A 123,365-nucleotide genomic window follows, 5' to 3' on the forward strand; every position below is an offset into this window, starting at 1 on the left:
TTTGTTAGCTGACCAGCAAAGTGACACTTGAGGCTCCTAGAAAGCGCTTCCTCTTCTGGAAGGGCTGGACCCTTTCCTGCTCTCAACCTCCTCTATTCTAGGTAGGGATTCCCCTGCCCATGGGCACTTACCAGAAGATTTTTCTGGGATACACAGATTCTACCTTAAATAACATTGAATAATAGAGTGAGAAAGTGGTTCTTCCCTCTTCTGTTCTCCTTGAATTTTTCCGATTATTAATACATCAAAGAAAAATTCTGTTAGTTTGAATTCTTATCACTTCTCCAACACTTGCCAATCTCTGTTTTTTTTTTTTTTTTTTTTTAATTTTTATTTATTTTTTTTTTTTGAGACAGAGTCTCACTCTGTTGCCTGGGCTAGAGTGCCGTGGCGTCAGCCTAGCTCACAGCAACCTCAAACTCCTGGGCTCAAGCGATCCTCCTGCCTCAGCCTCCCGAGTAGCTGGGACTCCAGGCATGCGCCACCATGCCCGGCTAATTTTTTCTATATATATTTTTAGCTGTCCATATAATTTCTTTCTATTTTTGGTAGAGGTGGGGTCTCGCTCTTGCTCAGGCTGGTCTCGAACTCCTGAGCTCAAACGATCCGCCCACCTCGGCCTCCCAGAGTGCTAGGATTACAGGCGTGAGCCACCGCGCCCGGCCTGTTTTTTTTTTTTTTAATTAGCCCAGGCAACAGAGTGAGACTCTGTCTCAAAAAAAAAAAAAAAAAAAAAAAAATTTTTTTTTGAAACAAGAGTCTCCTTCTGTCACCCTGGGCAGAGTGCAGTGGTGTCATCATAGCTCATTGCAACCTCAAACTCCTGGGCTCAAGCAATCCTCTTGCCTCAGCCTCCCGAGTAGCTGGAACTACAGGCATGCGCCACCATGCCCGGCTATTGTTTTCCTATTTTAGTTACCTGGCTAATTTCTTTCTATTTTTAGTAGAGACGGGGTCTTGCTCTTGCTTAGGTTGGTCTCGAACTCCTGATCTCAAGCGATCCTCCCGCTGGCCTCCCCGAGTGTTAGGATTACAGGTGTGAGCCACAATGCCCAGCCTCAGGCTTTTTTTTTTTTTAGTGAATTGATTTAAAGGCATTAAGCACAGGTATATGTGTATGTGGCCAACATTGTGAAGGTGAGGTTCCACCTTCCTGGAACATTGTCTGGCTTCAAAAGAACCCCTGGGCCAGGTACCATTTTGTTTTGTTTTGTTGTTTGTTTTGCAGTGATATGGGAAATTATTCAGCTGGGTACAAGTGAGGGACTGGAATCTATCTCCTGGGTCTTGGTGCATAAATCTGGGGACTTCTTTCTTAATATCAGTCTGTTTTCCTCCAATGTTTAGAGTCTTTTGTTCTTTTCTGTGCAGCTCTGATCAGTAGATGTGCTCTCTGTGGTTGTGAGTAGGGAATGGTGGTTCTGGGACACAGAATACCTAATATCCTGGTGTCAAGTTTCCTAGTGATGGGGGGCCCTGGGCTTTTCTTTTTTGTCAGTCTCATAAATCAAGCAAACATGAGCTTTTGTTTGTGGATGCACCAAATAAATAACCTAGTACACAGCTTTGCTCAGCCTGGCCATTAAAAGATAGAACCACCTAAATAAATTCTTTATTTTTTTATTTTTTTCTATTTTTTTTGCCTTTTTTTCATTATTACTCACCTACACTAAGTTGATCCACCTAAATAAATTCTATTATTTTTATTATTATTTTTTAGGGACAGGGTCTTGCTGTATTGCCCAGCTGGACTCAAACTCCTGGCCTCAAGTGATATTCCTGCCTCAGCCTCCCGAGTACCTGGGACTGTAGGCATGGACCACCACCGGGGCCCAGCTAGCCACCTAAATAAATTCTGAGGTCCAAAAAATTGGCCTTCCAGGGTCTCTACCCTTTACCAGTTTAATAATGACCTTTTGTCAGTCTAATCTCTTGTTCTTTTTAGTCCAAATGGATGGTGTCATGTACATAAAATATACAAGTCCACATCTTGGCATTCTTTGGACTCAGAATGTCTTAACTTTGGATATTTTGTTTCTATAGTATAGTAATAGCCAACTTACTTCTCTGTATGTCAGACATTCAGCAAATTCAAACATTTGGCTGAAAAGCTGTGTGACTTTGGCCAAGCTACTTAACCTCTCTGAGCTTCAGTCTACTTCCATTATTTGAAGATTAAATGAGATAATGGGTGTGGTGCAACAGTGTTCAATAGATAGCTATTCAGGTTTTAATTTTACATCTCATCAGTTCTGCCCCTCAGAGGCTACACCGGGTTTTGATTAGGTCTCCTAAATCTTGGTTGCTTCCCCCAACCCCTTGCACCAATTCAATCATTCCTTCACCCAGGGTCTACCGAGCGCTATCCCTCGCTCGGGACGCTGACTACTTAAGCAGGAATCAAGCCAGATCCCTGCCATTGCCAAGCCCAGATCCGAGGAGGAAAGAGAAGCTCCCAAACCCAGCGAACGGGCAGTAATCGAGGTACGTTCCTGGTTTTGTGAGGGCGAACGGGGAATGAACGTTTAATTGTCCTAAAATTGGGGTGTGAGGGGTGAGGGGAGTCATCCAGGCAGCTGGTATTGCCAGTGCAAAAGCACGGGCACAGGAGAGAAGCAGACTCAGGGTGCAGCCCGAAGGGCTCGGAGGATCCAAGAGGAGGCGACAGAACCCAAGGCCTTGAACGCCAGGCCACGAAATCGGAGCACCTCCTATGGGCGAAAGGAGCCCGGAGGCACTTGTGCCCGGCAGAGAGTCCTCGGCTTGTCCAAGTCCTCTTGCAGGAGAGGTCCTGAACAGTGCAACGCAATGCAGCAGGACGCCCGCCCTGGCCGAAGGGAAAAGCCGCAGACGTTGAGGGCGGAAGGGAGGAGAAGCGAGCTACTGAACTCGCGACGTTCGCAAAGGCGGCCGGAGGCGGAAACTCCGGGCGCAAGGCCTGTGGGCCCCGCGGCGCGGCAGCGGCCAAGGGGGCGGGCCCGGCTCTCCCCGGGCAGGTGATTGGTTGGCCCCGGCGGCGGCGGCGGTGGCGGCGGCGCGGCGCGTGCAACTGTCACCTCGGTCCGGTGAGTCCTGGGTTCGAGCCCGGGCCCCGCCAGCTCCCGAGCTGCCCCACAGCGCCGGGCTGTAACTCCCTCTGGCCGGCTCTGCACTCTGGGCTCCCAGGGCGTCGTCTGGAGGGTCAGAGCCCAGGCGGGGGCCTTCCCTTCGGAGCGTTTCCGTTGTTCTGTTCCAGGCTGTCCGGCCAGGGCCCCTGAGGGACGTTTTTGGGGGGAGGGGCGAATCGTGCGAGGCCTAGATGGCCTCATTTCTAGAAAAAGGCGGTGGGGACGGTGGCGGGGAGACCGGCCGAGCGGGGCAGGTAGAGCGCCCGGGCCAGAGCCCGGAAGGTGGGGGCGGGGAGGTGCGGAGGGACGTAGTGGGAGGAGCGGAGGGGGAGGGGCGAAAGAGGGAGGGAGCGGGCGCGGGGCGGGGCGGGGCGCGGGGCGGGGCCCGGGCGGGCAGCACCGTTGGGAATCCGGGCGGTGGATGTAGAGGGAGGGTGAGACCGCCGCGGGCTCGGGTCTCAGGTCCTGAGCCAGCGCAGTCGAAGCCATGGGTTGAAAGAGCGGGAGCCGGCTGGGAACAGCCATAACGGAAGTACGGGGGGCTGCCGCAGGACCCAAGGCGTCGGTTTTGAGGATCGTGTGGTTTTGGCAGAGGAGGGAGCTGACACCAAGATAATGCGGGATAAATAAGGCTTAATAAAGGTGCTTTGGATTTAGTCACTATGTTGGTGAACTGAAGGAAGGCTCGATGAATTTAAGAAATTTTTTGTTATGGAAATTTTTTTCAAACTTACACAAAAGTACAGAAAAGCAAAGAAAATGACATAGGTGGCATGGGTGGAATACGATGTGGATCCCAAGTACTCATCATAGGGCCTCAAGAAGCATCCAGGAGTGGCTGCCACTGGTTGCATTATAAATATTTTAAGACACACCTCAAATTTACACTGATAATATGTTAATTTTATGTACTAAAAAAGTTCTGTTCATGTTTGAAGTATATAGAGGTTCAGCTATGCAAGATGAAAAGAGTTCCAGAGATTGGTTGCATAGCAGTGTTGAATGTACTTAAACACCACAGAACTGTAAACTTAAAAATGGTTAAGCTGGTGAATTTCATGTTATGTGTATTTAACTACTGTTTGTTTGTTTGTTAGTTTATTTACAGGCAAGATCTCGCTATGTTGCCTAGGCTGGCCTCAAACTCTTAGGCTCAAGTGATCCTCCCGCCTCAGTTTCCCAAGTAGCTGGGACTACGGTAAGTGCACGCCACCATCCCTAGCAAAACACAATTTTTAAGTTCCTTTCAAAATTAAAAAACTGTATGCTTCAAATTAAGAAAAAATCTGACTTCAAGTGTATAATGGAAAGTAACTCATTGGCCAGGTAGAGGACTATGGAGTTATATTTTTAACTGTGGAGGCTCTGGAATGAAACGATTTTGGTGCTCAAAGTACTGGACCTGGCCTGGGATGGAGTTTAAGCACTGGTGGTGCCCTCTAGTTTACACTGGAACAAAAGGGTTGGGCCAGCCCAGCAGTGTAAGTGAGATTTCTCCCAAATGTTTCTGTTTTCTTACAGTCCAAAGCACATCTTTAACCCTTGGTCAGCTGCTGTGCCACCTTATCCCTTTATTGACAGGAGTGTGAATGAAGGGTGAATTCACTTCTTTCTCCCCACTCCCATTCTTTAGGGTCTACCTGGGCAGGTTGTCTCCCAGATGGCATCTACTCTCTGCCAGTCTCTGTAATGTTCCATGTGGAAGCCCTTCACACTCCTGGAGCACTAGCATTACCTGTCAGGCAGTCTTCCACATCCTAGTTCTTTTCCAAGTGAGTCCCACATAGGTAGCCCTGAAACATTCCTTCTGCCCACCCAGAAACAAAACAAAACTGTAAAATGAGGAAGTAACAGCTGGGTTTAGGGTTTTTGCCTCCTCTTGTCTTCCTCCAAGAGCCCCAGAACCACTATTTATCCTGGAGCTAAATTTTCTTAGTATGAGTTAGCCGTTATTAGAGAATTAAACAATAAATTGGATGAACTCTGCATCAGGGAATCATATTAGTTATAGAGTGATGGCTATTTAGAACTCAGGAAAAATTAGATGCTTGATCACATCACTGGATGTCAGTGGTGCTAAGGAATTAATGACAAGGCTCATGGTGATGGGTAACAGAGAAAAAGTTAGGTTCAGGCCAGGCATGGTGGCTCTCGCCTGTAATCCTAGCACTCTGGGAGGCCGAGGCGGGAGGATCGCTTAAGGTCAGGAGTTCGAGACCAGCCTGAACAAGAGCGAGACCCTGTTTCTACTAAAAAATAGGAAGAAATGATCTGGACAGCTAAAAATATATAGAAAAAATGAGCTGGGCATGGTGGCACATGCCTGTAGTCCCAGCTACTTGGGAGGCTGAGGCAGAAGGATCACTTGAGCCCAGGAGTTTGAGGTTGCTGTGAGCTAGGCTGACGCCACGGCACTCTAGCCCAGGCAACAGAGCGAGACTATGTCTCAAAAAAAAAAACAAAAAAACAAAACTAGGTACAATTTTGGAGTGAATTTGCTGAGTGATTGATGTTTGTTTTATTTTTTGGTTTTTTTGAGACGGAATCTTACTCTGTTGTCACGGCTAGAGTGCAGTGGCGTCATCATAGCTGACTGTAACCTCAAACTCCTGGGTTCAAGTCATCCTCTTGCCTCAGCCTCCTGAGTAGCTGGGACTACAGGTGCATTCCACCACTTCCAGCTAATTTTTTCTATTTTTTTCTAGAGATGGTGTCTTGCTATGTTGCTCAGGCTAGTCTCCAACTCCTGGCCTCAAGCAAACCTCCCACCTTAGCCTCCCAAAGTGCTGGGATTATAGGCATGAGCCACCACACCTGTCCTGATGTTTTAGTTTATATGTACTCAGAGCTATCAAAATGATCATCAATGAAATATCTGTAGGAAATAACGTTATTTCTAATATGTAACTCATTTGCCCTTTAACTTCCTTTTTTCCCATGGAAACAATTGTGATTTTGCATTAAGTGAGGATTTTTTAGGAAAATAGCCATCATGTTACATCATAACTGCGTGTACACAGGAGATAATATGAAATGAATGAACCATTTTCTTATGTTTTCCTTTGTAGGGAAGATGGAAGAGCTGAGCCAAGCCCTGGCTAGTAGCTTTTCTGTGTCTCAAGATCTGAACAGCACAGCTGCCCCACACCCCCGCCTGTCCCAGTACAAGTCCAAGTACAGTTCCTTGGAGCAGAATGAGAGGCGCCGCCGGTTACTGGAACTGCAGAAATCGTAAGGATGCTTTAACTCCTTGGCGTCTTTCCCCAGGCTGGAGCTGTGGACCATTTAGGAGGCTCCAGGCTTGTCTCTGCAGAAAGGCCTTCAAAGTGGACCCTTTGTAGGTTGATCTTCTTGCCGCAAGGTTGGGATAGGTAAATCCTGGCAGAGGTCAATACCCTTTATACCCAGAGCTTAGCAAAAGATGGAGTAGGGAGAAACTGAAGTTTGAAAGTAAAAGCTCAATTATTTGGTTAAATTTTTCTTTTGTTCCTGGCAGCAGTAATGAGCTTTGCAAATTAGGAACTTGTGAAAGCCACGCCCATACTTCCACTCCCCACATTCCCTGGGTTGCTTGTGTGTGGCTTCTGTACTCTGAATTCTGGTATTGGCTGTGGTCTTCCCGTCTGCCTTCAGCACACATGTTTCTGTGGAGCCCTTGGGAGTTCAAGACAAATAATTCAACGGGGAATCTGAGGAAATGTCTTCCATACACTTAATTCTAATGCCAAGATGCACAAACAGGGAAAGAAAGCAGGATAGGAGCATTTGGGGCTGAGCTGCTCTGAAGGCAGGGCCTGTCTTTTTATTCTCAGTGCAGCATAGGCCTCTTCTGGGTCATAAATTAAGGAATTAGGGGTTAAGAGAAGCTATTAACAGCTGCACAGTTCTCATACGACCTATATTTTGCCCAGTGCTGCATCATCGCTGGATGTGTTTAACAGAAATGTTTCTCTATGGCCTCTGGGTTGCTTGCAGATTACACTCCCAGATCATTCTCCCCCTTGTCCTTTATTTAATTGTAATTAGTTATTTTGGAGCAAGTAATACATTCCTATGGTTCAAAATATATAGAAGAATATTTGGTGAAAAGTCTCCCTCCCAATTTTGTCCCCTAGCCAACCAGTTCTGCTCCTGTATTATTAGTTTCTTGTGTATCCTTCCAAAGATATTGTTGGGTAGGGCAGATATGACCAAGTGTGTGTGGTTGTATGTATGTAACCTTTTTTAAAACTGTTTTATTATTTATTTATTTTTAGAGAGACAGTCTTACTCTGTCACCCAGGCTGGAGTGCAGTGGCAGGATCATAGCTTACAGCCTCGAACTCCTGGGCTCGAGAACTCCTGGGCTCAAGCGATCCTCCTGCCTCAGCCTTCTGAGTACCTGGGACCGCAAGTACGAGCCACTACACTTAGCTTATTTCTCTTATTTATTTAGAGACAGAGTCTTGCTATGTTTCCCAGGCTGATCTCGAACTCCTGGCCTCTAGTGATCCTCTTGCCTCAGCTCCCTGAGTTGCTGGGATTATAGGCGTAAGCCACTGCACCCAGCTCTAACCTTTTATTTAATGGTGTTTTTTGAGAAATTCTGTATCATTTCATAAAGTGCCACATCATTCCTTTTTTATAGTGCCAGATATTCCATTGAGTGGATAGTTCATAATGTTATCATTCGCCTACTGATGGGCATCTGGATAGTTTCCTTCTGTTGAGACTACAAACAATGCCTGGGAAATAACCACAGGCATACATTCTTTGACACACGTACAAATATACCAGCTCTTATTCTTGAAATAAAAGACCATTGTGTTTTCATATGTTCTCTCTGATGTACACTTTTTCATGAGTGTGCATTAGTACATGTGTGTTTAAGAAGAAACCGGCTGTGTTGGTTTCATTGCCTCTGTGGTTGAATTCTTGCCTTAGCATTGAGGAAATCAAGTGTGGGAGATTATGTGGCATTTCTAAATCACTTTGAAACAATTAGGTTCCAAAAGTTTCTTTTTCTTCTCAATTTCTCAAATTTTCTAGAATATGTACATTTCTTTTTTTAAGTGAAAGATAATGATAAAGGGAAACAAGTAACATTAAATTGTAAACTAAGTGACCTTTTTTGAAAGTTAGACAGAAACTGGAGAAAGGCCTGGCTTCTCAGAAAGCTGTATGAGCCAAGCATGGTGGCGTGTACCTCCTACAGTTCCAGCTACTTGGGAAGCTGAAGCAAGAGGATCACTTGAGCCCAAGAGTTTGAATCAAGCCTGGGCAACATAGCGAGACCCCATCTCTTAAAAGAAAAAAAAAAGACGGCTGTATAAAACAGAAAGCCCCAGAAGCTGTCCTGTTTTTAGACGTCTCACTACGTCTCAGTGTTTCCTCTCTTCCATCACTGGGGGTTTTTGGATGAAGTGTCTGCCAGGCAGGGAAGTGTCAACTCTCACCTGGGGTGAGGATGAGAGTCTGGGATGGGATTGGATGGGGTGGGGTGGGAATGAGGTCAGCCTCTCCAGCTAGTGAACCTTGGAAACTCCTTTAAATATTTTCCTTTGCCCATTCTTAGGAAACTCTGAAGAAGGCTGAGTGTGTTCAGAGGGGGGTTCCCCATTTAGGATCTATGAGGAGATAGTCACTAGTTTAGCTTTGCAAAGGAGAGTTCATCATTTCTTACTCCCACTAGAATCCCCATGTTGCTCCCCAATTTGGAGCCTTTGAATTAAATAAATCGATCATATTGTAGAGCAGCGATCCCCAACCTTTTTGGTACCAGGGACCAGTTTCATGGAAGATAATTTTTGTCCAGGGGGCAGGGAGTGGTGAGGAGGAGCTCTGGAGGTGATGCAGGCAGGCGACAGGGAGCAGCTGTAAATGCAGATGAGGCTTCTCTGGCTGCTGCTCAAGGCATCTCACCTCCTGCTGTTTGCCCCACCCCCACCCCCACCCCGTTCCTAAGTTTCATGGGAGACAATTTTTCCACAGATGGGGGGTAGAGGGAGGTGGAGCTCTGCAGCCCCGTCCCTACCAGGCCATGGACCAGTACCGATCCATGCCCCGAGATATAAAGAACTGTCCAGGGCCTGGTGTGGTGGCTCACACCTGTAATCCTAGCACTCTGGGAGGCCGAGGCTAGTGGATCATTTGAGCTCAGGAGTTTGAGACCAGCCTGAGCAAGAGCGAGACCCCGTCTCTACTAAAAATAGAAAGAAATTATATGGACAACTAAAAATATATATAGAAAAATTAGCCGGGCATGGTGGCACATGCTTGTAGTCCCAGCTACTCGGGAGGCTGAGGCAGTAGGATTGCTTGAGCCCAGGAGTTTGAGGTTGCTGTGAGCTAGGCTGACGCACGGCACTCTAGCCTGGCCAACAGAGTGAGACTCTGTCTCAAAAAGAAAAAGAAAAAAAAAAAAAGAACTGTCCTGATGTCTTTCTTTCCTGCAGCAAGCGGCTGGACTATGTGAACCACGCCAGAAGACTGGCTGAAGATGACTGGACCGGGATGGTCAGTGAGGAGGAAGATAAGAAAGATGATGAAGAAATGGATGTTGACAGTGGCAAGAAGTTACCAAAACGCTATGCTAATCAAGTGAGTGTTCCAGAGAGGTGCGATCTGGCTGTCTCACTTCCTTTACCATGCAGTCAAAACCCACTGAAATAAATGCTGCCGAAAGAGAGGAGGACAAGCAGGGAAAGGGAACAGCAACTGCGGAGGCGACGCTGGTGTGTGTGGAGTGTGTGGGGTGAGGAGAGATGGCCACAGTGCCATGGACTGACTGGGAGTTGCCGCTGGAGTCTGAGGGCAGTGCGTTTGGGAATCGTTAGCCCCTGCTGCTACCAGAGGCTGCCAGCCACTGCAGAAAGCCCCTGAGCTACTGATATGACAACAGCTTCTTTGTCCTTGTCATTTTTGTAGTAGTCACTGACTGCTGTTCTGGAGTGGGCCTGCCCAGCCCTAAACATTGTTGAAGGATCTGCTCTGGGTTAAACTAGGCTATACTGTGAAGAAGATAAATGTGGACCAGAAATAGCTCCCGCACTCCTGGAATAGGTGTAGAACGTGATTTTTGCTATGAAAAATTGAGATTCCTTCCAACCAGAGAGGAAGGAGGGGGTAGGAAATCAGGAAAGGGTTAATGAAGGAGGCGGTGGGTAGGACATTTGATACACAGAAGTGCAGGGCATTCTAGGCAGCAGGAATAGCTGAGCAAGAAGCCCAGAAGGAGGAAAGGAGTGTATGGTGTATTCAGGTGCAGTTTGCAGCCCGGCGAGGATGGAGCGGCGTAGAGTTGGGAAAGGAGTAAAGCAGAAGAGATGTAAAAGGCCTCGAAAATATGTGCAGGGGGTTGGACTGTGGGGAACCGTTAAGAATTTTTGAGCCAGAGCCAGAGCCAGAGTTGGGATTTGGCGTGATGACTCCTACAGCAATGTGCAGAAGGAGCTGAAGGAGCAAGAGCCTGCCAGTGGGCGGTCAGGTTGCTGAAGCCATCTGATGATAGGTGCTGAGGGCAGCGAAGGTAGGAGGGAAAAGAGGTCATGACTGTGAGGAATGTCGCCAGATAGAATGGAAGAACTTACCAGTGAACTGGATAGGAGAGGCAGTATAAGAAGTGGTCAAGGGTGGGGCGCGGTGGCTCACGCCTATAATCCTAGCACTCTGGGAGGCCAATGCGGGCAGATTGTTTGAGCTCAGGAGTTCGAGACCAGCCTGAGCAAGAGCCAGACCCTGTCTCTACTAAAAATAGAAAGAAATTATATGGACAGCTAAAAATATATATATAAAAAATTAGCCGGGCATGGTGGCACATGCCTGTAGTCCCAGCTACTCGGGAGGCTGAGGCAGGAGGATCGCTTGAGCCCAGGAGTTTGAGGTTGCTGTGAGGTAGGCTGATGCCATGGCACTCTAGCCTGGGCAACAGAGTGAGACTCTGTCTCAAAAAAAAAAAAAAAAAGTGGTAAAGGGTTTAAGCTCTGTGGTCACATAGACCTGACCTCAAAGCCAGGCTCTGTGTTGACCTTGAGCAAGTTACGTGACCACTCTAAGTCTCTGGTTTCTTATCTGTAGAATGGGGGATGGTAATGGCACTTATCTCATAGGATTAAATGAGATAGTGTGCCTTAAATACCTAGCCCAGAGCCCATAATAAGTGCCTCACAAGTATTAGCTGCTTCTATTATTTTTTTAAAAAGCTATATTGATATATAATTCACATACCATACAGTTTACCTATTTAAGTGTACAGTTCAGTGTTTTTTAGTATATTCACAAGACTGCAATAGTCACCACTATTTTTTTGTTTGAGACAGTGTCTTGCTCTGTTGCCTGGGCTAGAGTGCCATGGTGTCAGCCTAGCTCACAGCAACCTCAAACTCCTGGGCTCAAGTGATCCTCCTGCCCCAGCCCCCTGAGTAGCTGGGACTACAGGCGCATACCACCACGCCCGGCTAATTTTAGTAGAGACAGGGCCTGCTCTTGCTGAGGCTGGTCTCGAACTCCTGACCTCAAGTGATCCTCCCACCTCAGCCTCCCAGAGGTCTAAGATTGTAGGCCTGAGCCACGGCGCCCAGCCCAACCACCACTATTTGTAGAACATTTTCATCACCCCAAAAAGAAACTCCATGCTCATTAGCAGTCACTCTGCATTCTTTCTTTTTCTCAGCCCCTGGCAACCACTAATCTACTTTCTGTGTCTATGGATTTGCCTATTCTGGGCATTTTACATAATCGGAATCATATAATATGTAGCTTTTTGTGACTGGTTTCTTTCACTTAAGATCTTTCATAAGATTTTCAAGGTTCATCTATTGTAGCATGTATAATGTCAGTACTTCCCTCCTTTTATTGCCAAGTAATATTCCACTGTGTAGATATATTACATTTTGTTTATCCATTCTTCAGTTGGTGGCTATTTGAGTTGCTTTCCACTTTTTGACTATTATGAATAATGCTGCAATGAACACTCATGTACAAGGTTTTTTTTTATTTGTTTTTGCTTTGGTTTTGTTTTTTTGAGATGGGGTCTTTCTATGTTGCTCAGGCTGGTCTCGAACTCCTCGGTTCAAGAGGTCCTCCTGCCTCAGCTTCCTTAGTAGCTGGGATTATAGGCACATACCACTGTGCCTGGGCTCATATGTGCAAGTTTTTGTGTGAACATATGTTTTTGTTTCTCTTGTATATACTTAGAAGTGGAATTTCTGTGTCATATGATAACTCTATGTTTAACCTTTTGAGGGACTGCTAGATTGTTTTCCAAAGTGACTACATTCTTTTACCTTCCCACCAGTGATGTCTGAGGGTTCCAGTTTCTCCACATCTTTGCTGACACTTGTTATTGTCCATCCTTTTAAATATAGCTATTCTAGTGAGTATAAAGTGGTATCTCATGGTTTTAATTTGCATTTCCCTAGTGATTAATGATGTTGAGCATTTTTTCATGTGCTTATTGACCATTTTTGTATCTTTTTTGGAGAAATGTCTATTCAAATCCTTTGAGTATTTTTTTTTTTCTTTTTTGAGACAGGGTCTCCATCTGTCTCCTGAGCCAGAGTGCAGTGGCATCATCATATTAATAGCCCACTGCAACCTCAAACTCCTGGGCTCAAGTGATCCCTCTGCCTTAGCCTCTTGAGTAGCTGAGACTACAGGTGCACACCACCACACCCAGCTAATCATTTTATTTTTTATAGAAACGAGGTCTTGCTATTTTGCCCAGGCTGGTCTCAAACTCCTGCCCTCAAGAGATCTTCCCACTTCAGCCTCCCAAAGTGCTTGGATTACAGGCCTGAGCCACTGCATCCAGCCATTTGCCCATTTTTTTTTTCTTTTTTGAGACAGAGTCTCACTCTCTTGCTCAAACTAGAGTGCCGTGGTGTCAGCCTCGCTCACAGCAACCTCAAACTTCTGGGCTCAAATGATCCTCCTGCCTCAGTGTCCTGAGTAGCTAGGGCTACAGATGCTCGCCACCACACCCAGCTAATTTTTTCTATTTTTAGTAGAGACAGGGTCTCATTCTTGCTCAGGCTAGTCTCGAACTCCTGATCTCAAGCGATCTTCCCGCCTTGGCCTCCCAGAGTGCTAGGGTTACAGGCATGAGCCACCTCGCCCAGCCCATTTGCCCATTTTTTAATTAAGTTATCTTTTTATTATTGAATTATAGGAGGTTTTTAAAATATATTCTAGATACAAGTCCCAGAATATGTAAAATTTGCAAATATTTTCCATTTTATGGGTTGTCTTTTTGCTTTCTTGGTGATATTATTGGCAGCACAAAAGTTTAATTTTGATGTAGTCTAATTTATCCATTTTTTATTTTATCACTTGTGCTTTTGGTGTTGTATTACTACTATTTTGTAAGGGAGGGTTGATTATGCCTTGAATCTAAGATGCAGTAACGAGAGAGTGGTGATGCCATTAATAGGGTTACAAGATGCAGAAGGGGAAGGGTAGGTGTTTCGGGGTGGGAAGTCCTTGGGCAACAGTTTGAATTCCATTTGGATATACAGAGTTTAAGGTGCAGAGAGGACAAGCAGAGGAAGAAATGCCAGGCAGATGGCTGAAAGTGTAGGTCTGGAGGAGAGGAGAGAAGTCTGGAGATGAAGAAGGAGAATTCGGAGGCATCCTCTTTGAAGTGACAAGTGAAGCTGTAGGGGTGGATGAGATCCACCTCCAAGGGGGAAGCATCTAAGAGAAAAAGGGGGTCTAAAACAACCCCCTGAAGATGACATGTTTTTGAGGAGTGCGTGGAGGAATGTTTCAGGAAAAAACAGAATAACTCTGTGTCATGGGGCCAGGGGAACACAATGTGTCATGAAGGAAGATGTGGCTGGCAGCATCATTGAGTGCTAGGAGTGGAGTGGGGATGATGAAGAGGAGGTAAGAGAAGAGGTAGCTGATGGCCTTTGGCAGGGACGTACGGTAGCAAATCTGGACTGAGGGTGTCAGACTAGGCAGGAAGGCACCATCAAGAAATACTGAGTAGGTTGGGCGCAGAGCTCACCCCTGTAATCCTAGCACTCTGGAAGGCCAAGGCAGGTGGATCATTTGAGCTCAGAAGTTTGAGACCAGCCTGAGCAAGAGTGAGACCCCATCTCTGCTAAAAAAAATAGAAAGAAATTAGCTGGACAACTAAAAATATATAGAAAAAATTAGCCGGGCATGGTGGTGCATGCCTGTAGTCCCAACTACTTGGGAGGCTGAGGCAGGAGGATTGCTTGAGCCCAGGTGTTTGAGGTTGCTGTGAGCAAGGCTGACGCCATGGCACTCCAGCCTGGGCAACAGAGTGAGACTCTGTCTCAAAAAAAAAAAAGAAATACTGAGTAGTTTAATTTTTTGGGGGGATGGGGGGACAGAATCTCCTCTGTCGCCCTGGTAGAGTGCAGTGACATCATCATAGCTCACAGCAACCTCAAACTCCTGGGTTGAGGTGATCCTCCTGCCTCAGTCTCCCGAGTAGCTGGGACTACAGGTGCACACCAACACACCCAGCTAATTTTTCTATTTTTTATAGAGATGACGTCTCGCTGTTGTTCAGGCTGGTCTCAAACTCCTGGCCTCAAGTGATCCTCCTGCCTTGTTCTCCCAAAGTGCTAGGATCACAGGCGTGAGCTACTGTGCCTGGCCACGAACCTTTTCTTTAGGCAGATTTCCTGATATTCTTCAGTACAGTATTTGGGACATAAGTTTGGGACATGGTGGTCTAGTGTAAGAACATCTCAAGGGCAGGAACCTTATTCATCTCTGAGTTCCAGCCCCTGGAACATAATAGGTTACGGTTATAGTGGGGGGTGGACAAAGTAAGGAAAGGAAGAGGGTCCCATCATCCTGGTGCAGGAGGCGAGGGAAGTAAGGATGGTGTGGGGGCAGGTGATGACAGGGAGCAGAGAAGCTGGAGTTCACAGTGAGTGGCCTCCATCCTGTCAGTTGTGCAGGGGACACGCCAACTGCTGAGCACATGGGGTAGAGGTCCCACTTTCAGCCTTTTCTGCCCTCATTCTTTCACTTGCGTTTTTATTATGTAGGATGTGAATGTCTTGTCATTGTAAACATCAGAGCAGCACACCCTTGCCGATCTTTAACAACATTTTTTTGTGTTCCCAGTTGATGCTCTCTGAGTGGTTAATTGATGTCCCTTCAGATTTGGGGCAGGAGTGGATTGTGGTCGTGTGCCCTGTTGGAAAAAGAGCCCTCATCGTGGCCTCCAGGGTGAGTAGCTACCTCCCGTCCCCCATGCCAGCAGGCCTGGCCTACAGCGGAGGGGATTCTTCGCCTGCGTTTTCCTCGTCTGCCACAGCAGCTGTGTCTGGAAGGGGGCTGGAAACGCTCTCCTGCAGGATTTGTTGAGAGCCATCTTTGGCTGATGACACCCTGCAGAATGAGGAAGCAGGAGGGCTAGGAGACTTGCTGCCTCACGAGAATGAACTTTCCCTCCACACAGGGTTCTACCAGTGCCTACACCAAGAGTGGCTACTGTGTCAACAGGTTTCCTTCCCTTCTGCCAGGAGGCAATAGGCGGAATTCAACAACGGCAAAAGGTACCTACATAAAATGTTTATTTATTAAGGTTTATAATCAGTAAAAGACAGTGTCAGTTGCTTTAAAGACCCACTTTGAAGTCATAACTTTGAAACTGCACATAGACACTGTCCTGGCCCCTGGATCCAGGCCCTCCCCTTCAAGGCTAGGCATGCTCAGTTGGAGAATAGTCACAGCCCCATGAGGCCTGCTGTGTCATAAATTCCCGAAGTAAGGTCAATATGCCTTTGGACTTCCATTATAAGGTGACAGATGCAGGTTTTGGTGGAAAGGTCCCTTAGAAGACACCAGGCATAATGGTATAGTCAGCTGTTGCTGGGCCTCCAGACCAAATTCCCTTTTCTCTGTATTGTACTGACTTTAGCTTCTCTCTCCCACCTGGGCCTGGCTGGGTAGGCTGAGGTCGTGGAGGTGAAATGACTTGCCCACAGTCCTGCAGTGAGGAATTGAGATCAGACTCCCCTGGCGGTTCCTCATACCCTCTGTACTGAGTGCAGACTCCTCTGTGGGCCTTTAGTACCTTGGCTTTGCAGGATTTGGCCTGCCCCTCCTCATGGCTTCCCCCACTCGTCACACTCACCCCTGTTCCGCCAACTTGCCGCTTGCTCCCCACACGTACCCGGTTCCTTCTGCCCCTGGACTTTTGCTTGTGCCACTTGGTGCTCAGGTCTGAAGTGCTCTCTGTCATCTTCCCCTCTGCCCTGTTGTTTAGATTCTCCTGATCCCAGAGACTGTATTGCATCTCTCCATGAAGCCTTTCCTGCTGCTCTAGTCTTCTCTTTCTGGAACTCCTGTTGTTCGTAGTGTGTGCTGTGTATTCAATTTTCAGTTCTTTCTTCTGTGATCATTTTATCTCCTTAACTGGATTATAGCTTCCTGAAAGGCAGGGACTACCTTACTGTTTCCCACAGTGCCCATGGTAGGAACTCAAAAAGTCGTTGTAAACTAAAATGGAAGATGAGTTGGCTTTTGAACTTCTCTAAGGTGAGCAAATGTCCCAATTTATCTAAAACTGCAGTTCCCACTTGGCTTAGGGTTGGCTTCATCCCTCTTGTGCTGTCCTACCCCACATCATCCTTACGCTATCCCAGGTAGCCAGAAAGGGCTGTGGACAGCTCTCTCCCTAGTGAATCCTTAGTCTTTACCACCGGCAGTTTCTGCAAGCACTGAGGATTGCTGCGCTCGAGCCTCTGAAATGGGGCTCCCTAGATTGCTGGAGGAACCCTGCTTGGAAGGGGAACCCTGGACTGGCTTTCTGCTTTGTGTCCTTAGACTACACCATCCTAGATTGCATTTACAGTGAGGTGAACCAGACCTACTACGTTCTGGATGTGATGTGCTGGCGGGGACACCCTGTTTATGACTGCCAGGTAAGGAGTGATGCTCCCCTCATGTCTTTTCCTGTATTCTCCTCTCCTCCTGGGAAAGTGACTCGGCATGTGGGTTTGGTACGTGACCAACTTCTTGGTCTGTACAGGATGTGATATATCAAGAACATTATCTAATGCTCCCTGCATCTTTGAGTGTGTTTAATTTAGCTTAGTTTTTTAAAAGACATAGGAGGAACTAAGGAAATCTGTAGTTCTTGAGAAGAGGAAAGAGAGAAACAGCAGAGGTGTAGGCTGGGACTTTGGAGCAGCTATACCCGCCCCCTCACCTCCCTCCAGAGTCTGGGAAAATTGCTGGCAGGGAAGAGCGTGGGGCAAGGGGGGTGTTGCCTTCCAGACAGCACCAGGAAGAGAAGGTGGAGTGGAAGTCACCGCACATAGACTCCTGCAGCCCCCTTCTTTACCAACCACATTCTGACCCTGAAGATGACAGGGCCCCCTTGGCATGACTCAAAGCCTCAAATCTGAAAGCTTAGCTCAGGCGGAGGCTTTCCAAGCGAGGGGAGGCCCCTGTATTCTCCTCTCCAGCTTCACCATCCCCCACATTTGTTTCACATTGGTGATTCTTCTGGTGGACAGCGGGCCTCCTCTCTGTTAGTAATACTACTCCATCATTGTCCCAGTTGTATAATGGTGGATTTTAGTACTTCCTTTGCTCTCTGTCAGTTAGTTCATCATAGTCGTTCTCAACGTGTGGTCCCCAGAGTAGGTGTATCAGAAAATTGTAGAAATGAGCCAGGCATGGTGATGTAGTCCCAACTACTCAAGAGGCTGAGGTGGGAAGATCGCTTGAGTCCAGGAGTTTAAAGCTGCAGTGTGAGCTATAATCTTGTCAATGCACTCCAGCCTGTGTGACAAAGTGAAACCGCATTTCTTAAAAAAGAAAAAGAAAAAAGAAAGTTGTAGAAATGCACATTCTCAGATCTACTAGCTATGGGGGTGAAGCTATGGGGGTGAAGCTGATAGTTGAACAAGCCTCCAGGTCATCTTCATGCAGGCTTAAGTGTGAAATTCACAGGCTGTCACACTTCTTTCCATAGCCATTACCCCACGCTAGGTTTCCAAGTCATGCCAGGTGATGATACCTCAGAATTCTAAAGTGCATTTCATTCAGACAATAACAGTCAAGTTTTGCATTGCTAAGCTGGGGCATAGTGGCACTCACCTGTATTCCAGTTACTCAGGGAGACTGAGACAGGAGGATCTCTTAAGGCCACAGGAGTTTGACACTGCAGTGCACTATGGTCATACTTATAAATAGCCACTGTTAACTCCAACCTGGGCAACATAGTGAGATCTTGTCTCTAAAAAAAAAAAAATATTTGCATTGCAGAGCACGTTGTGGGCATTATCTCATCATAGCAACACTATAAGATAAGTACTATTATCATATTTATCATATAGATATGGAAGCTGAAATGTTAAGAAGCACAGATATTATGTAAAGATGTTAAGTATCTTGCCCAAGTGCAGAGCCAAGCCTACAACCCAAAATGTAAATTCAATCCAGGTCATGTTTGCCTTTCTTTTTTTCTTTTTAAATTTTTGCCAAATTGACCTCTGAGAATGAGACATGATTTCTGGCTGGGCATGGTGGCTCACACCTGTAATCTGAGCACTTTGGTAGGCTGAGGCAGGAGGATTGTTTGAGCCCAGGAGTTAGAGACCAGCCTGGGCAACATAGCAAGACCCCCATCTCTACAAAAAATTGAGAATGACTATGATAAACTAATTGACAGAGAGCAAAAATTTAAAATTTAGCTGGGCATGGTGGCACATGGTGAGCATGGTGGCATACATTTGTAGTCCCAGCTACTTGTATGACTGAGGCTTAAGGGTTGCCTGAGCCCAGGAGTGAGGTTGCAGTGAGCTGTGATCACACCATTGCACTCTAGCCTAGGCAACAGAGTGAGACCCTGTCTCTAAAACAAACAAATAAGACATATTTTCCTTTAATTCTGTTGAAAGATATTTCATAACATGCATTAAAACCTATGAATTTGGTAACTAAAGCCCCCTATGTTTTTATAATGTAAAGAGAAGACTATGTGTTTATTTATTTATTTATTTATTATTAATTGTTTAGAAATGGGATCTCACTGTGTCATCCAGGCTAGAGTGCAGTGGCATGATCATAGCTCACTGCAACTGCCAATTCTTGGGCTCAAGTGATCCTCTTGGCTCTGCCTCCAAAGTAGCTAGGACTACAGGTGCGTGCCACCATGCCTGGCTAATTAAAAAAACACTTTTTTTTTTGTAGAGACAGGATCTTGCTATGTTGCTTAGGCTGGTCTTGAACTCCTAGGCTCAACCAATTCTCCCGCCTTGGTCTCCCAAAGTGCTGGGATTACAGGTGTGAGCCACCTTGCCCAGCTTGTATATGTTTTTTTAAATTTCCAAAAGCAAAATAATTTAAAGAATGAAAAGGCCCTAAATAACTACAAAGGGTACAAAATCAGAGAATATAGTAATTTATGAAAAGTTACAACTGTATTAGCATTAGTTTCTAAGACTTAGAATTAAAATAAAGCAAAAGGGTTAACATAATATGCTTTGGCGTTGAAGGGTCCTGGGTCCCCTAGTAGTTTCTCTGTGTATCCAGGCAAGTGACTTAACATCTCTGAACCTCAGAGTCCTCACCTGTAAAATGGAAATGATAAAACCACCTCCCAGAGGGTGTTTGAAGATTAATAAAATTATGTGTGTAAAGCCCTTCTCATGGAGCCTGACACAGAGTTGGCCTACAATGATAAATGTTAGCTCTTCTATTAATAATCCTACTGAATTTTAAGAAAATAATCTTCAAAGATTTTATAAACATCTTCCTGATGTTACGGTTTTAAGAGAAATGGAGGTAATGACAGAAGGGCTTAGGTCTTCATAAGTCAGGTGGCTATTTAGAATGAGGTGTTTTTGTTTGTATTAGAGTTTGAGATTATCAGTATTTCATCTTTTTTCTTCCTTTCCCTGGCAGACTGATTTCCGATTCTACTGGATGCATTCAAAGTTACCAGAAGAAGAAGGACTGGGAGAGAAAACCAAACTCAATCCTGTAAGGCCTGGTATTAGGCTTACAGAGCTCTTTATGGAGATTGCTGTGGATTGGTCTGTTATCTAAATATAATCATTATGAATGAAATTATCTTTTTTGAGGCAGCATGGTATGGAGGGAAGAGTATGGGCTTAACAGTTATCCAGACTGAATTCCACTTTTGGTTTTATTTATTTATTTATTTATTTATTTATTTTTTTGAGAGAGCATCCCACTCTGTTTCCCAGGCTAGAGTGCCATGGCATCAGCCTCGCTCACAGCAACCTCAAACTCCTGGGCTCAAGCGATCCTCCTGCCTCAGCCTCCCGAGTAGCTGGGACTACAGGCATGCGCCACTATGCCCGGCTAATTTTTTTCTATATATATATATTTTTAGTTGTCCATATAATTTCTTTCTATTTTTAGTAGAGACGGGGTCTCGCTCTTGCTCAGGCTGGTCTCAAACTCCTGACCTTGGGCGATCCACCCGCCTCGGCCTCCCAGAGTGCTAGGATTACAGGCGTGAGCCACCGCACCCAGCCCCACTTTTGGTTTTAATTATTGCTAGGTTAAGTTAATAATCTCACTGGCCTTAGTTTCTTCATCTGTAAAATAGGATTAATAACATCTAATTTATAAGGTTGCTATGGGAACCAAATGATACCAAATCCTCTTAGCATGATACTTATGGTAGGCACTCAATAAAGAATGGTTGATATAAAATGCTACTAACTACTTTTATTAATAATACTATTTAGAATTCTAAGGCCGGGTGCAGTGGCTCCCGGCCTGTAGTCCTAGCACTCTGGGAGGCCAAGGCGGGCGGATAGTTTGAACTCAGGAGTTTGAGACCAGCCTGAGCAAGAGCGAGACCCCGTCTCTACTAAAAATAGAAATTAGCTGGACAACTAGTAACATATAGAAAAAATTAGCTGGGCATGATGGCACATGCCTGTAGTCCCAGCTACTCGAGAGGCTGAGGCAGGATTGCTTGAGCCCAGGAGTTTGATTGAGGTTGCTGTGAGCGAGGCTGATGCCACGGCACTCTAGCCTGGGCAACAGAGTGAGACTCTGTCTCAAAAAAAAGAAAAAAAAAAAAAATAATAATGCTATTTAGAATTCTAATCCATTGTTTTCAAACTTTAGCATGCATCAGCAGCACCTGGAGGTTTGGTAAAACAGACTCCTGGGCCTCAACCCCTGAGTTTCTGATTCAGTAGGTATAGGGTCTAGGGTCGGGCCTGAGAATCTGCATTTATAACAAGTTCCTTAGCAGTGCTGCCGGTCCAGGGACCACTCTTTGAGAACTATTGCTCTTGTATCTGAGCAAGGAGTGCCCTCATCTAGTCATTCCCTTCACTTGACAGGTGAGAATACAGGCTCAGAGAAGGGAGTACCTTCCCCAAGGTCCCACAGTTGAGGATGACAGCCCAGGTGTCTTACTGTCTGCTCAATGATTTAAATAACGTGACAGCTATTTTCGGGGCATTTTGTTAGCTAGCCTTGCAGATTGGCATTTGTTTACATTGCTTGCAAAAATTTTTAAAGGCCATTGGACAATCCGTTATAGGAGAGTAAATATGATCTGTACTTTCATTGATGTCATCAAGTAGGTCCTGGAAGAACACGCGTTGAGGGAGGGGAACGTGGGAGCATCTCTCTCTAAGATGCTGTTTTAAGTGTTCTACATGTATGACCTCACTGAATCTACACAACAACTCTATGAAGTAGATAAAGTACCTTTAGTATCCTGGCTTACAGATAGGAAAATGGAAGCATAGGGAGAGGAAATGATTGGCAGAGCTTGGATTCAAATCCAGGCAATCTGACTTTAGAATTTGTATTCCTAATCACTTTGTTACACCGCTTCAGTCTTTAGTCTAAAAATCCCGCTGGTATGAAAAGGGCTTTCCTACCCCTTCATCAGGGATAGCTGTGGTGAGGCCAAGAGAGTAACACACAATCCCTCAACCCAGTACAGTACAGTGGTTCTCAGTCCTGACTGTGTGTGAAAATCAACAGGAGAGCTTAAAAAATAATGTCAGGGCCCACCCAGCACAGTTCACTCAGGATCTCAGGGTAGGGCCTCAGCATCAGTGATTTTTAAAAGCTTCTCAGATGATCCTTTTTTTTTTTTTTTTTTTGAGACAGGGTCTCACTCTGTCGTGTAGGCTAGAGTGTGGTAGTGAGATCATAGCTCACTGCAGCCTGGAAGTCCTGGCTTTAAGTGATCCTCCTGCCTCGGCTTCCTAGAGTACTGGGATGACAGGTGTGAGCCACTGCGCCCGGCCTGATTCTTGTGTATGAAGGAGGGTTGAGAACCTCTGACTGAAAAGTTCAGAGGGTAGGTGGAGGAGGGGGGTAGAGAGGATGAAACTGAAAACTTTGCTGCTTCGATAGAGCTGTTCAGTTGCCAGAACCAGTGTCATTTGTAACATGTACTAATTCTCTGTTCTAATTTATATTTCAGTTTAAATTTGTGGGGCTAAAGAATTTCCCTTGTACCCCCGAGAGCCTGTGTAAGGTGCTTTCTATGGATTTCCCTTTTGAGGTAACAAAACTGCCTATCTTTACTGCCTTGACAGGATTATAGGATACAGGGGGACTTAGTTACACAGGTCTTAAAATATCCGCTGATTTTGCTGTGTCAAAGCGTCAGAAAGGGACTGAAAGCTGATCTGGGGAGAGGATGTGCTCGCTGCCTTCAGAGCCTCAGCTCCACTCCTGCAGGATGAGTCAGAATGCCAGAGCTGGAAGGCCCTTAACAGAGAGCTCATGGCTCCCTCATTTTATAGATGGGGAAACTGAGGCCCAGAGAGGGGCAAGGACTTCCATTCCGAGGTCCTTCTTGCGTGCGTCTTCCTGCTACCCTCTTCAGACTCAACAAGCAAGTTTTCCTTTGCCCAGCACACCCTTTAAAATTCTGTCTCGTCACCTACAAGTATTTGCTTGAACTGGATGTAGTTTTATAAAAGGATCACAGCTTCCCAAGTGAGGAAATGGCAAAGGCTGAGTTGCCTGTATTTCTGGGAGTCAATTAAGAAGGTGGTAAGAACACCATCTTTATTTATAACCCTTATGCCCCAGTGACAATAAATGCTTTTTAGAGATGAGTCACTGAATCACAGAAAAGAAAATGTGGGACTGTAGGAGGTCTTTCCCGTTGAGGAAAACTGAGTTTCCCAGAACATGGCTTGCAGACAGTTCAGGGGGAGGTTTAGGCAGCCAACAGTAGCTGGGGGAGCAGGCTTTCTGGACAGCCCGTGTCCCCTGAGCTCAGCAGTCTGGTGCCACGGAGGGGCCGTGCAGTTCTCTCGCTTTGTGTTCCCTGCACGGAGCTCATGGACTGCTGCACAGACCTCTAAGTGGTGGAAAGTACGTGGAATCTGGGGACGGAAGACCTGCGTTCAAGTTTAATTTCTGCCTCATACTCACTGTGTGTTTTTAGGGCTCCCTGAGTCTGAGCAGCTCAGATCCCCTCAGGGTGGATGAGAGGGGGAAATAGTAGGTAGGAGAGTACCTTGTAAATAGGAAAGTGGTATTTATGTTTGTATTTTCTAAAATTTAGGTTTCTGGGCCATTTTTTCATGTGAGAAGTGAGGACTCTTTTTCCCCTGTCAGTGACCCAGAAAAAGGAGTTGGACCTTAAGAGCTGCCCCTGTGTGTATAGGCTCGCCTGGAAACGTGGTCCCAGAGTCATTTTGATCCTTAATTCCCCCTCTTGTAGGTAGATGGACTTCTCTTCTACCACAAGCAGACTCACTATAGCCCCGGAAGCACTCCCTTGGTGGGCTGGCTGCGCCCCTACATGGTGTCAGATGTCCTTGGCGTCGCTGTGCCGGCTGGCCCGCTAACCACCAAGCCAGAATACGCTGGGCACCAGCTCCAGCAGATTATTGAGCACAAGAGGAGCCAGAAGGAGGGCACGAAGGAGAAACTCACACACAAGGCCTCTGAGAATGGGCACTATGAGTTGGAGCACCTGTCAACCCCCAAGCTGAACAGTTCTGCCCACAGCCCTGAGCACGCTGGGAGCCTCATGGAGAATTAAAGAGGGCAGCCTCCTTTTAGGAATCATGGGATGGGACCTGGCCCCAGAAAGAAGACTGGGGAGGAGGACAATGACAGCAGGTGACTTCATTTTAGAGTGGACTTTCCAAAGCCACTAGCTTATCTCCTATCTGAAATGCTGGCTCTAACAGATGGGGGGCAGTCCCAGATGGGGTGGCATTCGGATTGATTGGAGCAGCTCCTACCTTGACATGTGTATCCTCGATCTACAATGTAAATATATGTAATTCTTAAGAAGTTGTTTGTGATTCTTTTTTTTTTTTCTTTTTTGATCTCTCAAGATCATTGAATAAGTTTGTGATTCTTAAGCTTCTTAAGCTTTAGACCACCATGAACCTCCCCTCCGCGCCCTACGCCCCAGGCTGCTTAAACTGACTGTTCAAGTCTTGGCCCATTTCACTCTTTCTGGCGCTCATTCTGCTGAGTTTCCAGTTGCTGCTGTTGGTAACGTCATTTTCTGCAAGGTCTTACCAGGAACTGCAGTTCTTGGTATTTGAATATGTTCCCTCTTCTGAGAAGACAAGTGTGATTTCTTTGGTTTAGACAGTGCCAGAGATAAAATGCTAATGGAGTTCATTCATTCTACAAATGTTCAAGCTCCCACCAGGAGATAAGCCTTGTGCTAGGCCCCTGTGATGCAGAGCGGGCTATGGAGGTGGACAGGACTCAGTGCCTGCCCTTGACTGCTACAAGCCTGTGAGAAAAATAAGCCTACCAGAATACAGAGCACGGCAAGCTGGCGAGATGATTACTTTAGTGCAGACAGGTGCATAGAGCATGGGGGCCAGGGTGCAAGGAAGAGCAGAGGGGGGCTTTGCACAGGCAGTTAGAGCTGGACTGAGACTCTGAGAAGGGACACAAGTGTGCTCTGCGGACAAGGGGAGGAGTTCCTCACAGGCAGGAGGGCATGCAGCTGCACGCCTCCACGCAGGGCAGGTCTTGGTCTGGAAATTGAATTAGGCTCAGCATAGCTCAAGTATAAAGTAGGATTGGAGAACGTGGGAGAGGAGGCTGGAGAAAGACAGGAGGTTTTAGATTTTATGTCATGAACATAAGGGAGCCAAGGAAGAGCTTTGAGCGGGGATGGTCCTTTCAGGTTTGTGAACTGGAGCCCTTTGGCAGCTGTGGGATTGGAGGATGGTATCTGAAACCAATCAATCAGTTTCTTCTCTGTGTTCGGAAAATGGGTCCCGTTTCTGTGGCCTCAGTCTGCTCCCCACACTGCTTCCTGTCTCTCCAGGACTTCTCTTACAGGACACAAGGACTTTACCATTCCCCCCCAGCAGCACTGGTATCCTGTGGACAAAATTTCACAAGGATCTGGGTCAGATCTTGTCTGACATGCAGTTGTCTCTCTGTGTTGACTAGTTCTAGGAACAGATCTGGGCAGAAATAGTAGTGAAGCGGAGTCTCATGACAAACTTCAGCACATCCCGGGGAACTAGTCTCAGCGCTGGCTCTTGGAGAGCTGCTCAAGCTGACTCCGTAAAACTGGAGAAGGAAGAAACCCGCCCCCACACTCACCCAGTGATGATCCTGCTAGCTGCAGATTCAAGCATTTGCCCACATCAATACACTCTTTCCTGAATTTAGGTCAATTCTTCAATAGGAACACTGTGTGCCTCTTGCCAAGGAGCATGTTGTAGACTGCCTAGACGTTTAGTCTCTGCTTGATCTGAGTGCTCTCAGCAGCCAACTGTATCAATTCAGGAGCTGTGCTTGCTAGTGTCCATAGTGAATGGGCCACACTCTGCTCAGAAATTATTAGGTCTGGAAGGACTGCTTCCCCAAAGGGCACTCTGGGGACAGATGCATGAGTCAAAGGACATGTCAACCAAACTTATCAACAAGCACAACTTGATAATGTTGAATGGTAGCTTGAAGGACTTGTCTCAGAGTGCTCCTTACATTTTTTTTTTTTTTCCTTTTCCAACTGAAGCGAAGTTTAGTATGACGCTCCTTACATTTTTAACAGAGGAATCAGTATTTATCTATCCATCACTGAATAGCAGTGTGACTCTCCTATAATTCTTTGGGAATTATAAAACCACCTCTTTCCACCTGTTTCAAAGATGGTTGTATTGTAGCTTACTGTGATTGGATATCAGTTTTCTGGCCAGCCCTCTGAACAGCTTCCCAATATGGTTGGGTGGAACCATAATCTGTGGTAACTGCCTGCCTTTTGCCCAATTTCAGGCTCATGACTCAAGGTGGGCCAGTTGCATGCTCCTCACTGAGTATTTGTATCTCGAGCCGAGGAGCAAAGAGGGTAAATGAGTTGGAATTCATTTATTTTGCTGGTGTGTGTGTGTGTCTTTCTTTTTCTTGCTATAAAACCCATGAGCATCCAGGAAATTTCATCTTGCTCAAATTAGCCAGAGCTAGTTTCTGGGCTTGCAACCAAATAATACTAACTATTACCATTGCCTAGTGTAGCCTACCTTGCTTACCTTGACTGCAGGGCCAGCTTGGCGTGAGTTAGCAAGGAAATACTATTTGAGATCACCTATTTCATCACAAGTGCCACTGGAACCCACGTACCAAGAAAAAACAAGGCTTTTCAGACAGTACATACAAAAGAAGTTTTTTGTTTGTTTGTATTTAAGAGATGGGTTTTTGCTATGTCACCCAGTCTGGAGTGCAGTGGCCACTCACAGGTACAATCACAGCTCATTGCAGCCTTGAATTCCTGGGTCCAGTGATCCTCAAGCTCCCAAGTAGCTGGGACTACAAACATGTGCCACCATGCTCTACTGATTTTTTAAAATTTTTTCAGAGACGAGGTCTTGCTATGTTGCTTAGAGTCTTGGTTATTTTAATGTTAGCTCAGAAAAGTCATGCTGGGTTCCAATGCCTACAATGGAAGATTTTTGTGTCAACATGTGTATTTGGCCGTGAGTAATCTACATTTGCTGTTTCTCCTCTTGCTCACTTCTCATTCATTGTCTATCCACTTACCACTGAAATCTTTTTTATTTTTTGAGACAGAGTCTGGCTCTGTTGCCCAGGCTAGAGTGCAGTGGTATCAGCCTAGCTCACAGCAACCTCAAACTCCTGGGCTCAAACGATCCTCCTGCCTCAGCCTCCCTAGCAGCAAGGACTGACTACAGGGCCACACCACCATGTCCAGCTAACTTTCTATGTTTTTAGTAGAAACAGGGTCTTATTCTTGCTCAGGCTGGTCTTGAACTCCTGACCTCAAGCGATCCTCTCGCTTCGGCCTCCCAGGATGCTAGGATTACAGGCGTGAGCCACCGCGCCTGGCCTACCCACTGAAATCTGACTTCTGTTCCCACCATTTCAAGTGCTCTCATCAAGGAACCAGTAGTCTCCTGTTTTCCAGATCTAAGGGAATATTTCTAGGGATGTTTCCCAGGCTTTCTCTCACCCGACTTCAGCTGCCATCTATGTGCTGACGCCTTCCCTTCAGGCCTGTGTATCTATCTACTTAACGGTCATCTCCCAGTCACCTCAAACTCAGCATGTCCCAAACTGAACTCTGACTCTCCCCCTCAGCTCCCCTCAGTCATGTTCTTCCTGGGATCCTTGTCCTTGTTAATGGCACTTAGTCACCCAAGCTATAAACCTAAGAATCATCATTCTGATGATTCCTGTCCATTTCTTACCTTTCACAGCTACTGAGTCACCATGTCCTTTAATACCTACCACTCTCTTCTCCGTTTCCTCTACAGCCTAAGGCCTTAATTCAGGCCTTCATCATCTCTCTCCTGGGGTACTGCCAGAGCCTCCTACCTAGTTTGCCTGCCACTATTGTTTCCCTCCTCCAATCCACCCCTGCCATGGGAAAGTAATCCTTTCTAAAAATACAAATCTGATCTTGCTACTTCAAGGATGTTCAATTGCCTACAAGACACATGTGAAACTTCTCGGCCTGCTGTACAGCTTCTTCATGACCTGGCTTTAGCGTATCTCTCCAGCCTTATAAAGTACCCTGCTTCCTTTGCTGCCCACTTTTCAGCAATGCTGCTTTACAGTGCCCTATACAAACACATCTGTCTCCTACTTCTTTCCCACACCATCCTTTTACATTCTGACTGCATTCACTGAGTGAATATACATAGTCATCTTTGAAAGACTCCATTCGAGAGACACCTGTTTGAACCTTTTCCTCTGCAGGCAGAATAGCCATTCTCATCTTCATGTGCTCCCCATCCATACAGCCAGCTGTTACAGTGATTACGATGTTTGATCACAGTAATTTATTTACATGTCTATTTCCCAAATTTAGGGACTAGTCCACAAGACCAGCCTCACTTCTGACACCAGTTGCAAGTTTGGGGGCCCCTAAGACTATCCTCAGATTAGATAATTCACCAGAAGGACTCACAGTCCTCATTGAAAGCTGTCATAGTCACGGGCACAGTTTATTACAGAGTAAAATCGGCCAAGGGTAGAGACGCAGTGGGCAGAATCCAGGAAAGTTCCAAACACAGAGCTTTCACTTGTTCTTTTCCAGTAGAATCATGGACAGAGTTAATTTTCCCGGTAACTATACTCACAGAGTATCACCGACCAGGGAATCTCACCTGAGCCTTAGTGTCCGAAGTTTTTGTTGGGGCTTGGTCACAGAGACCTGGTTGTTTGCCCTTGTGACTGACCTCAGTCTGCAGCCTCTCCTCCATAAGTCTAGCTGATAAAGTGTGATCCAAAGTACCCCCCTCCTCCATCACATTGTGAGACTATCCGGTATAGCCCAAAGACCCCAGCCTCAGTCACACTGTTCAGACTATCCAGTGTGGCCTGAGGCCTGTCCCCAGGCAAACAAAGATACTTTTATCAGGCAGGACATTCCAAGGGCTTAGAGGTTACCTCCCAGGAGCCAAGAGCAAAGGCCAGCCTTCTCTCTGGGCAAGGTTAAATTCACTTCTTCCGTTAGTTAACAAGTTCCATGAGGTCAGGAGCCTGGTCTTACTCATCTTTAGATCCCCAGTGCGTGGCATTACGCTTGGCACTTATGCATCAATAACTGTTGATTGGCCGGGCGTGGTGGCTCATGCCTGTAATCCTAGATTGTTTCTTACCCTCCTCCAATGTATGTAGTGAGTTTTTAGGCTATCCTTTTAGTTGCAGTCACAGAACTAAATATAGTTCTTGTTCTTAGAAGTCTGTAGCATATCCAATCACCTGTTATCAATCAGCCACCTACCTCCATTCAGCCTTCTCACCAGGGTCTCTCTGTCCAGCAGAGGGGAGGAGGGGCTCTCCTCTAGACTGCATTCTCATTCAGGCTGATCATTTCTTCATTCACTCAATCAACAGTTATTTATTTTTTATTTTTTTTAGACAGAGTCTCACTCTGTTGGCCATGCTAGAGTGCTGTGGTATCAGCCTAGCTCACAGCAACCTCAAACTCCTGGGCTCAAGCGATCCTCCTGCCTCAGCCTCCCAAGTAGCTGAGACTACAGATGCATGCCACCATATGCCTGGCTAATTTTTCTATTTTTTGTAGAAACAGGGTCTCATTCTTGCTCAGGCTGGTCTCAAACTCCTGGCCTCAAGCAATCCTCCTGCTTTGGCCTCCCAAAGGACTAAAGGTGTGAGCCACCACAGCTCCAGGCCTCACAATATAATTTTTTTTTTTGTAAGACTAGTCAAGTGCAGTAATGAGAAGAGGGGACAGTAGTAGACCTAGGAGTTTGATCTGTAACTGACTGTGAACAATCAAGTGAAATAACTCACTACCTTCAGACCAGCCAACAATATAATTTTTTTAAGCAAATGTGGTCTTTTGTTTGATGTCTTCTGATACTCAGAGCGAGGAAAGTAGACAAAAGTCTTGAGATTTTAGCTTGAGGAGCCTGCTTGCTTTGGTAGCATGAGCCATGTGAGTCCCACCCTGCTTGGGATTCTGTGATCATACCCAATCTTTATGCCAAAGAAGAGCCAGATTGCAGTTTTATCATTTCGTTTGCCCACCAAAGTGGCAAGTACTGAGAGGTTTGGTATTGGGCCTTGACTTGACTGTGCCTCATCCCCACTACCCAAAGGGTCCACCATCCAATGTCAAGGCCAAGGCACAGAGGGCCTGGGAGACCTGGGAGGCTGGCAGTAGAGCAGGTGAATTAAGAATGGCCTCAGGCAGCAGATGTATGAAGGAAAGGACAGAGTCCCCTAATGTAGTATCTGAGCATTTGTTTCTCACATTCATTCCAAATGATGGTAACTTTTTTTTTTTTTTGAGACAGAGTCTCACTCTGTTGCCCAGGCTAGACTGAGTGCCGTGGTGTCAGCCTAGCTCACAGCAACCTCAAACTCCTGAGCTCAAGCGATCCTCCTGTCTCAGCCTCCCGAGTAGCTGGGACTACAGGCATGCGCCACCATGCCGGGCTAATTATTTCTATATATATTTTTAGCTGTCCATATAATTTCTTTCTATTTTTAGTAGAGATGGGGTCTCGCTCTTGCTCAGGCTGCGAACTCCTGAGCTCAAACGATCCGCCCACCTCGGCCTCCCAGAGTGCTAGGATTACAGGCGTGAGCCACCGCACCCGGCCAGATGGTAACTTTTTTGAAAGGCTGATTTTTGTGTCTCTTTTGAGGAGGCAGAAAAGTGACCAAAGGCAGCTTGGGAAGCTGGGAGGTGGGCCTCACTATTGGGTTTAGCCCAGAGGCGTGCCCCCCATTTTGAGGGACAGTGGGGAACCTGAAGAGGGGAATTTTGAAAGCTAGAGAGCTCTTCTCGCTTGGGCCTCACATAGATCCACTAGCATTTGTAGCTAACTCCCTCCCTTCCTCCCTCCCAGGGGGATAGCAGTCCTTCCGGCCCTCCGTCTCGCCCTCTGCTTCTGCCCTTCAGGTCTTCTCTACAGTCAGACTTAGGAAATAAAAAAATGGAACTAAAATCTGTCAGTTCTGCTTCTCATTGGCAACTTTTTTTTTTTTTTTTTTTTTTTAAAGAGATATGGTCTCTCTCTGTCACCCAGGCTGGAGTACAGTGGCAGGATCATAGCTCACTGCAGCCTTGAACTCCTGGGCTCAAACTATCCTCCCACCTTTGCCTCCTAAGTAGCTGGGACTGCAGTAGCATGCTACCATGCCTGGCTAATTTTTCTTATTTATTTTTTAAGAGATGAGGGTCTTGCTATGTTACCCAGGCTACTCTCAAACTCCTGGCTAGTCTCAATCCTCCTGCCTCAGCCTCTTGAGTTGCTGGGATTACAGGTGCCAGCCATTGTACCCCACTTCATTGGCAACTTTAACAAAAGCTTTTATAAGGGAGGAAGTTGAAACTGACTCAAATAAGGTCTATCTGTGGACTTAATTTATCCATTCTGTTCTGGCCTGCCATTAACACATAAAGTGAGTGAGAACAATGTAACTCAAATAGTACCTCTTATACTGAATATTTTTTCACAGGCAACTAAGTAGCCAAGGTAACCAAACCTGTCTGGTCTTTGGCAAGAATTGGACTTTGTGTGGTAATAAAGGACCAAGCCATTCATTCAGCAAACAGTAAGCACCACCCACTGCGCTGTATATTGTGCTAGGTTCTATAAAGGGAGCAATGAGTAAGACTTGGCCCCTTCCCTCAAGGAGCTCATGGTCTAGTGGGACAGAGAGATAAGGAAGCAAATAACTGTAATTCAGAGTGTTAGGTGAACTCTAGGTACAGGTACCAGGTATAGGAGTAACATAAAATAGTGACTGATTAACTTGTGGGACTGGTTGGTAGGAATGTCAGATAAGAAAATGGTTTTTGAGGAAAGAGCCAGATCACATTTTACTTTAAAAAAAAAAAAAAAAAGGGCCGGGCGCGGTGGCTCACGCCTGTAATCCTAGCACTCTGGGAGGCCGAGGCGGGTGGATTGCTCAAGGTCAGGAGTTCGAGACCAGCCTGAGCGAGACCCCGTCTCTACTAAAAATAGAAAGACATTATATGGACAACTAAAAATCTATATAGAAAAAATTAGCCGGGCATAGTGGCGCATGCCTGTAGTCCCAGCTACTCGGGAGGCTGAGGCAGTAGGATCGCTTAAGCCAAGGAGTCTGAGGTTGCTGTGAGCTAAGCTGACGCCACGGCACTCACTCTAGCCTGGGCAACAAAGTGAGACTCTGTCTCAACAAAAAAAAAAAAAAAAAAAAAAAAAGGCAGCAATATGTAAAGAATAGTCCCTTGGGTAATGGGGGGAATGTAACCTATAGATTTCTCACCTTCCTTACAGAGCTCACCTTCAGCTATCCTAGTGATTATAGATTTGGTCTATAATCAAGAAAAACAAGAAAAAAATGTTTTACTCTAGACAGTTTTTAGTAGTATGACCTTATTTTCTATGTCTGTCTTTTAGAAAAATGGCATTAAGAATTTGTTTTTGGATCTTTTGGATCTAGTGAAAGCATCTGTACAGCACAACACGTGTCTCTTTCATAGGCAGTAGATATTTTGGAGCAATGTTTCAAAGGAACTTTGAATTTTAGAAGTAAAGGTGTTTTGGGGGGAAAGCTTATAAAATTCCAAATCCAGCTTTGCAGCTATCTCTATTCTTAAATCTGAACAAATATAAAAAAGGGAGTAGAAAAAAGGACAGTGGTCTCAGAGTTAAAGTGGCCATCTTCCTTGATTCAGTCATTCAACACACATTTACTAAGGGCTTGCCTACTATGTACTAGGCTCTAGGCACTGGATGGGTGTTCAGGGGCCAACAGGACAGATGTGGCTCTTACCTTCCTGAAGTTTACAGTCTAGTAGGGCACACAAACACTAGGCCAATGTACATAGAAACAAGTGCACAATTACAAACTGTGATCAACTCTCCTGAATAAATAAGAGGGTGCCGTGAGAGAGATTAACAGGGAGTCTAATTTGGTTTAGGGAGCAGTCAGGGAAGATCTTGCTGGGGAAGTGACTTTTTAGCTGACTCCCTAATGATGAGTCAGATTTGTCTGGTGAAGAAGGTGGGGAGAGGGGTAGATAAGCTTTCTAGACATAGATCTGAAACCTATGCTTTGAAAACAAAAAACAAAAGTACAAACCATACACCCCTCCCCCAAAGAGTTCCCTCTTTGTAATTTATTTTCCATTTTCAGATTTCAGTTCATGTTAATTTAATAAAAATGTGATTCTGTCTGTCACCTACACTCCCTCAACTCCTCCCCACCTCCCCTCCCAGGCCCTGCAGTCAAGCATTCAAAATGCAAGGAGGCTATGTCAGTACTTATGGATCTACCTATAGTTTTTGTAAAATAAGGTTCATAATTTCACTTGCCATCTCATACTGTTATGGTAAGAGCAGATAAACGAAAGTCATTTAGAACAGTGTCTGGGGGAAGTGTAAGGACACAATAAATGTCAACTTGTTATTTCAGTTTTACTCGTGTACTATAATTTATTTACTGAGTTTCCTACTGCTGGGTCATTATGTTGTTTCCAGTCTTTTGCTATTACTAACCATTCTGCAGTCTCTAAGATTTGACTGAGCAGGATGACGGTACCATACGTAATTGTGTTGGCTCAAGCCTGCAGTTAAAGGCAAGCCAGGTGGCTGTGTTTCTACTCTGGTTCTCCTAAGATTTACCTCTCACAGCAAAGCAAGCCAGCTGCTCTGTACTTAGTTTTCTTACCCATGTCTGTGCTCAGAAATTTCCAAACATTGTCCTGTTAAGACTGTGGTAGGCAACAGTTCCGGAGCACTCTTCCCTTAACACACCCACACGCCCACACATACAGCTGTGCCTCTGAAAACACTGCTGCGTTCTCTCTCTTAGCTCTCTCAGTTGCATAGCTTCCTTTATTAATTCTCCTCACTTGATTTCTGGAGTGGGAGTTAGAATGCCTGGGTTCAAGTGCTAGCTCAATACTGTTAATAATCAGTTGTGTGACTTTGGATAAATCACTGACCCCTGGTGTCCTGAGGATCACTGGGCAAAACAAGTATAAAAGTGTAAATAGTGAGTTTAGAGATTCCATCCTTTCTTGTCTCCAATCCAATCAGTGCCTTGTACTATTCGGGTTCTGCCATTTCCTTTTTTTTTTTTTTTTTGAGACAGTCTTCCTCTGTTGCCTGGGCTAAAGTGCAATGGCAACATCATAGCTCACTGCAGCCTCGAACTCCTGGGCTCAAGTGATCCTCCTGCCCCAGCCTCCTGAGTAGCTGCGACTATAGGTCCTGTGCCACCATGCCCAGCTAACTTTTCTATTTTTTGTAGAGATAGGGTCCTACCATGTTGCTCAGGCTGGTCTTGAACTCCTGGGTTCAAGTGATCCTTTCTGCCTCAGCCTCCCGAGCAGCTGGGACTGCCAGTGCGAGGAGCCAGTGGGCCAGGCTAAAAAATTCTTTCTTTATTTTTTAGAGACAGGTATTATTACATATCCTTACATATGAAAGAGACCACTCTTCATTGTCATAACTCAGGTGCATAGCCCAGTGCCTGGCATATAAATATACTTGTTAAATAAATAGACTGTCTTTCAGAGGAGAGTCTGGTTGTAATTCTGAAACTGTAACTCCCATATGGGTGATGAACCCAACCTAGAGTCAGCCTTATTGGTGCAAAGGAGAAAATAACCTACTTGAGATATGGGCTCAAACACCAGGGGTATTTTCTCTGATTCTCACCAAGTGCAGCCTGAAGTTCCTGTTGCATTGATGCAGAAATGAGGTGAGGTCAGAGGTTGCTTTTAAAATCCTAGAATGAGGCCAGGCGTGGTGGCTCACACTTGTAATCCTGGCACTTTGGGAGACCCAGCAGGGAGGATTGCTTGAGGCCAGGAATTGCATGGAGACCAGTCTGAACAAGAGGGAGATCCCATCTCTAGAAAAAAAACAGAAAAAAAAAAAAAAATTAGCCCGGCATGGTGTGGTGGCATGCACCTGTAAGTCCCAGCTACTGGAGAGGCTGAGGTAGGAGGATGGTTTGAGGCCAGGAGTTGGAGGTTGCAGTGAGCTGTGATGATGCCACTGCACTCTAGTCCAGGCAACAGAGCGAGACTCAGTCTCAAAAAAAAAAAAAAAAAAAAAAAAAAAAAAAAAAAAAAAAAAAAAATCCTAGAAGCCACAGCATTCTCAGTTGTCTGAAGACTCCTCCCTTGGGTCTCTCTGGGCAAGTTTCAGGGCTTCAGCTTTAGGACTAGCTGTGGCACTATCTTGTTCGTTGGGTCCATTTTGGAATATTTATCTTTGGTTTGAAATGATGCAAAAACATACCAGACCCAGCTCTGCCTTCCCTGTGCCCCACTATCCCCCCAAACTGACTCCAAGACTGTACCCTGTATCCTGAACCCTGTGAAACCCCCAAGCTCTTTGCTGTGCTTGCCCGAGTGAGAATCAAAGGTTTGCAAAGGCTGAGTGATTCCTGAATGAGGTTTGAAATCGGATGTCGTTTTTGTGCGGATTAAAATTAGCTACACCGGCGATGGACTACAGAATACAGCCTGTAGGGAGGGAGAGAGACAGAGAGCCGCGATTAGCTGCGTTAGTTCCTTCCACCTGAGCACCCCAGACCTTGCAGGCAGCCTTTCCAGGGTCTTTCAGTCTGCAAGTGACTAGGAAACCGATGAGGATAGTGGGTTCCTCACACGTAGGTGGTAGCGGCAAGCTAACCCCAGGAGAGGTGCCACTCAGCAGACAATTTGCAAAAGAATGCATTCTCGTCCTTTTCCATGGATCTTAACCTTACAAAACGCACCCTCCTTTCTCCCGTTCTCTCCCCTTTTCCCCCTCCCGCGGTCCAGAGTGGCCCTCGGTCCAGCCCGCAGCCCCTCCCCCTCCGGGCTCCTCGCTGTCTCCCCCTCCCGGACGGCGTCTCCGGCTGCCGGGCCCGCGTCGCCGCCTGTTTGTGAATGAGACGCACAGTTACTCAATGGAGCCGCGGGGGGCTCGGGCGGACGCCGCGCGGCCGCAGCGTTGGCGGTGAGCCGGGAGAGGGGCTCCTTTTCCTCCCTCCCTCCCTCTCGCTGCGGCCGCTCCTGAGGAACCGGGCGAGAGGCCGCCGCGCGGGTCGCAGGGCCCGCAGCCCCGAGGACGGCCAGACTGGGCGGCCCCGCGGCGCCGTCACGTCCCGGAGGAGCGGGAGCGGGGCCGAGGCGGCCGGGCGCGGCGGAGGCCGGCGGCCTTCGGGAACGGGCGCTTGCGGCTGCGGCCCTTCGCCCTGGGCTCTGCAAGTTCTTGGTTTCATAGTCTCTTTTTTAATTCCGGGCGGCTAACAGCTCCTCGCCTGCACTTCTTTTTTTCCCCCGGGAGAGGAGGGGGAGCGTGAGGAAAGGAGCGAAGAAAATAAAAAGGGATTTCCTCCCGGAAGAGAGCGACAGTTCGGAGAGATTTTTCTTAAGGAAGCAGAAGCGGCGTTCGCAGCCGCCGCGGGCGCCGGGCCTCGCCGGCCCGACCATGCGCAAGCCGGCCTCGGGCTGCTGAGGCGGGGGACGCGGAAGCGGAGGCCGAGCGCGCCGGGGCCGGAGCGAGTTCTGCCCGCCGGGCGGCGGCGGCGGCGGCGGCGGCGGCGGCGGCGGCGGCGGCGGGATGGAGCCCGCGACCGCACCCCGGCCCGACATGGCGCCGGAGCTGACCCTGGAGGAGGAGCAGGTAAGCGGGGCCGCGGTCGCGCGGTGGGTGTGTCCGGGCCCCCGAGGCCTAGGCCGGCCTCTGCCTCCCGAGGCCAGGCTATTCGCAGCCCGGGGGCCGCAGCGCCCCCGCTCCCGCGCCGGGCCCGCAGGCTGGCCTTCGGCGGCGACCGCGCCCCAGGCCGTCATGCCCTCCGCTGGGGGCTCCGCGGCACCCGGCTGCTCCAAGCCCCGTCGGCGGGCGAGGCTCGCGGGCCTCGGACTGCCCTCTTCCCACGCCCCATTCCAGCGGTAAAGTTCCTCGAACGGGGAGCCTGCGCCCCCGACGTTTGCAAAACCGCTACTTGCCCCCGGTCCTTCCACTCCTTTATAAATGTTTTGCATAAGGGTTTTTTAAGGACAAGAAAAGCCCCAGTTTGGGGGGAAGGGTTCCCATGGGGATTATCTCCCTTCCCGAGGAGAGCGGGGATAGCACTGGATACATGGATGTCCTAGATTTTCAGATGAGCCCCTCGGGTTTCTCGGGGGGCTGTGGCAGGCCTACTTGGGCAGATTCTGGAAGATCCGGCCCTTCTCATGCTCCTGAAGTCCCTGGCCTTGACCTCCCTATTCAGCTATCCCAGACTAGGCGCATCTCTTCACTGTCACTTCCCTACCCCCATCTCATCTGCCTATCTCCATCTTTCCGAAGCTTACATTGTCCCTTAAAGCTTACGACCTTTAGTTCCCAGAAGGAAGTGGTTTGCGGTGTCATTTTGGGGGGTTGGGTAAGGGAAAAGCCCAGGGCCCTTATAACTTTCCCTCCCCCGCATTCCAGCCGTGGAAACATGGACCACTCCTTCTGAGGAAGACAGCAAAGTCCTCTGGCTGAGATTGGGAACCCTAAGGGCTTTTCGCTGTTTATTCCTTGGCATTGCCCATACCCAGCCATTGCTATGCTCAAATATAGCCACGGTCTGATTCCATGTTAAAAAAAAAAAAAAATTAAAAATGTGGAAAAAAAAAAAAAAAAGATGAACCGTGCTGGTAATCCATTTCAACCTCTCCACCCCTTTTTCCCAAGGACCACATTTGCTAGCAGTCTCTAGTGTGAAGACAATCTGGTTTTACAAACTTATTGGTTAGTGGGCTTGTTTAAGACCTGATTTTCAAAAAGCTCTTGACTTTTCTCCTCATTTGTAGAGATGACATTTTTAATATCTTCAAAAGGCAAGCTGCAGTCTTGCCTTTTGAAGCCTTGAGGTAAAATCAGCATGGGAAAAAAAAAATTGAAAGAATTCTGCTTTGTACAAGCAATGGTAATGTCCTGGTAACTGCAGTTGGATGTTAATAAAATGCTAGTCAGATCCTAGTGCAAGTAGGTGGCCAAGGAGCCCATCCTGCCAGAATTAGGAAATACTCCAGTATGATGTATTAGGTTGATTTTACAAGAGTAAATCTTTGATCCTTTTTTCTTTGGGTCAATCAGATTTGAAGTTTCTGTGTCTAAGAGTTAAAGGCATCAGTATTTTATGAAAATGGCATTAGGTTGCAAATTTAAAATTTAAAAGCAGGGAAAGGACCAGGCGTGGTGGCTCACGCCTGTAATCCTAGCACTCTGGGAGGCTGAGGTGGGAGGATTGCTTGAGCTCAGGAGTTCGAGACCAGCCTGAGCAAGAGCAAGACCGTGTCTCTACTAAAAATAGAAATTAGCCAAACAACTAAAAATAGAAAAAATTAGCCAGGCATGGTGGCGCATGCCTATAGTCCCAGCTACTTGGGAGGCTGAGACAGGAGGATCGCTTGAGCCCAGGAGTTTGAGGTTGCTGTGAGCTAGGCTGACACCATGGCACTCTAGCCTGGGCAACAGAGTGAGACTCTGTCTCAAATAAATAAAACCAGGGAAAGTAAATATTAAGGTATTGATAGTACTGACAAAGTGTTGGCTTTACTCTGTACATAATGTGTATACATATATAGAGTTGTGTTACTTAACTAGTAAAAACCGGGGGTTTATTTGACTATAAACCATTCATTTATAGTCAAATGAATGTGATGGGCATTAACGAGGACTAGATGGAAACAGTAAAATAATTAAGGTCAAGAGATTTTGTGTTTTTTAAAAATTATACCTTTTTTTTCCCTACAAAATGCCTTATTTTCTACAGGTATTTCAAAATATTGAAACAAACATAAAAGCAGCTTAGTTCTAATTATAGTAATGTCTGGTACCATATTTTAGTTTTATATCACATAAGAGTACTCTTAAGACTATTAAAGTGTCTTTAAAATATATAAACAGCAGCAAATGCATTTTAGTCTCAAAATGGTCCTCAGGGGAAATGACACCTTCATTCCATAATGCTGCCCTATTGCTCAAACCGATTTCAAAACTCATTTGGAGTTGAATTTAAAGCTTGTTGCAGAGTCTTTGAGATTTCTTCAGTGTTGGAAAATCCTTATACTTTGGAGAGTCAGTTTGATTTTTGGAAGTAGCAAAAAAAACTTTTAGAACCTTATTTCATAAGTAAAGTAGGGGATTAAACCGGGTTGACACATTTTTAGTCAAAAATGAAGTGCATTTAGGCCTTTTTCAGAGTGTGTGTACTGCCTTAAAGACATTTCTGGAGTAGATCCTTTCTGGATGGTATCACCTTCTATGTAGTCATGTAAATCAGAAAACAAGAAGTCTTGGACACCGTGTCATCGCTCGGCCCCTGCATACAATGTATTATCAGATTTTCCTGAATATGTCTTGGATTCATTGGCTTCCCTCTATACCACTGCCACCCCCCTAGTCCAAGCTACTCTCATATCCTTTTTCTTTTTTTTAATTTTGAGACAGAGTTTCACTCTACTGCCCTGAGTAGAGTACTGTGGCGTCAGCCTAGCTCACAGCAACCTCAAACTCCTGGGCTCAAGTGATCCTCCTGCCTCAGCCTCTAAGAGTAGCTGGGACTACAGGCATGCGCCACCATGCCTGGCTAATTTTTCTAATTTTAGTGGAGATGGGGTCTCGCTTTTGCTGGTCTCGAAGTCCTGAGCTCCAACGATCCTCCCGTCTCGGCCTCCCAGAGTCCTAGGATTACAGGCGTGAGCCACCACCCAGGCCTACTCTCATATCGTGACAGGACTTTTGTTTTCTGTCTGGTCCATCTGTGCTCAGAAGCCAATGTCAGATTGCAAATCTGATTGTATCTTCCCCTCAGCCTGCCTGTCCCCAAAATAAGCATCCATAAAACCCTTTGGTGGCTTTTCATTGCTCTTGGGATCAAGTTACAACTCTTGAGTATGGTCTGTACGTCTAAGCCCTGTGCAGCCTAGGGTCCTAGCTAATTCTCACACTTGTTTCTGCTCCAGGCGCACCGGCCTTATGGTCCTGTATTCTTGCCATGTTCCTAGCAGTTCCTAGGTTCTTTGCACAAGCTGCTTTCCTCTATCTGGAAACACTTCCCTTTGTTAACTCCCTCTTCATCCTTCAGCTCTCCGGTTTCACTTCCTCAGGATAGGTCCTCAGTTAGGTCTCTCTGTTACTGGCTCTCAGAGCACCATTTCCATGTCCTTCATATCACTTATCACAGAGTTAACAGTTACTAGTGTAATTACATGACTGCAAGCTCGATGAGGGTTGGGTTGGGACTGTTTTTCTTTGCTCAACATCATAGGCACATTGCCTAGCATGACGACTGACAAAATGACTGGCACTCAAGGAAATACTTATGGAATGAAGAGTAGTTACACTACTCTTGATTTGTGTATGGGCAGCATCACTTCCTTTCAGAGGGGCTTATAAAAATAAGGACATTAAAAAAAATAAGGACATTGCTCATTTTGGTATTTTTTTCCCTTCAGATGGCATGTAATATGTATGTTTTGATATATTTTTTAAAGCTCATCATTATTATTTTATAGTGTTGTTTCCTATCTAGGCATATGTTGAACTGATGCAAATCCTCATTTGTAACTTTGATGTATCTTGCCTTTATTCCATTCCTCAATAGTTATAGAGCCTACAATTGGGTCATAAGAGCAAATATGATTTGCCTTTAAAGAGCTTATGTGACTAACAACAAAGTAGTAATAGTAACTGTTTCCTGAGCTCCTGCTTTGAGTCAGGCTCTGAGCTGGGTATTTCACATACAGTTAATCCTACCAGAATTGGAATTATTATGCTCGTTTTGTCAACAAGAAGACTCTGACCGAGGGAAGGAAATTGCCTAGGTCACACAGGTTAGCAAGTGATGGAGCCATGATTTCCACCTAGGTCTAGGTTGTTCTGCCTCCACTGCCAGTGTTTCCTCTATTATACTATATTACTTCCCGTGAAGCCATTAGCCAATTTACTCAGATGTGTAAGTGGGTATAAAATAGCTAACTTTGTGGGTTTTATTATTGATATAGATGTATTTGGTTTTGGTCATGCTTCTTAAAATATGGTTTAAAAAGGGCAGATAGAGGAAAAGATTTCGAAAACTTTTACTCAGAACTAAATATTGCCAGCGGAAACATATCATATACTCTATGTAAGAAATTGTGATGAAATTACCCTGGGAAGAAAATTTGTTCCTTAAAATAGAGCTGGAAACTCTTTATTTCAAGGTGTGGTCACAGTCACTATAAAATTTTATTTTCTTTGTATCTGTCTTTTGTACAAGAGAAATAACTGTTCTTGGAGCCAAATATGAAGAATGTTATCTCTCCGAACTATAAACACCAAGGTGTTTTTGTGTCACTGATATAGTCCCTTTTTGATATGTGTATGTGTAAATATAAAAGCCTTTCTTATGTGGGGTGGAAATTTGGCAATGTGAAGGATAATTTCTACATATCACCGTTAACCTTCATTCTCATTATGTTATTAATTCTTAATTTTACTTTTCTATAGCATGCACTCAGATTTATAACTTGTTATTTCTTTTCTTCTCTTTTTTTTTTTTTTGAGAAAGAGTTTCGCTCTGTCACCTGGGCTAGAGTTCCGTGGCGTCAGCCTAGCTCACAGCAACCTCAAACTCCTGGGCTCAAGTAATTCTCCTGCCTCAGCCTCCCGAGTAGCTGGGACGACAGGTGTGAGCTATCACAACCGGCTAATTTTTCTATTTTTAGTAGAGACGGGGTCTCTCTCTTGCTCAGGCTGGTCTCAAACTCCTGAGCTCCAACGATTCTCCTGCCTTGGCCTCCCAGAGTGCTAGGATTACAGGTGTGAGCCACTGCGCCCAGCCTCACATTTATAACTTGACCTGAAGTTAGTGATTTCATTGGATTTGCTAGATTATAATTAATTTGACCACAGAGGATAGTTAAGAGTATCTTATTTATCTGTTCCATGTCTTTGTAACCTACAGAAATTTAAGTGAGACTCTTTGGGTTACATTTTTGTCTGTTTGGATATAAATTGTGAGGAGAAACTCCTTTTTGAAGTAAACCATAAAATAAAGACTCTTAACTAGAACTCTCGGTAGATTTGAATTCAGTGTAATTACAGCCTTTTAGGGTCCTTTGGTTTTGCACATATATCCCAGTAGTGGTTGATAGCTTAGGGCAATAAAGTTATTTTATGTATGTATGTATGTATGTCTATATGTAAAGTTGGGGTCTCACTCATAGTCCATAGCAGTCTGGAACTCCTGGGCTCAAGTGATTTTTCTGCCTCAGCCTCCCAAGTCACTGGGATTACAGGGGTGAGCCACCTTGCCTGGCCCAACAGAGTAGTTTTCTAAAGTACTTATACTTCTATTCATATTTTTATTTAAACCAGATGGTTTTAATAACTCATACAGTGGTTCTTTCACATTAAAAATAATTCATGAGTTTCTTTAAAGTTGCTGCAACAAGTAATGTAATATTTATTTTCAAAGCCTCTGAAGAAAATTCTTATTTTAGAGTTCATGTTATTTAGATAAGTATAGTGTAAGGATTAATAAGGAAATGCACGTAGAGTGCTTAGCCCAGTGCTTACATAGGAAGCATTTAGTAAATTTAGCCATTATTATGATATTTCTTGTCTTTGAATAATGAAAAGTTTTAGAGCCAAGTTAGCTTATTTTTTATTTTTTTTTTGAGACAGAGTCTCACTCTATTGCTCAGGTTAGAGTGCCGTGGCATCAGCCTAGCTCACAGCAACCTCAAACTCCTGGGCTCAAGCAATCCTCCTGCCTCAGCCTCCCGAGTAGCTGGGACTACAGGCATGCGCCACCATGACCAGCTAATTTTTTTTCCTATATATATTTTTAGTTGTCCAGCTAATTTCTTTCTATTTTTAATAGAGACAGGGTTTCACTCTTGCTCAGGCTGGTCTCGAACTCCTGAGCTCAAAGGATCCACCTGCCTCGGCCTCCCAAAGTGCTAGGATTACAGGCATGAGCCACTGTGCCCGGCCGCCAAGTTAGCTTAAACCAATCTCAAGGGGAAAAATATTCATAATCACCCTGGGAACTATCACTTATTATGAGTTCTCATGAATGCCAGTTATCTTGTATCTTTGTAGTTTTCAGAAACCTATTCTAATTCCATGCTGTGGTTTGTATTTTTATAATGGAATCTTTTAAAGCTAAAAAATTAACTGCTTTACAGTGGACTTCAGAGACATTTGGCACTTTTCCCAAGGGCAAGGGTTTTGTCCTTTTTCTTGTGGCCCAGAACTTCCCTTTTCCCACAGTCTTACATGTCCTGTGCTAAATGTCATCTTTCCCCCCGGAAGTACCCATACGTCAAGGACCAAGTGATTCATGATGTTAAATTGAGGCCCTCCAGGGAGGGAAAGGAGAGGTGGGAAAGGCGAAGAATTCTCATTATTGCCAGTAGTTAATGATATTATAATTAGATACATTACATAATTATATGTATAATTAGATACATTACATAATTAGATGCAATTACATAAAAATCTCATTTGGATGTGAGAATTTTTACTCTGTTAAAAATTTCTGAGCATATCAAGAGTCATGGACTTTAGTTTTGTGAATGTTAAGGGGCCTGGAGGTTTTCTTTAAGGAACTTGACCTAGTATGTACTAATGAATTGAAAACTAAGACAGACTCTCCTTTGGGAAGGAACTGAACTATTTTAAAGACTTACTGTGGGTCAGTGCATTTGAGTCTCATTTTCTGACTTGTATGTGTTTATTGCCTTGGAAAAGACAGCAATGTTGGGGTACCTCCACTTTGTTTTCTAAATATGAAGCCCCATTTTATAGCAGAATGGCTGATCTATTGCAGTGCTAAGATTAGAAGTCTTAGCCCCTAACTCTGATTATTTGTTCAAATATAACCTCCAGTGTAATTTCAGCCGTTTCACACCTGTTCTACCATCCTGCCTTAATATCTCATACAATTGGGCGTACTTTCTTTTTCCAAATCAGTTACTATAATATTTTCCCTCTATGCACACTTCCACACAAGAACTTCTTGTTTGCCCTCCCTGGCCACTGGAATAATCACCATTTTCTATTCCTGTTCTTCCGTAATAGGGGAAGATGTTCCTAGAAAAGGTAGTTTAGCCTGCATTCCTCAGTGCTGGAGGGCCTAGAATCAGCACTTTCATATCTGATTTTGAAAAGGCCTTTTAAGAAACTGACTTAGGTTAGGTTCTTAAGCATGGGGATGGGGGTGCAGGTGGGAGGCTGAGAAGCTCCAGAACTTATGGGAAACATTACCTTGTTTTTTTGGAGACAGAGTCTTGCTCTGTTGCCCGGGCTAGAGTGCCGTGGCATCAGCCTAGCTCACAGCAACCTCAAACTCCTGAGCTCAAGCAATCCTACTGCCTCAGCCTCCCAAGTAGCTGGGACTACAGGCATGCGCTACCATGCCCGGCTACTTTTTTCTACATATATTTTAGTTGTCCATATAATTTCTTTCTATTTTAGTAGAGACGGGGTCTCACTCTTGCTCAGGCTGGTCTTGAACTCCTGAGCTCAAATGATCCGTCTGCCTCTGCCTCCCAGAGTGCTAGGATTACAGGCATGAGCCACCGCGCCCGGCCCTTAAAAATGGGTTTTTAAGATTCTCTACAAATGACCATATGTTTCTCTTATAATTGAAAACAATGACACTTTGTAAAAAGTGCTGCATGCTCTATACATGTTTAGGATTATAAAAATTAAATGCTGAGATTCCGGTATTTAAAATTAATGCCAACTTGGCCTTTTTAATAAATGGAAAGATTTACAAGTGAAACCTAGGCTTTTGGAAGGTGATGGTAATGAGCCTTAGGTAGACTTCAGGTATCCCCCACCTTTCCTTTGTGGCTCCAGGCATTTTACTTAACATTTCTGAGTGTGTTTTTTTTTTCTTTCCTTAAGGACCTTTTGGGAGATCTGCTTAAATTGTGTAAGTAAAATGCCTTGCAGCTACAAAATGCTCAGTAAGTCGTAGTGTTTTTGCCCTCTGTGCTACAGAAAACAATTTTTTAAAAATAAGTCTAGGAAGAAAAATGAAGAATCTGACTTTGTAGCATTGAAATCAAAGATTTCTAGATAGCCTAAGAGTTCTAACAGTTACCATGGATGAGTAATGAACATAGAAGGTGGTAGTGAGGCTGCCTGTAACGCATTTTATACTGTTAATTCTTTCTGCACCATCCATCGGTTCTTGGTTTATTTCTTCTTTTGGGATTACAGATTACCTTTAGGCACACTGGTGGTCCTTTTCTGCTTCTGCTTCTTCTTCTTCTTCATTTCAGATAAAACTTTAAAAGGTCATCTGATAATCTAAAAATGACTCACAGAGTGCAAAGAATAACAAGTTTGTATCATCTTCCATATCTTATTTAAACAGACTTTGTGAAAAAATTCTCATTCCATTGTTTAGCTCAATGGTTCCCAACCAGGGTGATTTTACCCTCTAGGGAACATTTGTCAATGTCTGGAAACACCTTTCATTATCAGGACTGCAGTGGGGAGGGTGCTACTGGCATCTAGTGGGTAGAGGCCAAGAGAGCTGCTAAACATCCTCTAACACAGGACTGCTTCCTACAATAAAGAATTATCTGGCCCAAAGATCAGTGGTGATAAGGTGGAAAAGCCATGGTTCATCTCTGAAGAATTTTGTAGCTAGGAACAGTTACAAGTTCTTACTGTTAAGCTAAAGATAGGTCTTTGCTTAACACATTTAGTATTTATTCAAGTATGTGTCCCCAAATACTGGCTTCAGTTGACTTCACATAACTGAAAAACTCTAATCTAAAACTATTTTATAACATAACCATTGTAGAGGGTAAAATGAGCCATCTCCACAGCCTTTGCAGGAGTTTTCAGCGATGGAGAGATGTCATATGATACGCCGTACCCTATTGAGCCCTGTCATGGCTTGATAATGTGGTCATTTTTGTTTTTTCCCTGCAGTTCTTTTTTACCTTATTTTTTTCAGAGATGGATTCTTGCTGTGTTGCCCAGGCTGGAGTACAGTTGTGTGATCATAGCTCACTTCAGCATTGAACTCCTGGGCTCAAGGGATCCTCCTGCCTCAGCCTCCAAAGTAGTTAGGACTGCAAGTGTGTGCCACCACACCCAACTAATTTTACTATTTTTTGTAGAGACAGGGTCTCACTGTGTTGTCCAGGCTGGTCTTGAACTCCCGGCCTCAAACGATCCTCCCACTTTGCCCTCCCAAAGTGTTGGGATTACAGGTGTGAGCCATTGCCCCTGGTTTATTTTTATTTTTAGTTAACACATAATAATTGTACATATTTATAGGGTACAATGTGATATTTCAATACATGTATACCTCCAAATGTTTTGAAAGTTGCTGTGAAGCGTCTCTGTTCCTCTAGTAAGGTGATTACTATGTAGCAATTCTTTTTCTGTTTCATGTTAATGTCAATTGAGAGGAAGTTTTTAAAGATCATAAGCAGAAATACAGTTTGTTCATTCAGTGATCATTTATTGTCTGTTGCTATGTGTCAGGTCATTGTATCATGGGTTTGGAGCTCCCTATCCTTGAGGAATTGCCCTCTGGTTCTCAATAAGCAATTCTTAAGGTACCCAAGAATTATAGGGTACCCACCAAAGAGGAGGGCTTGTTATATGCAATGAGGGCAGGGACTTGATTTTCTCTGCATCATTAGTATATGTTGTAAGAGTTTAAAGTATGTTTTCTAAAGAGTGAGTGAAACTGTATTAAAATCATTTATTCCTCACACAGCCTATGAAGCGGGTATTATTTTGCTTAGGATGATTATCTTTAAGATAAAGGGATGATACGCAGAGGCTTTCAGTAATTTAGTGAGAAGCACTGGGACTTGCTCTTCTGATTAAGTGCAGTGTTCTCTGCAGTGCACTTCATCTGCCTTTAACTGTGTATTTCTATGTATCACACACCCCCCCACCCCCAGAAACAGCTCTGCCATGGCATATGTGCATCCAACATTCCTGGTTTCAGCTATTCACACATTTTCCTATGGGGTATGGTTATATTGTTTCTGCTTATTTATTGTTCTGAGGTGTAGCTGTTACTGTGTATTTATTTGTGAAAGAAATTATTTGCTTTAATGAGGTTAGTGAACTTGGGGGTTCATAAAGGTCTCTGGCTGTACCTCTCAGAATGTAAGGTCTGCTCTTTCTCTTTGTAAAAACCAGTCATAGTCTTCTATATGAGTCTAATCTTTCAAGAGTTATGGTCAGCATAATGGGGAAGTACATATGGTATATTTGCCTGGGACAAGACTATAGCTTTTTTTTTTTTTTTAAGTATATACGTTCCTTTTATTTATTTTTTATTTTAAAATATTAAGAGGGTACAAAAAGCAGACTTTCGGTTTTAAAATTGTTTTTTTCCATGATACCTTCACTATGCCCATACTTTGTTCTTATGCTAGAAGATTTTCTTTTCAACTTTTGTCAAATGTAAAAAAGTTGAGGAAGAAAATTTTCCCCCCAAAAAGGGAAGTTATTTTTACTGCTTGTTTTTACTTTCTATATTTTCAAAATCTTCTCTCTCTTAGAGTCATAAAGGAAGAAAAGAGTTATTGAGAGAAAGGCCTGAAACTTTGAACATAATACAAGAGCACAATAAAGCAGTTTTATTTGGGAATGGCCATTTGCCTTACTAAAAAGACTCTAGCTGTTCCATGCCTGGAAAACACCAAAAGTGAAGAGAAAATGGTATTTCTAGCTAGGCTAGGGACTAAAAAGTGACATCACTATCAAGATTAAAATATACAGGATTTTCCAATATACTTGTGTTTTCAAAAATAAACCTTTCTAGATTAGGATTCTAAATGTTTTAGAGAAATGATTTGACATTTCTGGAACTGAATGCCAGGGCACCATTTTGTTTATGGATAAAACTCAGCATTATTATGGAATTGAGTTATCAGAGACATTAAAAAAATTGGATCTTTTTTCTCTTTAGCTATCCAAAGCATCATTTTTTTTCTTAGTTGACATCAAGCTAGGGAAATGCTAGCCTTGGAAGTGATTTTGTGAGAAAATTAGAAGCAACCGAAAACTTGTGTTTTGAATGGAACTGCTAGAACCATTTGAACCTGGAAGCTAGTTAGAACCTCTGATTGTTGTCACACCGTCCTTACAGTGTTACAAGTATTTGTAAAAGTCCATGTCAAAACCTTTGATAATAATAATGGCTAAGTACTACCTACTAGTATGGCTATAAATAAAAATGAAACAAAATGGAAAATAAGTATCGGTGTTGCTGGTAGGAATGTAAAGTGGTGTGGCTGCTATGGAAAAGAGTTTGGCGGTTTCTCAAATGTTTAAACATAGAACTACCATATGACTCAGAAATTTCACTCCTAAGTATATATATTCAAAAGAACTGAAAGCAGGACCTTAAAGAGATACTTGTATATCCATGTTCATAGCTGCATTATTCTCAATAGCCAAAGGTGTAAGCAGCCCAGATGTTCATCGGCAGATGAATAGATAAATATGTACATACAGTGGACTATTACTCAGCCTTAAAAAGGAAGGAATTTTGATATATGCTATACCTTGATAGACCTTGAAAACATTATGTTAGGTGAAATAAGCCAGACACAGGAGGACAAATGTTGAGTGATTCCATGTACATGAGGTACCTAGTATAGGCAAATTTGTAGAGATAGAAAATAGAGTACCAGGGGCTGGGGGAAGATGGGGAGTTATTATTTAATGGGTACAGAGTTTTTACTGGGGGCAATAAAGTTTTGGGTTATAGATAGTGGTGATAGTTACATAACAGTGTGAATGTATTTTAATGCCAATGAATTGCATGCTTACTAATAGTAAAAATGATAAATATTGTTATGTGTATTTCACCACACTAAAAAATTGGCTAAGTACCGTGCTACATGCTTTACAGGTTTTAATTCATTTCGTGAATAATGCAGCTAGTCAGCAAAAGGAAAGAATAGGTGTTACTTCCACTTCTAGTTTGGCTGCTGCTCTTGAGCCTAGAATCTCTTCATAAGTACAGTTTTTTGGTGACAAAATGTATCTATGTTAATAATTTGTTAGAATGTGAATTGTCATCCGTTTTAAACACCTGAGTATTTCCCCTATGATACCCACTTGAGGTCTGTTCTATAGGAGAATAAGTTTTCTGTGTAGGACAAAGCACTGAATGTTATGATGCAAATGGACTCATATGCATAGCATTTTCTTCCCCACTTCCCCCAGCATAATTCTGGAAATGATCTGAAATATTGTTGATCTAGAGCAGTGGTTCTCAAAGTGTGTTCCCCAGACCAGTAACATGGGCATTCCCTGGGAGCTTGTCAAAAATGCAAATTTTCAAGTCCTGCTGTAGACCTAGTGAATGAGAAACTCTGGAGGTGGAAGCCAGTAATCTGTATTTTAACAAGTCTCCAAATGCATGCTCAAAGTTTGAGAACTAGTGATTCAGAGAATATATAGGGTGTTGTGTTGGTCAAGGAACCATCTAGAAGTGAGTTTGGAACTTCAGGAAGGGAAGTTCTGGATTTATAGGTTGGCTCTGGAACTAGGTATAGGGCTAGTCTGAACTAGATGAAAGCTCCAGAATCATTTGATTCTAGACTACAACTGTACTGTTGCCTGGGAGAGGCACAATAAGGCAAAATTCTCAGACTAGCATTTATCATGGTTTCTCTCATCTGAAGAAAGCAGAGCCTCTATCCACTTGAGAAATAGAAATGGAACCACTTGAGAAACAGAAATGGAACCAGGATGTCTGCATGATTGAAAAGAGGGCATTGAGACACCTGATGTCCACTGCAGATGGCATTCTCTAGAGAGATGCTTGGCTTCCAAGGGAGTATTGAATGAAAGAGACACAGGCTGTTCTGATTCAGCCAGGAAAACCTGCCAACTTTGACAAGGCTATTCCATAGGGAAGCTCATGTTACTCCAGTGTCAGTTGCCTTGAGAATCTGGACCTGGGAGTTACCAGATTTTACTGTCTGGGTTCTGCCAGGAAGCTGAGCCCAGTTCTAATTGGAATTGAAAATGGGGCACTGCAGTGAGAACACCCAGAATGTAGCAGCTTTTCAACGCTTCATTCTTTGTAGGTTTGCAAATGGCCTCTTAGGTATAATAAGCTGCTCAACTTGTACTATTTTATGAGCATGTATAGGTTTTTTCCTGAGTTTAATCTGAGAGCCTCGTTGGATTTGAAAGTATGCATCTAGTGGGTTTGAAATGGCTGAGGTCTGAGACTAGCTTTTGGGATGACTGACATTGCCCAATTGTAGACTCCTGACCAGTTGCATTCCTTTGTGGGAATAATGGAGCTATCGGTAAAGGGGACTTTGAGGAAGAGTCTTTGTTTCTTGAGTATGTGACTCAGACTCAGGATCGGTTGAGTTATCTAGGGCACAAGGTTGGGTTTCAGTTTCAGGAAGAAAGCAGGGAGCCAGTTAGATTTGGTGCAGATTAGCAGCAGGTCTAATCTGCAGGCCAGGGCCAGATTAGCACCAAGTCTCACATATCAAGTCCTAGAATTTTGGAACAGAAATCATCAAGTCACTTCTGTCAGGCCCACTTGGGACTTTGGGACTGGGCCAAAATTGAATCTGAGGGTTGTGTGAGGGTAGAATATATGAGAATGAATGTGTTCTTGGGGGATAGAGATGGAAGCAGTTGTCAGGTAGCTTCAGTTACATGGAGTGGAGGGAATATAGACCCAGGAAGAATGGGGCTGGTGTGCTGGCTTCAGCAGCACATATACTAAAATTGGAACAATACAGAGAAGATTAACATGGCCCCTGCACAAGGATGACATGCAAATTTGTGAAGCATTCCATATTTGAAAGAAAAAAGGAAAGAAAGTTACCATTCTGGTCTTTCCTGGACTGATTCTAATTTGCCAGGGACCCTCCTAAAGTTTAGCACTCAGAACTGAAGACAGTATTTGAAATGAAGTCTGATAGGACTCCTTGTTTTGGACGTTGCACTTCTGTGATGTGCTCCAAATTCACAATAATTTTTGGCAGTTTTAGCAAGCTGTTGACTGATAGATTCAAGTCAACTAAGATCCCTAAGTCTTTTCTTACGTGCTTCTGTTAAGTTTCATCTGGTGCTTCTAAAATTAATTTACTTACACTTATCCTTTTTAAATTTCGTTTTGTTAGATTTACTGTTCATTACCATTTGTCAAGTCTTATGTCCCGAGAACTTTACAAGTATTAATTTTCTTCCCTCTTACAACAATTCTGTGGAGTATTACCTCCATTTTATAGACATGGAAATTAAGGCTGAAAGAAGTTAAATAACTTGCTTGGATTCTAAACTGTGACTGATAGAACCTGGTATTCAAATCCTTGTCTGACTCCAAAGCCTATTGTTTCTGAATAACATTCTAGTCCATTGTTCCATCTAGTTTTGATCTTTTGGATCTGTGTTCTATTTTTACTGTATATTTGTTTTCTTAGCTAAAGGCCCTCCTATATGGTAAGCATGACCCATTGTCCTTATTTAAGTCTTTTGTGGGACCATATCTAATTTGCTGGTAACCCTTTTAAAATTTAGCACTCAGAACTGAAGACACTACAGGTGTTTCTCAACTTACAATGGGTTACGTCCCAGTAAATCCGTTGAGTTGAAAATGTCGTAAGTTGAAAATACATTGAATACACCTAATTTACCGAAATCATAGCTGAGCTTTAAATGTGCTCGGAAAACTTTCATTAGTCTAGAGTTGGACAAAATCATTAACACAGAGCATATTTTATAATAAAGTATTGAATATCTCATAACTTATTGAATACTGTACTGAAAGTGAAAAACAATGGTTGTATGGGTACTTGAAGTATGGTCTGCTGAATGTGTATGACTTTTGCACCATGTAAAGTCAAAAAATTGCAGGTCGGACCATCAGAAGTCAAGGATTGTCTGTATTACAAATGAAATCTGATAGATTTCCTTGGTTTGGACATTATGCTTCTGTAATGTGCTCATTGCCATCTGTGGCAATGGGACCAGGCCAGGGATAGTTGCAGAGCAAATCAATAGAAAGGGCATGGGCTATGGAGTCAGACTTGATTTTAGAATATTGGTTGTACCGTCATAAGCAATGTGACTTGGCAAAGTGAATTTCTGTGGGCCTCTCTTTCCTCATATTTAAAATGTCTTAATAGCGGGTGTGGTGGCACCCACCTGTAGTCCCAGCTACTTGGGAAGCTGAGGTGGGAGAGTCCCTGAGCCCATGAGTTTGAGGCCAGCCTGAGCAATACAGCAAGACCCTGTCTCTAAAAATTAAAAATAAAATAAAAAGTATTATTATCTATAAATGGGCCTGTTGGAAAGGTTGAATAAAATGTGGTTGTAAAGTGCTTGCCTCATGGCCAGGCACACTATAGGCACTCAGTAAACATTAGTCTGTTTGTCTCCCTCCTTCCGGGGCGTTCCTTTAAAATCTGCCCCACCTCCCTAGTTCCTAATGACTTTTTTTAGGCTGTGTTTGGGTGTGATTATTTATTTCTAGCAGGGCTGTTGTGCCCCACCATGGCAGCACACTTGATCATAGAAAGTAGTGGTTAAGAGCTACAGCTGGCCCTCCGTATCCATGGGTTCTGCATTCACAGATTCAACCAACTGCAGGTCAAAAATATTCAGGAAAAAAACAATAAAAATAATACAACAATAAAAAATAATACAGCTTTAAAAACACAGTGTAACAACTATTTATGTTGTACTAGGCATTGTAAATAAGCTAGAGATGATTTAAACTGTATGGGAATTGGGAGGTCAAGGGAGGAGGACCACTTGAGGCCAAGAGTTTGACACCAGCCTGGGCAACATAGCAAGACCCATTCTCTAAAAAAAATGAGGCCGGGCGTGGTGGCTCACGCCTATAATCCTAGCACTCTGGGAGGCCGAGGTGGGCGGATCGTTTGAGCTCAGGAGTTCGAGACCAGCCTGAGCAAGAGTGAGACCCCACCTCTACTAAAAATAGAAAGAAATTATATGGACAGCTAAAAATATATATATAAAAAAAAAAAATTAGCCGGGCATGGTGGTGCATGCCTGTAGTCCCAGCTACTCGGGGGGCTGAGACAGGAGGATCGCTTGAGCTCAGGAGTTTGAGGTTGCTGTGAGCTAGGCTGATGCCACGGCACTCACTCTAGCCTGGGCAACAGAGTGAGACTCTGTCTCAAAAAAAAAATAAATAAATAAATAAAAAAAATGAGAAAAATTAGCTGGGTGAGGTAGGCGTGTCTATAGTCCCAGCTACTTGGGAGGCTGAGGCAGGAGGATTGCTTGAGCCAGGAGTTAGAGGTTACAGTGAGCTATGATGGCACCACTGCACTCCAGCCTGGGCAACAGAGTAAGATCCTATCTCAAAAAAAAAAAAAAAAAAAAAAAAGTATATGGGAAGATGTGTGTAGGTTGTGTGCAAATACTATGCCATTTTTATATAAGACTTGTGCATCCATGGATTTGGTATCTGAGGTGGAGATGTCCTGCAACAAATCCTCCAGTGATACCAAGGGACTACTGTATATCACAAATTTCTGTGTGATTATGGGTATGAATTCCTTAACCTCGCTCTGCCTCAGTTTCATCATATATAAAATGTGGGTAACAATAGTACTTACAAGAAAGGGTTGTTATGAGGATTAAATAAGTTAATATATGTAGAGTCCTTAGAACAGTGCTTGGTAGACAGTGCTGTTTAATCTTTGCTACTATTAATATCTGTAAAATATAGGCCAACCAGGGTGGCCGATGCCTGTAATCCCAGCGCTTTGGGAGGCCAAGGTGGGAGGATCACCTGAGGCTAGGAGTTTGAGACCAGCCTGGGCAATATACTGAGACTCTGTCTCTACAAAAAATAAAAAAGTCAGCTGGGTGTCGTGGTGTGTGCCTGTAGTCTTCACTACTTGGAAGGCTGAAGTGGGAGGATACCTTGAGTCCAGAAGTTTGCTACGATTGTGAGCTATGATTGTACCATGGCACTCCAGCCTGGGTGACAGAGTGAGACCCTGTCTCTAAAAAAACAAAAAGGGAGGCCGGGTGCGGTGGCTCACGCCTGTAATCCTAGCACTCTGGGAGGCCGAGGTGGGCGGATCGTTTGAGCTCAGGAGTTCGAGACCAGCCTGAGCAAGAGCGAGACCCCATCTCTACTAAAAATAGAAAGAAATTATATGGACAACTAAAAATATATATAGAAAAAATTAGCCGGGCATGGTAGTGCATGCCCGTAGTCCCAACTACTCGGGAGGCTGAGACAGGAGGATCCCTTGAGCTCGGGAGTTTGAGGTTGCTGTGAGCTAGGCTGACGCCACGGCACTCACTCTAGCCTGGGCAACAAAGTGAGACTCTGTCTCAAAAAAAAAAAAAAACCAAAACAAAAAGGAAAAAAAAATTCTGTAAAATATAGAAATATAGGTAATAATGCTGCTTTGTAGGGTTATCATGAGATTTAAATGAGATCATTATGCCAACAGCTTAACATTTTGCCTGGCAAATATAAATATATGTAACTACTAAACTAATTGGAAGAAATCTTACTGTTCACAAAGATATCATGAAACACTTCATTGAACGCCTTGCTGAAGTATGGATCTGTTCTATGTATCAGTGCTTTTCAGACTTTATCATGTATAAGAATTACCTGGGGATCTTGTTAAAATGCAGGTTCTGATTCAGCAGGTTTGTGGTGGGGGCCGAGGTTCTAACAAGCTCCTAGATGATGCTAGTGTTGCTGGCCTGCAGACCACACTTTGATTAGCACTTGCATATATTACATTCCTTTATTTCTCTGTCTAGTTATATTTGTTCTTGAAGGACTTGTTTTCAGTGAATCGCTTCTGGTGATTCCAAAAGCTTACAGCCCTTTCTGAAAGCTTAAAACTCTCTTTTTAAAGAAGAATCCGTAGGCCAGAGGTAGGTGTGTATGTACATGAAAGAGATATCAATTGTGTAGTTTACCAAAGATTGATGTCAAAGTTATCAGGGACTGGGAACTTTTGTAGCCTTCAGTAGATGCCTCATCTTTGAAATTGGACCACAATTTGCCCATCCCCAGACTTTGACATCTTGCTTTTATGTTTAAAGATCTACAACAGAGGTTCAGCAAGGCTCTTGTGGAGTTCTCACAATTGTCAGGTCTGGAGGCTTGAACTGATCTGGAATAATTAGGGGATCTACTGTTTTGAAATTCAGTTCTCTCTTTCCACAAGGCTTGTTTTTTCCCTCTCTAAGTTGAAGATCCTACTTGTTGATAAAGAAATGGAAGAAGTAGGTGTTAATCTAGAGTTTTCATAGGGCCCTTTGTGTTATCCTTAGCTTTATTAACAGTCCTTGGCCCTTTAGGTTTGAACCACCACTCTTATCTTTTTACTGTGTCCTTCATTTTTTTGTACATGTGTATTTGTGAGGGTCCTTTTAACATCTATACTGTTCAACCGTACTAGTCTCTTCAGATTGTTCCTTTTTTAAATTTGAAATTGGAATAATTTATATAATTGCATAACTGATTGTTAGAATCCTGCTTTTCAGGATTTCTTTTAAAAATACCAGCATCTGTGGCTGGACATGGTGGCTCACACCTGTAATCCCAGCACTTTGGGAGGCTGAGACAGGAGGATCGCTTGAGGCCAGGAGTTTGAGACCAGCCTGGGCAACATAGCAAGACCCCAGTCTCAAAAAAAATATCAGCTGGGTGTGGTGGCACATATCTGTAGTCCCAGCTGCCCAGGAAGCTGAGGTGGGAGGATCACTTGAACCTAGGAGTTTAAGGTTTCAGTGAACTATGATTGTGCCACTGCACTCCAGCCTGGGCAACAGAGCAAGACCCTTTCTCTTCAAAAAAAAAAAAAAGAATAAAAATACCAGCATCTGTCTTTTCTTTAGAGTTTTAGATTGAGATTTTAATTAGTTAAATCTGCATTTTTAAAGTGCTATAATACAATGGATAAAAATATGGGCTCTTCAGAGTCAGAGAAACTGAGTTATTTAGGCTTTACCACTTTTCCTATTTTGGGATTTTGGGCAAGTTACTTAACAATTGGAAACTTAGTTTTCTCATCTATAGTATGGGGATAATAAAATCAACCTCCAAGGGCCACTGAGAGGACTTGATAATCCATCTAAATCTTATTGTCTGACTTGGGGTTAGAGCTCAGTGCTCAATAAATACTAGCTATTGTTAAAGCCTGGTGTTATTTAAATCAGTGTAGTAAGGTTTATATCATAACTTTAAGGATAGCCAGTTATTTGATCACGTGAGGTAGGCAGGTGTCCTCATCCTTTTTTGGATGAGGAAGTTTATGGCACAGAGAGTTTTGACTTGCCTGATTAGAATTCTGCTGTGGCATAACCGGGTCTTTAATCTGTCATCATTGGTGCTATATGTAGGACTTGTTCTTGTCTTAACTGTCTCCTTCTGACAGCACTTAACTTTTGGCTGTCACACCTTCAAACATTACATAGTTGCGTTCTCTTTGAAACTCTTTCAATTTTTCAACTAGTCTTTTTTGTTTGTTTGTTTCTTTAGAGACAGGGTCTCATTCTGTTACCTAGGCCATAGTGCAGTGGCATGATCACAGCTCACTGCAATCTCGACCTCCCAGGCTCCTGAGTAGCTAGAACTACAGGTGTGTGCTGCCACACCTGGCTAACTTTTCAATTTTCTGTAGAAACAGAGTGTCCCAGTGTTGCTCAGACTGGTCTCGAACTCCTAGACTCAAGTGACCCTCCCACCTCGGCCTTCCAGAGTGCTGGGATTACAGGCATGAGCCACCGCACCCGGCTTAGTCTTTCTCCTTGGTCTGGATTAAGTCCAGTGTATTAGTTCCCTCATCCTTTAAGATGAAACTGCCAGCAAGAATTTATCAGGCTTTCTGTCCCCTTTCCCTTTTTTTTTTTTTTTTTTAAAGTAAATGTGGATATTCAGCAAATGTCTAGGTGCTTGAAGTTCCCTATTTCTTTCTTTCTTTCTTTTTTTTGGGGGGGGCATAGTTTTGCTCTGTTGCTGGGGGTGCCATGGCATCAGCCTAGCTCACAGCAACCTCAAACTTTTGGGCTCAAGCAATCCTCCTGCCTCAGCCTCCCGAGTAGCTGGTACTATAGGTGCGCGCCACCATGCCTGGCTGATTTTTTCTTATTTTTAGTAGAGACAGGGTCTTGCTCTTGCTCGGGCTGGTCTTAAACTCCTGACCTCAGGCAATCCTCCCACCTCGGCCTCCTAGAGTGCTAAGATTACAGTCGTGAGCCACCATGCCCAACCCCCATTTCTATAACATCATTATCACCATGACAGTTTTGGGATCTGAGTCAAGAAAACAATCTATATTCTCCATTATTGAGCAGTCTGATGGGTACTCCCAAAAGCTGTATCATGTCTCTCTCTTTTATCCTCATTCAGAAATTCTCAAGTGGTTTATGGATTTCTCCTGGGTAATATCATTTTGAGATGTACTGCCACTCTACTTCCCCTCTTAAGATTTGAAGACATTTCCCATTCATTGGCATAGTGTGTTCACAAATCCACTAAACTTAGATTTTTGTGGGTAAGGAGCATGTCTTATTTATTTTATAAAATCTATAAACTTACTTTAAATTATTTTATTTTGTATATCATTATAGATGTCTAAAGATACTGGCAATTTAATTACCAGATATTTTCCTCTATGACTCAGTAGTCACCTCTTCCATTCCTTTTCTTCTCATGTTATTCCTGATATTCTTTCCCAGTTTTATCTGGGAATTTTTCTCCTTCTCTTTTTTTAATTTTAAGTTCTCATAATCAGATTGGTAAGTGTTCAAATATATTCCTCCTACTCTCTGTGAATAGCACTCTTTCAGCGGGTCAGGAGCCCATCATCATTCACACATTTACTTGCCAGACGGTGCTGCTGTGCTTGGCGCTGGCTGGGAGGTGTGGTATAGAAGTCTTGGCTTCTGCACTGCCAACCTTACAGTGTAGTAGGGGCAGATAGAGAATACGTAAGCCTTCATCATACTGCGTGGTCAGTGCCTGGCTGGAAAGCAGTAAGGATTTACAGGACGAAGTAGGATTAAAGCTGACCTAAAAGGGTAAATGGGAATACACCAGGTTTGGGAATAGGGGGAAGGAGAAGAGGAAAAACGTTCCAGCATGATCTGGAAAGCCAACTCCACTGTATTGACAGCCATTCACATTCCTCTTTTCTTTCCCAAAGTCTCGGCTATCAATTGGAAGAAGAGATAAAAATTGTTACTAAAAGGCCTCTCCCACCCCTTAGGTCTGCCAAGTCCTTTAGGTTTTTTTTCCCCCAGAAAGACTTTCCAGGTTTCTTCAGGTTATGTGGTTCACCCCGCATTAACCAGCCGAAATGTGTAGCTGTTGGCAAGCAGTCTTCGGGTTCTTCCTCATGGGGAGTGACCAGCTTCCCCATGGTTCCCTCTGGGAACCTGGGTGACTTTGCTCTTGCTGATGGCTGAGGAGCTTCCTGTTTATTCTCCAGATTTCTGCTTTTCCTGTGTTTCTCTTCTGTGTTATATTCTTCTGCCACTTAACCTCTTGGCATGAATTTTCTCCTGTGGCAATTTAGAATTATTTACATCTTTGTTTTCTTTTTTGTTTGTTTGTTTCTTGAGTCTCTTTCTATTACCTGGGCTAGAGTGCAGTGGCATCAACCTAGTTCACAGCAACCTCAAACTCCTGGACTCAAGTGATTCTCCTGCCTCAGCCTCCCAAGTAGCTGGGACTACAGACGCGTACCCATGCCCGGCTCATCTTTTTTTTTCTATTTTTCGTTGCCCAGCTAATTTCTTTCTATTTTTAGTAGAGACGGGGTCTCACCTCTTGCTCAGGCTGGTCTCGAACTCCTGAGCTCAAGTGATCCTCCTGCCTCAGCCTCTCAGAGTGTTAGGATTACAGGCGTGAACCACCGTGCCTGGTCCACCCTTGTTTTCTTAGTGAACTATTTTCTCTGTTGTCTCGAGGAGTTCTTCATCCTCTTTGGTAACTTTTGCCTGGAGAGTGGTTTTTAAGCCTGAGAAGAGAGATGCCAGCTTATGTTTAGAAAATATTGACAAATGCCTCTAGCAGGAACGTGAATGTGACAGACTTCCTGCAGTGCCTGAGAGCATCCCTTTCTAGGGGGTTTGTAAAAGCAGCTATGATCCTTTACCCCTTTGTAGCGCTCTCTAACTCATCCTTTGGCCCTGAAATGAAGACTATCAGCAACTTACTATCCTTTAGTGGCATAGTTTAAAATACTTTAAAAAATATTATGTTCAGAAATTCCTTTTATATGTATTTTAGTTAAAGATTATATAAAATTAATACATTTGGTGTTTTTATTTTTTGAGTAGATAATATAGTCTTAAGATTCAAGTTAAGGTACAAAAGGGAATATGGAAAATGTTAATCTTAGCACCACCTCTCCCAGCCACCTAGTTCTCTTCTGAGACAACTGATTTTACCAGGGTTTTTTTTGTATCCTGCAAGAGTAATTTTGTGCATAAATAAATACATGACATATATATTACCTAATAAGATGAATGATATGTGTCTTGTATTTCTCAAGGCCACTTAGCAGAGTGGAAAGACTATAAGAATTTGAAAAGACTTGGATTTAAACCTCAAAACCTCAGCTCTGCCTTTTATTAGTTGAGTGACCTTGGAAGGCTTGCTTAGGCTCTGGGAGCCTTTGATTTCTTTATGTGGTTAATAATACTTAGCTTGCCAAGGCTGTTGTTGAGTATGATGTAGGTACAGTTCCTTCTTTGGCGTGTCTTAAATGCTTCACAAATGGTTGCTACCATTGTTATTTCTTTCTTTTTTTTTTTTTTTTACTAACCTCAGTCAACCTCATACCATTGTTATTTCTTGCAGGACTATATGCTGGCCTGTGTGAACTGGGAGAGGCAAAGTCTTGCTCTAACAAATGAAGGGGTTGAATTGCCGGCTTTACTGTAATATGTGACTAATGCTGTCTTATGTGTGTAAGGGAACCATCAGCCAAGGGTGACAGAAATTTCGAAAAGGAAAAGAGCATTTTCTGCTCTGTCAGGTACTGGAGACAAGGCTATTCCTGGTCTCGGGCCTTCACACTTGGCTGGCCGAGTGCTGATAAACCTTAGCCCTTCACTTCCTCTGGTAGGAAGTCATTAACACTGAGGAGCTTTTCATGTTTAATAGCTCAATTAACTCTGGCCCTTCAGTGTTGCCTGAAGCTTTGGACTCCTTGGAAAGCTTCACTTCAGCCCCGGTTTCCTGTTGTTCAGTTCCCAGTGTGATGTTAATCCTTTAATAGCAGTTAGGTTTTTTCTTCTTTTGGTTCTTGCACAAGCCTTGATGTGAGAGATGGAAGAGTCCTGTGGTTTTAGAACCATTCCCATTTGGTTTCGTGGAGACTGAGTGTTAGGCCTTTCTTCATGGTTATTTGCGTTGGCATTTCTGATGGGATTTGTAGGGCTTTGAGTTTGAAGTTCACTTGGTTTCTTAATGGGTGAAAGAAAGATTTTCTATCTTGCAAAATCACACAGATACCAGAATAAAGAGACCTGATAATATGCGTTATCTTTTAAAGTAAGACAGTTTTTGTATATTCATTGTGAAAAGTTCTGTACTGGATGTTGTTTTAAGCAGTTGGTTCTGAGTTCCAAAAATACTGTTATCCAGGTTGCTGGGAGTCATACTATTAATGATTTATCTTTTGTAAACAAATTGCATTTGCTATCTCCTCTCTGAAAGGACTTGGTATTTAGAATAGAAAAGACTTAATTGGAGAACCACAGGAAGGTAGAAATGTTTACCCATTTGAATATGTGAACTAATGAATGGTAGGTCATGTTTTATTTGTTAGGAAGTGTGAAATCTAGAATTTCTATGGCTAAGGCCTGAGCAAGGTAGAAAAAAATTCAGAGACATTAAAATACTCTATAGTTTCTCTGCCTTCTTGAAGGAAAGCATCAGAATCAAATACAAATAAAAGTACAAGTGACTTTTTAAAAAATTTGGTCCATGGAAATAGAGCAAATATATAGAAAGAGTGAAGGAAAAGGGAGTAGAAATCAAGTAGACTTGAGTGTGCTGTAAATACTTTTTAAAAAATAGAGTGAGGTTGGGTGTGGTGGCTTATACCTGTAATCCCAGCACTTTGGGAGGCCAAGGCGGGAGGATCCCTTGAGGTTGAGAGTTCCAGAACAACCTGGGCAGCATTGTGAGACCCATCTCTACAAAAAATAAAAGAATAATTAGCTGGGTGTGGCAGCACATGCCTGTATTCCCAGCTACTTTGGAGGCTGGGATTGGAGGATTGCTTGAGCCCAGGAGTTCAAGGTTATAGTGAACTATGATTGCACCACTACACTCCAGCCTGGGCTGTGAAATCCTGTTTCTGAAAAGAAAGAAAAAAAAAGAAGAAAACAAACATGGAACAGGTCTGATTGTAGACACTACCTCTTTGCTGCTTTCCTGTTTGTATTTTTCAGCTGCTATGAGAATGATCCAGGAACTGACCACAGCTTCTGAAATGTTAATAAACTTCTTTACTTGGTTAATTGATCATTGGTATGTTCATTTTTTTTTTCTTCAAAGAAACAGGGTGTCATATTGCCCAGGTGTGACTCAAACTCCTGGGCTCAAGTGATCCTGCCTCAGCTTCCCACATAGTTGGGACTACAGGTGTACACCCAGCTCTACATGTTTATTTTGTAAATAAAAAAAATTATGATTTTTGTCTTTTTAAAAAATAAATGAAAAGGTCAGTTGTTGCCTTTAAAATGAGAACCATTTACAGTTAGAAAAGGCTGCACAGATTTAGCTTTAATTTTCTTTTCTTTTTTTAAATAGAGACAGGGTCTTGCCCTATGGCCCAGGCTGGAGTGCAATGGCATCATCATAGCTCACTGCAACATCAAACTTTCAGGCTCTAGCGATCCTCCTGCCCCAGCCTCTGAAGTATCTGGGACTACAGGAGTGCGCCACCACACCCAGCTTATTTTCTTCTATTTTTTTGTAGAGGAGTCTGGCCACGTTGCTTAGGCTGGTCCTAGCCTCAAGCAGTCCTGCTACCTTGGCCTCCCAAAGTACTGGGATGTGAGCCATCATCCCCAGCTTAATTTTCAGCATGTTTTGGTTAGAAATTTTCACACTTGCCCATTGGAGGGGTGTTTTTGTTTTTTTCATTTTTAGAAAGTTCTTAGTGGCAGTAGTGATTACAGTATAATTTAAGTAATGTTAGTAGTAATTTAAACATGGAAATAGAACTAATTTGGATTTAATTGGAAATTCATATTTTTGCATTTTATTTTTTTTAGAAGAAAAGTAATAAAAATGTGGAAACAGAAAAGGACAATAGATTTTTGGTATGGTGTTTTATAAATTAATGCCATGTTTTGGGGGTATATATATTTATATATATTTAAATTGTGGTAAAATACATACAACATAAAATTTACTGTCTTAACCATTTTTAAATGTACAGTTTAGTGGTATTAAATACATTTATAATGGGCCAGGTACAGGGCTCATTCCCGTAATCCCAGCCCTTTGGGAGACCAAGGTGGAAAAATCGCTTGAGGCCAGGAGTTCAAGACCAGCCAGGGCAATATAGCAAGATGCCATCTCTACAGAAAATAAAAATTTAGCCAGACCGGGAATGGTGGCTCACGCCTGTAATCCTAGCACTCTGGGAGGCCGAGGCGGGAGGATTGCTTGAGCTCAGGAGTTCAAGGTTACAGTGAGATACTATCATGCCACTGCACTTCAGCCAAGATCCTGTTGCTTTAAAAAAAACTGTAAAAATCTCCTGAGCTTGTTTGTTTGTTTTTGCAAGGAGATTTTGATAACTCCTCTTGGGTTTTTTTGTTTTAACTATTTCTATTGACTGATTGAGTTGGGGTCTCGCTATGTTGACCAGGCTAGACTTGAACTCCTGGGCTCAAGGGATCCTTCTGCTTCAGCTTCCAGAGTAGCTGGGACTATAGGTGTGTTCCACCCCTAGCTTGTTTGCTTGTTTTTAAATCTTCATTTCTTTGATTTTCAGTGGTTACTGGTATTTGTATAAATAAATAAGTAGTTCGTTTCTTGGTTCTTCATCCTCTGTCTGCCCTCTAAATGTTAATATTCTTTTTTTAAAATTCCTTTTGTTTTATTTGTATTTCAGTAGATTTTGGCATGCACTCTTACATTTATCACAGCGCAATTCATAATTGTAAATGTTAATATTCTTCAGACTTCTCATTCATTCACTCATTAAACATATTTATTAAGCAAGTGCTTTGTGCCAGGCACAGTGCTAGGAACTAGGTGAACAAAATAGACATGATTCCTGTTCTCAGGGAACTTACCTCCCTGCTGCTAGATTTTTTTCTTCCCCAGTCTGGCTCCCCCACTGTTAAAACAATCATGTTGGGGGTAAAGGGGGCAGAGGGGAATCAAACTCATCTCATCCCTTTGCTTAAAGATCTCTGTTGATTCTTTCATGATTACAGGATCATGTCTGGAATTTAGAGTGCAGGGGCCTTCCCAATCTGGTTCAGTCGTCCTGTTTGTTCATCTCCCACCATTCTATGTCATATGCACCGGACACACTAGCTATACTGTATCCCCAATAAGCTCTGCTCTTTCATGACTCTGCCTTTACACATTTTGTTTTCTCAACTAGAATGCTTTTCTGTGCCTGGCAAATTCCTATTCATCCTTCAAGGTACTTCTCTCAAAAGACTTTTTTTGTGTGTTTCCCTAGAGAGAGTTGGAATCCCATAGCATTCGGTTCATAGATCTGTCCTATAACTTAATACGTTATATGGTGATTACTTATGTATACAGTTGCTTCCATATTTGATTGTAAACTGCTCGGAATAGGGTCTTTATTCTCTACATTGTGTCTTCTCAACAGCTGCTGTGCTGCTTAGCACAGAATAGGCCCTCAGCAAATACTTGTGAATGTTTGACTGACTGCATGACTGGTTGCCTAAAAGAGCTCTACTGTTCTGTTGCCCTGAAGAGGAACACTAGTGCTGCTAGTCCGGAGGGCTGCTGGACAGGAAGTGATTCTCTGAACTAGAACAATATGTACTGGCATAGTCCTTTCTTCTCCCCTTTCCTCAAGTGTTTCATTTCTTTACATTTTTTTGTGGTGGTTGTAGGGATATATGCTTATAAAATTACATATTAGTATTTTTCCATTGACTTTAATTTTTAAATCATTAAAAACATTAAAATAGCTGTGTAGGATAAAGGGATTGTGGGTGACATTTTCCTTTTTTGCACATTTCCTTTATTACATTGTTTTATAACATGATAAAATCAGACAATTTACTTAAAAGTTTTCCCTTCCCAAGTGCAATAATACCCTATTTAAGAAAGCATCCTCTCTTTCAAAATCACATTTTAGGAAAAGTCAATATTTTCCTGATAAAATGAAAGTATTTAAGATAAACCATATTAAATAAATACTAATTCAGAGAGACTAGGTTTATTTCCGTGTCTGGCGTAGTAACAAAGTGCTAATGGAAAAATTGTAGTTTAGAAATTCAACAAACCTTTTCTTGCTGCCTTATAGCAAGCTAGTGTGTCTGTGCTCAGATTCTGCAGCAGATTGATAGGGACTAGAGGGGTTAATAGACATAAAAAGGCAAAAATTCACAATGATGGAAAGGGGAAAACAGGCATGAGGGGAAGGTAGTTACTGACGCATCTGTCACTGAAATAATGGGGAAACAGCATATTTGCTGAAATATAGAGGTAACTTTTTCAATTTGGTAAAAGCCAGACATTGAGTCTTACATTGAGTGACTTTCCTTATTTAGGTATTCAGCACAGGGTGACTGACTGCATTTTTTTGTGTGGTGTTTGTCCTGCACAGAGTCGTTCCTTTATTATAATGAGAAATAGTCCCCTAGTCAGTTTGATGCTTTTAAAAAGAACTTGTGCTCAGGATGGCAATGTTAATCCCTGGGGAAGCCAGAGTAGTCTGAAAGTAGGGACAAAAGGTTTTAGAGATGGGAGCTAGAGCTTAAATACTTCTGGATTCAGTTTCTTTTGTATCGCCACAGACCCTTGAATGAAGAGGAATTGCTCCTTTAGAGACTTTTTTCTTTCAGTTGAATACATATTGGGGGCTTCTAATTTAAATTTATGCTTTTGGATAAAACGGATTAGAGAGATTGAATTGGTACAGGCTAAAGGGAAGCAACAGAGTTCATGCGATTCTGAGAAACCGTATCTCTGTTAAAAGAAGTTTTATTGTGAAATGACTGGAGTAAAGAAAAAAGAGAATGAACATTCATCCACTTACCCTACCACGTGCTAGGTACAGTAGTGGATGCTTTTCCATCCATTGTCTCATTCAGTCCTTGTCTTTCCAGATGAGGAAATTGAAGCGAGGTTAAATGACTTGCCCAGATAATACACGGCAGTAAGAGGATGGATTGGTTCTTTCTGACTTCCAAACCCACACCAGACTTACTCCTCGGAGGTTAGTTGGCTGACACCTCAGGAGGCAGAAGTTTTCTATTTTTATTTCTGGCTCTTCACTCTCTCCCCGGTTGTCTTAGAACAGATGATTCAAAGTACTGCCTGTGGAACCGAGGGTACCAGCACATTTGTCTTGACCTTTTGGGTGGCTAGTCCCTTGCTCAATATTCATCTCAAAATTACAGCTGCTCTTGGGAGTTTGCTGTAACATGAAGACTGTGTTGTTGGCTTTATTCTCTCCGATACCATTATTTAACACCAGTGAATGGTATCCAGGGTGTACCCTTCTTGATTGGCAGATTTCTTAGCTGTTTTATGGTAGGTTCTTTAGTATCTTTATCTTCATGGCCATAGTAAAAAAACTTGTTTTTATTTATTTAAACATGATTGTGGGAGAAGTATGTAATTACAGTAAGCCTTTTGACTGTGCTGGAACAAATCTTACCCTTACCTGAAAAGCTGGTTGAGGAGGGTTGTAAGTGGCAATGTTATTAATAATTTTTCTGTACATCAATTCAGACCACAGCTGTTTGAACTGTGATCTCTCCTTAACTTCTAGGTATTAATAACTTGTGGTTGCTCGTAAATCTAGATAGATTCAAACCACTGACCATGAGTTGAAGTGTTTTCTAAGCTGTGATTCATCTTTTGGCCCATTCTTTCTTTTTACCAGGAAATACACTGAATATTAATTTTAAGAATTTCAGTTATTCCTTCTGAAGAGTGTCTTGCTCATTAAAGTTGCTGGGACTTGTTTTCTGCTAACCAGCAGGGCCACAAATCAGTCTGTACTCAGTGGTTACGCTGAATCCATGTGTAAACAGAGGAAGAAATCTGATTAACTATCTAGAGGAAGGCTGCTGAAGAGGAGCCCATTGTTTTGGACTCCTTTCAGAGGTTCATTTCTTTCACCAGAAGGATGGGGATGCGGGAGCATGAATCTGAGGCTGAGCAGAGCAGGTGATATGTGTGTGTTTGTATCTGTAAATGTCGCATCACTATTTACAGTACACTGGACTCTTCATGCAAGGCCTGGTCAGGCCAAAGCAGGAGGAATTGTTCCTGTGCTTAAAGCCAAGAATAACATCCTGACCAGCAAGGGGACAGAGGTCAGCTCAAGGCAAGGGCTATTGGGAGCTACAGGACTTCAGGAACCTTGGAGGAACTGAGTTTAATAAAAAGGAAGGCACGATGTACTTTGAAGGAAATGTGTGAAACCTGTGTGTCTTTCTCTTATTGGGGCATGGTTTATTTTTATTTTTTTTTAATTTTATTTATTTTTTTTTTTTTGAGACAGAGTCTCTCTCTGTTGCCCAGGCTAGTGTGAGTGCCGTGGCGTCAGCCTAGCTCACAGCAACCTCAAACTCCTGAGCTCAAGCGATCCTACTGTCTCAGCCTCCCGAGTAGCTGGGACTACAGGCATGCGCCACTATGCCCGGCTAATTTTTTCTATATATATTTTTAGCTGTCCATATAATTTCTTTCTATTTTTAGTAGAGATGGGGTCTCGCTCTTGCTCAGGCTGGTCTCGAACTCCTGAGCTCAAACGATCCGCCCACCTCGGCCTCCCAGAGTGCTAGGATTACAGGCGTGAGCCACCGCACCCAGCCCTGGGGCATGGTTTATTTATGGAAAATGAAAAGCCACCCTAACAGAGGGATATGTGATGAGTTCATATCACTTCCTGGTCATTTAGATCTACCCCTTCTGCCTATACATTGATTTATCTGAGATTGTGTACCTAGCTAAGTAGTGGGTAAAGTATGTTCCTATTCTGGTGTTTTATTCTACAGGCAACATTAGAGAAGCCCATAAGAGGACTGGATTTAAAAGATAATACGTTAATTGAAAAACAAATACCATTTACAAAGTCTCCTGGGGACCTTCCTGACTGGTTGGAGTTTTGTTTATGGGATCTTTCTGTGCCCACTTCTTCTCCCTTCCGTCTTTCCTCATTCTGATGCTGGCCACTCACTCCACAGAGGCAACTCAAACTATTTTCTTGGGAGCATTCGGAGTTTGTTCTGTTGTCTTCTCTGGGACTCATTTCTCTGGTCTGGCTTCAACTGGTTCTGGGCCAAAGTGATCTTCTGAAAGCTTTTCTTTATAACCTTTATTTCTCGGATCTTTTCATACACTTTGCCCAATTGGTTTTGCTGGTTCTCTCCTTTTCCAGTGGTGTAAGTTATATTGCCTCTGTTGAAAGGCTCTAAAGTTCAGATCCAGCCTCTCAGGCCATTTAGACTTTTCCCAGGTTTGTAAAATATTGTGCCCTTTCCTAGAAATTGGGGGATGAATCAGGTGCTATGTTGTGAGGTATTGCTGACTGTCCTGCAGTTCTAGTTTGCTGGTTGTTTAAATAGTATGTGGCAATTTGGATTGTATTTTCAAGGTAGGACTTGTTGCCAAGACTCTGAAGTAGGTCATTGCTGTTAACTTTTTCTCCCCTTATTTTTCAGTTGAAAAATTAGTGAAGAGAGAAAATTATCTTGTCTATAGTCACATAGTAAGTTGGTCTTACATCTTTTGAAGGAAATTTGTATTCCTTATACTTCTTAGCACAGGTACTAGCTTAACAAATCATAGGTGCTTAATAAATCTGAATAAATAAATCTTAACTGTGGGTTGATCAAGAATAGGGGTATGGTTAAAATTCAGAATTTTGAGCTGGGTGCGGTGGCTCACACCTGTAATCCCAGCACTTTGGGAGGCTGAGGCAGGAGGACTGCTTGAGGTGAGAAGTCAAGGTTACAGTGAGCTGTGATCACGTCAGTGTGCTCCAGCCAGGGTGAGAGAGTGACACCCTGTCTCTTAAAAAAAAAAAATTGAGAATTCTCATCAGGTTGATCATATTGTGAACCAACAGCTGAGAAAAGTTTCTGAATGGAAGGGACAGAATAGCCATGCAGAGAGCTTTTAGCAGTTCAGAATGCATGCAAAAAATCTCAATTCAAATCATTCTAAAATGAAGAAACAAAAGGGTAGTTTGGCTAGAGAGGAAATTGGTTATAATGTAAGGAGAAATAGGGCAAGAAAGCATAAAAACATGAGTTAGTCAAGAGGTAAGAACAGTTCTAGAAACAGGCATCTTGTCAGCTTGTAGTCAGACAGTGAAAATGAAAATTTCCCACCCCTCTGCCAAACCACTGTGCAGTGGGGCTATTAACGACTCTCCAGGCACTAGTGTCCCCTTTTTGGGCTGCCATGTAAAGCATGAAGAGGTCCTGTGGTGTCAGTCAACACAAAGAACACTTGGCCTCTGATTTGTTAAATTCTTCCTAATAGTTTTGCTATTCTCAAATAGTTCTGCTAATTCCAGTGCCAAAACCATTTTCTGATTGTTTTGCTGTGTCCAGTTGACTTGTGAGAGGCAGCAGCTGAGATTGCTATACTACACTGTACATTATGCAATAATCCCTGAGGGGGCCCAGCCACCCTTTTTTCCTCCTAAAAACAACAACAACAACAAAACCCAAAATAATTCTGTTTTTTTTGCTTTAGAACCAGTAATTTACATCTTATTTGGGAGCCCTGGTCTCCCCTCATTAGTCCATCTCTGTGCTAATTCCTGCTGTCTGAACCTGGCTCTGGCTTCTAGCCTCACTGAGTTATACAAAATTTTTTTTCTTTCTTTTTCCTTTCTCCTTCCCCTTTCCCTTTCCCCCTCTCTTTTTTCTTTTGACAAAGTCTTACCTTGTTGCCCCAGCTAGAGTGCAGTGTTGTCATCATAGCTCATTGCAACCTCAACTTCCTGGGCTCAGGTGATCCTCTGCCTCAGCCTCCTGAGGAGCTGGGACTATAGATGTATACCACTGCGCCTGGCTAATTTTTCTATTTTTTAATAGACACCGGGTCTCGCACTTGCTCAGGTTGGTCTCAAACTCCTGAGCTCAAGCTACCCTCCCCACTTGGCCCCCAGAGTTCTAGGATTACAGGCGTGAGCCACCATGCCTGGATGAGTTATATAAATTTTAACTATTTCTGGTTTCAGACCAGTTTCTGCCTTTTTTGTCTTTCTTTGCTCCCTGTAGTAAACTTTTGGTTCAGGCTTGCTTGGGGAAAGGATGATAGTTTTTGATTGCGTGTTTTTTGGTTTCATAAATATGTTCTCTTACTAATTATTCTTACTTTCTTTGTCAAACAGGCCACCAAGCAGTTTCTTGAAGAAATTAACAAGTGGACAGTGCAGTACAACGTTTCTCCGCTCTCTTGGAATGTGGCTGTCAAGTTCCTCATGGCCAGGAAGTTTGATGTGCTCCGTGCCGTAGAGTTATTTCACTCCTACAGAGTATGTTGATCGGGGCTCGACCAGACCTGTGGTAGTTGGGCTTTCTAAGTGTTGCTGTTCTCTCTGCCATGCTTGACACACACATTGCTTCTCTACGTGTTCTCCACTCTGGTAAAAAAATGGATCAGTATCCCGAGCTCTTGTGAGAGCTGATGCTGGTCAAGGCCGTTCCTGGAAGGCTCCCCTTATGTGCTTAAGTTCCAATTGTAGACCAGCATGCCACTTCTAATGATTGAGACTGAGGAAATAGCCTGACAGCATCTTGGTGGCAGGGTAGTGGTTCACCCTTCCTAGAGTTTGAGTCCTAGCTCTCCCCACTGACCTCTGGCCACGTGCTCCATTTACTCTCCTGGTTTTCAGGATCTTTGGGGTTTTTAGAAACTTGCCATTCACATGAATGCTGAGCTTAATGGACAGTTCAGGAAGGGAAGCTTTTGCCCTGGAAAAGAACTACTGTATTAGTTAGGTCCATTTTCTTTCTTTTTTTTTTTTTTTTTTTGAGACAGAGTCTCACTCTGTTGCCCAGGCTAGAGTGAGTGCCGTGGCATCAGCCTAGCTCACAGCAACCTCAAACTCCTGAGCTCAAGCGATCCTTCTGTCTCAGCCTCCCGAGTAGCTGGGACTACAGGCATGCACCACCATGCCCGGCTAATTTTTTTTTCTGTATATATTTTTAGCTGTCCATATAATTTCTTTCTATTTTTAGTAGAGATGGGGTCTCGCTCTTGCTCACGCTGGTCTCGAACTCCTGAGCTCAAACGATCCGCCCACCTCGGCCTCCCAGAGTGCTAGGATTACAGGCGTGAGCCACCGCGCCCGGCCGGGTCCATTTTCTTAACAGCACTTTATGTAATATAGCTTATTAGCATTTTACTCTTTTTGATCTTTGTTTTGGTTTTTGTTATTTGAGGGGGCACAGACTCTGCATCTGTGCTTATGTTTGCTTTCTCAGTTGGCACTATCCTTGATAAACACTGTGTGGCATGTTACTTTGGGTTCAGAAAATTCTTCTGAAGAGATACAAAATCTCCCTAAATTAAAAAATAAAATTTGGCAGGGTAGTACGGTGGCTCAAACTCTGGGATGCTTAGGTGGGAGGATCTCTCGAGCTCAGGAGTTTGAGACCAGCCTGAGCAAGAGCAAGACCCCGTCTGTATTAAAAATAGAAAAATTAGCTGGGCATGGTGGTGTACACCTATAGTCCCAGCTACTTGGGAGACCGAGGCAAGAGGATTTCTTGAGCCTAGGAGTTGGAGGTTGCAGTGAGCTATGATCATGTCACTACTGTAGTCTAGCCCAGGTGACAGAGTGAGTCTCTGTCTCTAAATAAATGAATGAATAAATAAATAAGAAAGCATGCACTAGGATTAGTTTAGGACTAATACACCTGTCTTGTGGGTCAGCTCATTGACTATTTGCTCATCAGATATTTATTGTATACCTACCATGTTCCAGGTCCAGAGATTACTATTTGGAAAAAGAGAGTAAACAATTATAGAAATGCTACGATAGGGCCCCAGGGATTCTGTGGAAGCACATTGAGTTAGGAGGGTCAAGGAAGCCTTCCTGAAGGAAATGACTTCTAAATTAAGATCTGAAGTGTAAGCAGGAATCAAGCAGGTGGGGGAATATGGCAGAGAGAACAGCAAGTTCACATGCTCAGTGGAAAGAAAGAAATTCAGCTGAGCAGAAATGTTGAGTAGGAGTTGGGGCATGGTAAGAGATTGAGCAGCAGAGGTAAGCAAGGCCAGATCAAAGAGTATCTGCTTTTCCTGAAGGGCAGAGAAGTTCATTGAAGGTATAAGCAGTGTAATGATTTGGTCACGTTTACATTCTGGAAAGATTTTATCTCACTGTGCTTTGGAGAATGGAACAGAAGGGCTGTACTGGAAACAGACCAGTTAGAAGGCAGTGTACTTACGGCGAGAGATGATTGTGGTGGTATTAAGAATAATGTCGGGGCCGGGCGTGGTGGCGCACACCTGTAGTCAGTCCCAGCTACTCAGGAGGCTGAGGCAGGAGGATTGCTTGAGCCCAGGAGTTTGAGGTTGCTGTGAGCTAGGCTGAAGCCATGACACTCTAGCCTGGGCAACAGAGCAAGACTCTGTCTCAAAAACAAACAAACAAACAAACAAAAAAACAGAATAATGTCAGCAGGGATGGAGAAAAGTAGGCAGGTTTAGAAGTAAAATCGTTAGGACAGGGTTGCTTAAAATGGTGTGTGAGGAGGGAGAAGTCAAGGATTTCAGGTTTCTGACTTCGGTGTCTGGGTAAATAGTGGTGGCATTCACTAATTTAAGACACACTGAAATGGGTGTAGGTGTGTGGGGAGAGAAGGTCATGAGTTCAGTTTGGCCATGTTAAGTTTGAAATGCCTTTGAGATATCCAAACAGACATGTCCTCTAAGCCTGCCATCCCCAAACCCTGGTTTGTAGCCCGCTAATGGTCCTTGCATCACCGCCTAAGCCCACTCCCACCCCATCCCCATCCGTGAAAAAATTGTCTTCCATGAAACTTAGGAACCAGGCCACACAGCAGGAGGTGAGCAGCAGGCAAGCCAGTGAAGCTTCATCTGTATTTACAGCCGCTCTCCATCTTGTATCACTGCCTGAGCTCTGCCCACCCCCCGTGGAAAAATTGTCTTCCATGAAAGCAGTCCCTGGGGCCAAACTGCTCTGAGCATTTGGGATATGAGCCTAGAGTTCAGATAAGAAATCTGGACTGGAAATAGAAATTTCAGACCAAAGTAGAGCTGAATATTGGGAGCCATGAGAATGGATGAAGGTCATTGTGGCAGGGTATGAGAAATAGGAAGATATATAAAATAGAACCTCACCTCAGATCTTTTTCTTTTTTTGGTTCCAATATTGTTTTTTTTTTTGTTTTTTTTTTTTGAGACAGAGTCTCACTCTGTTACCCGGGCTAGAGTGCCGTGGTGTCAGCCTAGCTCACAGCAACCTCAAACTCCTAGGCTCAAGCAATCCTCCTGCCTCAGCCTCCCGAGTAGCTGGGACTACAGACATGCACTACCATGCCCAGCTAATTTTTTTCTATGTATATTTTTAGTTGTCCAGCTAATTTCTTTCTATTTTTAGTAGAGACGGGGTCTCACTGTTGCTCAGGCTGGTCTCAAACTCCTGACCTCGAGCAAGCCTCCCAGAGTGCTAGGATTACAGGCATCAGCAACTGCACCTGGCTCCAATATTGTTTTAAAAATTGAATTTGAATGCTTTAGGTAGGGCAGGCACTCTCCTGTGATCCTGTGACTAATATTGTCTTGCCTCTTTGCCTGTGAAGGTATCTGAATTGGATTTTAGGGATGGATTGGAGAAGAATATAAACAAAGCCCTGGTTTGTTTTATTTACTAGGCACTTAGCTTAGTGCCTGGCATATAACAGTTGCTCTACAGATATTTGCAGGATGAGTTAATGAGTCAGTGAGTGAATTGAGTAGGTGAATGAGTGAATTGATTGAGCAAATGAAGGAAAAAATGCCCACCAAAGAGACTTTGAAATAGTTGAAGAATTAGGAAAAACCAAGAAGAAAAATTTTTTTTTGGACATAATGATGTGGAAAGATAGAGAATGTCTCCGCAAAAAGGGAATATGAGTGATCAACCTTGTCGTTGAAAAGGAGGACTGAAAATGTCCAGTAGATTCATTTCCATGACAGTCCTGGTCACTGTAGCAGGAGCTTTCAATGTAGTTGTTGGATTGGGAGGAAACCAGAATGCAGTGGACTGAGGTTGAGGGAACTGGGGATGAGCTTAAAGAAGCTGGCCATCAAGTTGGGTTGTGGTGATGTGTGCCAGTAATTCTAGCTTCTCGGTGGGCTGAGATGGAAGGATTGCGTAAGCCCAGGAGTTTGAGGCAGGGCAGCCTGGTCAACATAGGGAGACCCTGGCTCTCAAAAAAAGGATTTGGCTATTGAGATGTGGAAAATGACATTATGGTAGCTGTCGTTGGAGAGGGCCTCAAGTGGAGGGAGAGCTCCTGTTTGCAGCAGGAGAGGCCTAAGCCTAGAAGATGTGTGAGAATGTATGCTTCCAGATAATTTTGGGGTCCATATTTTAGTATCATGGTACAATGTCAGTGCTGCTGCATGTTTTAAGAACTTTGATTCTGCACCCTAATGTTACATATTGGTTTGTGTTCAGGGTCGGAATTCTTACTGATTCAGAGAAAAATACCCTACATAGGGGGCTGATAAAGTGGCTTTGGACAGGAATTCTGATAACATTTAGCTGACCTGGAAAGGGGTTACAAAGGAGTTCGTAATTCATTTAGTTGACTTCTAAGAACCACCTTATCTCTGAGATTTGGTGGTTACACGAAGCTGTCCTGGATATACAGTATTTTTATATTAATACATCTTGCTGTGCTTCCTTTTTAGGAAACTCGAAGGAAGGAAGGCATTGTGAAGCTGAAACCTCATGAGGAACCTCTCCGTTCTGAGATCCTCAGTGGAAAATTCACCATCTTAGTGAGTCTTTATGGATCCATCTTGTAGGGCCTCATTACTTCCTTTTGTAGCTGTTGTCTTGTGGACTTTGTTCCTAGATACCATACCCCGAGTCTAGAGAGTGTCCACAGTCAGGAACAGATGTGAAGCAGCTGTGTACTTTGGCACAAAATTATTTTAGTGATAATCAGTAGTAATTAGAGTCACTAATAATAATTAAATGATTGAATTATGGAAAATCACTTGTACAGAAGAAAAGTTTCTTGATTGGTCCATCAGGGTCTTTGCGATGACTATACAATGTGTCAGATACCCATCCTTCCTTATTTAACACAAGCTCTTCACTTATTAGACACCTCAGCCTTTCAGTAAGTATATCATGCTATTTTTAAGGGAAAGTATGGAGACCATGGTCCTGTTCTATGATTCTCTCCTGCTGCTTAATTTTTTTGCCATCCTGCCTGGGAAATTAGCTAGGAAGCCAGTGCAGAACCATCATTTGATCTCTGTAGTTGAAGAGCAAAGGGAATGTGTTTTTTTTTTTTTTTTTTTTAACCACAGTAATATGGTCCAGGGGGTGCTCTGAGAATCAGGCATGGGATGATATTAATAAGCTTCCCTTTTGGGAGCAATTCATACAAATCAGGGATGTATTGACAGCATCTGTTCTTTTCATGTATCAAACCCTTATCCAACACATAAGCCTTAGTGATTATTGTGATTTTCTATTTGATCTCTTAATGTTTCTTGTTTTATTTGCTCTAGAATGTTCGGGACCCAACAGGAGCCTCCATTGCCCTCTTTACTGCCAGACTGCATCATCCTCACAAGTCAGTTCAACACGTGGTACTTCAGGCTCTGTTTTACTTGCTGGACAGAGCTGTGGATAGGTAAGCATCGAGATTATCTTTTAGGTGGTCTGCATTCACATACGAAAGTGACAGTTTTTGACTTGATTAAATTCTGCAGTGCCTTTACCATGTTCTTAGGATGTGTTCTGTGCAGTGCTGTGAATAGAAAACAGTCCACATCCTTGAGGGCTGGGCGTGTTTTCAGGTGCCATCAAGATGGTGGTTATGCTTTCTCTTTACCACCTTGGCTCTATTTCAGGGTAACGTAAGCTGAGGGAGTCAATTATTAGCAATCCTCAGTGTATGGAGAATTACTTATTGGAAGAGAGTAAGGGGGAGATGACTTGCGCTGGTTTCTTTTGCTCATAACCAAGACAGTGTCTCACTCTGTCATTCAGGCTGGAGTGCGGTGGCATGATCATAGCTTATTGCAGACTTGTGCTACCAGGCCCAGGTCTTGTCTTTTCTTTTTTTTTTTTTTCATTTTTAGAGATGGAGCCTTGCCGTGTTACCCAGGCTGGTGTCAATCTCCTGGCCTCAAGCAATCCTCCCACCTCAGCCTCCTGAGTAGTTGGGGGACCTCAGTTTCTTTGTCTATAAAATGAATAATGCTATTTAGCTTAGAGCATTTTGAGAATTAACTTTCAGAAGAGAGGAACCCAAAAGTATAAAGTTAAGGAAAATCACTTTTATAGTAAAAACAGTTATATAAGCAAAAAGAACCAGCTCAAGTCATCTCTCCCTCTCCCTCTAAGGTAAATGGTATTATTACAATTCTGTTGACAAAGAAACTGAAAACCCAGGAAGTTATGTCACCTTTATTGCAGTCATCACATGTTATTCCAACAGGGTCTGAGATCCTGGTTTCTTTGTTCTTGGCCAGAGCTATTTGTACTCTACTGTATTATCTTCTGCTATTCTTCCTTTTCTCCCTGGTGCTTGCCATTTACACTTTGTTACTGCTCTTGACACCTTGGCTGGTCCTCTGGATTAGAAGTGCTGTATTGAGGGCTGAGAGCTGAGGTAGTGAGAGACAGCTGTGTACAACTCTGGTCATGCTGTGGTCTTGCAGAATGGGAATAGCCCAGAGATTCTCTGAGGTGGGGCTCTCTGTCTAGTTTACTTGTTATTGCCTTGTTCATGTTAGTTTCACAGTACTTAGCTCTGCCACTGATGCCCAGTGGGAGATACAGCTAAACCACACACACAGCGTTATTTTGAAAAGGAGATGTTTAGGGAGTGAGGACCAGTAGTCTCAGCAGTTCTGTACTCCTGAAGCATAAGTGTGGAATTTCTCAGGTCCTGTGACTGGCCTTCAGGCTCAGTATCCAGAATGTGGCTTCCTTTGAAATGCTCCTTTCTCAAAAGATCCAGTATTGGCCTTCCTCCTTGGGAGGCTTAGAGAGTCAAATTCTCATGTAGGCAAGGCAGGATGCATGGCAATGGCCGATCCCGTAGGAGAACCACATGGGTAAACATAATTCAAACTTTGTTTTCATGATATCCATCCCTTTCTTAAAAAACCCTCAGTGACTGATTATCCAAAGGGGGCATATAAGCTAAGTAAATGTGAACCCTTTTCTCTAAGCAAAATATTCTCTCTAGGGAGTAGGAAAGTCTTGTTTTCCCATGTTACCTTGAACCAGAATGGTCTTCTCTCTCTCTTCCTCTGTACTATTATTATTTTTTTTAGCCAGTCAAATTTAGCAGTGGGGGGTTGAATACCAACTTTAGTGACACTAATGTTAGTAAGTACTGATAACCCACTACCATCTGATCAGCTCTTCCTCTGTACTAAATCCTGCCCTTTCAAGGACCAGCTTCCATGACTGGCTCCCTCACCACTCCAACCTGTCATAAGTAAAACTGTTTTTTACTCTGACTTTAATAGCAGTCATTACCAATACCAGTCATTATGTACTTAATTATACATGGCCTTATGATGTCATTTATCTTATACTGTTATTAGATTTTTTTTTGTCTACCACTAGAACATGAGCTCTTTGAGGGTTGGGAACCTTCTTTTTAACATTGTGTAATGGACTCCACTCCCACTGCTTCACTTGACCAGCCTTAAAAAAAAAAAAAATTATATAATGGAAAATTTCCAAATCTCTGTAAGTGGAGAGAATGGTATCATGAACGTCCACATACCCCTCATCCATCTTCTTCAGAGAGATCTGTAGCAGTCTTGTTTCATTGGTAGCCCCTCATGTACCTCCTACCCTTGATGCTTTTGAAACAAATGTCAGAGACTGTTTTAAACTTCTCGGTGTTCCTGTAGCATGTAGTTCAGGAGTCAAACTCAATAGGGAAGCAATCAGCTATCATTGTAAATCTTACATTCTATACCTCAAAAAGTGAAAATCTTACTGCATTTGTATTTATTTCATGTGCCTTCATAGGATGAGCAGTTTGATCCTGGACTGTAGAACCCAGATCGTTATGTATCATATCTTGTTTTTATTAAATTCTCTTTGCCCTGTCACTTACTTGTTTTTGTTTTAGTCCCCTGCCACAAGCTGGAGCTATGAGGGAAAAACCCATGATTCTTTGAATTTGACCCTTGATGAGCTCATAGAGAAATGGAAAGTCTACTCAATAATTGTAACACACATTTTAGCAGCATCTTAGATCTTAGTGAATCAAAGTCTCTCTGGGGTTGTGAAAAAGGAGTCAAGATTTAGCACTAACGTAAGACATTAGGGACAGTTGAAACTAAGTCTGCTGCAGAAACTCTTTCATGTACCTCAGAATTAGAGATTTTTGAAATTTTATCTAATGAATGGGTGCTTCTGCCTTGGATTTTGTTAAAAGGATGAAGGTACGGAGGCTCCCAGGAGGTGATGTAAAAATTAGGATACAAATTTACATTGAGACTTCTGATTTCAGGAATGTGTTTTGTGCCTAACAGTTTTTTCAGTTCTAAATGGATGTGAAAACTATTGCTATCATCTGTGAGTAGTCCAATCAAATAATTTGTTCCTCATGACCATTTGGGTGTATAAATTAGAAGCAGGTAAGGATCTGGCTTGGTGGAAGAGTACAACTTTGAGAAGTCTTTATGATTCAAGGATATCGAACTAAGGAATACTTTTTATATCTTCATATATTTCTCAACTCAGTCTTGGAATAGGCTCACTATCTCTTTAATCTACATCACCCCCATTTTCCCTGCACCATTTAATGAAGAGACTATCCTTTTCCCACTGTATGTTCTTGGCACCTTTGTCAAAGGTAAGTTCACTATAGATGTGTGAATTTATTTCTGGGTTCTCTGTTTTGTTTGTGCGTTGGTCTGTGTGTTTGTTTTTATGCCACTACCATGCTGTTTTGGTTATTACAGCTCTGTAGTATAATTTGAAGACAGGTAACGTGATTCCTCCAGTTTTGTTCTTTTTGCTCAGGAATCTGGGTCTTTTGTGGTTCCATATACATTTTAGGATTATTTTTTCTATTTCTATGAAGAATGTCTTTGGTATTTTGATGGGGATTGCATTGAGTCTGTAGATTGCTTTAGGTAGTATGGACATTTTAACAATATTGATTCTTCCAATCCATAAGCATGGAATATCTTCCCATTTTCTTTATGTCATCTTCAACGTCTTTCATCAGTGTTTTATAGTTTTCATTATAGAGATCTTTCACTCTTTGGTTAAATTTATTCCTAGTTTTTTTTTGTTGTTGTTTGTTTTTTTTTTGAGACAGTCTCACTCTGTCACACTGGCTAGAGTGCAGTAGTATCATCATAGCTCACTGCAACCTCAAACTCCTGGGCTCAAGTAATCCTCCTGCCTCAGCGTCCCAGGTAGCTAAGACTACAGGTGTGTACCACCACACAGCTAAGTTTTCTGTTTTTCGTAGAGACAGGGGTCTCACCCTTGCTCAGGCTGGTCTCAAACTGCTGAGCTCAAGCAATCTTCCTGCCTCAGCCTCCCAGAGTGCTAGGATTACAGGCGTGAGCCACCGTGCCCAGCCTATTCCTAGGTATTTTATTTGTAGCTATTGCAAATGAGATTACTTTCTTGGTGGTTTCTTTTTCAGATTGTTTACTCTTGGCATATAGAAATGCTACTGATTTCTGTATGTTGATTTTGTACCTGCAAGTTTATTTGTTTATCAGTTCTAATAGTTTTTGGGTGTAGTCTTTAGGTTTCTCGAGATACAAGATCATTTAATCTGCAAATAAGGATAATTTGACTTCTTCGTTTCCAATTTGGATGCCCTTTCTTTTCCTTCCTTCCTCCCTCCCTAAACAAATTTATTTTTTCACAGTCTTGGAGGCTAGAAATCTGAAATCAAGATGTTGGCAGGGTTGGTTTCTTTTGAAGCCTCTGTCGTTGACTTGCAGATGGCCATTTTCTCTCTCTGTCTTCTTCACGTGGTCTTCTCTCTGTCACTCTGGGTGCCCTTTCTTTCTCTTGTCTGACTGCTCTAGCTAGAAATTTCAGTACTATGTTGAATAACAGTGGTGAAAGTGGGCATCTTTGTCTTTATAGATCCTAGAGGAAAGGCTTTCAGTTTTTCCCCATTCAGTATGATACTACCTGGTGGGTTTTTTTTTTTTTTTTTTTCTTTTTCCTTTTTGAGACAGGGTCTCACTCTGTTGCCTGGGTTAGAGTGCAGCGGCATCGTAATAGCTCACTGCAATCTTGAATTCCTGGGCTCAAGCGATCCTCCCACCTTGGCATCCCAAAGTGCTGAGATTATAGGCATGAGCCACCACATCTGGCCTAATCTACTTTTTAAAATACTTTCTAAGGCTGGGTGTGGTGGTTTGTGCCTGTAATCCTAGCACTCTGGGAGGCTGAGGCAGGAGGACCGCTTGAGCCCAGGAGTTGAAGGTTGCTGTGAGCTAGGCTGATGCCATGGCACTCTGGCCAGGTGACAGAGTGAGACTCTGTCTCAAAATAAAATAAAATGAAATGAAATGAAATGAAATGCTTTCCAAAGATGATTTGTGGGTTTGTTCTTTTCCTCTATGGAGTTATAAGAGACAAATTCACCATCAGTGAGCTTAGAGGAAGTCTTGTTCTACACAGTGTTCCACAAGTCTAAAATATTTTCTTAGACATGGGATTCCAGCCTGCTGAATTACAGTGCAGTGACCATTTATTTACAGGGGCTGTGCTAGGGACTTTTGTGGGTAATCAGTTGAACAACAGGTTCTTGGCCTCTAGGAGAGAATCACATGCTATATACAAAGTCAAAGTATGTTAGGGGTGCAAGAAAAATCCATGGGAAGATTTATAGGACTTCAAGAGAGTGAAGGATGGTAGTACATTTGATTACAGTTATCAGCGAGACCTTTGAGGAGGAGGAAATTTTTGGGTTGAGTGTGAAATCTGTCACAGGATTTGGTTAGGCAGATTCAGAGGGGTGGGCGAAAACAGTTCAAGTTTGGATAGCCTCATTGCTCTGGAGCATTGTCAACCTAGGAGTTTGGCATTTGGTAAACCTGGATAAATCTGCAAACGAGGCTAATTTATAAACAAGGATAATTAATAAACATAGCAGATACCAAAGATAAATTATCTTTTTGTAAGACCAGTATTCAGCCAGGCAGTTATTTTGGTCCCAGCTGTGTCCCATATTCTCTATCTTTTTTTGTGTGTGTGTTTTAGGTTTTCAACCTGCCTTATCCATCTTATTACTTATAAATGATTTTGTTCAATGGTTGATTTACAGCTTTGAAACTCAGAGGAATGGACTGGTGTTTATCTATGACATGTGCGGTTCTAATTATGCCAACTTTGAGCTGGATCTTGGCAAGAAAGTTCTAAACCTGCTGAAGGTAAGGCTATGGGAGGGCCCTTGCAACTCTCCTTCAGTGATTAGGATTTTTTTAGTATTCTTTGGGAAAAGATTTAGGAATGATGTAAACTTCAGACATTATGTTCAATTTAAAGGTCACCTGTGAATAATGACTAATAATCTGCTTCCTTAGAATGAGAAATGATCTTAAAAGTGAAGTGGGAGGAATTCAAATAAAAAATGCATAGGAATATTCTGAGTCATAAAAGTGGGATGTCCCTTTCTTGGAGCTATGTAGATAAAGAATTAATGAAGGCCTAGGTATGGCATCTGTGAAAAATGTCACTTAGCCAGTGACTTTTCAGATATTTTGGTCTCAATCTAGTCAGAAATATGTTTTATATTTTGACGTAATACACAAAAATGTATGTGTACTAACTATATGTATATATTAATACATGTAGAGTTATATACGTACATGTAAAATTATATATATAGGTTCAAAATCTTGTATCCCAAACTCTTAGATTCAGAGATGTTTTTAAGTTTTTGAACTTTCAAAGATAATGCATATATGCTACTGTATAATCAAGCACATTAGTATGTCTGCAATAAAATGTATTATTATTCATAATTACTGGGGAAGAGTAAAGCCTATGTCTTTTTAGGTCAGATTTTGCTTCCCAGTGAATTATTGGTCCAAACTTACAAAAGAAACTTAAGGTTTTCAGAGCTGTTTAGATTTCAGAATTGACAATGAGGGTATGTGTTTTATTTTGTACATATTTATAAAACAAAACAAAAAAGTTTCACAAAAGAAGATTTACCCTTATGTGCACTTACTTGGATTATGCTATTCTACTTCCTATTTTTAGAATGTCAGTCATGACCACCTAACCTGATTTGAGGACTTACTGAGTCATACCCTGTTCTTTGAAAGCCATTGGTCTAGGAGTCTATGTAGTCCTTATTCTAGGACCTCATTTCAGAGTACTGTTGAACTAGATTTTTATTTTTATTTATTTAAATTCTTTTAATTTCAAAATATTAGGGGGTACAAGTGTTCTTGTTACATGGATGAATTGTACAATGCTGAAGTCAGGGCTTTTACTGTGCCCGTCACCAGAATAGTGTACATTGTACACAACAGGTAAGTTTTATCCCAGACCTTCCTGCCTGAACTAGAGTTTTAGAAGTGTTTATTTACCTTACAGCTCTACAACAGACATTGTTTAAAAAGGGTTTTATATTGTATGTTGTTTTCTTAGACTCACTTTTTTCACTCAACATTATACTTTATTATTAGAATTCATAATTGTAGCATGTAGCTGTGATTCATTCTTTTTTGGATTGAAGGACGCATTTCTTTTCATTCTTCATCCATTGAGGAATATACTAGTTTATTCACATCTGTTCTTCTGTTGATGGCTCCTTGGGTTGTTTCCTGATTTTTGCTACAGGTTGAGCATCCCTAATCCGAAACCTGAAATGCTCCAAAATCCAAAACTTTTTGAGTACTAACATGACTCTACAGTTGGAAAATGACTTCATGTGACAAGTAACAACCAAAATGTAGTCAGAACTTTGTTTCATGCACAAAATTATTAAAAATGTTTTATAAAATTACCTTTCAGCTATGTGTATAAGGAATATATGAAACAAATGAATTCATGTTTAGATTTGGGTCCCATTCCCAGGATATCTCACTAGGTATATACAAATATTCCAAATCTGAAAAAGTCCAAAATTTGAAATATTTCTGGTTCAAAGCATGTCTTATAAAGCTGCGGTCCCCAATCCCTGGGGCCACTGACTGGTACCCGTCTGTGGTCTGTTAGGAACCGGACTGCACAGCATGACGTGAGCCACCAGCATGCATGCAAGGGAAGCTTCATCTGTGTTTATAGCTGCTCCCCATCGCTCCTATCACTGCATAAGCTCTGCCTCCTGCTGCGGCATTAGATTCTCCTAGGAGCACGAAACCTACTATAAACCGCGCACGTGAGGGATCTAGGTTGTGCGCTCCTTATGAGAACCTGATACCTGATGATCTGAGGTGGAGCTGGGGAGGGTCTGCAAATACAGATTATCATTAGCAGAGAGGTTTGACTGCACAATAAATGTAATGTGTTTGAATCATCCTAAAACCATCCACTCCCCACACACCGGTCTGTGTAAAAATTGTCTTCCATGAAACCAGTCCCTGGTGCCAAAAAGGTTGGGGACTGCTGTAACAAACGATATTCAACCTGTGTTATGAATATTTTAACATTTTTTCCCTTAATATTAATAGTTCCTCTTTTTTTTTTTTTTGGAGACAGAGTCTTACTCTGTTGCCCTGAGTAGAGTGCTGGGGTGTCTGCCTAGCTCACAGCAACCTCAAACTCCTGGGCTCAAGCCATCCTCTTGCCTCAGCCTCCCAGGTAGCTGAGACTACAGGTGCATGCCACGACATCTGGCTAATTTTTCTATTTTTAGTAGAGATGGGGTCTCGCTCTTGCTCAGGCTGATCTCAAACTCCTGAGCTCAAGCGATCCTCCCGCCTCTGCCTCCCAGAGCGCTAGGATTATAGGCGTAAGATTATAACAAGTAAAAGCAATATAAAGTATTGTAGAGAATAAAATATGAAGAAGAAAGTTAGGGCTGAGAAATAAAAAAGAAAAAAGAAAAAAATTTAAAAAAAAAGAAAGTTAGGCCGGGCGCGGTGGCTCACGCCTGTAATCCTAGCACTCTGGGAGGCCGAGGCGGGTGGATTGCTCAAGGTCAGGAGTTCGAGACCAGCCTGAGCGAGACCCCGTCTCTACTAAAAATAGAAAGACAGTATATGGACACCTAAAAATCTATACAGAAAAAATTAGCCGGGCATAGTGGCGCATGCCTGTAGTCCCAGCTACTCGGGAGGCTGAGGCAGTAGGATCGCTTGAGCCCAGGAGTTTGAGGTTGCTGTGAGCTAAGCTGACGCCACGGCACTCACTCTAGCCTGGGCAACAAAGTGAGACTCTGTCTCAACAAAAAAAAAAAAAAAAAAAAGAAAGTTAAAATGACTCCCAATTTCACTTATCAGAGATAAACTCAGTTGAACTTTTCTTATAATTATTTACAGTCTTTTTGTGTGTGTGAAAGTATATGTGTGTGTATGTATTTTTTAAACAAAATTATGGTTATAGTTTTGATTCTGTTTAAGATTATATTGTGTCGGCCGGGCGCGGTGGCCCACGCCTGTAATCCTAGCACTCTGGGAGGCCGAGGTGGGCGGATCGTTTGAGCTCAGGAGTTCGAGACCAGCCTGAGCAAGAGCGAGACCCCATCTCTACTAAAAATAGAAAGAAATTATATGGACAGCTAAAAACATATATAGAAAAAATTAGCCGGGCATGGTGGTGCATGCCTGTAGTCCCAGCTACTCGGGAGGTTGAGACAGGAGGATCCTTTGAGCTCAGGAGTTTGAGGTTGCTGTGAGCTAGGCTGACGCCATGGCACTCACTCTAGCCTGGGCAACAGAGTGAGACTCTGTCTCCAAAAAAAAAAAAAAAAAAAGATTATATTGTGAGCATTTTCCAAAGTTGTAAAAATTCTTTGAAATCTTCCTGGTAAAGATTATATAACAATATATTGCAAGATATAATATTTTATTAACTACTTCCCATTTTTGGACTCGTATTCTTTTTAGTTTTGAAGTATTTTTAACTATCAAAAATACATTTACAGTAAATATTCTTTCCATACATCTTTGTGTTCCTGATTATTTCTTTAGGATTGAGTCTCAGAAATGGAATTCATCAACAAATGCACATTTTTTAAGGATATATAAAGCGAGATGCCTTTCCAAAGGTCTTACGAGTTTACTGACAATCTATGAGGGTCCTGTACAGTCACTTAAATGGATTAGGCCTGGGTCTGTAGCTCTTTGCTCTGAGGAAGAAAGCATGATGGCTTCTACTTTCTGTTTATCATTTTGTGGAAATATAGGTATTTCTCTAAACCGATTATTGATCTGACAGTTAAAGGGGCCTTGGGTATTAGACTCTGAAAGGAGTTTGTTGCATCTTTGGAGGAAGAGCTCAAAGGTAGTTTCCCAGACTTTAGCAAGGGCCTTGGAAAATTTTGTTCTGGATGCTGTCTGTTCTCTACAAAGGGGTGTATGGGGATCTCCTAAATCAGAACTGAGGAATAACAGAAAAGAACAGAGAAAATGCCTTGTCAAATTGAGAATCAATCTTTTGACAAAGTGGCAAAAAGAATAGGAGTAAAAAGAATAGAGTAGAACATACTTAGCTACTATTCTTTTTTTTTATTTCTTAGGAATGATTTCTTTCCAATTAGAATGCCAGTGTTACATGGTAATCATGCCCATGAGAAGGGATGAAATATTGAAAAATTAAATGAAACCAAGTGCCGTACATTAGGAATGAATGAGTTTTCATTCTTACACTTTGTGCAGATCAGGGTATCTCCTTTTTTTTTTTTTTTTTTTTTTTTTGCAACACCCTAGATCATAATGATTGATTAAATAATTGAATACATAGATGAGCTAATAGACAAAAAAGAAATGATTATACATACACAGATTATTAGACTAAATGAAAGGTTATGAAAGAGAAATGTTTCTTTAATGTTCAATTTATTCATGGTCTAATTTTTCTTTCAAGTTTTAATAAGCAGAACTTTCTAGGATGCATATATGTGTGGTGATGTGTGATATGTGTGGGATAACTGCTGATAAGAAAAGTCAGAATAGTTTTTGATCCATAAAGCTTATGGTTGACATGAATTTAACATGTTTTTAAAAGGTAAATCAACTTCTAATTTCTTTCTTTCTTTTAGCTATTTTTCCTCTAGCTACTAGAGTAAACCTGAAGCAGGCAGTAGACCTCCTGCTGAGTAAGAATGTGAAGAAGAGCAGAAAACCTAAACTTTGGGCTTAAACTGTCACAATTCCCATTAGGTCCTAAATCCTCATACATTTTCTCCACAGGGAGCATTTCCAGCTCGTTTGAAGAAGGTGCTGATTGTGGGAGCACCCATATGGTTCAGAGTGCCCTATTCCATCATCAGCCTCCTCCTGAAGGACAAAGTCCGGGAGAGGGTAAGGCAAGCCAGCCTTTTCTTACTTGGAGGTGAATAGATACATCCCCATCTCTACCTGTGAAATCCTGCCAATTAATTTTCTACCTTCAAAAATATTCTCCTAGCTTGTCTCCTAGAGCGCTTTCTGCTTCTGTTAGTGTTTTCACCCACATTCTCTATTCATTAGTCAGCTTGGTACAGACTTCCTCTCTCACTGTCCTACAATCTCCTTGAAGTCAGGAACTGGACATGGTTTATCTGGCTTTCCCTTTCCATAGCACCTTGCATAAGATAGTACTGAAGGAATGTGCCCTGGAAGTAGTTTAGCCATGGCTACTACTTCCAGAATTAGCCTAGTGCTGCACAGGCCTTTACTATTTAACAGCTTTTAATAAAATTGCATTATTTGAACTGGTGTTTGAATTTGTCCAATTGGAAACAACCATTCAGTCCCTTTGACTACCAAGACAGTGGAGGAGAGTCTCTCACTATATCTCTTTCTATGTATAGTCTTGGCGGTTTTTTTTTTTTTTTTTTTTTAAGACAGAGTCTCATTGTCCCCCTAGCTAGAGTCTAGTGGTGCCATCGTAGCTCACTGCAACCTCAAACTCCTGGGCTCAGGCAGTCCTCCTGCCTCAGCTTCCCAGGTACCTGGGACTACAGGTACGTGCCACCATGCCTGGTTAATATTTTCTTTTTTTTTTTTTTTTTTGTTGAGACAGAGTTTCACTTTGTTGAGACTAGAGTGAGTGCCGTGGTGTCAGCTTAGCTCACAGCAACCTTAGACTCCTCAGCTTAAGCGATCCTACTGCCTCAGCCTCCCGAGTAGCTGGGACTATAGGCATGTGCCACTATGTCCGGCTAATTTTTTCTATATAGATTTTTAGTTGTCCATATAATGTCTTTCTATTTTTAGTAGAGACGGGGTCTTGCTCTTGCTCAGGCTGGTCTCGAACTCCTGACCTTGAGCGATCCACCCTCCTTGGCCTCCCAGAGTGCTAGGATTACAGGCGTGAGCCACCGCGCCCAGCCCAATATTTTCTATTTTTAGTAAAGACAGTGTCTCACTGTTGCCTCAGGCTGGTCTCAAACTCCTGACCTCAAGAGATCCTCCCGCCTCAGCCTCCCAGAGTTTTAGGATTACAGGAATGAGCCACCGTGCCCAGCCTGTTCTTGGCATTTTTTCTTAAAACAGTTTGTTGCTTCCCAATTTTTTAACTGTTGTCCAAAATTACCTTAATTCTATTATAATCTTTTGAGTGTTCAGGACTGAAAGATAATGTAATGGTCTCAGTCACTGATTGCAGCCCTTGAAAGACAGGGCATATAAAACATTGGCATAATAGGGTCAGATAATAAGGATTTCTTTTGAAATATTATTAGAGGTTTCCGTGGTAAATAATTATGAAATTAAATGAATATTAATGCGGGTCTTTATAGCTGAGGTGAATTGGGCTGGAGAGGGGAAGTGAAGACATTTGGTTCTGTGGAAGCTACTCAAAGACTTTATGACTCAGGTCATCCTTCCTAAGATAACTCTTTGAGAGACTCCTTAGGCTAGTTCTTGTACTTGAATTATAGGAATTATATATGCATATATAAACTGAAACTATATTAAGCTTCTTTTACACTCCAGGCACTGGGTCCTGAGAATTAAAACTGAAGTGAGACAGTCCTTACTCTTGAGGAGTTCATGGTCCTGGTAGAGAACACATAAACATGTTAGAGGACTTCGGCTCTGCAGGAGCACACAGGAAGGATTGTATTGCCGCAGGCAGTCAGAAAGGGCCTCACAGAAGAGGTCAGCATGTGCTGGTCCTTGAGGAGGCCAAGGAAGAAAAGAGGGCATTCCAAGAAGAGGCAATAGCAAGAGAGACAGCTTTTAGGAAGAACAGCATTCCCATTCCACAGAGAGCCTCAGGAGAACCAACTAAAGAGTAGCAGCATAAGCTGGTACTGGGAAGCTTTGTTAATAGCATAAAGCCTCTGTTCACTATACTGTCCTTTCGGAAGGTATATAACAAGGCTCCTAATGCCAAGAGTAAATTTGATACACATCCTGGGAATTCAAACTTTTATCTGGTAAGTTCATAGGACTTCAGTCCCAGGCAGATGAAATGTAGTGTACTTCTTTTACAGGTGTATCTAGTATTTCAAGCAAATCTCATTTCCCAAACCTAACATATGCACACTTATTCTTTACATTCCGTCTCTGTGAGCCTTTCTTCTACCACATACTCACACGGTTCTTTCTGGCCTTTCAGATTCAGATATTAAAGACATCTGAGGTCACCCAGCACCTGCCCAGGGAGTGCCTTCCAGAAAACCTGGGTGGATATGTCAAAATTGACCTCGCCACTTGGAATTTCCAGTTCCTACCCCAGGTGAACGGCCACCCAGATCCCTTCGATGAGATCATCCAGTTCTCCCTCCCTCCTGCCTTAGATGGGGACTCGGTACATGTTCCAGGTCCCCATGCTATGACCATCCAAGAGTTGGTGGATTATGTTAACACCAGGCAAAAACAGGGAATATATGAGGAGTATGAAGACATCCGTCGTGAGAACCCCGTTGGCACTTTCCATTGTTCCATGTAAGTAGGAAAGGTTTGGGCCAACAGTTGGTTACCAAGGTGCTTCTGGCAGGCACTGGCAACAGCTCTTTCCATACCTCACTTCCTTAACAGAGGCTCTTCCTTGTGTTAAGGAGCCCCATTCTCACCTAAATGATGGTTTCTCTCTTCCAGAGAGAGAAGCTCTGAAATTTATAAAGGTCTTTGGTACCAACAGGGGAACCCTGTTAGACGTATTTGGGGATATTTTCCTGAAATGCAAGTTAAAAAAAAAAAGCTAGGCTCAAAATGGACTGCTCACTATTCCTGTCTTTAGTGTGAGCTCTAATCTGTTCTTTTGGACAGTTTCTCCCTAAAGCATTTACACTATAATATTACATCCTGAGGGGTGCCTGGTGCAATTAAAATAATACATAGTAAGAGAGAAAAAGTTGCCCCTTAGGAATTTAAACTCTTCTGAATCCTACCCCTAAACCATCTGGACAGTTTATAACTCTGATTCATAACTACTTGGTAACTATTGTTGGCAATAGAGCATAGATCATTTCTCTTACCATGTTTTAATTGGCTACAGCAGAAATCTCTTTTTCTCCAAGTAGTGAGCTTTGTCTGTTGAACGTTGAGGAAGCTGTCCCAGTGAGTCCCACGCGCAAGTTCCAACTTAGCCAAAAATCCCCTTTTCTGAGTGACACAAGTTATTTCCCTTATGGGCACTTCAGTTTTCCTGTGTGTAATATGTGACTATTGGACTGTGATGTCCACCTACCTTAGTAGCTTAAATGTCTTAGGAATCCGTGGTGCTGTGTGAGTACCTCTTCTCTCTCATCATTCCTGTCCAGCTTTGTCAGTGTATTCAGAAGATGATGCAGGGAGAGAATCTTTAAGGAAAGAGTGAAAAGACTAAACTGAGCTAAGGAAAGTACGAGAGAAGAGGCAATTGGAAAGAAGCCAATAAGCAGAGCAAGAATGCAAAGGAAAGAAAGTGGAGAAAAAAGGAAAGCAGACCATATATCAAGAAAAAGAGGGAGTATTCTTTTCTCCCACACAGCTCTGTTTCTTACCTACCAGCTCCAGACCCTGTTTACATCCCATTCTCTTTCCCAACCAGAGCAGTTTGTCCGCCAGCAGGCATGAATCAAAGAAGTACCTTGGAGCAGGGAGGAGTGCTGGTCTGATCCAAGAAGGTGTACACTTATCCTGGGGATTCCTCACCTTGCTCTTGGTGCTTCTGCATTTATCCTCTGCTGTGAGGTCCCTGACATGCCGTTTCCTCTGTGGGCCCCCACTCCCCACCCATTGAAAAAGTAGCTTTAGATTGTCCTTTTGGCATTATCCAAACTAGCTGTCATGTAACAGTCAGAGAACACATCACAGTCCAATGACAGGACTTCCCAGTCTTGCCTTTTTATTGAATGATTCAGCCCTACTTCATGATCTAGAACCCAGAATCATCAGCTCCAGGCCTCTACCTTATACAAAATCCCAGTAGAACTACTTTCCTCAATTTTTTTCTTTTTTTCATTTTTGAGACAAGGTCTCCCTCTGTCACCCAGGCTAGAGTGCAGTGTCATCATCACAGCTCACTGTAGCCTCAAACTCCTGGGCTCAAGCAATCCTCCTGCCACAGCCTCCCGAGTAGCTGGAACTAATGGCCTGCGCCACCATGCCAGGCTATTTTTTTCTATTTTTTGTAGAGACAGGGTCTCACCTTTTCTTAGGCTGATCTCAAACTCCTGGCCTCAAGTGATCCTCCCGCCTTGGCCTGCCAAAGTGCTAGGATTACAGGTGTGACCAATCCCAGTTATTATCTTTCTACATTTTTAATTTATCTTTTATTTTCCTTCTTTGCTTCATAAATGTATGACTCGACCCAGTGGAACTATTTACACGAAATAAACTGTCTCCTTTGGAATTCTGGATTATAAAGTAGATATTAGAGTATTCACCGTTCCCCAGGATTCCCATGGACCAAGAAACTTTCTTGTTGTAACCAGTGAAAGAGAGAGACTTTTTCCTTTTTTTCTTCTTACTCTTTTTTTTTTTTTTTTTTGGAGACAGGGTCTTGCTTTGTTACTGGGGCATGAGGGCAGTGGCATGATCATAGCTCATTGCAATGTTAATCTCCTGGGCTCAAGTGATCCTCCTGCCTCAGCCTCCTGAGTAGTTGGGACTACAGGCGCACGCCACCATGCCTGGCTAATCTTTCTATTTTTTGTAGAGATGGGGTCTTGCTATGTTGCTCAGGCTGTTCCTAAACTCCTGACCTCAAGTGGTTCTCCTGCCTCAGCCTCCCCAAGTGCTAGGATTACAGCGTGAGCTACCACACCTGGCCTCTCTTCTAATTTTTCATTATGACTTAATTGTAGATTACATGTAGTTGTAAGAAATAATACAGACAGATCACATGCAGATTACCCTTTTCAGTTTCCCCCATGGTAACATCTTCCAGAACTGTAATATAATATCACGACCAGGATGTTGACATTGATACACTTTACCAATCTTATTCAGATTTCCCTAGTTTTATTTTGTGTTTGTGTATTTAGTTCTTACGTCACACATTTAGGTTTGTGTATCTGTCACCATAGTCAAAATACAAAGAGTTCCATTACCACAGAGCTTCCTTTTGTTGTCCTTTAATAAATAAACATACACCTCCCAATCCCTAACCCCTGCAACCACTGATCTGTTCTCGTTTACTGTAATAATTCTCCTTTCCAGAATTTTGTTACATAGATGAAATCATACTGTGTATAATCTTTAGGGATCTCTTATTTTCACTAGGCATCATTCTCTGGAGCTTCATCTAAGTTGCATGTATCAGTAGTTGGTTCCTTTTCATTGCTCAGTAGTACTCCATGGTTTGGATGTAGTAGTTTGTTCAGTCATTCCCCAGTTGAGGGACATCTGTGTTTCCAGTTCCTGGCAATTACAAGTAAAGCTGATATGAACGTTTGTGTGTAGATTTGTGTGAACATAAATGTCCCTTTCTCTGTGATAAGTGCTTAGGGGTGCAATTGCTAGGTCATATGGTAATTGTGCATTTAGTTTTTGTAAGCAACTGCCTAACTGATTTCCAGAGTGGTTACACCATTCTACATTCCTACCAACAATGTGTGAGCAATCCAGTTTCTTTGCATCCTCACCAGCATTTGGTCATGTCACTGTTTTTCACTTTGGCTATTCTGATAGGTGTGCAATGAGATCTCTTGGTGATTTTAATTTGCATTTCATGTGCTTATTTGCCATCTATATATCCTCTTCGTAAAATGCCTTTTCATGTCTTTTGACCTATTTTTAAAACCATTCACATTTGAGGGTTCTTTATATATTCTAGATATTGGTTCTTTGTTGGATTTGTGGTTTGCAAATATTTTCTTTCACTCTGTAGCTTGGTCTTTTTATCTTCTTAACAAGGTTTCTTGTGAAGTAAATTTGTTTAGTATTGATGAAGTCCTGTTTACCAATATTTCCCTTTACAGATCATTCTCTTGGTGTTAAATCTTAGAACTCTTTGCCTAGCCCTAGCTTCTGAAGATTTTTTCTGGTTTCTTTTTCTAAAAGTTTTATAGTTTTATGTTTTGCATATAAGTCTATGATCCATTTTTTTTTAAGAGACAAGGTCTTGCTAATGTTGCCTCAGCTGGAATGCAGTGGCTATTCACAGATCCTACTACTAATCAGCAAGGGACTTTGACCTGCTCCTTTTCTGACCTGGGCCAGTTTACCCCTCCTTAGGCAACCTGGTGGTCCCCCACTCCCAGGAGGTCACAAATTATATGGACAACTAAAAATATATATAGAAAAATTAGCCGGGCATGGTGGCGCATGCCTGTAGTCCCAGCTACTCGGGAGGCTGAGACAGGAGGATTGCTTGAGCCCAGGAGTTTAAGGTTGCTGTGAGCTAGGCTGACGCCACAGCACTCCAGCTTGGGCAATAGAGTGAGACTCTGTCTCAAAAAACAAACAAAAAAACCCCAAAAAATCCCCCCAAAACCATGCCTGGCTAATTTATATATATATATATGTATATATATATATATTTTTTTTTTTTAGTTGTCCAGCTAATTTCTTTCTATTTTTTAGTAGAGACGGGGTCTCGCTCTTGCTCAGGCTGGTCTTGAACTCCTAGCTGAAACGATCCTCCTGCCTCAGCCTCCCAGAGAGCTAGGATTACAGGTGTGAGCCACCGCACCTGGCCTGAAAACTTATTTCAAAAGCAAAAATACCAAAGAAAAAAAGCAATCTCCTGCCTTACCTCAGTTCCACTGCCTATATTCATCTGTTATCAACATTTGTGGCTGTTTCTCTTGGTGCTGCTTCCATAATTCTAAACTGAAATGCATGTAACACTTTTTACTGGTTTCTATTGTAGGTGAGCATTTAGCTCTTACATCATGTCTCCACTTCCCTTTTTAAGTATATATTTTTTGGTATATTGGACATTATGCAGTATGAAAATATGAAGTATATTTTTTAAAATATTTGTATAGTTTTCCAATATACAGTAATTGTATGTCACAATTTTTTATTGAATCATTAGTCACTATTTACATTATTAACACATTGACTGCCACACCAGGAAAAAAATTTTTCCTTGGTGTTTAAAAATTTTGCCACAGTGTCTTATTACAAAAATAGAATAAAAACTTCGAAAACAAAATGATCTTTTCTAATTTAATGAAAAATTTGTTCTTTTTTATTGTTTTCTGTGCATGAGTTATATGCAACTTGAAAAATAGTTCTGGTCTCTCCTAAGGTGAAGAAATGTGTGAGTTACATATGCTTCCGGAGGCCCCGGGCTCAAAACTAGCATGAGTTAAATACAACTCACATGGTAGTTAATGTGTTAAAATAATAGATGGGGTCTCACTGTCATGCCCAGGCTGGTTGCAAATAGGACTTTTTTTTTTTTTTTTAACATTATTTTTTTCATGATTTCTTTCCTTGAATTGTATTAGTATTCTCCTTCCCCCCACCCTCTTTCTCTGTCTTTCTCATATTCCTACCAGACTGGTTGGATCTCCTAGAGTAGGGATTGACAAACCTTTTCTTAAAGGGCAAAATAAACATTTTAGAACTGTGGGTCTTAACAGTCGTTTGCATGTACTCAGTACTGTCTATATGTACTTAATGTGTATATAACAAATGGGCTTAGTAGTAACATTCATCGGATGTCGGGCAGATGGGAGCGGGGAGGAGAAGATGGGTATATACACACCTTATGGGTGCGGTGCACACTGGAGGATGAACACGCTTGAAGCTCTGACTTGGGTGGGGCAAAGGCAATATATGTAACCTAAACGTTTGTACCCCCATAATATCCTGAAATAAAAAATAAATAAATAAATAAAAATAAAGTCAGGCTAATAAAAAATAAATAAATAAAAAATAAATAAACAAATGTACTTGGCTGTATTCCAGTAAAATTTTATTTACAGAAACCGGTGACCAGGAATAGTTTACTGACTTCTGTCCTAGAATGATTCTCTTATTTCTTTAAATTTTCTCATTTTTCCTTACTTTGTTTTTTATGTTGTATTCTGGGACATTTTTTCAACATTGTCTTTCATCTCTTCTATTGAAGTTCCTATTCTTGTTTCATGTGTAATAGTATTTAGCCTCTTTTCTCTTGAGGATATTAATTATAGCCTTCTATAAGTTATTTTTCACTTATTAACTCTTTTTTATGCTTTTTTCTGTATGTATTTGTTTTTTGGTTTTTTTTTTGAGACAGAGTCTCGCTTTGTTGCCCGGGCTAGAGTGAGTGCCATGGCGTCAGCCTAGCTCACAGCAACCTCAAACTCCTGGGCTCAAGTGATCCTCCTGCCTCAGCCTCCCAAGTAGCTGCGACTACAGGCATGCGCCACCATGCCCGGCCAATTTTTTCTATATATATGTTTTAGTTGGCCAGATAATTTCTTTCTATTTTTAGTAGAGACAGGGTCTCGCTCTTGCTCAGGCTGGTCTCGAACTCCTGACCTTGAGCAATCCACCCGTCTCGCTCTTGCTCAGGCTGGTCTCGAACTCCTGACCTTGAGCAATCCACCCGTCTCGGCCTCCCAGAGTGCTAGGATTACAGGCGTGAGCCACCGCGCCCAGCCGTTCTATATGTATTTGAATCATGTTTATTTGAATTGTGTGTTAAGTCCTTGTGTTAGTTTTCCTTAATTATCTGGAGGTCCTTGGCTGTTAGTTCACACTTAGGAGTTGAGTCCTTAAAAGCTGCTTAGAAGCTCTTGCTACATGAGTGAGCTTCAAATTAAAATGATCAGACAGCTTGCTTATTGTTGATGTATGCCAAATGACAGAATTCTTTTACCTGGTGCTGTTCACTCTCTGTAGAGAAGAGTTCTGTCTATTGCCTGGTGGGATCCAAGCTTGGAGAGGAGTATAGGAAATGATAGGGAGGATGGGGGAGGGATTCTCACTGTGTATCTTTTGGGTTTTCATGTGTTCCCTTGTTTTTAGTTCTGTGCCTTATCTTGCCTTCCATCCAAGGTGTAGGAATTCTGAGGGTAAGTCATTTTGTCTCTTTGTAGGACCTTCCTAGGTCCTAGCTTCCTGCATTTGGCCAAATAAGCCAAAATCCTCCCATCTGCTTTTTATCTGCCAAATTGGGTTCAAATCTCTTTGTCTGCAGATGTCTCCACTGCCATTTTTTGGGTTTGTACCAAATAGTTCCTTTATTGTCATTTTAGTGAGGCTGTTTGGTAGATGGAGTGGCATTGACATGTCTTGTCAACCTACCATATTAAACTGGAATTTAAAAGACTTGGTTTGAACATCTTTTGATAAATGAGTAGTAGAAATTTTCATCTGTAGCTATTTTGGGGATATACCCTATTTTTCTTTCCCTCCCTGTCTTTCTCTTTTTTTCAAACATGCTCTTACTTCTGTCTTAGATCAGAATGGCCTTTACCATCCATATTTCTACCAACGTTCTGATCATGATCACTTAGGTAATCCCTAATAAAATTAAGCCTTTCTCTTTAGCTCTTCTTTTCTGAGCTCTTACCAGAATTGCCCTTTATTCTCTGTTCATGGCAATGTAGGCTTTTTTCTAGCATGCATCTCCAAATTCTTTCAGCCTCTTCCCCATGACCCATTTCCAAAGCCACTTCCACATTTTTAGGTATCTGTTATAGCAGCACCTCACTTCTCAGTGACAATTTCTGTCTTAGTCCATTGCAGACTCCCTCTCTCTTTTGAGTGGAAGTATATTTATTTCAAGTAGTATATATTATCACAGAAAACATTAAATGATATGAAACTGTAGACTAGAGAGTGAAAGGCTCCCCTGTCACCATCCCCAATAGTAATTGACACCTTTACATTGTCAGACTTTGAACATACACATTGCTTGCCTCCACTTCTTTATTCTAGCTTGTTTGTTTCATTTCCTTCAGGTCTCCAGGAAACCTAGAGAAGAACCGTTACGGGGATGTACCCTGCCTGGACCAAACCAGGGTGAAGCTGACAAAGCGAAGTGGCCATACTCAGGTAGACAGATAAATGCTATCTTTTTAGGAGCACTGAAGGAAATTGAGCTTCTTCCAAAGTAGAGCTTTATTTAATACTGTAGTAGAGTGAAAATGGACTCTGAAGCCAGGGAGATAAGATTCAAATTCATATTTTGCTACATACTAGTCTGTAATCGTAGGCAAGTCCCTAAATGCCCATCGCACAGTACTGAGTGGAAATTCAGTGAAATTCCATCAATGCTGATAGTACAAGCTCTTATATATTATAGGTGCTTGAGAAATGTTTAATTATTTTTCCTTTTACTCCATAGTTGTAAAGTCATGGTCATATAGTCCAATTCAGTTGGTGAGTGTATTGTATGTTTTGTATTGATGCAAGGCAACTTTGATTATAAGTGACCTCTGATTTTTCCATCTAGATCTGAAAAAAATTGTAGACAACCAGTTTTTACATAATGTAAAAAATGTCTAGTGATTGAGATGAAATGGTCATCTCAATATATTATTTAATGCATTAATTTGATATCTATACATATTACTAATCACAGGCTGGGCGAGGTGGCTCACGCCTTTAATCCCAGCACTTTGGGAGGCCAAGGTGGGATGATCACTTGAGGCCAGGAGTTCAAGACCAGCCTGGGTAACATAGTGAGACCTTATCTCTCCAAAAAATAAGAAAAATTAGCTGGGTGTGATGGTGTATGCCCATAGTCTCAGCTAGTTGGGAGGCTGATACAGGACGATCGCTTGAGCCCAGGAGTTTGAGGCTGCAGTGACCTATGATCATGCCATTGTACTCCAGCCTGGGTGACAGTGCAAGACCCTGTCTTAAAAAAAAGAAAATTATTCAAATTCTTCACATGCACCTTTAACACGGAGTCTTTGTCATCATTTGAGCCCTTTTTGAGTCAATCTAACATGGTTTTCCAGAGCACAGCATCTTTATTTCCTCTTAAGTGTGTGGTATTCTTACTGGAAAGTTTATCCTAAACCAGAAAAATCTATTAGGATAACATTAGGACAGGTTTTTCTTTTCATTCACCCTGCATCTCATGCATCTTCTATAACATGATCATTTACTTATTCCTCTTTAATATAATTTGTTTACAGCAACATCCAACCTTAGAATTTTGAAATGAATGACTGAATAGGTATTATATTTCTTTTGTTTTTCTTCTGATGCACCAATTTTGTCTGGTGATCTCTGTAAGCATCCAAAAAAAAAAAAAAAAAGGCATTGCTTGAGGTTACTGGTCAAAGTAAAGGAATTTAAATAGTGCCTCTTTAACATGATAGACATTAATTATAAGGACAACTTATATCACCCCCCTCTTTTTCTGGGGGATAATTTTTGGAAAAATCATTGCCTTGTATTTGGCCATACATGCTATGTGGATCAGGACCTGATAATCACGTTTTACTCTCTCTTGACCCTATTGTTTTACGCACATAAACTGAATTCACAGCCCTTTCCAGAACTCTTGCAGAGAGTTTTCCTGCAGGATCATTAGCTAAAAGTCTGGCTCACTTGAGGATAAATTCGTGGTACTGCTGAGATTGTCATGGTATACGTTCTAAAGGAGGGGAGTACAATGGTTGAGCTGGGGCTCTGGAGTCAGAGATAGCTGTATTTATCTGTTTTGTTGCCTTCTCTATCTCTAGTATCTAGAGTGGTGCCTGGCACACGTCAGACATTCAGGAAATATTTGTGAATGAGTGAATCTCAGTGTACCAGGAGAACATTCTAGTCATTCTTTGGTTAATCTGAAGATCATTGCCCAATTTGTAGTCTCTTTTATTACTATAGACATTGTCAGAGGCTTTTTGTTTTGGTTTATTTTAGTTTTTTTGACACTAAGTTACTATTTTTTTTGAGACAGGGTCTCAATCTGTCACCTAGTTTGGAGAGCACTGGTGCCATCATAGCTCACTGCAGCCTCCAGCTCCTGGGCTCATCGGTCCTCATGCCTCAACCTTCCAAGTAGCTAGGACTAAAGGTATGCACTAGCATACCTGGCTAATTTGTAAAGATTTTTTTTTTTTAGAGACAGGGTCACACTATGTTGCCCAGGCTAGTCTTGAACTCCTGGCTTGAAGCGATCCTCCTGCCTTGGTCTCCCCAAAGTGTTGGGATTGCAAGCATGAGCTACCGTGCCAGGTCCAACATTAAATTATTTATTTAACTTCAGGGACCTGATACTTTTATGGTATTTCTACCTTTGGAGTTATTCTTTCTTATTTTGTTTCTTGACATTTATTTATTTTAATTGACAAAATTTTATGTATTTATGATATACAACATAATGCTTTGAAATATGTATACATTGTGGAATGGCTAAATCAAGCTAGTTGTATGTATTACCTCACAAACCTTTTTTGTGTGTGTGGTAAAATACTTAAAATCTATTCTCTTTGCAATTTTCAAATATATAATATGTCATTATTTGGAAGATTCAGGTTTATTAGTGAATTGGTTACTTGATTTGCTCCTAGAATTTTAAAGCTGTTAGTTGCAGTTTCTGTTGAACATGGCTGTCTTAGTCTGTTGGGGCTGGTGTAACAAAAATATCATAGACTGGGTAGCTTATAACAATAGAAGTTTATTTCTCACTGTTTTGGAGGTTGAAAAGTCCAAGATCAAGGTGCTGGCAGATTCTGTGTCTGGTGAGGGCCATTTTCCTGGTTCATAGACCTCCATCTATTCATTGCATCCTCACTTGGAGGAAGGGGCAAGAGAGCTCTTTGGAACTCTTCTTTTTCATAAGGATACTAATCCATTTGTGAGAGCTCTGTCTTCTTGGTCTTCATGACCTAATCACCTATCCAAGGCCCCAGCTCCTAATACCATCACATTGGGAGATGGGATTTCTACATATGAATGAGGGGCAGGACACAAACATTCAGTCTATGGTGATGGCCCATAACATAGTGCCCTTGGTTTGGTTCTTTCTACTATTTCAGTTCCCCAAAGTCCACAAGTCTATGCTTTGTCTCTGAGGGCATTTTTCATTTTAATTTCCTATGATTCTTCTGAAATTGCTCATTTCAGACAAGGATGCTGAAAGCTGTTATATCCTCAGCTACTAATATAATGAAATAATAAGTCATCTTTAAAGACGTGACATTTCTTTTCAAAGCATAAAGATAACTCCTGGGGTAACAGCTTATATATTACTTTTATAATAGTGTTGATTGGCATATACCAGGTAAATCTTTTATACTTTTCTATCCCTTCTCCCTTGGGTCATAGAATATATATCACTTGTATGTGCCAGGCTGAATAGAGGATGGGCTTTGGCTATGTTAGGCCCTGGATTTGGATGCTTGGTTGGGAGTGAGTGAGGCTTTTAGCATGCTGGGTCTCCTGCATGTAGTCTGTTAGTTCAGTGAAATTGTTTGAATCAGTGTAGAACGTAGTAGTATGAGGTCAATGCTAGCAGCTGCAGTGGGAGGAGAAAACTCTGAACTAATTACTCCACTATTTATTTTGTCAAAAATAAAAGTTTCCAAGCAAGAGAGTGGCTGTGGGGTATCGACAGTTCAAACTGCCCTGTAAGTGATAGGACCCACTGGAGAAAGGGTACCAGGGTTGAGGAAGGGGTCAGTCTGATCTCTCTATCGTGGAGTAGTAGGGTATGAGTTTTCCCTAGTTTGCTATTGAATCTTTTTTTCTTTTGTCTTTCTATAACTTTCCATTTCCTCCTCTATCCATTCTACTGCCTCTATCCATTCAATTCCCAACTATTAATAGTTGTATTATGACTTGAAACTGTAGCTGCATCAGTGTTTATTTTTTTCTTTCTCATTTTTGAGACAGTCTCACTCTGCTGCCCAGGCTAGAGTGTAGTGGCATTGTCATAGCTCACTGCAGCCTCCACCTTCTGGGCTCAAGTGATCTTTCTGCTTCGGCTTCCTGAGTAGCTGGGACTATATAGGTGCTCGCCACCACACCCGGCTGATTTCTTCTTTTGTTTTTGAGACAGAGTCTCACTCTGTTCCCCGGGCTAGAGTGAGTGCCCTGGCGTCAGCCTAGCTCACAGCAACCTCAAACTCCTGGGCTCAAGTGATCCTTCTGCCTCAGCCTCCCAAGTAGCTGGGACTACAGGCACGCACCACCATGCCCGGCTAATTTTTTGTATATATTTTAGTTGTCCAGCAAATTTCTTTCTATTTTTAGCAGAGACGGGGGTCTCCCTCTTGCTCAGGCTGGTCTCGAACTCCTGAGCTCAAATGATCCACCTGCCTTGGCCTCCCAGAGTGCTAGGATTACAGGCGTGAGCCACTGCGCCCGGCCTGATTTCTTCTATTTTTAGTAGAGTCAGGGTCTCACTGTTGCTCAGGCTGGTCTCTAACTCCTCAGCTCAAGCATTTTTCTGCCTTGGTCTCCCAGAGTGCTAGGATTACAGGCGTGAGCCAACCTCACCTGGTTTCAGTGTTTCTCTTTTATCAACCTGGATTAAAGGATATTGGCAGAGATCTTGTTAGTAGGTATAATAAAAAAATGATGTTGAAGTACTTAAGACTGAGGACATTGGGAGATGGGAGAAGTACCTGGAAGAGAGGGAGTCAGGAACTGTTCATTGAGACTGCTTTGAATTTGTCTGGAAGTTGCTTTGTATTAATTCAGGTAGCAATGGAGTCTAGATGTTTGGCCCTGTTGTTGGTCCTGGATATGAGATACAGCTTTCTTCCATCTCCATTCACACTGTGCCTTTTGTGTGTGGCAGGCAGGACGGGATGGATATTCCTATTCAGGTTGCTTGGCTTGCCTCTTATTTGGTCCTATGCTATGGTACTCCAAGTCCTAATGGACCCTTTTTTGTAAATAACAACTTTATTAAGATTTCCTTCATATACCATACAATTCACCCATTTAAAGTATACATGTCAATGGTTTTTGATATATTTACAGAGTTGTGCAACTATCACCATAATCAACTCAACCCCTCAACTTCCAGACAGGATCTTGGTCTGTCACCCAGGCTAGAGTGCAGTGGCACAATCCTAGCTCACTGTAACCTCAAACTCCTGGGCTCAAGCAATCCTCCTGCCTCAGCCTCCCAAAGTGCTGGGATTATAGATGTGAGCCACCATGACCCACCTCCTTTTACCCATTTTTAAATTGGCTTATTTATCTTTTTATTATTGAGTTGTAAGAGTTCTTTAGGCCGGGCGCGGTGGCTCACGCCTGTAATCCTAGCACTCTGGGAGGCCGAGGTGGGCGGATCGTTTGAGCTCAGGAGTTCGAGACTAGCCTGAGCAAGAGCAAGACCCCATCTCTACTAAAAAATAGAAAGAAATTATATGGACATCTAAAAATATATATAGAAAAAATTAGCCGGGCATGGTGGTGCATGCCTGTAGTCCCAGCTACTCGGGAGGCTGAGACAGGAGGATCCCTTGAGCCCAGGAGTTTGAGGTTGCTGTGAGCTAGGCTGACGCCACGGCACTCACTCTAGCCTGGGCAACAAAGTGAGACTCTGTCTCAAAAAAAAAAAAAAAAAAAAAGAAAGAGTCCTTTATGTATCTTAGATACAAGTTCCTTACCAAATATGTGTATTCTATGGGTTATTCTTTTAACTTTCTTTCTTTCTTTTTTTTTTTTATTTTTTTGAGACAGAGTCTCACTTTGTTGCCCAGGCTAGAGTGAGTGCCGTGGCGTCAGCCTAGCTCACAGCAACCTCAAACTTCTGGGCTCAAGCGATCCTCCTGCCTCAGCCTCCCGAGTAGCTGGGACTATAGGCATGTGCCACCATGCCTAGCTAATTTTTTTTCTATATATTTTTAGTTGTCTAGCTAATTTCTTTCTACTTTTTTTTTTTTAGCAGAGACGGGGTCTCACTCTTGCTCAGGCTGGTCTTGAACTCCTGAGCTCAAATGATTTGCCTGCCTCGGCCTTCCAGAGTGCTAGGATTACAGGCGTGAGCCACCGCACCCAGCCTCTTTTAACTTTCATGATGTGTCCTTTGAAGCACAAAAGTTTTTAATTTTAATGTAGCCCAATTTTTTTCTTTTCTTTTGTCACTTGTGCCTTTGATGTCATATCCAAGAAGCTTTACCTAACCCAAGGTCATGAAGATTTACTCCTTTACTTTCTTTTAAGAGGTTTTTTTTTTTAAGCGTGAAACAAAGTTTATTGAGGAAGGCCAAGATAGGTTTACAGAGCAAGAGCAAGATACATTTGCCACAGATGACGAATAGGCCTGTTGTAACAAAAAGGGCTCTTCTAAGAGTTTTATAGTTTTAATCTTTTACATTAGGTCTGTGATCCATTTTGAGTTCATTTTTGTTTATGGTGTAATGAAGGGATTAGCTTGATCTTTCCACATTTAGATATCCAGTTTTCCATGTGCCATTTGTTGAGCGAAGTTTTGAATTGACCCTTTCACTCCTCACTTTCTGTTTGACAAGGCAATATTCACACCTTCAGTTGTACTTACCCAGTACACCATTTTATGACCCAAAGGGTACATTCCATGCAGCTGAAATGATGTCTCCTTTTTATCCTCAGACAGATTACATCAATGCAAGTTTCATGGATGGCTATAAGCAGAAGAATGCTTACATTGGTACACAAGGTAAGCTGGTCCAGCCCTCACATGTTGGTTTTGTGCCATGTACCTGTGATTCCTTGTGCCAGATGATGGCATAATTTTCAAAGGAACTGCTAACTTGAATTGTTTTGTGCCCATTAAATCCTGACCTTTCATAAATATTGGTAGTGGTTGAAAAAGACAGATGAGAGCTGTAGGGTTTCTGTACCAGGTGTGGCTGGAAACCCACGCATAGAGATAAACTGGAGATTTAAACACATAACACTACTGCCTACAAGTTTTGGGGCTATATCTTAATATTGCCAATCCAAGGGGGTAGGCATCAGGACTCACCATCCAGTGATATGCTCTTCATGTCCAGGAAGAGGCTGTGAATGGCAGTGGGGTTTCCCAGAGACTGAGTACAATGTAGGAATGAGTGTTGCTGACCTATCAGGTCTTTGTTGGTCCCTGTACAGAGCACTCGCACAAATGTTCTGACATAAATATTCTGTGCTGAGTCCGACAGTGATGTACTAGACCTTACGAGGATTTCAGATGGAGTGTCTGTAAACGCTCCTATGGGCCCAGTACTCCTCCTGACCTGGCTTCTGTACCTCTCAAGAATATCATGTCACCTTCAGAGAGGGTGGGGGGAAATCACAACACAGGAAGACAAAATAGACCACCATGTGGGTTTAGGGACTTTGACCATTGCAGAGCATGGCCAGCAAGAGATTTGGTGGATGCCTCCTCAACCTAATGAAGTAATCAAACTTAGTATCCCAAATAATGGACAAAGGCACATTATATATGCCTCCTGATGAGAAGCAGTGAGAAATGCACATCACCTGTGTTGTATGTCACTAATTTCAAAATATAAATCTAATCATAAGAAACCAGACAAATCCAGATTGTGGGACATATTATAAGAAAACTGGCTCAGACTCTTCAGTTAATGTCATGAAAAACAGAAAAAGCAGTGAACTGTTCTAGATTAAAGGAGAGTAAGAGATAACATCAAAGGCAATATGTGATCTGTAATTGGATCCTCAGTTGTTAGGAAAAAACCTATTAAAGACAAACTATTAGGACACTTGGAGGGGCCGGGCACAGTGGCTCACACCTGTAATCCCAGCATTTTGGGATTACAAAGTGGGAGGATTGCTTGAGGCCAGGAATCCAAGAATAGCCTGAGCAACATGGGCACACTGTTTTTTATTAAATTAAAATTTAAAAAATGGAGACTTTGTGTCAGCTATCATTATATCAATGTTAAATTGTATCACTGTGATAATGGTATTGTTCTATAGGAGGATATCCTTGTTTTCCTAATACATGCTCAAGTATTTAGGAGTGAAATACCATGATGTCTGCAACTTTTTAATTTTTTTTTAATTGTAAGAACACTTGAGATGTACCCTCTTAAAGTTTTAAGTGCACAATACAGTATCGTTAAGTTTAGTCTACAGCTTACTTTTACATAGTTCTATAAAATGGAAAAATATATATGTGTGTATAGAGAGAAGTAAATGTTGCAAAATGATAGCTTTGTAGCCAAAGAATGTATGGGTGCATTGTATTACTCTTTCAGCTTGTCTTTCTTTCTCTCTTTCCTTTTTTTTTTTGAGACAGAGTCTCACTCTCTTGCCTGGGCTAGAGTGCCGTGGCATCAGCCTAGCTCACAGCAACCTCACACTCCTCAAGCAATCCTTCTGCCTCAGCCTCCCATGTAGCTGGGACTACAGGCACGCGCCACCATGCTTGGCTAATTTTTTGTATTTTTAGTTGTTTGGCTAATTTCTTTCTATTTTTAGTAGAGACAAGGTCTCACTCTTGCTCAGGCTGGTCTCAAACTCCTGAGCTCAAGCAGTCCCCTCGCCTCAGCCTCCCAGAGTGCTAGGATTACAGGCATGAGCCACCGCGTCCGGCCCAGCTTGTCTTTAGGTTTGAAATTGTTCAAAATGAAAGTTGGGGGAGAAAAAAGGGAAAAGGGGCTTTGGATTCACTCTAACCCTAAGATTCAGAGATAATGTTAACATTTTGCAGCATGTCCTCCTAGATCTTTTCCTATGCATATATATAGATACAGCCATATAAGTTATCTAACAAAATGGACTCTTTCTATACATTGTCTCTTTTTTCATTTAATGGTATCTTGTGACAACCTTTCGATGGCAGAAAATAAATGATCTTACAACACTGGCTTTATGGACTACATAAATTATGGGTGTGCCATAATTTAACTAATCTTCTCTTGTTAGACATTTAGCTTATTTCCAAGACCTCACATGGTTTTGGCAGTGTCTACTTAAGCAAAGAGGGAATTCCAGTATCATAAGATTTCAGTGCTTGCTAAAAGACTTAGCAAAAATGGTAGCAAACCAGCAGACTTCTAGGCCAAAATCACCCTTAGTACTGCCCTGCTTCCCTGAAAGGAGAGAGGGAAAAAGCACTGGGAAAGTACAATGAATTATCTTCAGTTATCTCTTTCTTGATTGAAAGGGAGTTGGTGGTTCACAAATATTTTCAAAGTTGTTGCTGAGTGCTCAGCCCTGTGCAGGTTCTAACTATAAAAGCAGAACTTGACAACATGGCCCTTGTCCTCAGGACTATGTTTACTGAGACATCATTAATTCCCACAAAGTAAAATGACTGATGTAAATATAAATTAAATGGTTAAGCTATTTAGATCCCACTGTGCCATCAAGAGCTCAGAGGAGAAGAAGTCCCACAAGGAATGGGGTGGTCAGAGAAAGCTTCCAGGAAGAGGCAGCACTTGAAAATGGGTAGTTAGTGAATGGCATTGGAGGTGCGGAGACAGCTTGAGCAGAAGAATAGAGGGAGAAGTGAGCACGGTATGTCTATATTGTGACAGAGCAATTTTTTTTTTAGAAAGATTAAACTGGTTGGGGTATCCAGAAAAGACTGGAAGGTAAAGAGACCTACTCAGAAAAGTAAATTAAGATGGTGTTACAGTAACTCAGACAAAAAATGATGTGGTCCTCGTGGCAGGAAGAATAGGATGGGAAGAGAGTAGGGGCAAAAGGATAAACATCAAAAACATTTCAAAGGCAAAAAAATCTGTATAATTCGGTGACTGACTGCTTCTGGGAAATGAAAGAAATAGATAAGTCAGAGTTTATCTCAACTTTTTAAGACTGAATGACTTAAGAATGCCAATATTATTAACAGATGATAAAATTGAAAGATAAAGCTAATTTTGAAGGAGGAGACTGAGTTGTGGACATGGTGGTTCTGAGATCATGGGGCACAGAAGGAGAAGGGTTTAGTGGGTGGCCTGTGATTGTAAGGCTAAAGCTTAAGGTGAGGTGAAAACAGCTAGAGACATGTACACAGTTGACACTGTCAGCCTGGAAGTGGTGGCTGAATCTCTGATGATTAGGGCTAAGTGCGCATGTAACGGTGCTTCCCACACCGTAACCTCCCTGCAACGGTTCTGGGGATCTTGTTACCATGCAGATTCTGCATTTCCAACACTCTTCCATTCCATGCTCGTGATGCTGGTGCTGTCGGTCCAAGGACCACACTGAAAAGCTGGGACGTGGAGAGATGAGCAGGGAGCTAACATCTGTGGTTTGGGGTTAGTATTGGGGAGAAAAACAGAAAAGCCTAAGAAAGAACAAAGTGCTTCCCAGAGTCATGTTCCTTGTCTTCTCCTTTCACTTCAGGCCCTTTGGAGAATACCTATCGAGATTTCTGGCTCATGGTATGGGAGCAAAAAGTCTTGGTGATTGTCATGACCACCCGGTGAGTTAATCCCTTTTCCCCCCACTGATCGCCAGCCTCACTCCATCTGTAAATTTGGGTGATTCAAGAGGGAGTTTAGCTCTTAGAAACAATGAGGATTAGGCTAGGGGCGGTGGCTCACACCTCTAATCCAAGTGCTTTGGGAGGCCGAAACCAGAAGATTATTCGAGGCCAGGAATTTGAGACTAGCGTGTATAACATAGTGAGATCCTGTCTTTACAAAAAATAAAAATAAAAATATTAGCCACGTGTGGTGGGGCATGCCTGTAGTCCCAGCTACTTTGTAGGCCAAGGTGGGAGGATCACTCGAGCCCAGGAGTTGGAGGCTGCAGTGAACTATGAGCACTCCATTGCACTCCAGCCTGGACGAGAGAGCAAGACCCTGTCTCTTTACAAATTAAAAAAAAAAGATACAATGAGGATTAGGAAAACCATGGCAAAGATTTTGAGCTATCTTAGATTTTTCTCAGCTAATCCAGAGTTAACACAAGCAGGGGGTGGTAGATATTGATAGATCTAACTTGTCAAAGCTTTAATTCATGGCTCTGGTGACCCTGTGCCAGTTATAGCCTATTCTGAGGTCCTGGCCTTATTCATTGAAGGAAGTGCTGGGAAACATGGGGCAGCTCACCTTCAATCTGGCCCCTATTTCCAGAGGGAAGCTGTCTGCCTGGTTCCTGAAGTACCAGTTCCTCCTTGCTCCCCATTTGCTACTTTTGACCATTTTTTCTGGTTGTAGATATTTCTACCCATAGGAGAATTACAAAAGAAAAAAAACAACAGAGGTGAAACATAGTGGGTCAGGCAGGAAGCTCTTAATGAAAGGAATATTTTTGAAATTTTAGTCTACAAATTTCCCAAATTTAAAGAATTATTTATTTCATTAATACCATTATTATCATTATCATTATAAGCTATTTCAGATGATGAGAAGAAAATGAAATGAGAATGTTTGCTCAGTTCCCTTCCACAAGGCACTATTATAACCACCTTGATTTGGGGAGGAGGTGGTGGGAGAAGTACCACCTTGGAGTACTCTGGGGCCACTGAAGAGTGGTGGCGTGGGGTGGACTTCAGGCCTTTACATAAACCTCCCGCTAGCATCCCAGGAACTGTGTCTTTCCCGGTCTTTTATCAGCCAGCAGCCCTTACCTGGGAAGAGCGTGAGCCGTGGCCGAGGTACAGGCCGGAGCGTTCTCTCTGACCCATCGTATTTTCTCTACTGTTTTTCTTTGTCCACTCTCAGTGTTTATCCCAGTTCTGTGAGAAGTACCATGAGGTATCAGGAAAAGAGACCAAATGATGTAGTAAGTGTTCAATAAATGTTGGCTAAAGGAGTCCACGCAGCAACTTTCCTGTTGTTAAATCTGTTTAGAATGAAGAGGCTTCCTTCCTTTTCTGCTGAGAATCAATGGTGTAAGTTAGAAGCAATGCAAAAGAAGACAGTGCTGCCTAGGGTACAGCAGGTCTTTGGGGGAGCGGGGTTATGCTGTGGTGAGTGAAAATGAAGGCTTACCTTGCTCTGTTTCTTTTCAGCTTTGAGGAAGGCGGCAGGAGGAAGTGTGGCCAGTACTGGCCTTTAGAAAAAGACTCTCGAGTCCGATTTGGCTTCCTCACAGTGACCAATCTAGGTGTGGAGAACATGAACCATTATAAGAAAACAACACTGGAAATTCTCAACACAGAGGTAAATCCAGGTTTCCGTTTTCTCACCTTTTGAAACATGGGGAGAACCACTACCATAAAGAATATCTCCAGAGGGAATAAACAGGATTCCAGGGAAGTTATAAGTTGCTTCTTTTTTCTGGATAATTCAACTTAGAGCCAATATAGCCATATCATCTCAACTTAATGGTGGCATTACATAGGAATAAAGCTTATAACTAAAGAATTCTGTATCCTACAATATAGGACTTCTGCCTTTCTCAAACATTTGACCCTTCCTTTGGGCGTATAGTAGAGAAGCAATTGTTGGGAGAAGCCGTTGGGAAAGGTGACAGTGGTAGGCAGGAGCCTTGGTGGTAACCGGGACACTAGGGTATTGGGAATCTGGAAAAGCCAGAGGTAGTCGGGGCAGGCAGAAATGACCTCATTAACTTTTGCTGCTTTTCTCATCTAAGGAGCGGCAGAAACGCCAGGTGACCCACTTCCAGTTCCTGAGCTGGCCAGATTATGGCGTCCCTTCCTCAGCAGCTTCCCTCATTGACTTTTTGAGAGTGGTCAGAAGCCAGCAGAGTCTGGCTGTGAGCAGCATGGGAGGACGTTCCAAAGGGCAGTACCCTGAGCCACCCATCGTGGTCCACTGCAGCGCAGGCATTGGCAGGACAGGTAATGCATTTGACAGAGCTCTGCCTCCAGAGGCAGTAGGCGGGGAAGGAATGACAAAGCTCTTAGCCATATCTGTGATTGGAGAAAGAACTCATTTGATCCCTTGCCTGTAAATTGCTGTGAAAACTTCCTCTTTAATGTCCTTTTGGTATCCCTAGTGCTAGGTGCTGGCCAGAATGTATACTTCACAGGCCATGCCCTCTAGGGCTTTATATACCTCCTCAGCATGGTTATCTTCTGACCCTGCCACCTTGTCATCACTGTCACTGTGGGTGTCCCAGAGAACTCAGCTGGTCTGCTGCTTCTGTCCCATCCTCACCTTCCCTGAGGGGACTCCTCACCCTGTGCCGTGTTCTCCAAGTGGAGCCAGTTAGCACCTTTTGCTTTAAGGGGATGTACATTGCAGAAATCATTGGCCTTTCTAGTTTAGCTGTCCCTTTGGGAGAAAGTTGGAAAGGATAGGTTTGTGTTAGGCCTCTGTGGAAAAGTCGCAGAGTCTCTGGACATTAAATGTGGGAGTGCTGTCAGTCTGTCTGTCTGAGATTGAAGCAGGAAATTCCTGTGTCACTTCCCACTCTTCCGGTTACCCCCATGTATGTCCGGAGAGACAAGAGGCCTTCTCATTTCTCTGGCCTTCAGCACTCCCTATGACCTCTTCTTCGAGTTCTTTTAGGCCTAAGGCCATCTGGCCTCCTGCCCTGAGGCACCTTGCCTTTGAATACATTCATCCAATTCTGCCTGGGTTATTTGGTAGAGGGAGGAAGAGAGGAGAGGTAAACTACATGTGATCCCTTCCTTCCTTCTTCAGGTACCTTCTGCTCACTGGACATCTGCCTGGCACAGCTGGAGGAGCTTGGCACCCTTAATGTGTTCCAGACGGTGTCACGAATGAGAACCCAGAGGGCCTTCAGCATCCAGACCCCTGAGCAGTACTATTTTTGCTACAAGGCCATCCTGGAGTTCGCAGAGAAGGAGGGCATGGTGTCCTCTGGCCGCAACCTGCTGGCCATGGAGGGTCAGTAACTCTCCCACGAGCCTCCTACCTGCTGGCCAGCCTTCCTTAAACTATCCTGGACACCGCTGGGCCTATAGGTTGCCAACAGTTATGCTGAAGCCATGGATCAACCTTTCTCTTATCTCCTGGCACACGTGTACACGCAAGGCAGCCTTCCCTTTGGCTAGATAAATGTGGTGAAATTGCCACTAGAAAGGGCCAGCAGCAATGTGTTCTGAATTCCTAGCACCTGCTATCAAACTGTGCCTTATTAAAACCAAATTGTGGCTATTGATTTTTGCCAGGGGCCCCGAGGTAAGTGGGGAAGGAACCTCCCTCCCGTTTCCCAATGCCATTCTCCTTCTGGAGGTCTCCTCTTTCCCACTCCTTCCCTTTGCTAGGATTTTATGGGAAGATTTGGTGAGCATTCGCCTTCCTCCCCAAGAGCTTGATTGACCAAGTTACATATTCTACAGATCGTCCTGAGTGCCAAGCACGTTTATACACAGGGCGTGTATTCCAGTCTTTTCTGTCATTCTGTGTGTGTGCGTGTGTGTATGTGCACTTACGTGTATGGGTCCATATGTACGTGTGTATATAATATATATTGTATGTGATAATATGATTGTATTCTATAAATACATATACACACAGATACTCCTTTGTAGAAGTTCCTGGGGCTCCATGTTGCAGTTCAGGGCCCCTTGCTTCTTGGATCCTCCTGTTTACCCTGGAGTAGCTGGGGTTGGGGATCCTGTCTCCTGTTGTCACACTGCAGAGTGGTGAAAGAGGACACACACACACACACACACACACACACACATCTACATGCTCCTGCCACGGGCCCTCATCCTTAAGTAATGACTTACCTCTGGATGCTGCCTGTTGGAGCCAAGGATATCGGTTTGTGGTGACACTGGGTTAATTCAGCATGGGTTGCCCTTATCTGATGAGTTTTTTCTGTTTACTTGGCCATTTTTGGGAACAGACCTCCACTGTGATTCCATGTTCTCTCTTTCCTCTCACTACCCCCGGGGATGGGAGACCCCAGGGGTAGAGATGAACTCACTGGGCAGCCAGAGCCAAAAGCGACTGGTACAAAGTCTTAGAAGGAAAGAAGGGGAGCCCAGGTGTGAGAAAAGGAAACTACTATGAGAATCCCTCCTTAGAGGACAAGCTGGGGCCCCTTTTTCTTTTGCTGGATGGTTCCTTTCCTTATGCAGCTTGGCCCTGTCTACCAAGATGCCCATCTCTTCCTGCCTGCTAGCCTGCCAGACCCTGGAGCTCAAGCTCAAGGTTCTGTGTCAATAAAAAGCTTAACCCCCTAGCTGGGGGAGGTGGTCCCCTACCCACTGCAACCTGTCCCTGCCTGCTCCCAGTTCACGCATCCTGATGTGCCAGGGATGGAATCAAGAGTCCCTAGCACTCCACGTTCCTATGAAAATTCCAGGAACACTTAAACTTTTCCCCATGATAGAAGAGGTTGGTGGCTAATCAGACCTCAATAATTTTATACTGTAATAAGCTCTTTGAATATGTATATTCTTATTTTTTACAATCATTTCATTTTGTATTTAACATTAATGGACTGAGTCAGATTCAGAAAATAGTTGTAATGTTCATAATCAATATCTTACAGTGATACAGTTTTGTATTTACATATAAATATACCGACATGATCAAAACCCTTTTAGCTTCATCAATTTAGCAGTCTGGGGCTGGGATGGTGAGGAGGGGGTCTAGGAGCTGGTCTGGGAGGGATGGGGAGGCAGGGAGGGACCCAAGGCTCCAGTATCTGAGACTTTCAGTTCTGAGAGCTACCTACCTTTTCTGTAGGCCATGGCCTTAGCTCTGGACAAAGGGACCCAACACCAGTTGAGCTCTTGCTACGTGCCAAGCTCTACGACAGGTGCTTGCCCCCCATTACCTCATTTAAACCACACAATAGTCCAGTGAGATATTATCCTCTCCCTCCTTTCCCTTGTCTACCCTTTTCCCATTTCTGTATAGATGAGTAAGGTGAGGTCCAGAGGGTTACGGTGATTTGCTCTAAAACTGGAGCTCAAGTTGGTCTGCTTACAAAGCCTTTTATCTCTTCATCGTGTCAAAGATAGAGATACTGCTTTGTCTTTGGAGACTAGAGGTTTTTCAAACTCTCCTTTCAGAGTATAAGCAATTCTTAAATTCCAGGTCGTTGGTCTTGAACCCATGCTTCATGCGGTGGACCTGAAGGGTGACAAGGTTGGTGACTGATTATCCCAGTTGGGACCTCCTGATGTAGGGTCCTCAGGTCTGCAGAGTACCAAAGGGGTCATTCTCCCAGGGGGAAACTATACATGTGGACATATTGGTCTTTGTGGAAAGATCCTGCGTCATTTGCATTTCTCTCTTACAAAAAATGGAACCAGAAGCTTTGTCCTTGTAGGACCACTCCCCATACCATCCCTGTTGGCCAGTGACAGCCTGCTCACTTGGGGCAGTTCTGGCTGGCAGATAGTGGGGTCTTCTGAATAATAGTAATAGCATCTAACACATACAGGATGCTTACTCTAGTGCAGGTACTGTTCAGAGTAATTTCTAGGTATTATCTTATTTACTGTCTACAACCTTTTGAGGTAGGTATTGACAGAAGAAAAAAATTGAGACACAGGAACGTGGACCATCTGACTCCAAAGTACCTTCTCTTAACTCTTAGCATTAGATTCCTCCTAAGGATCAATCTCCTGATCTGTCAATAAATTTTTCTTGAGTTTCGTACCTTAATCAAGAGCTGAAGTGTTGAGCAAAAGACTAAGTCAGTCTTTGCCCCAGATGAGCTCCATTCTCATGGAGGCACGCAAGCAAGACGTGATCAGAGAGTATTTGAAATCTGAGAAATCAGAGGTTCGAGATTGGTGGAATAGATAGGAAATTGGATTAATGATAAAAGGTCTGGAGGAGGTAACTCCAAACCGTCATTTATTTGAAGAGGCCGTAACCCAACTGTAAATTCAGAGTTATGCATTGCATATCTGAGGATCAATGAGGTAATCACTTGCAGAGCTCCAGAAAAATGCAGATTCCCGGGCTTACCCAGGAGGTGGTTGAGTGACAGGATGATCCAAGTTTGGGAACCACTGACTTAGTTTATGTCCCTGACTCTGTGGAGAGTTACCAAATTGATGTCTCCTGAATTTTCAGTAAAACTCTGAGAGAAAGGGACCAGTAGTGTTCCCCCAACTGCCATTGTTGTTTGTAGCTTTTACCAGTGTGAGCTTAGCTGTGCTAGGTGTTAAAGGAGGAGGTAAAGGAAAGGGAAGGCAGAGACGGAGCCCAGAATCTGTCCAGGAAGTCAAGGTTCTCACACAGGAGACTTAGTGAAGAAAGCAAGAGAAACATGTTCAGGGGAGAAAAGAAAGCATTGTGGGCTAAAGCACTGTTCTGCTTCTGCTTTGCTGTTTTTTTGCCTAACTTACTCTAACATTGCCATGGTATATAATTTTTCAAACACAAGAGATAATCCCCCCCCCCGTCCTCTCTTTTTCCTATTGCTCTTTCATCCTGCCCATCCCTGTGGGCTAGGATGGGACTCCTGAGGTAAAGGGTGCCCCAGCATCCTCAGCCCAGGAGGCCCCCCATTATTGTCTCCATGTGACAATATGCAGGTAAATGACAGAGTAGGATCTGTTCTTGAGAGACTGTACTACTTAGCATCATGGCCTTAGCAATGTGGTTCCTGCCCCCAAAGAGATGCTTCACATCTCTAGGAACAATCAGACACACACAGAGATTCCTGTAAATCAGAGAGACCTGGAGGGAGGGAGGCCACGAGGTATTAGCCAGGTCGAAAAGCTTTTCCAGAGTGACTGAGCTCTTTCGTGGTTTTGAGGTCTTTCCACTCTATCCAACCCAAGTCCTGGTTTCCCTCTGTAAAAGAAAGAGCTGCACTAGATGGTCCTACTGTGGGTCCTCTAAGGGTCTAGTTCTTTGTTAGACAGTACAGGCGCCTATGGAGGAACTATCAGGCCCAACTTGAGTTGCGTCAGCTCCCACTTGCACTCCCCAGTTGTAGCTTGTTTTCAAAGTCTTTTCTTTCAAGCAGCAGCCACTTCCATATATTTCCTCAGTTCTCTTCCCATGTGGCCCCCAACTGGATGAAAAACAGGTCAAGTCTCCTCTGTAATCTCCAAGACCACTCTTGTAGGCCTCAAGGCTTCCCTGTTGCTCAATGTGGGATAGACAGGGTGACTCAGAGTCAGAGAATGAACTGAGCAAGGGTCCCAGAGCTCACAACCTAGGTCTTATGTTTGTTCCAGGCCTTGGTCACTGCCCACAGACCAATGTTAGCTTACCAAAGGCAGGAGTGGAAGCTCCAACCAGCCTAGGAACCACATTTTCTCTCAGGACGTTTCCGCCCCGTGGTTACCATCACAGAACACTTGCGACTATCAGGTATTTTGGACTGCATTGCTCTTAGTTGACCACAGAGAAGACGGGGGTCTTCTCCACAAATAGAAATCTAGCACTCTGAAGCCTGTTACAGTATTTAAATCTCCTTCCTTCACCTTGGCTGTCATAAAATTTTTCCTCCGTTTAAGCTAAATCTGGCATGCTGCAGTCTTAAATACTGATATTTTTCAGGCAAAGGCCATGATGGACATAGCTAATTACACTGGAATCCTAGCTAGGAGTGTTGGATGGAGTTTGGGAGCTGTGGTGCCTTCAACAATTGAGGGTAATAACATTCCTGATGGTTTGACTACGATGACTAGAGTAGGCAAGCAAGACAGTGAGATGTGGAGAGAAGGGAGTCAAAAAAGGCGTGACGCAACTTCCTGCTCCAGGCTCACATCCTTCTACCCCTCCCCCACATCAGAATCTGGCCTCTTCTCTAAGTTGCTGTAGAGTTTGTCTTAAGCCTCAAGATTGGCTGGATGCGCAGCTGAGGGAAGGTCAGCCATGTCATCTTGTGGGGTCTCTTTCTTGTGTTTTAATGAATACCTTTTCTATGGCCTGCAGCCAGTGGACGTCTGGAGTCTGCTGTTCAGAGCAGATTCTGGGCTGGACATGTCAATTTAGAACTTCGTTTAGACAGAAGCAATGAGCCTTATAAGTGAAGAATGAGGAAGACAAGAAGAGAGGAGAGGCCGCCAACATTTAGGGAATGGGTAGAGGAAGAAAGCTCCAGAAGGATACTGATCACTAGGACAAGGCCAGCTTCCATTGTCACAGGCTACTGAGAGGTAGGTGGCTGGGCTGAATGAACACCATTCAGAAATGGGGGTTCACTAGAGGTCTTTGAAGGGACTAAGTGGCTGTTAGGCAATGAGAGGTGAAGGAATAGAGACTGCGGGGCTCAGGCTGTTCTCACTTCAGGCAAAACAAGGCCCACATTTTTATTTTACAAATTAGGCTTCTGAATAAGATTTAATTTGAACAAAGGAACTTGCGCTTAAAAGTCACCAAACAACTGGTATACAAAAGCAAACACTTTAAACGTAAAGCCAGGTAAACTGGGGAACATGCTGAGTGACCCAGAATGGTAAACTAATATTCTGCTGGAGGAAACATTTCAAGGCAGTAAATAGCAGTCTTAACTCCACTCAAAAATCCCAAGCCTCCAAGGCCTCCTAGAAATCAGAAATAATGGAATATATACAACTTAATGCTGGTTGCCAGAGAAATGGAGTTTTTTCACAAAGTGGGATTGTTTGATCTTTGAGGCCTATTCTGGGGCTCATCTCGCAAACTGCAACTCCAGGAACTTTGTTTGCATTTGAATGGCCAGGAGAAGGGGGTTGGGATGAAAGAAAGGAGGAAAGGTCTGAGAATTCTTGACAATGCTAGGCATACTTAATTTTAAATCTAACAACAGCCCACTGAAGTAGGTATTCTTAGTTTATAGATAAGGACACTGAAAAGATAAATGACTTGCTGAAATCATCCTGCTAGGAAATTGCTACACTGGGATTCTGACCAAGGGCTTGAGCTTTTTCCCTTGAACCTAGAGGATGCTTTGGGTTGTGGGTGGGGAGCTACCCTCAGATTCCCTTTACCTGGATATTCCAGAGCCATCCATGGTCCTCTTCTGTAGCTTTCAAGGTTCTGTTAGCAGGGCACTGGTGCTGGTCTTTTTGGCAGAGTCACTGAAATGCAGGCCCTAAATGTCTCTCAGTTACCACCTACCATAAGCACCCTAAAGAACTGTTAATGGGGCCGGGCGGGGGCTGCTCATGCCTGTAATCCTAGCACTCTGGGAGGCCAAGGCTGGAGGATCGCTTGAGATCAGGAGTTCAAGACCAGCCTGAGCAAGAGGGAGACCCCCTGACTCTACTAAAAATAAAAAAATTAGCCCGGGTGACAGAGCAAGATTCCGTCTCAAAAAAAAAAAAAAAAAACCAACTGTGAATGAGTCCTTTTTTGTGAATGAGGGAGTGTGTGTGTGAGAGAGAGATGTCTGTGAGACTGACAGTGTCAGAAGGTGTGACAGTTTTGAGCGTATGTGTTGTGAGTTGAGGACTTGCGTATGTGTGTGAGAGACAAATCTTGCTTTGAGGATAATTTTCTGGAAAGGGCCAGAAATCAATTAGAACCCTCTGAGGACAAACTGGTCTTTGAGTGAGGGCCGCAAGGCGTGTGCAGCCCAGGGGAGGCAGGCTGTTCTCCAGAGGCCTCGGCCTGCATCGCCGCTGCGTGTGCAGAGACAGCATGCGGAGCAGTGGACACGACAGGCCTGCCTGGGCTATCTGACTTGAGCAAATCACTCTACTGCGCTGAGCCTCACTTTGCTCATCTGCAAGTAAGGATAATAATCCCCAACTCACAAAATCTACTGGACATTTCACACACAAGAGGCCTCCTGAGTACCAGAACCTGGCCTTCCAATGTGATTTCTCCAAGGAGAGCCCTTACCTTGACCCACTAAGTTTTATTTATCCTCACTAGTAATATGGAGTGTAGGTAGGATGGATGCAATCCTCAGTGCAGTTAGAGGGACAGTGTCACCAAATCAAATAGTCACATTGCCAAAGAGTCTGGGACTGGCTGAACTGTGTAGTGTCAACATTGAGAGTCGGAAACAATCACTGGTCCCCTTCCAAGGAGCCTCCTGTGCCTGAGTGCAGTGGGCTCTGGGGGATCAGAGGTGAATCAGATAGAGTGACGGTCCTCAAGGAGCTCTGTCTGGGGAGTGTTCATGAGGAGTCCCCCACCAGGGTGGCACTTAGGAGGGTGGGGAGTGTCAGTGAAGTCTGGTTCTCTGAGTGGAGGTAACTATTCTAGTTGCAGATTTCTCCAAAAGTAACTTTATCTACAGCTGTGGTCTCCAACCCCTGGGCCACAGACCAGTAACAGTCCATTACCTGTTAGGAACTGGGCTACACAGCAGGAGGTGAGCAGGGAGTGGGCAAGTGAAGCTTCATCTGTATTTACAGTTGCTCCCCATTGCTTGCATTATGCCTGAGCTCTACCTCCATCCCCCCAGCCCCACCTCCCACCCCTGCCCACCCCTACACCACTTGCTGCCCGGGATCACCATGAAATGCTTTGGGTTCCACAGAAACTCAGAACCTCACTAAGTGACAAAGCACATTATCATCACATTTGATCCTCATAACAGGGCAAGGATTGCTGTGTTATCCTCTTGCACAGGAGAGGAGGCTGATCCACAGATAGGAAGGGACTAAGTGGGAACTAGGGACTCAACTTCTAGACTAGTATTCTTTCAGCTCTGCCTCATCTCACATTGACACGGTATCTGTCAGCTAGGGCAAAGCCTCTTAGGAAATGCAGCAGGTATCTGAGATGGGAATCCAGACATCAGGGGATCTCTGTTCTGATATAGGAAAGCTTGATCCTCACTCTAGGGAGGATGAACCTTGACCTCAATGGCTCTGCCAGGGCTGGGATTCCCACTGAACACACATTCATCTCCTGCCCTTTCCTCCTTATCTTTCTCCTCAATGATTCCATCCACCAAGCTACCACCCATATTCTAGTCCTCAGACTCCACCTGGGGTACCCACTACTCCCAAATCAGTAGTTCTTCCCACCTGCCCTTTCTCTTAGTGGCAAGTTTCCCCTACATGGACTCTGAGTGAGGGGAGGATCCTTACAGCCTATCTTTTCCACTCCAATTTCCACCTCCATCTCACAGGGAAACCGAAGCCCAGAAGGAGGAAGGGACTTGCCCAAGACTGTAATACCAGTCACTGATCATGCTAGGTGTAGCACCCAGATCACCCACCCAGTAGCTTCAAACTCTTCCATCTCTTCACACAGCAGGCCATGGACTACTTCTGTCCCTCTACTAGCCACACTGAATCAGTCACTCACTCCCCTTGAGTCTTTCTCAGACAAAGCCCTCCTTTTTTATTCTTCTCACTTCCCCATTGTCATTGTTCTGGTCAAGTCCTTTTTACATGTCACCTGCACTATTGGGACAGTCTCTCAACTGGCAGTAGGCCACCATTCTACCCAATGGACTCCAAGGCCCTTCATGTTCTGTACACCCCATCTTATCCTCACTAACTTCCTTTCCTCAATGCCTCAGCAAACTTTCTTGCTCACATAATGTGTGTCTTGGCTCTAGGCTTGGCTTTGTTGAACACAGACATAGGGTAGCCTCTGCCCGCCCCCCCCACCCCACCCCCAGAAACTGCTTTTGGTTGGAAGTTAGGATAAACACAGCAAATGATATAGGGGAAGGATCTGAGTCAGAGCTTTGACTTGAGGGCTGCTGAAGGTGGGGAAGGCTTCTGCACTGGGTGGCTGAGAGAGAAAAGAAGACTTCTCTTGGCTTACTCCACCCATCGCTTCCATAAGATGCACCTCTAGAGTCTCCAAACCCAGTATTACAACATCCTCTGTGCTTCCTCTGGCTACCTATAGGTACCTCTTGTTCAGCCACTCTCTGAACCCATCCAGCTGCCAGCATGCTGAACATTTTACACCATAACCATAGTTCTGGGCCTGTGGTCCTGCGACCATGCTGTTGGCACATTCTGCTGTGCAAGTCCAAGAGTCTTAACCAATATTAAGTCCTTCACTGTTTGGTTGCATCTTTTCAACCCGGATTTTCATTACTACAGCCGCATGTGAAGCTCCTTAATGTTTTCCATTTACCTCTTTGTGCCCATTGATGGTAATGACTTGCCACTCTATTTTTGCCTGATGAAATCTTTAAGATCCAACTTGAATGCCACCTCCTCCATGAAACCTCTCCCAATTTTCCTTCAGCTAGAAGGAATCTCCCTTCTCTGAGCTCCTATGGATGTCTATATGTGCATTCCTGCCTTGCCTTGGCTTTTTCTGTAGCCTCTCCTCCACTGGATCTGGAGGCCTTGGAGAGCAGAATAAGCTTCTCAGCCAGGCCGTAGCTGCACGGAGCAGCAGGTGCGGTATGAATGTCAGCCTCACTCACCGTCGGCGCTCAGACAAGTGCCTGTTGCCCTGGACGCAGGGCTTTCCGTTTGCATCGCTCATTTTTAGGCGCCGAACAGAGTGGGCCGGACACAGGTCGCACAAGCAGTGGAGTCTGGACATTCCAGCCCGTCGCCAGGGCACCCCTACCCGCTTCACTGCCCGGCTCCAAATGGGTCGTGTCTGCGAAGGAAGTTGGGGCGGGCGGCTGTGATAGCTCCTCCTCCCCGTCCGCCCGGCGGATCTGAGCCCCGCAGGCCTCCCTCTAGTCCGAGGGCCTCGGGGAACTCAAGTCGGCGCTGCGGGAGATGTAGGGGTCTCCGCCACGGACGCGTCTCCCACTTGCGGCTAGTTTAATTAATTTATTTATATGCTTTGAAGGGAGGGGGCGTTCAATGAAGGGGAAGAGGCGGGGCGAGGTGGGAGGTGGGCCCAGGGTGACTGACGTGAGCGACGGGGAGCCAATGGCCCGTGGGGGGCGTTCCCCCCATTCAGGACTCCTCGCCTGGCTCGGAAGGTATGTTAAACAGCTGCTTTTAATTTGGTCCCCCCAATCTCGGGCGTTTGGGGGGCTAGTTCGCCGGCTGCTCGGCTTGGCCGGCCGGACGTTGGTGTGGGCGCCGCGGGCCCCGGGACTGAGCGGGGGAGGCCGGAGTCCCGCGGCCGCGGCAGGCGAGGGGCAGGCCAGGAAGGCGCTCTTGGCGCCGCCCGCTCGCCAGTGTGTGTTTCCAAGCAGGGCTGGACCGCGGGGAGGGGTCGGCCCGGCCTGGGGTCGCCCATGCGCCAGCTGTACCGTCTAGTTTGTTTCACCCGGCGGTCGGTTTCGGTAGGTTTTGGCGGCGGACTGGGGAAGGGGCGAGCAGGAGGAGATCCCCTGCTCTTGCTGTGCCTTTTCTTTAACCAGAAAAATATTGTAAAGAAGAAAAAGGGGGGATTCTGCACACCGACTGGAACCGGGCCCGGGCTGCAGCGCGCGGGCTCGGCAGGGGGGAGCCCGAGCCCGGCCGGCTGGGCCCACTGAGCCCGCGGCGCCGGAGTTGCTCGCGAGCTGGAGTTAGCGAGCTGGCCGGGGCCCGCAGCTTCCCCGGGTGGCCACGCTGGGCGAGGGCGGCAGCCGCCCGGGGGTTTTGTTTCTGCCCGCAAACTTGCAGGAGGGGCGGTGGGCGCGCTCCGGAGAGGCGCGGGCGCAGTGGGCCCGCGGTTGTTAAGGACTCTGGGGGCGGGGGCAACCCCAGACTGGCGGGGGGGCGGCCGGGGGCGGGAGCGGCCGCGGGAAGAGCTCCCTGCGCCTTCCCAGCAGCTCTGCGAGCCGCCGGTGCTCACTGAAGTCCCGGGCCGTGGAGCTGGAGCCGGCATTCGGTGCCGGAACCCGCTAGGCCGCGAGCGGGCGCGGAGCTCAGACCCGGGGTGCGAAAACCTCCAGGAACTCCGCGGCTTCGCCCCGCGGCCCCAGCTGATCCCCTGCAAACATGGAGCTGCCTCCTTCCCCGCCCACCCCCGGCGGCGGCGGCCGCGGCTCCCTTCCCCTCCCCCGGCCGTGCGGCTGCGGGCTCCCCTTCCGCGAGCTGCCGCTGCGGGCCGGACGGGCGGGGGCGAGGGAACGGCGTGTGCGCGCGCCCACAAGGGACGGCCTGAGAGGGGCAGTGAAGGTCGGGAACTGGGAAAACAGTCTCCACGCTCGGAGTCGGGGAAGGAAGTGCATCAGCGGGCGGGGAGGGGCGCGGGGGGCGCGTCTGTCAGTCGCGATGGCGGCCGCGGGCCGGGAGGCGGGGCGCCGGCGCGAGTCGTCGGGGCCGGGCGGGGCGACGCGGGGAGAGAAGGTGCAGCGCCTCGGCCACGCAGTGCCGGGCTGCCCCGGCCTCCACGCCTTGGCCCAGACTGTTTACTATCTACTCTGCGGCGGCTTGTGCAACCCGCCCGGAGGGAAGCTGGGGGCGGGGCCGCGTCCTCCCACCCACCTCTGGCTCTTCTCGAGGCCCCTCCTTCTCTTGTCTTCCACTGGCTGGGCGAGACTCCCTTTTTCCCTTCTTGGATACGGATTGGATGACATTCTCTCGAGCTCCGCCTATCGGGAGGGCGGGCTGGAGTTTAAGTTGCTAGGATTTTTTTTTTTTCCGTGAAGGGAGGAGAGAGGATTCCTGAGGTTACGTTGAGGCGCGAGGTCCCGCCCCTATTTCTGATTGGTAGTTTCGGATAGTCCCGCCTCCTCCGGCGGAGCGAGCTCGGAGGGGGAAGTCCACCCTTGTTCCCCGCCCCCTCTCTTTGCTCGTGAGCGCGCTCCGCACATGTGTGAGGCCCGCCTCGCTCCTCCGAACTGCCCTCCCGCCCGGAAGTCCTGGTCTCTGCGCCCTTGGCGGGCCGGGGGGGTTGACGGGGGAGAGCTGAGGAGGCACACAAAGATTTCACCGAGGCTCGAGGTCTGGCAGCCTTCGGGGTGAAGCCAGGGGATTACAGTGTGGAGTAGATTTGGGGAGCGTAGCTCTGGGCTTTTGCAACGCGCGGGATCTGCCCTTATGGGCAGGGGCCAAGTACTAAAGTTCTGAACCTATGGCTTGGCTGTTTCCACGCCCCTTGACTTCCCTAAGCTTAAGCTTGAGAACTCAGTAGACGCCGGCATTGTCTTTGCTTCTCACTAAAACTGACAGCCTTGGCTTGGCCAGCAAGCCTCAGGCAAGATCCAGGGCAGCCAGTCCCCGATGGTTAGGGAAGTCGGGGGCTGCCTCATCCTGGCCTGGGTTCTGAATGGTTTTTGATGTCCTGGTGGCAGTGCCATGTGGCACATACTCTTGTGTGGGGGAGGGCAGCCCAGAGTTGAAGGTAGCCTTTGGTCAGTTCTGCTGGAGCGTCGCTTCCTGACCTCCGAGCAGTTTGGCCCGGGGGTCGCTTTGGTCGGTATGACTTAGAGCTCCATCCTGGGGTAGGGCTTGGCTACTGGGAGGCTGCTCTCTCCTGTCGGCTACTCGTGGACCTCACGATTTGCAGCCGTGGCCTCGCGGCTCAAAGCCATCCTTGGAGTCAGGCCCACCTGTTGCCAGCGCTCGTTTCTGGCAGTCTCCGCTTGATTAGGGTAGGGAGGACAGTGTTGGACCTAGGAGTGGGTTCCCTATGGCCTGTCCCTTGGGGTCTCACTTAGCTCTCTGGGGGGAATAGCCTTTCTGCTCCAGAGAGCGGGAAGACTCTAGTCCCGCCCTCTCTCCTGGCGCTGCGAGAGCGCCCCCCACAGCAAGGCCGGCGTCAGGCCCACGCCCTATTTAGTGAATAAATAAAAGCAACCTAGCTCTCGTACTTTGTCTCTGTGTGTTCGAGGAGGTACTATTGCCTACACAGAGGGCCTAGGGACTGCCATTAACACTCTGGCCAAGGAGAAAGTGAACGCCGTTCTTTTGTCTGTAACTCCGGACGTTTTATCCTTTCTCTGAGTGTGGCGTTTTCCCAAGGTTAATTTGTGCTGTGGCCTGTTTTGGTCTTTTCCATCTCCTTTTTCATTTCCTCAAGTCTGAGGATGCGTCCAGGTCTACCCTGGAGATCGCGAGTACCTTCTGCCTCACGCTCCGCCTTCCGGAGGCTTGCCGGGGCGGTAGCTGTTAGGGCCCGCCTTTCTTTTGGTTATCTCCGCCCTCGCAGGACTGCATCTGCAGGTCTAGGGAGTGTCGGAGTTGGGAGTGTGCAGCCACCCCTAGCAGCGAGCTGGCAACCCCTAGGTTATTTCTCGGCTTACGTCTCCAGACTGTACTTTACTTGCTGAAAGAGGCTGCCGGCTCTACAGATATTTGTGATAAGGACGCAGCGTGCGGAATGTAGATTGCAAAGATAACTGGATGGGAAGGATGAGGTTCTCTCTCTTTTTTCGTAAGGAGGTTCCTCCCCGGTGATAATGCTGCAGCCTTTCTCCTTCAAATCCCAGGGTATGGGGTCTCCGCTGCTGAGCTCCCCGTCACCCCCTGTCGGGGCCTTGGAACTCGGAGCTTCAGTCTCTAGTGTAAACATTCCACAAAAGGACTGCTAAGGTTCAGCCTCCTCGCGCTGGGCAGAATCCGTTCCTTCCTAGACGGGCGCCCTGGCCAATGGGAGCTCCTACCGGCGCCACGCTATCCAATCCGACTGCTGGGGGCGGGGCCTGGCCCGGCAGTATGGTAGGAGGAGCCTGTTTCACTTAACAGACATTTTACCCCACATCGGTTACTTACCTTCCTGGGGCGGTGGGAGAGCCAGGGTTAGCCTTCCAATGCGATGACCGGCGGAGGCGGGAGCCAACTTGTTAGGCCTGTGGCTGAGACTGTGCTGGGCGGGGTATGTGGTGTCCTCCAATGAGACGTGAAGAGCTTCCCTGGTTCCTCCAATAGTGTTGCGGCTTGGGGGTGGGATTCAGCTATCCGTCTCCAATAGGCGGGGTTGAGTTAGGGAAGCTCCCCGCCAATAG

General features: G+C 43.8%; 2 protein-coding genes and 1 non-coding gene across 10 annotated transcripts; all 3 read left to right on the forward strand.

Annotated features, from left to right (window-relative positions):
* Positions 1–2,417: 2,417 nt before the first annotated feature.
* Positions 2,418–24,356, forward strand: SNUPN (snurportin 1). Of its 8 annotated transcripts, none has more exons than XM_069481641.1 (10): positions 3,038–3,065; positions 4,205–4,305; positions 6,176–6,338; positions 9,542–9,686; positions 15,195–15,299; positions 15,532–15,628; positions 16,902–16,999; positions 19,992–20,069; positions 22,519–22,599; positions 23,776–24,356. In XM_069481641.1, exons 3-10 carry the CDS (start codon positions 6,181–6,183, stop codon positions 24,097–24,099), a joined length of 1,086 nt encoding a protein of 361 aa, XP_069337742.1. In that variant the 5' UTR covers positions 3,038–3,065; positions 4,205–4,305; positions 6,176–6,180; the 3' UTR covers positions 24,100–24,356. The 8 variants fall into 8 exon arrangements, with proteins under 8 accessions (XP_069337775.1, XP_069337742.1, XP_069337760.1 ...); XM_069481624.1 differs by lacking the exon at positions 3,038–3,065 and adding an exon at positions 3,085–3,361; XM_069481651.1 differs by lacking the exon at positions 3,038–3,065 and adding an exon at positions 3,085–3,180.
* Positions 24,357–36,503: 12,147 nt separating this feature from the next.
* On the forward strand, positions 36,504–111,184 carry PTPN9 (protein tyrosine phosphatase non-receptor type 9). Its single transcript, XM_069457231.1, has 13 exons — positions 36,504–36,655; positions 69,586–69,729; positions 74,124–74,213; positions 74,958–75,082; positions 80,732–80,837; positions 85,773–85,883; positions 88,129–88,457; positions 95,846–95,939; positions 102,432–102,498; positions 106,146–106,224; positions 107,761–107,911; positions 108,345–108,552; positions 109,361–111,184. Exons 1-13 carry the CDS (start codon positions 36,593–36,595, stop codon positions 109,573–109,575), a joined length of 1,782 nt encoding a protein of 593 aa, XP_069313332.1. The 5' UTR covers positions 36,504–36,592; the 3' UTR covers positions 109,576–111,184.
* LOC138381002 (U6 spliceosomal RNA) lies at positions 50,726–50,832 on the forward strand. The gene has a single exon (XR_011232959.1). It is a non-coding gene; the product is annotated as a U6 spliceosomal RNA (small nuclear RNA).
* Positions 111,185–123,365: the final 12,181 nt, after the last annotated feature.

The sequence above is a fragment of the Eulemur rufifrons genome, chromosome 2, assembly GCF_041146395.1.
Source record: "Eulemur rufifrons isolate Redbay chromosome 2, OSU_ERuf_1, whole genome shotgun sequence".
Taxonomy (NCBI): domain Eukaryota; kingdom Metazoa; phylum Chordata; class Mammalia; order Primates; family Lemuridae; genus Eulemur; species Eulemur rufifrons.

Coding starts and splice junctions, on each gene's coding strand:
- SNUPN (XM_069481616.1), top strand. Junction 6,339..9,541: donor TTACTGGAACTGCAGAAATC/GTAAGGATGCTT, acceptor TCTTTCCTGCAG/CAAGCGGCTGGACTATGTGA. Junction 9,687..15,194: donor CAAAACGCTATGCTAATCAA/GTGAGTGTTCCA, acceptor TTGTGTTCCCAG/TTGATGCTCTCTGAGTGGTT.
- PTPN9 (XM_069457231.1), top strand. CDS start 36,593: ATGGAGCCCGCGACCGCACCCCGGCCCGACATGGCGCCGGAGCTGACC. Junction 74,214..74,957: donor GTGGAAAATTCACCATCTTA/GTGAGTCTTTAT, acceptor TATTTGCTCTAG/AATGTTCGGGACCCAACAGG. Junction 85,884..88,128: donor AGGACAAAGTCCGGGAGAGG/GTAAGGCAAGCC, acceptor CTGGCCTTTCAG/ATTCAGATATTAAAGACATC.